This window comes from Oncorhynchus keta, chromosome 19 (assembly GCF_023373465.1).
Source record: "Oncorhynchus keta strain PuntledgeMale-10-30-2019 chromosome 19, Oket_V2, whole genome shotgun sequence".
Classification (NCBI taxonomy): domain Eukaryota; kingdom Metazoa; phylum Chordata; class Actinopteri; order Salmoniformes; family Salmonidae; genus Oncorhynchus; species Oncorhynchus keta.
Genome location: NC_068439.1, coordinates 153,691 through 297,869, shown reverse-complemented (window position 1 = coordinate 297,869; position 144,179 = coordinate 153,691). Strand labels below are relative to the sequence as shown.

General features: G+C 45.9%; 7 protein-coding genes and 2 long non-coding RNA genes across 69 annotated transcripts; 5 read left to right on the top strand and 4 right to left on the bottom strand.

The window, feature by feature from the left end:
- Nucleotides 1–18,701: 18,701 nt before the first annotated feature.
- azin1b (antizyme inhibitor 1b) lies at nt 18,702–46,387 on the top strand. Its single transcript, XM_052469055.1, has 12 exons — nt 18,702–18,889; nt 20,574–20,717; nt 21,178–21,352; nt 22,628–22,801; nt 26,314–26,486; nt 29,849–29,977; nt 30,275–30,356; nt 34,406–34,480; nt 34,654–34,819; nt 35,801–35,916; nt 41,177–41,400; nt 43,329–46,387. Exons 3-12 carry the CDS (start codon nt 21,251–21,253, stop codon nt 43,402–43,404), a joined length of 1,317 nt encoding a protein of 438 aa, XP_052325015.1. The 5' UTR covers nt 18,702–18,889; nt 20,574–20,717; nt 21,178–21,250; the 3' UTR covers nt 43,405–46,387.
- Nucleotides 46,388–51,449: 5,062 nt separating this feature from the next.
- On the top strand, nt 51,450–68,206 carry rrm2b (ribonucleotide reductase M2 b). The gene is made up of 9 exons (XM_052469054.1): nt 51,450–51,638; nt 56,295–56,447; nt 56,762–56,878; nt 58,831–58,964; nt 59,645–59,739; nt 61,228–61,361; nt 61,729–61,833; nt 65,859–65,972; nt 66,146–68,206. Exons 1-9 carry the CDS (start codon nt 51,588–51,590, stop codon nt 66,296–66,298), a joined length of 1,056 nt encoding a protein of 351 aa, XP_052325014.1. The 5' UTR covers nt 51,450–51,587; the 3' UTR covers nt 66,299–68,206.
- Nucleotides 68,207–78,200: 9,994 nt separating this feature from the next.
- Nucleotides 78,201–83,821, bottom strand: LOC127909094 (uncharacterized). 50 transcript variants are annotated; one of them, XM_052469031.1, is made up of 7 exons: nt 83,066–83,821; nt 82,805–83,019; nt 82,449–82,623; nt 82,228–82,313; nt 81,854–81,939; nt 81,176–81,669; nt 78,201–81,129 (listed from the first exon to the last, which is right to left on the bottom strand). In XM_052469031.1, exons 1-7 carry the CDS (start codon nt 83,076–83,078, stop codon nt 80,537–80,539), a joined length of 1,662 nt encoding a protein of 553 aa, XP_052324991.1. In that variant the 5' UTR covers nt 83,079–83,821; the 3' UTR covers nt 78,201–80,536. The 50 variants fall into 50 exon arrangements, with proteins under 50 accessions (XP_052324991.1, XP_052324989.1, XP_052325000.1 ...); XM_052469029.1 differs by having other exon boundaries at nt 82,449–82,669; nt 82,848–83,019; XM_052469040.1 differs by having other exon boundaries at nt 82,449–82,534; nt 82,848–83,019.
- Nucleotides 83,822–87,059: 3,238 nt separating this feature from the next.
- On the bottom strand, nt 87,060–96,135 carry LOC127909092 (60S ribosomal protein L30). Its single transcript, XM_052469003.1, has 5 exons — nt 96,012–96,135; nt 95,849–95,897; nt 91,881–92,026; nt 87,641–87,771; nt 87,060–87,156 (listed from the first exon to the last, which is right to left on the bottom strand). Exons 2-5 carry the CDS (start codon nt 95,867–95,869, stop codon nt 87,104–87,106), a joined length of 351 nt encoding a protein of 116 aa, XP_052324963.1. The 5' UTR covers nt 95,870–95,897; nt 96,012–96,135; the 3' UTR covers nt 87,060–87,103.
- On the top strand, nt 92,037–95,833 carry LOC127909093 (uncharacterized). Of its 2 annotated transcripts, none has more exons than XR_008069556.1 (3): nt 92,037–92,586; nt 93,492–93,694; nt 93,726–95,833. It is a non-coding gene; the product is annotated as an uncharacterized LOC127909093 (long non-coding RNA). The 2 variants fall into 2 exon arrangements; XR_008069554.1 differs by having other exon boundaries at nt 93,492–93,799; nt 93,831–95,833.
- An 892-nt stretch (nt 96,136–97,027) lies between the features above and the next one.
- si:dkey-284p5.3 (uncharacterized protein LOC557830 homolog) lies at nt 97,028–121,468 on the top strand. 2 transcript variants are annotated; one of them, XM_035766143.2, is made up of 4 exons: nt 97,028–97,483; nt 114,603–114,845; nt 120,704–120,743; nt 120,844–121,468. In XM_035766143.2, exons 1-4 carry the CDS (start codon nt 97,390–97,392, stop codon nt 120,848–120,850), a joined length of 384 nt encoding a protein of 127 aa, XP_035622036.1. In that variant the 5' UTR covers nt 97,028–97,389; the 3' UTR covers nt 120,851–121,468. The 2 variants fall into 2 exon arrangements, with proteins under 2 accessions (XP_035622036.1, XP_035622037.1); XM_035766144.2 differs by having other exon boundaries at nt 97,035–97,483; nt 120,707–120,743.
- On the top strand, nt 114,866–117,221 carry LOC127909090 (uncharacterized). 9 transcript variants are annotated; one of them, XM_052469000.1, is made up of 5 exons: nt 114,866–115,881; nt 116,002–116,265; nt 116,309–116,332; nt 116,526–116,645; nt 116,743–117,221. In XM_052469000.1, the coding sequence occupies exons 1-5, from the start codon at nt 115,562–115,564 to the stop codon at nt 117,032–117,034; spliced, it is 1,020 nt and encodes a 339-aa protein (XP_052324960.1). In that variant the 5' UTR covers nt 114,866–115,561; the 3' UTR covers nt 117,035–117,221. The 9 variants fall into 9 exon arrangements, 3 of the variants coding, with proteins under 3 accessions (XP_052324960.1, XP_052324959.1, XP_052324961.1); XM_052468999.1 differs by having other exon boundaries at nt 116,526–116,693; XR_008069550.1 differs by lacking the exon at nt 116,002–116,265.
- Nucleotides 121,469–121,905: 437 nt separating the features above from the next.
- rida (reactive intermediate imine deaminase A homolog) lies at nt 121,906–134,762 on the bottom strand. Its single transcript, XM_052469002.1, has 6 exons — nt 134,592–134,762; nt 131,089–131,194; nt 130,090–130,144; nt 129,872–129,940; nt 124,636–124,691; nt 121,906–122,231 (listed from the first exon to the last, which is right to left on the bottom strand). Exons 1-6 carry the CDS (start codon nt 134,654–134,656, stop codon nt 122,175–122,177), a joined length of 408 nt encoding a protein of 135 aa, XP_052324962.1. The 5' UTR covers nt 134,657–134,762; the 3' UTR covers nt 121,906–122,174.
- Nucleotides 134,763–137,462: 2,700 nt separating this feature from the next.
- Nucleotides 137,463–143,854, bottom strand: LOC127909089 (uncharacterized). 2 transcript variants are annotated; one of them, XR_008069545.1, is made up of 3 exons: nt 142,518–143,854; nt 139,634–139,692; nt 137,463–137,894 (listed from the first exon to the last, which is right to left on the bottom strand). It is a non-coding gene; the product is annotated as an uncharacterized LOC127909089 (long non-coding RNA). The 2 variants fall into 2 exon arrangements; XR_008069546.1 differs by having other exon boundaries at nt 137,463–137,750.
- Nucleotides 143,855–144,179: the final 325 nt, after the last annotated feature.

The following is a 144,179-nucleotide window of genomic DNA, read 5'->3' as shown; positions in this document are numbered from 1 at the left end:
GGGAGAGAGTGAGACAGATAGTAAACTGATGGCATGCCAGGGAGAGAGTGAGACAGATAGTAAACTGATGGCATGCCAGGGAGAGAGTGAGACAGATAGTAAACTGATGGCATGCCAGGGAGAGAGTGAGACAGATAGTAAACTGATGGCATGCCAGGGAGAGAGTGAGACAGATAGTAAACTGATGGCATGCCAGGGAGAGAGTGAGACAGATAGTAAACTGATGGCATGCCAGGGAGAGAGTGAGACAGATAGTAAACTGATGGCATGCCAGGGAGAGAGTGAGACAGATAGTAAACTGATGGCATGCCAGGTAGAGAGTGAGACAGATAGTAAACTGACGGCATGTCAGGGAAGGGAGAGAGAGTGAGACAGATAGTAAACTGATGGCATGTCAGGGAGAGAGTGAGACAGATAGTAAACTGATGGCATGCCAGGGAGAGGGTGAGACAGATAGTAAACTGATGGCATGCCAGGGAGAGAGTGAGACAGATAGTAAACTGATGGCATGTCAGGGAGAGAGTGAGACAGATAGTAAACTGATGGCATGCCAGGGAGAGAGTGAGACAGATAGTAAACTGATGGCATGTCAGGGAGAGAGTGAGACAGATAGTAAACTGATGGCATGTCAGGGAGAGAGTGAGACAGATAGTAAACTGATGGCATGTCAGGGAGAGAGTGAGACAGATAGTAAACTGATGGCATGCCAGGGAGAGAGTGAGACAGATAGTAAACTGACGGCATGCCAGGGAAGGGAGAGAGGGTGAGACAGATAGTAAACTGACGGCATGCCAGGGAAGGGAGAGAGGGTGAGACAGATAGTAAACTGATGGCATGCCAGGGCAGGGAGAGAGAGTGAGACAGATAGTAAACTGATGGCATGTCAGGGAAGGGAGAGAGAGTGAGACAGATAGTAAACTGATGGCATGTCAGGGAAGGGAGAGAGGGTGAGACAGATAGTAAACTGATGGCATGCCAGGGAAGGGAGAGAGGGTGAGACAGATAGTAAACTGATGGCATGCCAGGGCAGGGAGAGAGGGTGAGACAGATAGTAAACTGATGGCATGCCAGGGCAGGGAGAGAGGGTGAGACAGATAGTAAACTGATGGCATGCCAGGGAAGGGAGAGAGGGTGAGACAGATAGTAAACTGATGGCATGCCAGGGAGAGAGTGAGACAGATAGTAAACTGATGGCATGCCAGGGAGAGAGTGAGACAGATAGTAAACTGATGGCATGCCAGGGAGAGAGTGAGACAGATAGTAAACTGATGGCATGCCAGGGAAGGGAGAGAGGGTGAGACAGATAGTAAACTGATGGCATGCCAGGGAAGGGAGAGAGGGTGAGACAGATAGTAAACTGATGGCATGCCAGGGCAGGGAGAGAGGGTGAGACAGATAGTAAACTGATGGCATGCCAGGGAGAGAGTGAGACAGATAGTAAACTGACGGCATGCCAGGGAAGGGAGAGAGGGTGAGACAGATAGTAAACTGACGGCATGCCAGGGAAGGGAGAGAGGGTGAGACAGATAGTAAACTGATGGCATGCCAGGGAGAGAGGGTGAGACAGATAGTAAACTGATGGCATGTCAGGGAAGGGAGAGAGGGTGAGACACACTCAGTCAGATGCTGGGTGTCTTGGGGATGATCCATACTTCAGCAACACTGCCTGACTTGTGAGCAGTCCTTAAATTGGCACCCTCTGGGCCCTGGTGAAAAGTAGTGCACTATACAGGGAATAGGGTCCATCACAGTAGTGCACTATATAGAGAACAGGGTGCCATTTGGGCTGTAGCCTCAGTGTTTTAGTGTTTAACTCTGCTGATAAAAGCTAAATCCCACTCTATCCATGTTGAATTCAGAAACACTTTTATTGTGATCCTAACGTACTAAACAGCAGGTACAACCAACAGCTCAAACGGTGCCACAAAGCCCTTACATGGCGAGAAGGATATTGTAACAAAGTCTTTATTTGTGCCCAAAATACACAGTAAGTAAGCCCTAAATCAGCTGCATTCCTTGGATAGAATTATCTGGACTATGACACCATGTTGATTAGTTTGGTGGATAACAACATGGACTATGACACCATGTTGATTAGTTGGTGGATAACAACATGGTGGTGATTGTCTGTTAGTTCCCCAGTACATGGTGGTGATTGTCTGTTAGTTCCCCAGTACAGTACATGGTGGTGATTGTCTGTTAGTTCCCCAGTACATGGTGGTGATTGTCTGTTAGTTCCCCAGTACAGTACATGGTGGTGATTGTCTGTTAGTTCCCCAGTACAGTACATGGTGGTGATTGTCTGTTAGTTCCCCAGTACAGTACATGGTGGTGATTGTCTGTTAGTTCCCCAGTACAGTACATGGTGGTGATTGTCTGTTAGTTCCCCAGTACAGTACATGGTGGTGATTGTCTGTTAGTTCCCCAGTACAGTACATGGTGGTGATTGTCTGTTAGTTCCCCAGTACAGTACATGGTGGTGATTGTCTGTTAGTTCCCCAGTACAGTACATGGTGGTGATTGTCTGTTAGTTCCCCAGTACATGGTGGTGATTGTCTGTTAGTTCCCCAGTACAGTACATGGTGGTGATTGTCTGTTAGTTCCCCAGTACAGTACATGGTGGTGATTGTCTGTTAGTTCCCCAGTACAGTACATGGTGGTGATTGTCTGTTAGTTCCCCAGTACAGTACATGGTGGTGATTGTCTGTTAGTTCCCCAGTACATGGTGGTGATTGTCTGTTAGTTCCCCAGTACAGTACATGGTGGTGATTGTCTGTTAGTTCCCCAGTACAGTACATGGTGGTCATTGTCTGTTAGTTCCCCAGTACAGTACATGGTGGTGATTGTCTGTTAGTTCCCCAGTACATGGTGGTGATTGTCTGTTAGTTCCCCAGTACAGTACATGGTGGTGATTGTCTGTTAGTTCCCCAGTACATGGTGGTGATTGTCTGTTAGTTCCCCAGTACATGGTGGTGATTGTCTGTTAGTTCCCCAGTACATGGTGGTGATTGTCTGTTAGTTCCCCAGTACAGTACATGGTGGTGATTGTCTGTTAGTTCCCCAGTACATGGTGGTGATTGTCTGTTAGTTCCCCAGTACATGGTGGTGATTGTCTGTTAGTTCCCCAGTACATGGTGGTGATTGTCTGTTAGTTCCCCAGTACATGGTGGTGATTGTCTGTTAGTTCCCCAGTACATGGTGGTGATTGTCTGTTAGTTCCCCAGTACATGGTGGTGATTGTCTGTTAGTTCCCCAGTACATGGTGGTGATTGTCTGTTAGTTCCCCAGTACATGGTGGTGATTGTCTGTTAGTTCCCCAGTACATGGTGGTGATTGTCTGTTAGTTCCCCAGTACATGGTGGTGATTGTCTGTTAGTTCCCCAGTACATGGTGGTGATTGTCTGTTAGTTCCCCAGTACAGTACATGGTGGTGATTGTCTGTTAGTTCCCCAGTACAGTACATGGTGGTGATTGTCTGTTAGTTCCCCAGTACATGGTGGTGATTGTCTGTTAGTTCCCCAGTACAGTACATGGTGGTGATTGTCTGTTAGTTCCCCAGTACATGGTGGTGATTGTCTGTTAGTTCCCCAGTACATGGTGGTGATTGTCTGTTAGTTCCCCAGTACATGGTGGTGATTGTCTGTTAGTTCCCCAGTACATGGTGGTGATTGTCTGTTAGTTCCCCAGTACATGGTGGTGATTGTCTGTTAGTTCCCCAGTACAGTACATGGTGGTGATTGTCTGTTAGTTCCCCAGTACATGGTGGTGATTGTCTGTTAGTTCCCCAGTACAGTACATGGTGGTGATGTTGATACATGAGAGAGTTTGTGGTTGTTATTATAATCTGGTCTCATTACTTTGTGTCTTAAATGGCACGCTATTCCCATCAAAGTAGTGCACTGTGTAGGGAATAGGGTCCATCAAAGTAGTGCACTGTGTAGGGAATAGGGTCCATCAAAGTAGTGCACTGTGTCGGGAATAGGGTCCATCAAAGTAGTGCACTGTGTAGGGAATAGGGTCCATCAAAGTAGTGCACTGTGTAGGGAATAGGGTCCATCAAAGTAGTGCACTGTGTAGGGAATAGGGTCCATCAAAGTAGGTCACTGTGTAGGGAATAGGGTCCATCAAAGTAGTGCACTGTGTAGGGAATAGGGTCCATCAAAGTAGTGCACTGTGTAGGGAATAGGGTCCATCAAAGTAGTGCACTGTGTAGGGAATAGGGTCCATCAAAGTAGGTCACTGTGTCGGGAATAGGGTCCATCAAAGTAGTGCACTGTGTAGGGAATAGGGTCCATCAAAGTAGGTCACTGTGTCGGGAATAGGGTCCATCAAAGTAGTGCACTGTGTAGGGAATAGGGTCCATCAAAGTAGGTCACTGTGTCGGGAATAGGGTCCATCAAAGTAGTGCACTGTGTCGGGAATAGGGTCCATCAAAGTAGTGCACTGTGTAGGGAATAGGGTCCATCAAAGTAGGTCACTGTGTAGGGAATAGGGTCCATCAAAGTAGTGCACTGTGTAGGGAATAGGGTCCATCAAAGTAGTGCACTGTGTAGGGAATAGGGTCCATCAAAGTAGGTCACTGTGTCGGGAATAGGGTCCATCAAAGTAGTGCAGTGTGTCGGGAATAGGGTCCATCAAAGTAGTGCACTGTGTAGGGAATAGGGTCCATCAAAGTAGGTCACTGTGTAGGGAATAGGGTCCATCAAAGTAGTGCACTGTGTAGGGAATAGGGTCCATCAAAGTAGGTCACTGTGTCGGGAATAGGGTCCATCAAAGTAGTGCACTGTGTAGGGAATAGGGTCCATCAAAGTAGGTCACTGTGTAGGGAATAGGGTCCATCAAAGTAGGTCACTGTGTCGGGAATAGGGTCCATCAAAGTAGTGCACTGTGTAGGGAATAGGGTCCATCAAAGTAGGTCACTGTGTCGGGAATAGGGTCCATCAAAGTAGTGCACTGTGTCGGGAATAGGGTCCATCAAAGTAGTGCACTGTGTAGGGAATAGGGTCCATCAAAGTAGGTCACTGTGTAGGGAATAGGGTCCATCAAAGTAGTGCACTGTGTAGGGAATAGGGTCCATCAAAGTAGTGCACTGTGTAGGGAATAGGGTCCATCAAAGTAGGTCACTGTGTCGGGAATAGGGTCCATCAAAGTAGTGCAGTGTGTCGGGAATAGGGTCCATCAAAGTAGTGCACTGTGTAGGGAATAGGGTCCATCAAAGTAGGTCACTGTGTAGGGAATAGGGTCCATCAAAGTAGTGCACTGTGTAGGGAATAGGGTCCATCAAAGTAGGTCACTGTGTCGGGAATAGGGTCCATCAAAGTAGTGCACTGTGTAGGGAATAGGGTCCATCAAAGTAGGTCACTGTGTAGGGAATAGGGTCCATCAAAGTAGTGCACTGTGTAGGGAATAGGGTCCATCAAAGTAGGTCACTGTGTAGGGAATAGGGTCCATCAAAGTAGGGCACTGTGTCGGGAATAGGGTCCATCAAAGTAGGTCACTGTGTAGGGAATAGGGTCCATCAAAGTAGGTCACTGTGTAGGGAATAGGGTCCATCAAAGTAGTGCACTGTGTCGGGAATAGGGTCCATCAAAGTAGTGCACTGTGTAGGGAATAGGGTCCATCAAAGTAGGTCACTGTGTAGGGAATAGGGTCCATCAAAGTAGGTCACTGTGTAGGGAATAGGGTCCATCAAAGTAGTGCACTGTGTCGGGAATAGGGTCCATCAAAGTAGTGCACTGTGTAGGGAATAGGGTCCATCAAAGTAGGTCACTGTGTCGGGAATAGGGTCCATCAAAGTAGTGCAGTGTGTAGGGAATAGGGTCCATCAAAGTAGTGCACTGTGTAGGGAATAGGGTCCATCAAAGTAGTGCACTGTGTAGGGAATAGGGTCCATCAAAGTAGGTCACTGTGTAGGGAATAGGGTCCATCAAAGTAGGTCACTGTGTAGGGAATAGGGTCCATCAAAGTAGGTCACTGTGTAGGGAATAGGGTCCATCAAAGTAGGTCACTGTGTAGGGAATAGGGTCCATCAAAGTAGGTCACTGTGTAGGGAATAGGGTCCATCAAAGTAGGTCACTGTGTAGGGAATAGGGTCCATCAAAGTAGTGCACTGTGTAGGGAATAGGGTCCATCAAAGTAGGTCACTGTGTAGGGAATAGGGTCCATCAAAGTAGGTCACTGTGTAGGGAATAGGGTCCATCAAAGTAGGTCACTGTGTAGGGAATAGGGTCCATCAAAGTAGTGCACTGTGTAGGGAATAGGGTCCATCAAAGTAGTGCACTGTGTAGGGAATAGGGTCCATCAAAGTAGGTCACTGTGTAGGGAATAGGGTCCATCAAAGTAGGTCACTGTGTAGGGAATAGGGTCCATCAAAGTAGGTCACTGTGTAGGGAATAGGGTCCATCAAAGTAGTGCACTGTGTAGGGAATAGGGTCCATCAAAGTAGGTCACTGTGTAGGGAATAGGGTCCATCAAAGTAGTGCACTGTGTCGGGAATAGGGTCCATCAAAGTAGTGCTCTCTGTAGGAATAGGGTCCATCAAAGTAGTGCACTGTGTAGGGAATAGGGTCCATCAAAGTAGTGCACTGTGTAGGGAATAGGGTCCATCAAAGTAGTGCACTGTGTAGGGAATAGGGTCGATCAAAGTAGGTCACTGTGTCGGGAATAGGGTCCATCAAAGTAGTGCACTGTGTAGGGAATAGGGTCCATCAAAGTAGGTCACTGTGTCGGGAATAGGGTCCATCAAAGTAGTGCACTGTGTCGGGAATAGGGTCCATCAAAGTAGTGCACTGTGTCGGGAATAGGGTCCATCAAAGTAGTGCACTGTGTAGGGAATAGGGTCCATCAAAGTAGGTCACTGTGTAGGGAATAGGGTCCATCAAAGTAGTGCACTGTGTAGGGAATAGGGTCCATCAAAGTAGGTCACTGTGTCGGGAATAGGGTCCATCAAAGTAGTGCACTGTGTAGGGAATAGGGTCCATCAAAGTAGGTCACTGTGTCGGGAATAGGGTCCATCAAAGTAGTGCACTGTGTCGGGAATAGGGTCCATCAAAGTAGTGCACTGTGTCGGGAATAGGGTCCATCAAAGTAGTGCACTGTGTAGGGAATAGGGTCCATCAATGTAGGTCACTGTGTAGGGAATAGGGTCCATCAAAGTAGTGCACTGTGTAGGGAATAGGGTCCATCAAAGTAGTGCACTGTGTAGGGAATAGGGTCCATCAAAGTAGGTCACTGTGTCGGGAATAGGGTCCATCAAAGTAGTGCAGTGTGTCGGGAATAGGGTCCATCAAAGTAGTGCACTGTGTCGGGAATAGGGTCCATCAAAGTAGTGCACTGTGTAGGGAATAGGGTCCATCAAAGTAGGTCACTGTGTCGGGAATAGGGTCCATCAAAGTAGTGCAGTGTGTAGGGAATAGGGTCCATCAAAGTAGTGCACTGTGTAGGGAATAGGGTCCATCAAAGTAGTGCACTGTGTAGGGAATAGGGTCCATCAAAGTAGGTCACTGTGTAGGGAATAGGGTCCATCAAAGTAGGTCACTGTGTAGGGAATAGGGTCCATCAAAGTAGGTCACTGTGTAGGGAATAGGGTCCATCAAAGTAGGTCACTGTGTAGGGAATAGGGTCCATCAAAGTAGTGCACTGTGTAGAGAATAGGGTCCATCAAAGTAGGTCACTGTGTAGGGAATAGGGTCCATCAAAGTAGGTCACTGTGTCGGGAATAGGGTCCATCAAAGTAGTGCAGTGTGTAGGGAATAGGGTCCATCAAAGTAGTGCACTGTGTAGGGAATAGGGTCCATCAAAGTAGTGCACTGTGTAGGGAATAGGGTCCATCAAAGTAGGTCACTGTGTAGGGAATAGGGTCCATCAAAGTAGGTCACTGTGTAGGGAATAGGGTCCATCAAAGTAGGTCACTGTGTAGGGAATAGGGTCCATCAAAGTAGTGCACTGTGTAGGGAATAGGGTCCATCAAAGTAGGTCACTGTGTAGGGAATAGGGTCCATCAAAGTAGTGCACTGTGTCGGGAATAGGGTCCATCAAAGTAGTGCTCTGTGTAGGGAATAGGGTCCATCAAAGTAGTGCACTGTGTAGGGAATAGGGTCCATCAAAGTAGTGCACTGTGTAGGGAATAGGGTCCATCAAAGTAGTGCACTGTGTAGGGAATAGGGTCGATCAAAGTAGGTCACTGTGTCGGGAATAGGGTCCATCAAAGTAGTGCACTGTGTAGGGAATAGGGTCCATCAAAGTAGGTCACTGTGTCGGGAATAGGGTCCATCAAAGTAGTGCACTGTGTAGGGAATAGGGTCCATCAAAGTAGGTCACTGTGTCGGGAATAGGGTCCATCAAAGTAGTGCACTGTGTCGGGAATAGGGTCCATCAAAGTAGTGCACTGTGTAGGGAATAGGGTCCATCAAAGTAGGTCACTGTGTAGGGAATAGGGTCCATCAAAGTAGTGCACTGTGTAGGGAATAGGGTCCATCAAAGTAGTGCACTGTGTAGGGAATAGGGTCCATCAAAGTAGGTCACTGTGTCGGGAATAGGGTCCATCAAAGTAGTGCAGTGTGTCGGGAATAGGGTCCATCAAAGTAGTGCACTGTGTAGGGAATAGGGTCCATCAAAGTAGGTCACTGTGTAGGGAATAGGGTCCATCAAAGTAGTGCACTGTGTAGGGAATAGGGTCCATCAAAGTAGGTCACTGTGTCGGGAATAGGGTCCATCAAAGTAGTGCACTGTGTAGGGAATAGGGTCCATCAAAGTAGGTCACTGTGTAGGGAATAGGGTCCATCAAAGTAGGTCACTGTGTCGGGAATAGGGTCCATCAAAGTAGTGCACTGTGTAGGGAATAGGGTCCATCAAAGTAGGTCACTGTGTCGGGAATAGGGTCCATCAAAGTAGTGCACTGTGTCGGGAATAGGGTCCATCAAAGTAGTGCACTGTGTAGGGAATAGGGTCCATCAATGTAGGTCACTGTGTAGGGAATAGGGTCCATCAAAGTAGTGCACTGTGTAGGGAATAGGGTCCATCAAAGTAGTGCACTGTGTAGGGAATAGGGTCCATCAAAGTAGGTCACTGTGTCGGGAATAGGGTCCATCAAAGTAGTGCAGTGTGTCGGGAATAGGGTCCATCAAAGTAGTGCACTGTGTAGGGAATAGGGTCCATCAAAGTAGGTCACTGTGTAGGGAATAGGGTCCATCAAAGTAGTGCACTGTGTAGGGAATAGGGTCCATCAAAGTAGGTCACTGTGTAGGGAATAGGGTCCATCAAAGTAGGGCACTGTGTCGGGAATAGGGTCCATCAAAGTAGGTCACTGTGTAGGGAATAGGGTCCATCAAAGTAGGTCACTGTGTAGGGAATAGGGTCCATCAAAGTAGTGCACTGTGTCGGGAATAGGGTCCATCAAAGTAGTGCACTGTGTAGGGAATAGGGTCCATCAAAGTAGGTCACTGTGTAGGGAATAGGGTCCATCAAAGTAGGTCACTGTGTAGGGAATAGGGTCCATCAAAGTAGAGCACTGTGTCGGGAATAGGGTCCATCAAAGTAGTGCACTGTGTAGGGAATAGGGTCCATCAAAGTAGGTCACTGTGTCGGGAATAGGGTCCATCAAAGTAGTGCAGTGTGTAGGGAATAGGGTCCATCAAAGTAGTGCACTGTGTAGGGAATAGGGTCCATCAAAGTAGTGCACTGTGTAGGGAATAGGGTCCATCAAAGTAGGTCACTGTGTAGGGAATAGGGTCCATCAAAGTAGGTCACTGTGTAGGGAATAGGGTCCATCAAAGTAGGTCACTGTGTAGGGAATAGGGTCCATCAAAGTAGGTCACTGTGTAGGGAATAGGGTCCATCAAAGTAGTGCACTGTGTAGGGAATAGGGTCCATCAAAGTAGGTCACTGTGTAGGGAATAGGGTCCATCAAAGTAGGTCACTGTGTCGGGAATAGGGTCCATCAAAGTAGTGCAGTGTGTAGGGAATAGGGTCCATCAAAGTAGTGCACTGTGTAGGGAATAGGGTCCATCAAAGTAGTGCACTGTGTAGGAATAGGGTCCATCAAAGTAGGTCACTGTGTAGGGAATAGGGTCCATCAAAGTAGGTCACTGTGTAGGGAATAGGGTCCATCAAAGTAGGTCACTGTGTAGGGAATAGGGTCCATCAAAGTAGTGCACTGTGTAGGGAATAGGGTCCATCAAAGTAGGTCACTGTGTAGGGAATAGGGTCCATCAAAGTAGTGCACTGTGTCGGGAATAGGGTCCATCAAAGTAGTGCACTGTGTAGGGAATAGGGTCCATCAAAGTAGGTCACTGTGTCGGGAATAGGGTCCATCAAAGTAGTGCACTGTGTAGGGAATAGGGTCCATCAAAGTAGGTCACTGTGTAGGGAATAGGGTCCATCAAAGTAGGTCACTGTGTAGGGAATAGGGTCCATCAAAGTAGTGCACTGTGTAGGGAATAGGGTCCATCAAAGTAGGTCACTGTGTCGGGAATAGGGTCCATCAAAGTAGTGCACTGTGTAGGGAATAGGGTCCATCAAAGTAGGTCACTGTGTCGGGAATAGGGTCCATCAAAGTAGTGCACTGTGTAGGGAATAGGGTCCATCAAAGTAGGTCACTGTGTCGGGAATAGGGTCCATCAAAGTAGTGCACTGTGTAGGGAATAGGGTCCATCAAAGTAGGTCACTGTGTAGGGAATAGGGTCCATCAAAGTAGTGCACTGTGTAGGGAATAGGGTCCATCAAAGTAGGTCACTGTGTAGGGAATAGGGTCCATCAAAGTAGGGCACTGTGTCGGGAATAGGGTCCATCAAAGTAGGTCACTGTGTAGGGAATAGGGTCCATCAAAGTAGGTCACTGTGTAGGGAATAGGGTCCATCAAAGTAGTGCACTGTGTCGGGATAGGGTCCATCAAAGTAGTGCACTGTGTAGGGAATAGGGTCCATCAAAGTAGGTCACTGTGTAGGGAATAGGGTCCATCAAAGTAGGTCACTGTGTAGGGAATAGGGTCCATCAAAGTAGTGCACTGTGTCGGGAATAGGGTCCATCAAAGTAGTGCACTGTGTAGGGAATAGGGTCCATCAAAGTAGGTCACTGTGTCGGGAATAGGGTCCATCAAAGTAGTGCAGTGTGTAGGGAATAGGGTCCATCAAAGTAGTGCACTGTGTAGGGAATAGGGTCCATCAAAGTAGTGCACTGTGTAGGGAATAGGGTCCATCAAAGTAGGTCACTGTGTAGGGAATAGGGTCCATCAAAGTAGGTCACTGTGTAGGGAATAGGGTCCATCAAAGTAGGTCACTGTGTAGGGAATAGGGTCCATCAAAGTAGGTCACTGTGTAGGGAATAGGGTCCATCAAAGTAGTGCACTGTGTAGGGAATAGGGTCCATCAAAGTAGGTCACTGTGTAGGGAATAGGGTCCATCAAAGTAGTGCACTGTGTAGGGAATAGGGTCCATCAAAGTAGTGCACTGTGTAGGGAATAGGGTCCATCAAAGTAGTGCACTGTGTAGGGAATAGGGTCCATCAAAGTAGTGCACTGTGTAGGGAATAGGGTCCATCAAAGTAGTGCACTGTGTAGGGAATAGGGTCCATCAAAGTAGGGCACTGTGTAGGGAATAGGGTCCATCAAAGTAGTGCACTGTGTAGGGAATAGGGTCCATCAAAGTAGTGCACTGTGTAGGGAATAGGGTCCATCAAAGTAGTGCACTGTGTAGGGAATAGGGTCCATCAAAGTAGTGCACTGTGTAGGGAATAGGGTCCATCAAAGTAGGTCACTGTGTAGGGAATAGGGTCCATCAAAGTAGTGCACTGTGTAGGGAATAGGGTCCATCAAAGTAGTGCACTGTGTAGGGAATAGGGTCCATCAAAGTAGGTCACTGTGTAGGGAATAGGGTCCATCAAAGTAGTGCACTGTGTAGGGAATAGGGTCCATCAAAGTAGGTCACTGTGTAGGGAATAGGGTCCATCAAAGTAGTGCACTGTGTAGGGAATAGGGTCCATCAAAGTAGTGCACTGTGTAGGGAATAGGGTCCATCAAAGTAGTGCACTGTGTAGGGAATAGGGTCCATCAAAGTAGTGCACTGTGTAGGGAATAGGGTCCATCAAAGTAGGTCACTGTGTAGGGAATAGGGTCCATCAAAGTAGTGCACTGTGTAGGGAATAGGGTCCATCAAAGTAGTGCACTGTGTAGGGAATAGGGTCCATCAAAGTAGTGCACTGTGTAGGGAATAGGGTCCATCAAAGTAGTGCACTGTGTCGGGAATAGGGTCCATCAAAGTAGTGCACTGTGTAGGGAATAGGGTCCATCAAAGTAGTGCACTGTGTAGGGAATAGGGTCCATCAAAGTAGTGCACTGTGTAGGGAATAGGGTCCATCAAAGTAGTGCACTGTGTAGGGAATAGGGTCCATCAAAGTAGTGCACTGTGTAGGGAATAGGGTCCATCAAAGTAGTGCACTGTGTAGGGAATAGGGTCCATCAAAGTAGTGCACTGTGTAGGGAAGAGGGTGACATTAGGGAGCAGGAAAACAGTCAGCATTGGTCACCAGGAATCAGGACTTTTCCGTTAACCTAATTTGGGACGTAGACTTTGTTTGTGTTCATGTTGTTGTTGTATCAAAATGAACCAGACAAACTAAGAAGTTCCTGAAGTCACAGTAGACAGAAGAAGGACAAGAGGATCATGGCCTCCTCAACCTCAAATAACTGTTTTCTTGTGAGGCGGCAATTTATACTGAGAAGTTGGTTATTATTATTATTATTATTATTATTAATCCAACAGATCAGAAGATTCCCTCACAGTCATGGGATTCCTTCAGGATGTTTTGGTGTGAGATTAAATCGTTATAGGATGTTGACCCACTGACACATTCATCCCCCGGCAACACACACACACACACACACACACACACAAGGTTTGTCGTCAGGGTTTGTAGATATTGTCTGGGTAAACGTTTTATAAATGAGTCATTTAAAAGTATAGTTGAAAGTGTCTCTGTCAACACTCTGTCAACACTTGGGCATACCCTGGCATCTAGTTTGTGTCAGTGGTGGTTATGTAGTAGCAGACCTGGAAATAACACTGTGCTCCACAGATTAGGCATACTAAATGCAAGTGGGAAAATAGTCATCTGAAAAAGGTAAAAGTAGGGTGTAACAGTAACAGTAGGGTGTAACAGTAGGGTGAAGCAGTAGCAGTAGGGTGTAACAGTAACAGTAGGGTGTAACAGTAACAGTAGATTAGAACAGTAGGGTGAAGCAGTAGCAGTAGGGTGTTACAGTAACAGTAGGGTGTAACAGTAGGGTGTAACAGTAGATTATAACAGTAGGGTATAACAGTGTGCTGTAACAGTAGGGTATAACAGTGTGCAGTAACAGTAGGGTGTAACAGTGTGCTGTAACAGTAGGGTATAACAGTAGGGTTTAACAGTGTGCTGTAACAGTAGGGTATAACAGTGTGCTGTAACAGTAGGGTATAACAGTAGGGTATAACAGTAGGGTATAACAGTGACAGTAGGGTATAACAGTAGGGTTTAACAGTGTGCTGTAACAGTAGGGTATAACAGTGTGCTGTAACAGTAGGGTATAACAGTGTGCTGTAACAGTAGGGTATAACAGTAACAGTAGGGTGTAACAGTAACAGTAGGGTGTAACAGTGACAGTAGGGTGTTACAGTGTGCTGTAACAGTAGGGTGTAACAGTAACAGTAGGGTGTTACAGTGACAGTAGGGTGTAACAGTAACAGTAGGGTATAACAGTGTGCTGTAACAGTAGGGTATAACAGTAGGGTATAACAGTGTGCTGTAACAGTAGGGTATAACAGTGTGCTGTAACAGTAGGGTATAACAGTGTGCTGTAACAGTAGGGTATAACAGTGTGCTGTAACAGTAGGGTATAACAGTAACAGTAGGGTGTAACAGTAACAGTAGGGTGTAACAGTGACAGTAGGGTGTAACAGTGACAGTAGGGTGTAACAGTGTGCTGTAACAGTAGGGTGTAACAGTGTGCTGTAACAGTAGGGTATAACAGTGTGCTGTAACAGTAGGGTGTAACAGTGTGCTGTAACAGTAGGGTATAACAGTGTGCTGTAACAGTAGGGTATAACAGTGTGCTGTAACAGTAGGGTATAACAGTAGATTATAACAGTGGGGTGTAACAGTGACAGTAGGGTGTAACAGTAGGGTATAACAGTGTGCTGTAACAGTAGGGTGTAACAGTGTGCTGTAACAGTAGGGTATAACAGTGTGCTGTAACAGTAACAGTAGGGTGTAACAGTAACAGTAGGGTGTAACAGTGACAGTAGGGTGTTACAGTGTGCTGTAACAGTAGGGTATAACAGTAGATTATAACAGTGGGGTGTAACAGTGACAGTGGGGTGTAACAGTAGGGTATAACAGTGTGCTGTAACAGTAGGGTATAACAGTGTGCTGTAACAGTAGGGTATAACAGTAGGGTATAACAGTAGGGTTTAACAGTGTGCTGTAACAGTAGGGTATAACAGTGTGCTGTAACAGTGTGCTGTAACAGTAGGGTATAACAGTAGGGTTTAACAGTGTGCTGTAACAGTAGGGTATAACAGTAGGGTTTAACAGTGTGCTGTAACAGTAGGGTATAACAGTGTGCTGTAACAGTAGGGTATAACAGTGTGCTGTAACAGTAGGGTATAACAGTGTGCTGTAACAGTAGGGTATAACAGTGTGCTGTAACAGTAGGGTATAACAGTGGGGTGTAACAGTAACAGTAGGGTGTAACAGTAACAGTAGGGTGTAACAGTGACAGTAGGGTGTAACAGTGTGCTGTAACAGCAGGGTGTAACAGTGTGCTGTAACAGTAGGGTATAACAGTAGATTATAACAGTAGGGTGTAACAGTGACAGTGGGGTGTAACAGTGACAGTGGGGTGTAACAGTAGGGTATAACAGTGTGCTGTAACAGTAGGGTGTAACAGTGTGCTGTAACAGTAGGGTATAACAGTGTGCTGTAACAGTAGGGTGTAACAGTAACAGTAGGGTGTAACAGTAACAGTAGGGTGTAACAGTGACAGTAGGGTGTTACAGTGTGCTGTAACAGTAGGGTGTAACAGTAACAGTAGGGTGTTACAGTGACAGTGGGGTGTAACAGTAGGGTATAACAGTGTGCTGTAACAGTAGGGTGTAACAGTTGCTGTAACAGTAGGGTATAACAGTGTGCTGTAACAGTAGGGTGTAACAGTAACAGTAGGGTGTAACAGTAACAGTAGGGTGTTACAGTAACAGTAGGGTGTAACAGTGACAGTAGGGTGTAACAGTGACAGTAGGGTGTAACAGTGACAGTAGGGTGTAACAGTGTGCTGTAACAGTAGGGTATAACAGTAGATTATAACAGTGGGGTGTAACAGTGACAGTAGGGTGTAACAGTGGGGTGTAACAGTGACAGTGGGGTGTAACAGTGGGGTGTAACAGTGGGGTGTAACAGTGACAGTGGGGTGTAACAGTGACAGTGGGGTGTAACAGTGGGGTGTAACAGTGACAGTGGGGTGTAACAGTGTGCTGTAACAGTAGGGTATAACAGTAGATTATAACAGTGGGGTGTAACAGTGACAGTGGGGTGTAACAGTGACAGTGGGGTGTAACAGTGTGCTGTAACAGTAGGGTATAACAGTAGATTATAACAGTGGGGTGTAACAGTGACAGTGGGGTGTAACAGTGACAGTGGGGTGTAACAGTGACAGTGGGGTGTAACAGTGACAGTGGGGTGTAACAGTGACAGTGGGGTGTAACAGTGACAGTGGGGTGTAACAGTGACAGTGGGGTGTAACAGTGACAGTGGGGTGTAACAGTGACAGTGGGGTGTAACAGTGACAGTAGGGTGTAACATTGGGGTGTAACAGTGACAGTGGGGTGTAACAGTGACAGTGGGGTGTAACAGTGACAGTAGGGTGTAACAGTGACAGTGGGGTGTAACAGTGACAGTGGGGTGTAACAGTGACTGTGGGGTGTAACATTGGGGTGTAATAGTGACAGTGGGGTGTAACATTGGGGTGTAACAGTGACCGTGGGGTGTAACAGTGACAGTGGGGTGTAACAGTGACAGTAGGGTGTAACAGTGACAGTGTGCTGTAACAGTAGATTATAACAGTAGGGTGTAACAGTAACAGTAGGGTATAACAGTAGATTATAACAGTAGGGTGTAACAGTGACAGTAGGGTGTAACAGTGACAGTGGGGTGTAACAGTGACAGTAGGGTGTAACAGTAACAGTGGGGTGTAACAGTGACAGTAGGGTGTAACAGTGACAGTAGGGTGTAACAGTGACAGTAGGGTGTAACAGTGACAGTGGGGTGTAACAGTGACAGTGGGGTGTAACAGTGACAGTGGGGTGTAACAGTGACAGTAGGGTGTAACAGTGACAGTGGGGTGTAACAGTGACAGTGGGGTGTAACATTGGGGTGTAACAGTGACAGTAGGGTGTAACAGTGACAGTAGGGTGTAACAGTGACAGTGGGGTGTAACAGTGACAGTGGGGTGTAACAGTGACAGTAGGGTGTAACAGTGTGCTGTAACAGTAGGGTATAACAGTGTGCTGTAACAGTAGGGTGTTAGAGTAACAGTAGGGTGTAACAGTAACAGTAGGGTGTTAGAGTAACAGTAGGGTATAACAGTAGATTATAACAGTAGGGTGTAACAGTGACCGTGGGGTGTAACAGTGGGGTGTAACAGTGTGCTGTAACAGTAGGGTGTAACAGTGTGCTGTAACAGTAGGGTATAACAGTAGATTATAACAGTGGGGTGTAACAGTGACCGTGGGGTGTAACAGTGACAGTAGGGTGTAACATTGGGGTGTAACAGTGACATTGGGGTGTAACAGTGGGGTGTAACAGTGACATTGGGGTGTAACAGTAACAGTGGGGTGTAACATTGGGGTGTACCAGTGACAGTGGGGTGTAACAGTGACATTGGGGTGTAACAGTGACAGTGGGGTGTAACATTGGGGTGTAACAGTGACAGTGGGGTGTAACATTGGGGTGTAACAGTGACATTGGGGTGTAACAGTGGGGTGTAACAGTGACATTGGGGTGTAACAGTGGGGTGTAACAGTGACATTGGGGTGTAACAGTGACAGTGGGGTGTAACATTGGGGTGTAACAGTGACATTGGGGTGTAACATTGGGGTGTAACAGTGACATTGGGGTGTAACAGTGGGGTGTAACAGTGACATTGGGGTGTAACAGTGGGGTGTAACAGTGGGGTGTAACAGTGGGGTGTAACAGTGTAAAATTCAGGTAAACATTCACTCGAGTGACCCAGTTTTATGTAATTGGTTCTATAAAAATGAAATCCATAACTGGTGTAGGGTGACACAGACACAAATTGTGACAAACTGTAGCAGGAGGAGAAATGAATCACTTGTTATAGAATAGTTATGGAGTTCGTTTTTTATAGAACCAATTACATAAAACTGGGTCACTCGAGTGAATGTTTACCTGAATTTTACCAAGCCAAACAAATGGGCACTTAACCAAGTTGATCTGTGAGGAAAGTGTTGATGTAACAAATAACACAGGAGTTCAAAGTTTGAGTGTCACACACCCCACTGTTACACCCCACTGTTACACCCCACTGTTACACCCCACTGTTACACCCCACTGTTACACCCCACTGTTACACCCCACTGTTACACCCCACTGTCACACCCCACTGTTACACCACCATGTACTGTCACACCCAAATGTTTACAGCTATTGAATATTCCCCGAATCTTGTGACTATGCATAATTCACCCTGTAAATAAACTTGGATTTAAACCATTTCACTCTGTGAGGAGCACAAGCTGGATCTGTGTTTCAAACAGGTGAAAGAAAGAACTTAAAAACATTTCTATATTTATTTAGAATACAAAACAAGAGTTTAGATTAGAGCAGTGGGGTCCAACTCTGGTCCTCGAGTACCCCCCCCACAGTAGACATGTAGACATCATCAGACCTTCAATGAGTTGCATCAGGTACATTTGTCCAGGGCTACAACAGAAATGTGTGCCGCAGTGGGGACAGTAGAACTGGTGTTTGGTACCACTGGATTGGGGTATTTGGGTAGCTGAAATGGGATTCTATAGTATAGCAGGTAAACTAATATGTTTCTGTTTGATGTACAGTATGTGTGTTTACATGACGTTGTGCATTGCACTGACAGAGTGACAGCTGAGCCACATAAAATAATAGGAGATCAGACACAAATAGTCAGTGTTTTACTTTTGTCACACACTATGGACAAGTTAATTGGTTTCAATGTGGGAAGCATCTGTTGCTGGTGTTCATAATTATATAAATGATTCAGAATCTTATTCAACAGCAAATGCGAGTAGATTGTGGTCCTTCTGTGGCTCAGTTGGTAGAGCATGGCGCTTGTAACGCCAGGGTAGTGGGTTCGATCCCCGGGACCACCCATACGTAGAATGTATGCACACATGACTGTAAGTCGCTTTGGATAAAAGCGTCAGCTAAATGGCATATATTATTTATATATTATATTATTGTCATAACATTCATGAGTGTGAAATAATATAATAATAATATAATAATAATAATAAAATAATCTTCCAAACAGTTTTCCCATGATAGTCCCTGTCTGTATAAAGTCATATGTTAGCACCAAATATAATGACCATGATTAAACACGCAACAAATCTATTTGATTCGGAAATACATATTTGGCATTTCCTTTAAAAATATCGAAACGTGATTGGCTAGGGCGAAGCAAACCCCGCCCCTTCTCCAAGTAGCCAAGAGAAACAACGGCCGTACATTTACAGAGCTGTCCTCAGCCAAACATATGGCGAAAATAGACCTTGTTCTTTCTTTTTAATGTGGTGTGTACTACATTTTAAAAATTCCGCCGAAAAAGAGAAGACGATTTTCCGAAACATTTTCGCCGTTATCTCACGTAAGTATAAAAAGACTTCGATTGAATTGGTGCTAAAGTAAGCTGGCTAGCCAACGCAACATGGCGGGCGGAGTCCTCGCCAGCTAACAGGGCGCTAACTGCTAACTGCTAACTAGCCACAACACGGGCGACCTGCTTTCCTTTCCATCTGGAAATGGCGCTCTCTTGTAAACATGTGCACACATTGTTTACCTGTAGAACAAAATAAGACACTATTTGATAAATGATAGCATTCATGTATTTCACAGTTTTAGTTGGTTGGTAGCTACGTGTATTTGTTAGCGCGATGTCAACAGCGCCGCGTTCTGCATGAAACCAAAGACTTCTCTAACTACTGTCAAATGTTTAACAACGTTTCGCTGCGTCTCTGGACATTGACAGCCAAATGAATGTTAAGTAGCTACCTAATTACCTCTTAATGTTTATCAGATATCATTCCTTGCTCGTTTGCTGTGTTGTGATAACAAACCAATGACCTGTTAGACTTCTAACGCCCAGAAAGCTCCGGTTCAGACTCCGGTTCCCCAGCTCGCCAAGCGGTATGTCAAAATACGGTCGTTGGTCACTAAATATGGAGTTTCACTGAGCAACTATCTTCATTCACTCCAGTTACGACTGGTATGTACTTTAAAAAGAATTAGATGTGAATAATAATGTACAAACAACCGAGAAAATGTCACTTCCAGGGTTGACTCGTGATTGCCACGCTCAGGTCGGAAGTCTACAGCAGCTGTAGATATTATATATATTATATTTTCGATTAATTGTTTTTAAAAAATATATATAGATTTAGACGTTTTTTGGAAGTACCTACCGGCCCAACGTGAGTAAATGTAAGATAGTTGCTCAACCAAACTTTATATTTGGTTATCAATGAACGTATTTTGACAAAACGCTTGCCGAGCTGGTGAGTGGGAGTTTAGTCTGGGCGTTAGGTCTAAAGTACAGATACAGGTTCAGACCTAGTTACATTTTCTTCTCTGTGCTTGCTCATATCCCACCCATTCATCATGGTCATCCATGATACTGATTCAAAATAACACCTTTACTGGGAACCAAAGTAACACTTGCTAGATAGTGTTTTGCGTTGCATGGCAACATTTTCTCTGTCATATTTCTTTGCTTGTCAAAGCACATTGATTAATTATGCAAATAGTATGTTTTATTGATGTGTATCCAACAGCTTTCTGCCTCAATAAATGAATCTTAAACTCCCCAAGAAATGTTTTCCTACACATAGTTGGTTACAGCGCTCCGGTAAATGAGTACAGAATGCCATGTTTTGACGTTTGTCAATATTTACCTTAACCACCACTGGGTTGAAGCTAAGTACCTTATTATATTATTATATATAAGTACCTAACATATTGATCCTTCCATACACCACTGCGTAGTGGAAAAGTCACTTAACAAGTGGTTATTTTAGGGTGCAGTACATTTCACTCATCATAGCTATGTGTACAGACTTTACCATCAGTATAATCTGTCAATGAATATAATTAGTTTCCAGGTTTATGCAATAGCGACTAGATCTGAACACACTGTACCCTCTATCCATGCTGTTACGCCTGGCTGACTATGTTAATGACTTGTCTGAGCCTTTAGGCCTTTGAGTCACACATTTCCGGTTTCAACACAAACAATCAGCAACTTTTTAAAAACCCTGTACCTGTTCTCCCCACAGGGCTCCCTCTTCTCTTTACAGGGGTATAACTGCTACCCAGAAGGCCTAGGGGCGTCCCTTTACCGGGAGCGCTTTGACTTCAACGCTGAGCCGCCTTGGGATCCTAGCTGATAGCGGGACACGGCCTTCTACAGACTTGTCCAGGTAAGCAGAAGCCATTCTGACACTTTCCGCAGGGTGCCTTCAAACCGGACGAACGCATGTGTAAAACGAGCAGGAACTCGATGGTTTCCGATCAGAGCAGTGTGTTGTGGGAAGGCCTAGTGGTGTTTCGCTGCGTCAGACAAACAGTTGATGTGTTTTGGTTTGAAGGCACCCTTACAAAGGGGCTTGTTTATGTCAACATGTAATGTAAGCAGCTTTTGGATCAAGCTGACGCCTCTGGAATTAAGGTCAATATTGGAAACCTCATACACAGTCCAACCCATGTCTCGCCAAGCATGGTGGAAAATACATAGATTTATCATCTACTTCAGATAAACTAAATTCATGTAAAGTAGTTTTTTTGTACTAGCTTGCATGGTTTCTTCAAGGAGATTTGTAATAATGAAGTTGTTGTCCGCCTACCAGCTACATATGGTTGTCCTCTCTCCGTGTGTTGCAGGACCCACGGCTCAGTCGCGACTTTGACTCCTTGACTACTACTTCTTTATGATTGTCTGCTGAATACGGTTGAGATGAAAGGACTCGCTGACGAACCAAACCACATGATTGAACTCCTGGAGGGAGGAACCACCCTGGAAGATGTCATTGACGGGCATGTTTACGAACAAGCTCTGGTGAGGGAATTGATTTCACACGATTAGAAGAGCTACAAGAACCCTGGTGGAGGATTCATGAAAGCCTTAACAATGTGTAAACCCCCCCAAATTCACACAAGTGTGTGAAACCAGCGCTTGTCTTTCTGTGTGTGTGACGAGCGCTTGTCTTTCGGTGCGTGTGACAAGCGCTTGTCTTTCTGTGTGTGTGTGTGACGAGCGCTTGTATTTCTGTGTGTGTGTGCGTGTGACAAGCGCTTGTCTTTCTGTGTGTGTGTGTGTGTAACCAGCGCTTGTCTTTCTGTGTGTGTGTGTAACCAGCGCTTGTCTTTCAGTGTGTGTGTGACGAGCGCTTGTCTTTCGGTGCGTGTGTGTGTGACGAGCGCTTGTCTTTCGGTGCGTGTGTGTGTGACGAGCGCTTGTCTTTCGGTGCGTTTGTGTGTGACGAGCGCTTGTCTTTTGGTGTGTGTGTGTGTGACTAGCGCTTGTCTTTTGGTGTGTGTGTGTGACTAGCGCTTGTCTTTTGGTGTGTGTGTGTGACTAGCGCTTGTCTTTCGGTGTGTGTGTGTGACTAGCGCTTGGCTTTGTGTGTGTGTGTGTGTGTGTGTGTGTGTGTGTGACTAGCGCTTGTCTTTTGGTGTGTGTGTGTGACTAGCGCTTGGCTTTCGGTGTGTGTGTGACTAGCGCTTGGCTTTCGGTGTGTGTGTGTGACTAGCGCTTGGCTTTCGGTGTGTGTGTGTGACTAGCGCTTGGCTTTGTGTGTGTGTGTGTGTGTGTGTGTGTGTGTGTGTGTGTGTGACTAGCGCTTGGCTTTCGGTGTGTGTGTGTGTGTGACTAGCGCTTGGCTTTCGGTGTGTGTGTGTGACTAGCACTTGGCTTTCGGTGTGTGTGACTAGCGCTTGGCTTTCGGTGTGTGTGTGTGACTAGCGCTTGGCTTTCGGTGTGTGTGTGTGACTAGCACTTGGCTTTCGGTGTGTGTGACTAGCGCTTGGCTTTCGGTGTGTGTGTGTGTGTGTGTGACTAGCGCTTGTCTTTCGGTGTGTGTGTGTGACTAGCGCTTGTCTTTCGGTGTGTGTGTGTGACTAGCGCTTGTCTTTCTGTGTGTGTGTGTGTGTGTGTGTGTGTGTGTATATTTATTATATCTATATCTAGCGCTTCTTTGTATGTATGTGTGTGTGACTTGCGCTTGTCTTTCAGTGTGTGTGTGTATATTTATTATATCTAGCGCTTCTTTGTATATATGTGTGTGTGTAATATATATATATATATATATATACTCGCTCTTGTGTTCCCCAGGCTGAAAAGAGTGTGTTTGTAGTGTCTGACCTTGGGTCCCTGATGAGACAGCATGTCCAGTGGCAGCTCACCATGCCCCAGATCAGGCCCTACTACCAGGTCCAATCCAACAGCAGCCCGGTCGTCATCGAGGTCCTGGCCTCTCTCGGCCTCGGCTTCGTCTGTGCTGACAAGGTACCTTTTTTAAAAAATTGTATTTTATCACTTGTGTTTTTATGGGTGTTTTATTAAAACAAATGATAAATCAAGTAACATTAACGGCATTCTTGAATACCTTTTCATTCTGTCGGCTTTCTCTGTGCCAGTGGGAGCACAAACACTAAAGGATAGGTAAGAACACATCCGTCACCCTCAACACGGGGGCCCCTCAGGGTTGTGTACTTAGTCCCCTCCTGTACTCCCTGTTCGCCCGTGACTGCACGGCCAGGCACGACTCCAGCACCATCATTAAGTTTGCCCACGACTCAACGGTGTTACCGACAACGATGAGACGGCCTTTTGGGAGGAGGTCAGCGACCTGGTCGGGTGTTGCCAGGACAACAACCACCTCCAACAACGTGTTCAAGACCAAAGGAGATGATTGTGGACTACAGGAAAAGGAGGGCTGAAAACCACCCCATTCACATCGACGGTGCTGTAGTGGAGTGGGTCGAGAGCTTCAAGTTCCTCGGTGCCCACATCCTGACTGGTTGCATCACATCCTGACTGGTTGCATCACATCCTGACTGGTTGCATCACATCCTGACTGGTTGCATCACCACCTGGTGTGGCAACTGCTCGGCGTCTGACCATAAGGCGCTACAGAGGGTAGTGCATTCGGTACATCACTGGGGCCAAGCGTCCTGCCATCCAGGACCTGTATACCAGGCGGTGTCAGAGGAAAGCTCATAAAATTGTCAGCGACTCCAGTCACCCAAGTTCTGGACTGTTTTCTCTGCTACAGCACGGCAAGCGGTACCGGAGCACAAAGTCTAGGACCAAAAGGCTCCTCAACAGCTTCTACCCCCCAAGCCATTAGACTGCTGAACAATTCATAAAAATCGTCACCAGACAATTTACATTGACCCCCCCACCTTGTACACTACTACTACTGTTTATTATCTATGCATAGTCACTTCACCCCCACCTACATGAACAGATTACCTCAACTAACCTGTACCATAACCCCCTGTATATAGCCTCCACATTGACTCTGTACCAGTACCCCCTGTATATAGCCTCCACATTGACTCTGTACCAGTACCCCCTGTATATAGCCTCCACATTGACTCTGTACCGGTACCCCCTGTATATAATAATATAATAATAATAGCCTCCACATTGACTCTGTACCGGTACCCCCTGTATATAGCCTCCACATTGACTCTGTACCAGTACCCCTGTATATAGCCTCCACATTGACTCTGTACCAGTACCCCCTGTATATAGCCTCCACATTGACTCTGTACCAGTACCCCCTGTATATAGCCTCCACATTGACTCTGTACCAGTACCCCTGTATATAGCCTCCACATTGACTCTGTACCGGTACCCCTGTATATAGCCTCCACATTGACTCTGTACCGGTACCCCCTGTATATAGCCTCCACATTGACTCTGTACCGGTACCCCCTGTATATAGCCTCCACATTGACTCTGTACCAGTACCCCTGTATATAGCCTCCACATTGACTCTGTACCGGTACCCCTGTATATAGCCTCCACATTGACTCTGTACTGTTACCCCCTGTATATAGCCTCCACATTGACTCTGTACCAGTACCCCTGTATATAGCCTCCACATTGACTCTGTACCGGTACCCCCTGTATATAGCCTCCACATTGACTCTGTACCGGTACCCCCTGTATATAGCCTCCACATTGACTCTGTACCAGTACCCCCTGTATATAGCCTCCACATTGACTCTGTACCAGTACCCCTGTATATAGCCTCCACATTGACTCTGTACCAGTACCCCTGTATATAGCCTCCACATTGACTCTGTACCGGTACCCCCTGTATATAGCCTCCACATTCACTCTACCAGTACTCCCTGTATATAGCCTCCACATTGACTCTACCGGTACCCCCTGTATATAGCCTCCACATTGACTCTGTACCGGTACCCCCTGTATATAGCCTCCACATTGACTCTGTACTGGTACCCCCTGTATATAGCCTCCACATTGACTCTGTACCGGTACCCCCTGTATATAGCCTCCACATTGACTCTGTACTGGTACCCCCTGTATATAGCCTCCACATTGACTCTGTACCAGAACCCCCTGTATATAGCCTCCACATTGACTCTGTACCAGTACCCCCTGTATATAGCCTCCACATTGACTCTGTACCGTAACACCCTGTATATAGCCTCCACATTGACTCTGTACCGTAACACCCTGTATATAGCCTCCGCATTGACTCTGTACCGTAACACCCTGTATATAGCCTCCACATTGACTCTGTACCGTAACACCCTGTATATAGCCTCCACATTGACTCTGTACCGTAACACCCTGTATATAGCCTCCGCATTGACTCTGTACCGTAACACCCTGTATATAGCCTCCACATTGACTCTGTACTGGTCCCCCCCTGTATATAGCCTCCACATTGACTCTGTACCGGTACCCCCTGTATATAGCCTCCACATTGACTCTGTACCGGTACCCCCTGTATATAGCCTCCACATTGACTCTGTACCGTAACACCCTGTATATAGCCTCCACATTGACTCTGTACTGGTCCCCCCCTGTATATAGCCTCCACATTGACTCTGTACCGGTACCCCCTGTATATAGCCTCCACATTGACTCTGTACCGGTACCCCCTGTATATAGCCTCCACATTGACTCTGTACCGTAACACCCTGTATATAGCCTCCACATTGACTCTGTACTGGTCCCCCCCTGTATATAGCCTCCACATTGACTCTGTACCGGTACCCCCTGTATATAGCCTCCACATTGACTCTGTACCGGTACCCCTGTATATAGCCTCCACATTGACTCTGTACCGGTACCCCCTGTATATAGCCTCCACATTGACTCTGTACCAGTACCCCCTGTATATAGCCTCCACATTGACTCTGTACCAGTACCCCCTGTATATAGCCTCCACATTGACTCTGTACCAGTACCCCCTGTATATAGCCTCCACATTGACTCTGTACCAGTACCCCCTGTATATAGCCTCCACATTGACTCTGTACCGGTACCCCCTGTATATAGCCTCCACATTGACTCTGTACCGGTACCCCCTGTATATAGCCTCCACATTGACTCTGTACCAGTACCCCCTGTATATAGCCTCCACATTGACTCTGTACCGGTACCCCCTGTATATAGCCTCCACATTGACTCTGTACCAGTACCCCCTGTATATAGCCTCCACATTGACTCTGTACCGGTACCCCCTGTATATAGCCTCCACATTGACTCTGTACGGTACCCCCTGTATATAACCTCATTGGTATTTTATTTTAGTTTTTCTTACTTTGTTTTTAAAGAAAATATTAGCAAAAAAGTAATCTGCATCGTTGCTTAAGGGCTTGTAAATAAGCGCGTCACGGTTAGGTCTACACCGGTTGTTTTCCGACTCGTGACGAATAACATTTTATTTTAACTACACAGGGAATCGTTTCCTAAAGTGGAACCTGTATGTACTGTGTTCTAACGTATGTGTCTATGATGTGTTGTCTCAGGCTGAAGTCAGTCTGGTGTTGGACCACGGCGTGCCCCCTGACAACATCATCTTCTCTGGAGTTTGCAAACAGCTGTCCCACATCAAACACGCAGCCAAGAATGGCGTCGACCTCTTGGTGTGCGACAGCGAGACGGAACTCTACAAGATAGCCCGTTCTCACCCCAAGGCCAGGTAGGTGCCCATGCAGACCAGAGTCTAAAAGGCAATTGCACATCTAGGTGTTTCTTGGTTTATAGTTAACTGGGAAAAGTTGAAGTAAATCAAAAGGAAAAAAGATCCTTCACACTTTTTTTTATTTATCAGTATCACATACTGAAATTACCATGTCAGGTCTCTGTGAACTAGGGGCGAGAGGACCGTGTCAGGGCTCTGTGAACTAGGGGCGAGAGGACCGTGTCAGGGCTCTGTGAACTAGGGGCGAGAGGACCGTGTCAGGGCTCTGTGAACTAGGGGCGAGAGGACCGTGTCAGGGCTCTGTGAACTAGGGGCGAGAGGACCGTGTCAGGGCTCTGTGAACTAGGGGCGAGAGGACCGTGTCAGGGCTCTGTGAACTAGGGACGAGAGGACCTTGTCAGGGCTCTGAACTATGGGCGAGAGGACCGTGTCAGGGCTCTGTGAACTAGGGACGAGAGGACCGTGTCAGGGCTCTGTGAACTAGGGACGAGAGGACCGTGTCAGGGCTCTGTGAACTAGGGACGAGAGGACCGTGTCGGGGCTCTGTGAACTATGGGCGAGAGGACCGTGTCGGGGCTCTGTGAACTAGGGACGAGAGGACCGTGTCGGGGCTCTGTGAACTAGGGGCGAGAGGACCGTGTCAGGGCTCTGTGAACTAGGGGCGAGAGGACCGTGTCGGGGCTCTGTGAACTAGGGACGAGAGGACCGTGTCGGGGCTCTGTGAACTAGGGACGAGAGGACCGTGTCGGGGCTCTGTGAACTAGGGACGAGAGGACCGTGTCGGGGCTCTGAACTAGGGACGAGAGGACCGTGTCGGGGCTCTGTGAACTATGGGCGAGAGGACCGTGTCGGGGCTCTGTGAACTATGGGCGAGAGGACCGTGTCGGGGCTCTGTGAACTAGGGGCGAGAGGACCGTGTCGGGGCTCTGAACTAGGGACGAGAGGACCGTGTCGGGTCTCTGTGAACTATGGGCGAGAGGACCGTGTCGGGTCTCTGTGAACTATGGGCGAGAGGACCGTGTCGGGGCTCTGTGAACTATGGGCGAGAGGACCGTGTCGGGGCTCTGTGAACTATGGGCGAGAGGACCGTGTCGGGGCTCTGTGAACTATGGGCGAGAGGACCGTGTCGGGGCTCTGTGAACTATGGGCGAGAGGACCGTGTCGGGGCTCTGTGAACTATGGGCGAGAGGACCGTGTCAGGGCTCTGTGAACTATGGGCGAGAGGACCGTGTCAGGGCTCTGTGAACTAGGGACGAGAGGACCGTGTCAGGGCTCTGTGAACTAGGGACGAGAGGACCGTGTCAGGGCTCTGTGAACTAGGGACGAGAGGACCGTGTCAGGGCTCTGTGAACTAGGGACGAGAGGACCTTGTCAGGGCTCTGTGAACTAGGGACGAGAGGACCGTGTCAGGGCTCTGTGAACTAGGGGCGAGAGGACCGTGTCAGGGCTCTGTGAACTAGGGGCGAGAGGACCGTGTCAGGGCTCTGTGAACTATGGGCGAGAGGACCGTGTCGGGGCTCTGTGAACTATGGGCGAGAGGACCGTGTCGGGGCTCTGTGAACTAGGGGCGAGAGGACCGTGTCGGGGCTCTGTGAACTAGGGGCGAGAGGACCGTGTCGGGGCTCTGTGAACTAGGGGCGAGAGGACCGTGTCGGGGCTCTGTGAACTATGGGCGAGAGGACCGTGTCAGGGCTCTGTGAACTAGGGACGAGAGGACCGTGTCAGGGCTCTGTGAACTAGGGACGAGAGGACCGTGTCAGGGCTCTGTGAACTAGGGACGAGAGGACCGTGTCAGGGCTCTGTGAACTAGGGACGAGAGGACCTTGTCAGGGCTCTGTGAACTAGGGACGAGAGGACCGTGTCAGGGCTCTGTGAACTAGGGACGAGAGGACCGTGTCAGGGCTCTGTGAACTAGGGACGAGAGGACCGTGTCGGGGCTCTGTGAACTATGGACGAGAGGACCGTGTCGGGGCTCTGTGAACTAGGGGCGAGAGGACCGTGTCAGGGCTCTGTGAACTAGGGGCGAGAGGACCGTGTCGGGGCTCTGTGAACTAGGGACGAGAGGACCGTGTCGGGGCTCTGTGAACTAGGGACGAGAGGACCGTGTCGGGGCTCTGTGAACTAGGGACGAGAGGACCGTGTCGGGGCTCTGAACTAGGGACGAGAGGACCGTGTCGGGTCTTCTGTGAACTATGGGCGAGAGGACCGTGTCGGGGCTCTGAACTATGGGCGAGAGGACCGTGTCGGGGCTCTGTGAACTAGGGACGAGAGGACCGTGTCGGGGCTCTGAACTAGGGACGAGAGGACCGTGTCGGGTCTTCTGTGAACTATGGGCGAGAGGACCGTGTCGGGGCTCTGTGAACTATGGGCGAGAGGACCGTGTCGGGGCTCTGTGAACTATGGGCGAGAGGACCGTGTCGGGGCTCTGTGAACTATGGGCGAGAGGACCGTGTCGGGGCTCTGTGAACTATGGGCGAGAGGACCGTGTCGGGGCTCTGTGAACTATGGGCGAGAGGACCGTGTCGGGGCTCTGTGAACTATGGGCGAGAGGACCGTGTCGGGGCTCTGTGAACTATGGGCGAGAGGACCGTGTCGGGGCTCTGTGAACTAGGGGCGAGAGGACCGTGTCGGGGCTCTGTGAACTATGGGCGAGAGGACCGTGTCGGGGCTCTGAACTATGGGCGAGAGGACCGTGTCGGGGCTCTGTGAACTATGGGCGAGAGGACCGTGTCGGGGCTCTGTGAACTAGGGGCGAGAGGACCGTGTCGGGGCTCTGTGAACTAGGGGCGAGAGGACCGTGTCGGGGCTCTGTGAACTAGGGGCGAGAGGACCGTGTCGGGGCTCTGAACTATGGGCGAGAGGACCGTGTCGGGGCTCTGTGAACTATGGGCGAGAGGACCGTGTCGGGGCTCTGTGAACTATGGGCGAGAGGACCGTGTCGGGGCTCTGTGAACTAGGGGCGAGAGGACCGTGTCGGGGCTCTGTGAACTAGGGGCGAGAGGACCGTGTCGGGGCTCTGTGAACTAGGGGCGAGAGGACCGTGTCGGGGCTCTGTGAACTATGGGCGAGAGGACCGTGTCGGGGCTCTGTGAACTATGGGCGAGAGGACCGTGTCGGGGCTCTGTGAACTATGGGCGAGAGGACCGTGTCGGGGCTCTGTGAACTATGGGCGAGAGGACCGTGTCGGGGCTCTGTGAACTATGGAAGAAACCAGTCACTAATGAATTTTTGTAGATGGTGTAAATCTTCTGTATATTGTATTTGTTTTTGTCAGCACCACAGGTCAGATTCCTATATATGTAAATGTCCTTAGTGAATAAAGTGAATTGTGCCCTGTTCTATTCCTCATCTTCCCCCAGGCTGCTGGTTCAGGTAACTACGTGGGCCCAGGCTGCAGAGACCAGCATGGAGTTTGGCTGCTCTCTGAAGAGCTGTAGACACCTGCTGGAGGCTGCCAAGGACCTGGGGGTGCAGGTGGTGGGAGTTACGTAAGTACACATCTTTCATCGTGTAGCTGGATGCTGTTAAATGGTGACCATCACAAGTCGCGCTTTGTCCATTGTAGTGATTTTAAAGGGTTGGTTCATCCAATCTACATGTTTTAGGTTAAATTAATTTGACCTTGAGTTACCTGTTGGGCTGTAGTGACAAATTTAACTGTTTACTTCTGCTTCAGGCAGAAGCTACCATGATTTAGCATCTTCCTAATCCTTACAATCGTATGTTAGAAACCTAGTTATTACTGTTAGTACAGTAATTACAATTGTCTTTGGTTGTGTCTTCAGGTTTCACATTCCCAGCTCCTGCAAGGACCTGCAGGCCTACACCCACGCGCTGTCAGATGCCCGCTGTGTGTTTGACATGGGTGTGAGTGGAGGAGCTTATTACTGGGTATTAAGGGGGTTAGTTTACATGGTCCGGTGGAGTGGTTATGAATGAAGTCTGTCTAGGTTGTCCTCTGATCAGGAAGGTTAAAGGGCCAACCACACCAAGGACAATAACTAAATATGTTGGCGAGCATCCAGCTCCTTTATTGTTCTGCATGTTAAAGGGGATGTCGTCTACCCTTACAGGCAACGCCCGCGTCTACCCTTACAGGCAACGCCCGCGTCTACCCTTACAGGCAACGCCCGCGTCTACCCTTACAGGCAACGCCCGCGTCTACCCTTACAGGCAACGCCCGCGTCTACCGTTACAGGCAACGCCCGCGTCTACCGTTACAGGCAACGCCCGCGTCTACCGTTACAGGCAACGCCCGCGTCTACCGTTACAGGCAACGCCCGCGTCTACCCTTACAGGCAACGCCCGCGTCTACCCTTACAGGCAACGCCCGCGTCTACCGTTACAGGCAACGCCCGCGTCTACCCTTACAGGCAACGCCCGCGTCTACCCTTACAGGCAACGCCCGCGTCTACCCTTACAGGCAACGCCCGCGTCTACCCTTACAGGCAACGCCCGCGTCTACCGTTACAGGCAACGCCCGCGTCTACCCTTACAGGCAACGCCCGCGTCTACCCTTACAGGCAACGCCCGCGTCTACCCTTACAGGCAACGTCCGCGTCTACCCTTACAGGCAACGCCCGCGTCTACCGTTACAGGCAACGCCCGCGTCTACCGTTACAGGCAACGCCCGCGTCTACCCTTACAGGCAACGCCCGCGTCTACCCGTACAGGCAACGCCCGCGTCTACCCTTACAGGCAACGCCCGCGTCTACCCTTACAGGCAACGTCCGCGTCTACCCTTACAGGCAACGCCCGCGTCTACCCTTACAGGCAACGCCCGCGTCTACCCTTACAGGCAACGCCCGCGTCTACCCTTACAGGCAACGCCCGCGTCTACCCTTACAGGCAACGCCCGCGTCTACCCTTACAGGCAACGCCCGCGTCTACCGTTACAGGCAACGCCCGCGTCTACCGTTACAGGCAACGCCCGCGTCTACCGTTACAGGCAACGTCCGCGTCTACCGTTACAGGCAACGTCCGCGTCTACCGTTACAGGCAGCGTCTACCGTTACAGGCAGCGTCTAGCGTTACAGGCAACGCCCGCGTCTACCGTTACAGGCAACGCCCGCGTCTACCCTTACAGGCAACGCCCGCGTCTACCCTTACAGGCAGCGTCTAGCGTTACAGGCAGCGTCTGGCGTTACAGGCAACGCCCGCGTCTACCGTTACAGGCAACGCCCGCGTCTACCCTTACAGGCAACGCCCGCGTCTACCCTTACAGGCAACGCCCGCGTCTACCCTTACAGGCAACGTCTACCCTTACAGGCAACGTCTACCGTTACAGGCAACGTCTAGCGTTACAGGCAGCGTCTACCGTTACAGGCAACGCCCGCGTCTACCGTTACAGGCAACGCCCGCGTCTACCGTTACAGGCAACGTCTACCGTTACAGGCAACGCCCGCGTCTACCGTTACAGGCAGCGTCTACCGTTACAGGCAACGTCTACCGTTACAGGCAACGTCTACCGTTACAGGCAACGTCTACCGTTACAGGCAGCGTCTACCGTTACAGGCAACGCCTACCGTTACAGGCAGCGTCTACCGTTACAGGCAGCGTCTACCGTTACAGGCAGCGTCTACCGTTACAGGCAACGCCAGCGTCTACCGTTACAGGCAGCGTCTACCGTTACAGGCAACGCCAGCGTCTACCGTTACAGGCAACGCCAGCGTCTACCGTTACAGGCAGCGTCTACCGTTACAGGCAACGCCAGCGTCTACCGTTACAGGCAGCGTCTACCGTTACAGGCAACGCCAGCGTCTACCGTTACAGGCAACGCCCGCGTCTACCGTTACAGGCAGCGTCTACCGTTACAGGCAGCGTCTACCGTTACAGGCAGCGTCTACCGTTACAGGCAGCGTCTACCGTTACAGGCAGCGTCTACCGTTACAGGCAACGCCAGCGTCTACCGTTACAGGCAGCGTCTACCGTTACAGGCAACGCCAGCGTCTACCGTTACAGGCAGCGTCTACCGTTACAGGCAGCGTCTACCGTTACAGGCAGCGTCTACCGTTACAGGCAGCGTCTACCGTTACAGGCAGCGTCTACCGTTACAGGCAACGACCGCGTCTACCCTTACAGGCAACGCCCGCCACGACCGGGAGACCCATGGTGCGGCGCACAATTGGCCCAGCGTCGTCTGGGTTAGGGGAGTGTTTGGCCGGCAGCGATGTCCTTGTCCCATCGCGCACTAGCGACTTCTGTTGCGGGCTGGGTGCATGCGCGCCTACACGGTCGCCAGGTGTGGCTGGCTTCCGGGTTAAGCTGGCATTGTGTCAAGAAGCAGTGCGGCTTAGTTAGGTCGTGTTTTTTTGAGGAAGCGTGGCTCTCGACCTTTACCTCTCCCGAGTCTATACGGCTCCGATGCTCGTCGGATGTGGCAGGGCTTGAAAACTATTACGGACTACAAAGAGAAACCCAGCCGCGAGCGACCCAGTGACACGAGATACCAGGCGAGCAAAATGCTTTTTTGTGCTCGCTTCGAGGCATGCAACCCTGAAGCATGCATGAGAGCACCAGCTCTTCCGGACGACTGTGATCACGCTCTCCGTAGCCGACGTGAGTAAGACCTTTAAACAGGTCAACATTCGCAAGGCCGCGGGGCCAGATGGATTTCCTGGACGTGTACTGCTGACCAACTGGCAAGTGTCTAAACTGACATTTTCAACCTCTCCCTGACTGAGTCTGTAATACCTACATGTTTCAAGCAGACCACCATAATCCCTGTGCCCAAGAACACCAAGGTAAACTGCCTAAATTACTACCACCCTGAAGCACTCACATCCGTAGCCATGAAGTGCTTTGAAAGGCTGGTCATGGCTGACATCAACACCATCATCCCAGAAACCCTAGACCCACTCCGATCTGCCTACCGCCCCATCAGAACCACATGATGCAATCTCTACTGCACTTCACACTGCCCTTTCCCACCTGGACAAAATGAACACCTCTGTGAGAATGCTGTTCATTGACTACAGCTCAGCGTTCAACACCATATTACCCTCAGCTCATCACTAAGCTAAGGACCGTGGGACTAAACACCTCCCTCTGCAACTGGATCCTGTACTTCCTGATGGGCCGCCCCCAGGTGGTAAGGGTAGGCAACAACACATCTGCCACGCTGATCCTCAACGCTGGGGCTCCTCAGGGGTGCGTGCTCAGTCCCCTCCTGTGCTCTGTTCACCCACGACTGCCTGGCAAAGCATGTTTCCAACACTATAAAGTTAGCTGACATCAACAGGAGCCTGATCACCAACACGGTAGAAGCAACGCTCCCCATCCAACCTGACAGAGCTTGAGATGATCTGCAGAGATGAATGGGAGAATCTCCCTAAATACAGGTGTGCCAAGCTTGTGGTGTCATACCCAAGAAGACTCAGGGCTGTAGTCACTGACAATGGTGCTTCAACAGGCATTCAGACCCTTCACTCAATACTATGTGATATTATTATTAGTAGTAGTATTTTTTTTTTTTATACATTTGCTAAGATTTCTAAAAAAACATTTTTTGCTTTGTCATTATGAGGTATTGTGTGTAGATTGAGGGGGGTGATTTTAATCCATTTTAGAACAAGGCTGAAACTCAACAAAATGTGGGGGAAAGTCAAAGGTCTGAGAACTTTCGGAAGGCAGTGTTCATACAGAAGGCGGAATGCCGTGAGGACCACATACAGATAGTTAGCAGCAGGCAGAGTGCCTTGGTTGGAGGGCATGTTACACAACCGGTTAACAATAACATGTGGGCGCAGTGAGTGCATTCTGACCACTCCATCTGGGGGGGGGGGGCAGCTGAATATTTGGAACTCACACGTGAGACGTTTATGTCCATAGACATCCTGTAAGTGTTCAATATCTACTTCTCAGGCCTGATTTCCCCGTGTCCCCCCCCGTCTTTGTTCTGTCTCTTTCATGATTAGGCGGAGTTGGGGTTCAACATGAGCATCCTGGATATTGGTGGTGGATTCTCTGGCTCAGAGTTTCAGCTCAAACAGGTATGTGATACCTCTCATCACATGGCATTACTTACCAAAACAAACAGATTGTATGTTTTCCCAAATGGCCCCCTATTCCTAATGGGCCCTGGTAATACATAGCGCACTAGAGAGGGAATGTAATGGTGTTTTTTTTGCACACAGGCATTACTCAACTGACTTCCTCTCTGTAGGTTCATACCACCGTCAGACTGCTGCTGGATGCCTACTTCCCCACTCTGTCTGGAGTGCAGGTCATCGCTCAGCCTGGTAGCTACTACGTCTCCTCTGCCTTCACTCTGGCTGTCAATGTCATCGGCAAGAAGGTTGTGGCCCGGGACTGGAACGGCCTTGCTCGGGGTGAGCCTGCTGACTGACTACTGCTGTCACTACTATTAATTGCTCCCGGGTTGATAATGACGGACCCTGGCCGTGACTCCGCCCTCTCAGGGTGTCTCGGGAAGTTAGGATATGCTTAAAGAAACCCCACACATTTCCATGTAATTAATGGGATAGAACGGAGACAGTATTTCTCTGTGGGATGAGAAAGTATCTATAACAGAGCACACACACCATGTTAGAGAATGTCTTTGTACAGGTGGATGTTGCAGAACATTAATGAACCCACTAAGGGGAATACGGTATACTGTAGAACATTACAATGAACCCACTAAGGGGAATACGGTATACTGCAGAACATTACAATGAACCCACTAAGGGGAATACGGTATACTGCAGAACATTTAATGAACCCACTAAGGGGAATACGGTATACTGCAGAACATTACAATGAACCCACTAAGGGGAATACGGTATACTGCAGAACATTACAATGAACCCACTAAGGGGAATACGGTATACTGCAGAACATTAATGAACCCACTAAGGGGAATACGGTATACTGCAGAACATTAATGAACCCACTAAGGGGAATACGGTATACTGCAGAACATTAATGAACCCACTAAGGGGAATACGGTATACTGCAGAACATTTAATGAACCCACTAAGGGGAATACGGTATACTGCAGAACATTAATGAACCCACTGAGGGGAATACGGTATACTGCAGAACATTAATGAACCCACTAAGGGGAATACGGTATACTGCAGAACATTACAATGAACCCACTAAGGGGAATACGGTATACTGTAGAACATTACAATGAACCCACTAAGGGGAATACGGTATACTGCAGAACATTAATGAACCCACTAAGGGGAATACGGTATACTGCAGAACATTAATGAACCCACTAAGGGGAATACGGTATACTGTGGTCTCTTTGTTGGTGTACATTGTTTTGAAACATCCTGTCTATCTCCTCGTCCATCCATCAGATGAGCTGACCCCAGATGACGAGCCAGAGTTCCTGTACTACCTGAACGATGGCGTCTTCGGGTCTTTCTCCAGCAAGCTGCTTGGAAGCCCCATCCCTGCCCCGGCTGTGCACAAGGTCAGTAGCAGCTGTACCCATTAAGCCCTGCCCCGGCTGTGCACAAGGTCAGTAGCAGCTGTACCCATTAAGCCCTGCCCCGGCTGTGCACAAGGTCAGTAGCAGCTGTACCCATTAAGCCCTGCCCCGGCTGTGCACAAGGTCAGTAGCAGCTGTACCCATTAAGCCCTGCCCCGGCTGTGCACAAGGTCAGTAGCAGCTGTACCCATTAAGCCCTGCCCCGGCTGTGCACAAGGTCAGTAGCAGCTGTACCCATTAAGCCCATGGGTGTGCCAAATAAACCCACCTCTTAAATAATCCATTTGAATGAATTTCCCTTACAAATTTGCATTTATTTTGTAAAATGTCATTAGATTTATCTCCCCTAAAGTAATTAAAATAAGCTGAGCATTACTATTCATTGTGAAAGTAGCACTCCAGTCTCCCCCTACTGTGTGTTATGAAGGTACAGGTTGGGCTGTGGCTGTCATGACATTTTGTCAGGCAAATATCTGCAGGTCTCACGGTAATTGACCGTTAATTAACATAAACACATTCAGCATCTCCTGGCTTCCACACAGCCTACAAGACACTGATACAGACCTTTGGTCTCACGGTGACCGTTAATTAACATAAACACATTCAGCATCTCCTGGTTTCCACACAGCCTACAAGACACTGATACAGACCTTGGGGAACATCTACAGTTTAAAAAATAAATACATTCATATAATATAGCCTACACCTTCACAATAAATCCATTATTTATTTTAGACCGGTCTAAAGAAACATGATATGAGGAAAATGTCATCTATTTCAGAAGAAGAGAAAAAAAATAGTGTAATCAGAATTGTCTTTACATTATGCCCTGATCTGGCTGTGGGCTAGACTAGTTCATTTAGCAGACAAGATTAGCTTAGAATCCCGTGGCATATACACTACCGGTGAATAGTTTGGACACATCTACTCATTCAAGGGTTTTTCTTTATTTTTACAATGTTCTACATTGCATTCTCTCAACCAGATTCACCTGGAATGCTTTTCAGGGAGCTGCTTATGTATGCCAGTTAAGCTTTACAATCGGTGTAGAGCCTATAGCCTATGGGCTATAGGCTCCATGAGGTGTGAGACTTATGATTTGGAAAAGTCACAAAGGAATGGCTTGCGCTGTTTCTTGCCTTACTGCACACAAGCTGAGCATCCTTCACAGAGCTTGAAAGGATCTGCAGAGAAGAATAGGAGAAACTCCCCAAATACAGGTGTGCCAAGCTTGTAGCATCATACCCAAGAAGACTGGAGGCTGTAATCGCTGCCAAAGGTGCTTCAACAAAGTACTGAGCAAAGGGTCTGAATACCTATGTACACCACTTCACTTTTCCCAAGTTTTGTTACTTTACAGCCGTACTCTAAAATTTATGAAATTGTCCCCCCCCCATCAATCTACACATCGTGACAAAGCAAAAACATGTTTTTTTGGCATTTTTGCTCATTTATAACAAATTAAACTGAAATGCCACATTTACAATCAAGTTGTTGAAACATCAAGGATGATCAATTGCAACATGAGTCACCTGAGCTCAATTTCGAGTCTCTTAGCAAAGGGTCTGAATACTTATTTAAATAAGGTATTTAAAAATTAAAAATAAAAAAACGTTTGCATTTATTAAGGGGTTTTGTGTGTAGATTGACAATGTTAGAATAATGCTGTAATGTAACAAACTAAATGTGGAAAAAGTGAAGGTTTGAATACTTTCTGAATGCTCTGTATATAATATGATGAACCTCTCTGGGATATGGCCAAAAGCCAGGGAAAATGCAGAGCGCCAAATTCAAATAAATTACTATAAATATCAAACTTTCATTAAATCACACATGCAAGATAGCAAATTAAAGCTAAAGCTACACTTGTTGTGAATCCAGACATCATGTCAGATTTCAAAAATACTTTTCGGCGAAAGCAAACGATGCTATTATCTGAGGATAGCACCTCTGTAAACAGAGAGAGAAAAGCATATTTCAACGCAGAAAACGCAGAAATATTTCAGACACAAAACGCAGAAATAAAAATATAATTCATGCCTTACCTTTGACGAGCTTCTGTTGTTGGGACTCCAATATGTCCCACAAATATCACAAATGGTCCTTTTGTTCGGTTAATTCCATCGATATATATCCAAAATGTCCACTTTGGGGCGGCAGGGTAGCCTAGTGGTTAGAGCGTTGGACTAGTAACCGAAAGGTTGCAAGTTCGAATCCCTGAGCTGACAAGGTACAAATCTGTCGTTCTGCCCCTGAACAGGCAGTTAACCCACTGTTCCTAGGCCGTCATTGAAAATAAGAATTTGTTCTTAACTGACTTGCCTAGTAAAATAAAGGTAAAATAAAAAACTTATTTGGCGCGTTAGATCCAGAAAAACACCGGTTCCAACTTGCGCAACTTGACAATAAAATATCTCCAAAAGTTGCCTGTAAACTTTGCCAAAACATTTCAAACTACTTTTGTAATACGACTTTAGGTATTTTTTTTTACGTAAATAATCTATAAATTTGAAGACTGGATGATCTGTGTTCAATACAGGAGGAAAACAAACTGTAGCTTTCTGGTCACGTGCCTCTAACTAACAGTACACTTCAAGTGACCCTCGTTCAAGATGGCCGTACTTCTTCATTACACAAAATAATAACCTCAACCAATTTCTAAAGACTGGTGACATCCAGTGGAAGCGATAGGAAGGTCCCTTAGAAATCTGGATTCCCAATGAAAACCCATTGAAAAGAGGGACCTCAAAAACAACCAATCTGAATGGTTTGTCCTCTGGGTTTCGCCTGCTAAATAAGTTCAGTTTTTCTCAGACATGATTAAAACAGTTTTAGAATCTTCAGAGTGTTTTCTATCCAAATCTACTAATAATATGCATATCTTATCTTCTGGGGATGAGTAGCAGGCAGTTGAATTTGGGCATGCATTTCATCCGGACGTGAAACCAAGAAGTTAACAAGTATTTTAATCAACTTAAATCTGAACAAAAAATATGTGTATTTTATATACTCCCATTTTCTTTGAATATTTGGGATATCAACACACTATCCTAAACGTGTTGCACTGCAAACCGGGCTTAATAAGCCACCTAGAACCGTAAGATGACAGTGGGTCTAGAAGCCTCCGTAGATGACAGTGGGTCTAGAAGCCTCCGTAGATGACAGTGGGTCTAGAAGCCTCCGTAGATGACAGTGGGTCTAGAAGCCTCCGTAGATGACAGTGGGTCTAGAAGCCTCCGTAGATGACAGTGGGTCTAGAAGCCTCCGTAGATGACAGTGGGTCTAGAAGCCTCCGTAGATGACAGTGGGTCTAGAAGCCTCCGTAGATGACAGTGGGTCTAGAAGCCTCCGTAGATGACAGTGGGTCTAGAAGCCTCCGTAGATGACAGTGGGTCTAGAAGCCTCCGTAGATGACAGTGGGTCTAGAAGCCTCCGTAGATGACAGTGGGATAAGAAGCCTCCGTAGATGACAGTGGGATAAGAAGCCTCCGTAGATGACAGTGGGTCTAGAAGCCTCCGTAGATGACAGTGGGTCTAGAAGCCTCCGTAGATGACAGTGGGTCTAGAAGCCTCCGTAGATGACAGTGGGTCTAGAAGCCTCCGTAGATGACAGTGGGTCTAGAAGCCTCCGTAGATGACAGTGGGTCTAGAAGCCTCCGTAGATGACAGTGGGATAAGAAGCCTCTGTAGATGACAGTGGGTCTAGAAGCCTCCGTAGATGACAGTGGGTCTAGAAGCCTCCGTAGATGACAGTGGGTCTAGAAGCCTCCGTAGATGACAGTGGGTCTAGAAGCCTCCGTAGATGACAGTGGGATAAGAAGCCTCCGTAGATGACAGTGGGTCTAGAAGCCTCTGTAGATGACAGTGGGTCTAGAAGCCTCCGTAGATGACAGTGGGTCTAGAAGCCTCCGTAGATGACAGTGGGTCTAGAAGCCTCCGTAGATGACAGTGGGTCTAGAAGCCTCCGTAGATGACAGTGGGTTAAGAAGCCTCCGTAGATGACAGTGGGTCTAGAAGCCTCCGTAGATGACAGTGGGTCTAGAAGCCTCCGTAGATGACAGTGGGTCTAGAAGCCTCCGTAGATGACAGTGGGTCTAGAAGCCTCCGTAGATGACAGTGGGTCTAGAAGCCTCCGTAGATGACAGTGGGTCTAGAAGCCTCCGTAGATGACAGTGGGTCTAGAAGCCTCCGTAGATGACAGTGGGTCTAGAAGCCTCCGTAGATGACAGTGGGTCTAGAAGCCTCCGTAGATGACAGTGGGTCTAGAAGCCTCCGTAGATGACAGTGGGTCTAGAAGCCTCCGTAGATGACAGTGGGTCTAGAAGCCTCCGTAGATGACAGTGGGTCTAGAAGCCTCCGTAGATGACAGTGGGTCTAGAAGCCTCCGTAGATGACAGTGGGTCTAGAAGCCTCCGTAGATGACAGTGGGTCTAGAAGCCTCCGTAGATGACAGTGGGTCTAGAAGCCTCCGTAGATGACAGTGGGTTAAGAAGCCTCCGTAGATGAGTGGGTCTAGAAGCCTCCGTACATGACAGTGGGTCTAGAAGCCTCCGTAGATGACTGTGGGTCTAGAAGCCTCCGTAGATGACAGTGGGTCTAGAAGCCTCCGTAGATGACAGTGGGTCTAGAAGCCTCCGTAGATGACAGTGGGTCTAGAAGCCTCCGTAGATGACAGTGGGTCTAGAAGCCTCCGTAGATGACAGTGGGTCTAGAAGCCTCCGTAGATGACAGTGGGTCTAGAAGCCTCCGTAGATGACAGTGGGTCTAGAAGCCTCCGTAGATGACAGTGGGTCTAGAAGCCTCCGTAGATGACAGTGGGTCTAGAAGCCTCCGTAGATGACAGTGGGTCTAGAAGCCTCCGTAGATGACAGTGGGTCTAGAAGCCTCCGTAGATGACAGTGGGTCTAGAAGCCTCCGTAGATGACAGTGGGTCTAGAAGCCTCCGTAGATGACAGTGGGTCTAGAAGCCTCCGTAGATGAGTGGGTCTAGAAGCCTCCGTACATGACAGTGGGTCTAGAAGCCTCCGTAGATGACTGTGGGTCTAGAAGCCTCCGTAGATGACAGTGGGTCTAGAAGCCTCTGTAGATGACAGTGGGTCTAGAAGCCTCCGTAGATGACAGTGGGTCTAGAAGCCTCCGTAGATGACAGTGAGTGGAGTCTCTATCATTTGCTGAACATATAGTTTGATATGCCTCACCTGTTCAAAAGCCGTGTGTGTAATCTTAACCTCTCCTTCCACAGAGGGGGCCGAGGGCTGAGGAGCCAATGTTCTCCAGCAGCCTGTGGGGTCCATCATGTGACAGCCTAGACCAGCTGGTAGACCACTGCCTGCTGCCTGAGCTCAGCCCTGGAGACTGGCTGGTCTTTAACAACATGGGGGCTGCTGGTCTGGGGGACATCTCCTCCTTCAGTGACCGCTCAGCCATCAGACCACCTGTCTACTACACTGTCTCCACTGCTGACTGGTACGGCCTAGTTATAGTGCTGCAGGGGGAGGTCTAATGTGTATTTCTCTCTAAATCAAATCAAATTTTATTTGTCACATACACATGGTTAGCAGATGTTAATGTGAGTGTAGCGAAATGCTTGTGCTTCTAGTTCCGACAATGCAGTAATAACCAACAAGTAATCTAGCTAACAATTCCAAACCTACTACCTTATACACAGTGTAAAGGGGATACCATGTTGCTTCATGCGTTGCGTCTCTTCCTTCAGAACCAACTACCTACCTTCAGAACCAACTACCTACCTTACCACCTCTACTCCTTCAGAACCAACTACCTACCTAACCACCTCTACTCCTTCAGAACCAACTACCTACCTTACCATCTCTACCTTCAGAACCAACTACCTACCTTCAGAACCAACTACCTACTTTACCATCTCTACTCCTTTAGAACCAACTACCTACCTTACCATCTCTACCTTCAGAACCAACTACCTACCTTCAGAACCAACTACCTACCTTACCATCTCTACTCCTTCAGAACCAACTACCTACCTTACCACCTCTACTCCTTCAGAACCAACTACCTACCTTACCACCTCTACTCCTTCAGAACCAACTACCTACCTTACCATCTCTACTCCTTCAGAACCAACTACCTACCTTACCACCTCTACTCCTTCAGAACCAACTACCTACCTTACCATCTCTACTCCTTCAGAACCAACTACCTACCTTACTACCTCTACTCCTTCAGAACCAACTACCTACCTTACCACCTCTACTCCTTCAGAACCAACTACCTACCTTACCACCTCTACTCCTTCAGAACCAACTACCTACCTTACCACCTCTACTCCTTCAGAACCAACTACCTACCTTACCACCTCTACTCCTTCAGAACCAACTACCTATCTTACCACCTCTACTCCTTCAGAACCAACTACCTACCTTACCACCTCTACTCCTTCAGAACCAACTACCTACCTTACCACCTCTACTCCTTCAGAACCAACTACCTACCTTACCACCTCTACTCCTTCAGAACCAACTACCTACCTTACCACCTCTACTCCTTCAGAACCAACTACCTACCTTACCACCTCTACTCCTTCAGAACCAACTACCTACCTTACCACCTCTACTCCTTCAGAACCAACTACCTATCTTACCACCTCTACTCCTTCAGAACCAACTACCTACCTTACCACCTCTACTCCTTCAGAACCAACTACCTACCTTACTATCTCTTCGTTCAGAACCAGTGTCGCTGGATATATTTGGGTCTCCCGAGTAATGCAGCGGTCTACGGCACCGCTTCTCAGCGCTTGAGGCGTCACTACAGACCCTGGTTCGAATCCAGGCTGTATCACAACCGGCTGTGATTGGGAGTCCCATAGGGCGGCGCACAATTGGCACAGCGTCGTCTGGGTTTGGCCGGTGTAGGCCGTCATTGTAAATAAGAATTTGTTCATAACTGACTTGCCAAGTTAAGTAAATAAAATAAAAAATTGCATTTTGGCAAATGTTTGCAAATGATGTATTCTATTCTCTGCCTCATTCCAGTAGCTGCATGTTCAATACTGTGAGATGTTTTTGAATCTCTTATTGGAAAAACGTCTGTTCATAGTATTTCCTATTTAACCGGTTAATGGGGGTTGGTTAGTCGGCAACAAAATTGACTGAAATTTGCATCCGTACTCATATTAGATATCAATGTTATGTCCGTCATGCTAGGAGTTCACATTCCGAAGTGGTGATGTATATTGGCGCACCCATTTCTTTCATCTTCACTGTTTGTGATAGATAATATATCAAAAACATTGACAAGATGTATACTGGAAAATATTGTTGGAAGCTTTACCGTCATTGCCCATTCCTGATTTTATTGTGTTCCACTGCAACTTTATTAGTCAAACGATTTTTTTCCCCCTGTGTGTTCCCCAGGTACAACATACAGGAGGCTGGAATAGCTGTGGACAGCGCCATGAAGAACTTCTCCATGGTCCAGTACGGTGCATAGCTCCGCTCTGTCCCTCCCTCTCCGGTGTGACATCCGAGAGAGATCTCCTTACCCTGGGCTTTTAGTGGTCAACATTCCAACGGCCGTGGAAAATGCAGTGTTAAACTTTCCAGGAAGGTTGAAATAGACTTGTGATTTCCTGGGAACAGAAAACGATTTATTGGTGACCCATACCTCCCAATTCTCAATTTGTTTTTGGAAAAAAGAAAAAGATCAACACGTTTATCCCTCTTCCTACTCGCCCCTCAGATAGAAAACACGTTTATACCTCTTCCTACTCGCCCCTCCTCCTCAGATAGAAAACAGCACGTTTATCCCTCTTCCTACTCGCCCCTCCTCCTCAGATAGAAAACAGCACGTTTATCCCTCTTCCTGCTCGCCCCTCAGATAGAAAACACGTTTATACCTCTTCCTACTCGCCCCTCCTCCTCAGATAGAAAACAGCACGTTTATCCCTCTTCCTACTCGCCCCTCCTCCTCAGATAGAAAACAGCACGTTTATCCCTCTTCCTACTCGCCCCTCCTCCTCCTCAGATAGAAAACACGTTTATCCCTCTTCCTACTCGCCCCTCCTCCTCAGATATAAAACACGTTTATACCTCTTCCTACTCGCCCCTCCTCCTCCTCAGATAGAAAACACGTTTATCCCTCTTCCTACTCGCCCCTCCTCCTCCTCAGATAGAAAACACGTTTATCCCTCTTCCTACTCGCCCCTCCTCCTCAGATAGAAAACACGTTTATCCCTCTTCCTACTCGCCCCTCCTCCTCAGATAGAAAACACGTTTATCCCTCTTCCTACTCGCCCCTCCTCCTCAGATAGAAAACACGTTTATCCCTCTTCCTACTCGCCCCTCCTCCTCCTCAGATAGAAAACACGTGTATCCCTCTTCCTACTCGCCCCTCAGATAGAAAACACGTTTATCCCTCTTCCTACTCGCCCCTCAGATAGAAAACACGTTTATCCCTCTTCCTACTCGCCCCTCAGATAGAAAACACGTTTATCCCTCTTCCTACTCGCCCCTCAGATAGAAAACACGTTTATCCCTCTTCCTACTCTCCCCTCAGATAGAAAACACGTTTATCCCTCTTCCTACTCGCCCTCAGATAGAAAACACGTTTATCCCTCTTCCTACTCGCTCCTCAGATAGAAAACACGTTTATCCCTCTTCCTACTCGCCCCTCCTCCTCAGATAGAAAACACGTTTATCCCTCTTCCTACTCGCCCCTCCTCCTCAGATAGAAAACACGTTTATCCCTCTTCCTACTCGCCCCTCCTCCTCAGATAGAAAACACGTTTATCCCTCTTCCTACTCGCCCCTCCTCCTCAGATAGAAAACACGTTTATCCCTCTTCCTACTCGCCCCTCCTCCTCAGATAGAAAACACGTTTATCCCTCTTCCTACTCGCCCCTCCTCCTCAGATAGAAAACACGTTTATCCCTCTTCCTACTCGCCCCTCAGATAGAAAACACGTTTATCCCTCTTCCTACTCGCCCCTCAGATAGAAAACACGTTTATCCCTCTTCCTACTGGCCCCTCAGATAGAAAACACGTTTATCCCTCTTCCTACTGGCCCCTCAGATAGAAAACACGTTTATCCCTCTTCCTACTCGCCCCTCAGATAGAAAACACGTTTATCCCTCTTCCTACTCGCCCCTCCTCCCCCTCAGATAGAAAACACGTTTATCCCTCTTCCTACTCGCCCCTCAGATAGAAAACACGTTTATCCCTCTTCCTACTCGCCCCTCCTCCCCCTCAGATAGAAAACACGTTTAACAGTAACATATGCAACTAAATGGATGACTGTGTAGATGGAACTCCGCTTCCTAACCAGGTTTATTCATTAGATATTTTACATAAATGTGTAATTGGTTCATTTATATTATATATTGATTACCTGTTGACAGTCTTGTAAAAATCACTTGTCTGTTCAACATGATGATGCATTTGTCTATAGAAGATGATTCGCCAGGTTTAATATTTAAAATCAGTACTAAATTTTTGCTTTTGACCCCATAGTCTAGTTTAAGTGAGATGTTAACCTTAACCCATTCTTGATTACGTTTCATATTTTTTTTTGGGGGGGGGGTTTATTAATTGCATTTTGTCAAATAATATGGAGCACGTTTGAGTTCCCGCCAACATTTTCCCCAAGTACATGCGGTTTTACTGAGCAATATCTTCCGTGGGAATACTGTTGTCTGTTTGAACGCTACATGGATAACTGTGATTCCATTGTGACATCTTAACGTTCTTGCTTGGTGAGAGGGGCATTTGAAGGATTTGTTGAAGTGATTTCTTCCCAGAGGACTTCTGAACAGAACTAGCTGGGTTCTGTTTGCTAATGTACAGACAGAACTTTACCAGGCTGGCCGAAAGTGGTCCTTGGTTCTAAAACCTTTTGAGGAAGTGTTCTGGACAGGAAAGCCCCCTTCAGCATTACAGCCCTTGGCTTTCACTCTGATCATGCTGTATAGCTTCTCTGCTGGGTTAGAGATACAACTAACATCAGCCTTGAGACTTGGAACATTTTGTTTCGATAAACATTTCAGCCACAAGTGTGTTTACAAGGCTTTGTTCTCTGTCGCCACACCACATAGCAGTCCACCAATAGACTTGTCTTCATATTTATGTGGATCTAGCTTCTCATGCCTCTCTTACTGTATGGTGGTCTAACATAATGTCTAAATAAGGTGACCAGAGCTGGACCCATATCTGGTTGTGCTCTTTCCATCTCCATTGCTCATTGTCAATCCCAAGCTGTTTGCCATGACAATGAGTGACAAGGAAGTGGGCATGATAGTGCAAACAGACTGGCACTCAAGCTAGACCAGACCTGACTCTTAACTGTCCCCCTTGTTGGACAAGTAAAGTACTGGAAATGACTTTCTAAGGCACTAATGGACCGTGTCCTATTTTTGACTGTAAATTGTGCTTGTTAAAGTAATGCAAGTGATTAATTTAATACATCTTTTGGACTGAAACCCTGTCTTTGGAGTTTTGCTTTTTTCATCTCTGGGAATATATATATACTAAACAAAAATATAAATGCAACAATTTGAATGGTTTTACTGAGTTCATATAAGGAAATCAGTCAATTGAAATAAATTCATTAGGCCCGAATCTATGGAATTCACATTCCTGGGCAGGGGCACAGCCATGGATGGGCTTAGGCCCACCCACTGGGGAGCCAGGCCCACCCACTGGGGAGCCAGGCCCACCCACTGGGGAGGCAGACCCACCCACTGGGGAGGCAGACCCACCCACTGGGGAGGCAGACCCACCCACTGGGGAGGCAGGCCCACCCACTGGGGAGGCAGACCCACCCACTGGGGAGGCAGACCCACCCACTGGGGAGCCAGGCCCACCCACTGGGGAGGCAGACCCACCCACTGGGGAGCCAGGCCCAGCTAATCAGAATTATTGTTTTTTTCCCACAAGGGCTATATTACAGACAAATACTCCTCAGTTTTGTCAGGTGGCTGGTCTCAAATGATCCTGCAGGTGAAGAAGCCAGATGTGGAGGTCCTGGACTGGCGTAGTTACACGTGGTCTGCGGTTGTGAGGCCGGTTGGACGTACTGCAAAATTCTCTAAAATGTTGGAGGCAGCCTACGGTAGAGAAATTAACATGCAAAAGCTCTGGTGGACATTCCTGCAGTCAACATGCCAATTGCACACTCCCTCAACTTGAGACAACTATGGCATTGTGTTGACAAAACTGCACATTTTAGTGGCCTTTTATTGTCCCCAGCACAAGGTGCACCTGTGTAATGATCCTGCTGTTTAATCAGTTTATTGATATTCCACACCTGTCAGGTGGATGGATTATCTTGGTAAAGAGAAATGCTCACTAACAGTGATGTAAACACATTTGTGCACAACATTTGAGCGAAATAAGCATTTTGGGGATCTTTTATTTCAGTGTTTAATATTTGATACACAGTAACAGCAAAGTTTTAAACACCTACTCATTCAAGGGTTATTTATTTGTACTATTTTCTACATTGTAGAATAAATAGTGAAGACATCAAAACTATGAAATAACACACAGAATTATGTAGTAACCAAAAAAAATGTGTTACAACAAATTGAAATATATTTGAGATTCTTCAACCTTTTGCCTTGACAGCTTTGCACACTTATGGCATTCTCTCAAACAGCTTCACCTGAAATGCTTTTCCAACAGTCTTGAAGGAGTTCCCACATATGCTGAGCACTTGTTGGCTGCTTTTCCAACTCATCCCAAACCTTCTCAATTGGGTTGAGGTTGGGTGATTGTGGAGGCCAGGTCATCTGATGCAGCACTCCACCACTCTCCTTCTTGGTCAAATAGCCCTTACAGAGCCTGGAGGTGTGTTGGGTCATTGTCCTGTTGAAAAATAAATACAAGTGGGACTAAGTGCAAACCAGATGTGATGATGTGATGTGTATCACTGCAGAATGCTGTGGTAGTCTTGCTTGTTAAGTGTGCCTTGAATTCTAAATAAAACATTGACTGTCACCAGCAAAGCACCCCCACACCATCTCCTCCATGCTTCACGGTGGGAACCACACACCATCACACCTCCATGCTTCACGGTGGGAACCACACACCATCATATCTCCTCCATGCTTCACGGTGGGAACCACCTCCATGCTTCACGGTGGGAACCACACACCATCACACCACCTCCATGCTTCACGGTGGGAACCACACATGCAGAGATCATCTGTTCACCTACTCTGCGTCTCACAAAGACTGGTGGTTGGAACCAAAAATCTCACATTTGGACTCATCAGATCAAAGGACACATTTTCACCGGTCTAATGCCCATTGCTCGTGTTTCTTGGCCCAAGCAAGTCTCCTTATTAATGGTGTCCTTTAGTAGTAGTTTCTTTGCAGCAAATCGGCCATGAAGGCCTGATTCACGCAGTCTCCTCTGAACAGTTGATGTCTCTGTTACTTGAACTCTGTGAAGCATTTATTTGGGCTGCAATTTCTGAGGCTGGTAACTAACTTATCCTCTGCACCAGAGGTAATTCTGGGTCTTCCTTTCCTGTGGCGGTCCTCATGAGAGCCAGTTTCATCATTGGGCTTGATGGCTTTTGTGACTGCACATGAAGAAACGTTAAAAGTTCTTGAAGTTTTCCACATTGACTGACCTTCATGTCTTAAAGTAATGATGGACTGACCTTCATGTCTTAAAGTAATGGACTGTCATTTCTCTTTGCTTATTTGAGCTATTCTTGCCGTAATATGGTATTTTACCAAATAGGGATATCTTCTGTATACCACCCCTACCTCGTCACAACACAACTGATTGGTTCAAACGCACTAAGAAGGAAATAAGTTCAACAAATTAACCTTGAACAAGGCACACATGTTAATTGAAAAGCATTCCAGGTGACTACCTCATGAAGCTGGTTGAGAGAATGCCAAGAGTGTGCAGAGCTGTCATCAAGGTAAAGGGTGGCTACTTTGAAGAATCTCGTATAATATATTTTGATTTGTTAACACTTTTTTGGTTACTACATGATTCCATATGTGTTATTTCATAGTTTTGATGTCTTCATGTAGAACGTTGTAAAAAATAAAGAAAACCCTTGAATGGTGTGTAGTTGGTGAGTCCAAACTGTTGACTGGTACTGTATTTATATGGTAACATTTTGAATCTGGGCTTTACTACTATAGCACATAGAAACACATTAACTAACACATTTATAAATGGAAAAACAGACAGTAAAAATATATATAATCAATAAGATTGAAGTGTGTCCTATATCTAGGATATAAGAAAGCTCTGGAAATATATATTTTTACACATTTAACCCCCATTTTTTTGGTTGGCACAAAACTACCTCTACTTATTTTTTTTTTAAAAACCAGTACCAGGTTACCTTCAGAAGAGTCCCGGAACAGTTGTGTTTTTACTAAACAAATATGTTCTGATTTTCAGGGGGACTGCTGATTATTACTGCCGGTAATACTTAGTTGTTCTTGTAATGCCTCCATTTAATCCTGTTTGTTATATTCATTCCAAAACAATACATTCATTCACTGTTTTTAATACACCTTAAAAATGTTTTTGCTTACCCTGGTGTGAAATAAAACCTCATTCCATACACGACTTTCATGAACTCTTGCCTTGCGCTAATGGAGGTGCCAAATACAGATTATTAGCAGGTGATTAGTTAAGAAGCCAACTACTTCAAAGACTGCAACAATGCTGGACTATCATACCTGTAGACTGTGACACATTTATACGTTCTATTGCTAGTGACAACTGCACAGAAAAGATGCTCAGACGGCCAACGTAATAATATGCCAAATGTACACTCTTTTGAGGATAAAGAACCTGCTTCGGATTTTCATCTTGACATAGCCAAGAGTTCATATGAGGAAGTGTCGGTGGTGCAGCCCAATCAAATCTCAGACACCCAAGAAATGAGGAATGAATACTACCACTTAAGAGACAGAAAGCTGTCGTAGATGTTTATCAGATGAGGATATCGTAAAAGCTCTATGAAAACTGAATCAGATGAGCAACGTGTAACTGGAGTGTTTGACGTCTGAATAAGCGAGGATACACTGAAATGTGTTTTTGTCGGATCAGGTATACCACTCCAAACCATGTCTTTTACATTGATTCGTGATAAATGGGAGAGGGTCCATTTGGAGAGAAGTGGTTTCAAAAAGTTCACATGGGTAGGCCTGTAGTTATCTGGTGTTGGTTTATAGTTATCAAAGGCAGGCCTATTTGCAGGAAAGATTAAAGAGTCCAATCCTTACTGTGTAGTACATTTTCGATATCAATTTTCAGTCAATCAGCAAAGGATACTAAAACAAACGTTGAGCTCCGGAGAGGGAGCAACTTGCATTGTCATGACATAATACTGCCGCAAATAAGGTGTACAGGGAATTAAAGACAACGACCGACCTCTGGTGACGTTGGCTAGCTAAACGCATGCGCAGAAACACGTCACCGGGTCTAACGTAGAGATTCTTTTGAGGAGATGGTAAACTTCATTGACTTTGTAACGCCCGTTGTGTGCGTTGCCCATGCGTCGTCAATGGGCCGCGTTCAGCATTCTTGGCGATTCTGGGCCAAGGAGATCACTCCTTCAAGGAATTAATTAGAGTCAATTCTATCTTAAAAACCCAACATTAGCATGAATTACGTGAACAAGAAGTACAACATTACACATTTTCCGAGATAATTAACATGTTCTCTGTAATATCGGATAGTTTTGAAATAGTGTCATTGCATACTACCGAGGAAAATAGAGGTTTCTCGATTCATGCCGCATTTCACGTGCCAGTCGGAGTTAAGAAACTCTGACATGCCTGATTTACTAACTGGTTGAAAACGGCAGGTGTGGAACTACAACCAATTATCAAGTCGAACATTCCAGAGTTAACTATTTCTGACAAGCAAGTGAACGTGGTAATAGTGTAACGACCCTGGGCTACGGGCTAGAAGGTCGAGGTTCGACACCTGCTCCCTGCATTGTTTCATTCATGGGGCCGCAGGGCCAGTAACCGAAAGGTTGCAAGTTCGAATCCCCGAGCTGACAATGTAGAAATCTGTCGTTCTGCCCATGAACCAGTAGTTAACCCACCGTTCCTAGGCCGTCAATGAAAATAACAATTTGTTCTTAACTGACTTGCCTGGTAAAATACATTACAATATCTTGACGTTTAGAAGGTATCGCTTAACGATTAGTTTAGCAGCCGTTTGATGCAGCATGACAACGGGAACGCGATGGGTCGACGTCTGCCGGCAGAGTTTCGCCATTTATTTATTGCATATTTCCTCTATTATCTTGGTCGAATTGTGCGTTAAATCAAAGTTGTTTCTTACGAAAATGAAAACGTGTCCGTTTGTCAATTTCACGAGGTTGGGGTAGTAACGTGTTCAACTACTTAAAACACTGGCTCTAATCCAGGTTGTGCCTTTAGATTTGGAGAAAATGGAGATCTAAAGACAACCATGTAACATCTCTCACTGACTTGTGGAACCCTAAACCCCGGCCTGGTCTGTTGCGGCTACGTTCCCTCACTTCTCGCGATGTTGCGCCTACGTTCCCGGCACTTCTCGCGATATTTCGCCTCTCGGTTTAGAAACGCTGTGACCAGACCAAAGACAACAAGGTGAACACTAGCAGGAGCGACTTCGCTGCTTGAGTGTTGCTTGTTCACGAAATGGACTGCTCAAATCTAACCAATGTACGCACAGAGTCCAAGGATTACCAGGTAACAATAATGTAAACCTTTCGAAATGTCTTTTTTTTCTTCCCATTGTGTATAGTTGTAACGTTATTACTATGCCACTTTAAATTGCCTAGTGTGTGAGCTTGTGTAACCTATAAACAAAGACCACTGCCTCAACAACTGAGAGCTGAGATGTATGTAGTTTTAATCCGTTAAACAGTATGGAACAACCAAAACATTCAGGGCAGGCACCTTTGCGAACGACCGTGATACATTGCTGCGATATTGCTGCATTGATTGTTGATCTAAATTTAAATGTGGTCGAGAAATAACTGCTATCACAAAGAGCATGTTACCAAGATGCACATTTATAATAGCAGACAACTTATTTATTCATGTCAAATATAATGTTGCTGCTATTTTATGTAACAACTGCATTGTCGTACATGTGTTTTCACCGACGTTATGAAACTAAAAATGGTGTATGGGGTTGCTGCCGGAGCACCGTGCAGCGGGTACCCTCACGAGGTTCTATTTGACGAGAATACATGGAGCTGGTCAAACTATTTCTGCTAAATTAATTCAGATACATTCTAAATAAATGATATTTAATTAGCACTACAATTATATGAAACGATAGAATGCCAAACCAAATATAGCAGCCTAGAGGTAGATAAATAAATGGTGGTTTCTTCCCCGTCTTCTCTCTGACAGTGGCGAGAATGATGAACTATAAGGCTAGCTGTGTGCACTGCGGAGGCCACTGACTACTTCAGCCGATCAGACCTTTGGAAAGACATGTGTGTGTCTTCCTTGAGGATGTTCGTAAAACTCCACAGACCCCTCTTGTGCAGTGTAACCCAGAATTATGTGACCACTTGGTTAAGGCGACACCATTTTGCCTAGGACCAGTGGCGACCAGTCATTCAGGGCAGGGGAAAAGTCCCACATTTTTTGCAAAAAAAAGCTTGCCTGTTTTGCGTGTTATTTTGTCTTTAAACGTGTCACATATCAGTTTGTAAACAATGTGTGTGTATATATATATATATATCACTGACTTAATGAAGCTGCATACAAACATGGTCTCTTTTTTAAATGTTATTTTCTTGATTTCGTCAGCTCCAAAATGCAGGTGTTTCAGCCCAGCTCAGTGCTTTCTGTAGTGATGGGGGCAAGCCAGCAGAATATACGGAGCGTTGCGCCATGATTGGCTCAGTGTTCTGTCACTCATGCCAAGTCTAAGGGTAGAGATAGAAAATTATAGCCCCTTGGGTGCGGCAATAGAGTTACATTAGAAGTGCCCATCCAAGAAGGCTTAAGGTCATTGGCCACAGATACAATTATGTCAAATCACATTATATGTTCAGTAGCTTTGATTGGACTGATCATGTCAACGTCATACTTTAAAAATCTTAGCTGGCAGTCATCATCATGAATCCACTGACAAATCCTTTTTAATCCTTGTCATATGAAGAGAAATTATAGATAAAATGTATCGGTGCTCATCGGCGATTGGACATAAACATTACACAACCAGTTGGAAATCACAAATTCAACAATGAGTGGTTTGGAAGGAATCAGTGGCTGTGTGGTCCCACATCTGGAATTAAGGGCCTCTTTTTTTTTTTTTTTTTTTTTTCTCCCCCCAAATTTAAAATTATAAACATTCAACATTGGCCATGCTGTCAATAAAGCATGATTTGTGCTCCTCTCAAATCAACTGTTACCTCAGAACTGCGAAGTCTTGAACTCATTGAAGTCAAGTTAATTAACTGGGAAGTCGGGAATAAACAAGCTCTGACTGGGAAAACGTCTTGAAAGGTCATCCAACTGACTTCAGTGACTTCAAGGCAACTAACTGGAAGGTTGGGTATAAACTGGTTGAGAGAATTCCAGGAGTGTGCAAAGCTGTCATCAATGCAAAAGGTGGTCACTTTGAAGAATCTCATATAATATATTTTGATTTTTTAAAACTTGTTTTTGGTTACTACATGGTTCCATATGTGTTATTTCATAGTTTTGATGTCTTCACTAATATTTTACAATGTAGAAAATAGTAAAACATTAAGAAAAACCCTTGAATGAGTAGGTGTGTCTACTCTTGACTGGTACTGTATTTACATTAGTCTATAGCCTACAAATAGCCCCAGTAATACCATGTAGTCGTAGGCCAATTAGAGTATAGCCTACAAATAGCCCCAGTAATACCATGTAGTCGTAGGCCAATTAGAGTATAGCCTACAAATAGCCCCAGTAATACCATGTAGTCGTAGGCCAATTAGAGTATAGCCTACAAATAGCCCCAGTAATACCATGTAGTCGTAGGCCAATCAGAGTATAGCCTACAAATAGCCCCAGTAATACCATGTAGTCGTAGGCCAATTAGAGTATAGCCTACAAATAGCCCCAGTAATACCATGTAGTCGTAGGCCAATTAGAGTATAGCCTACAAATAGCCCCAGTAATACCATGTAGTCGTAGGCCAATCAGAGTATAGCCTACAAATAGCCCCAGTAATACCATGTAGTCGTAGGCCAATTAGAGTATAGCCTACAAATAGCCCCAGTAATACCATGTAGTCGTAGGCCAATTAGAGTATAGCCTACAAATAGCCCCAGTAATACCATGTAGTCGTAGGCCAATTAGAGTATAGCCTACAAATAGCCCCAGTAATACCATGTAGTCGTAGGCCAATTAGAGTATAGCCTACAAATAGCCCCAGTAATACCATGTAATCGTAGGCCAATCAGAGTATAGCCTACAAATAGCCCCAGTATACCATGTAATCGTAGGCCAATCAGAGTATAGCCTACAAATAGCCCCAGTAATACCATGTAGTCGTAGGCCAATTAGAGTATAGCCCTATTGTTGTTTGTTTCTGAACTGGCCCGAATGGCAGAGCTATCATTCAGCACCACAATTTGGTTCAACTTCTTTAAATAACATCATCCTGGGACTGTCCTTTCAGCATATTTGGCTTAAAATGTATTTTTTAGTCCTTTCACTTCAAATAACCAAGTTCTGTCTAATAGTCCTACTTATCATTACAAATAGGAGATGATCACTTCTCACCATGATGCTCTTTAGTAACGTTAGATCAAAACTGAATTCATGTCTCTCAAGATCACATAATGATTCATTTTTTCATTTTGCATAACAGAGCCTAATATAATAGCATAGCCTGTAACGTTACTGTTACACCAACACCTAATTTCAATGAGATTTTAAGATGGTGATTTAATGATGATGATGGTTAGCTGAAGCCGAATAGTCAAAATGTAGAATGTGACAGAACTCCACAGCGCTCACCGCTAGAGAGGATATATACTTTGAAACAAAATACAGAAAGGCTATTAGTTTAACAGCATCTGCTTTAATTCACTCACCAAACAGTAATTCACAAATATCTAAATCACCATGAAACTAATTGAGATCACATGACTGGCCCAGAGCAACACATGACTGGCCCAGAGCAACACATGACTGGCCCAGAGCAACACATGACTGGCCCAGAGCAACACATGACTGGCCCAGAGCAACATATGACTGGCCCAGAGCAACACATGACTGGCCCAGAGCAACACATGACTGGCCCAGAGCAACACATGACTGGCCCAGAGCAACACATGACTGGCCCAGAGCAACACATGACTGGCCCAGAGCAACACATGACTGGCCCAGAGCAACACATGACTGGCCCAGAGCAACACTTGACTGGCCCAGAGCAACACATGACTGGCCCAGAGCAACACATGACTGGCCCAGAGCAACACATGACTGGCCCAGAGCAACACATGACTGGCCCAGAGCAACACATGACTGGCCCAGAGCAACACATCACTGGCCCAGAGCAACACATGACTGGCCCAGAGCAACACTTGACTGGCCCAGAGCAACACTTGACTGGCCCAGAGCAACACTTGACTGGCCCAGAGCAACACTTGACTGGCCCAGAGCAACACATGACTGGCCCAGAGCAACACATGACTGGCCCAGAGCAACACTTGGGTCCTTCTGTAGCTCAGTTGGTAGAGCATGGCGCTTGTAACGCCAGGTTAGTGGGTTCGATTCCCGGGACCACCCATACGTAGAATGTATGCACACATGACTGTAAGTCGCTTTGGATAAAAGCGTCTGCTAAATGGCATATATTATTATTATTATTATTATGCAGTCTGAATGGTAAAACATGAAGAATTATCATTCACCATTGACAGTGATGATGACCTATTTTTAAAATACGTATGCCAAACTTGGTGTTTGAGGGAATTCAAAATATAACTTTTTCTTTATTTATCTTGAACCTTTATTTAACTAGGGTTTAGACAATAGCCTGTGTGGCCATAGGTAGATGTTGTAATTGGAGCACTCATTTTTCTATGCATATTCTAGAATGATGGGCTATTAAATTGGCTACGTCTGTCAGTACAAACTTTCAGGAAATTATGTAATTTATGTTTTTTTTTGCACTACCTCACCTAAAACATAGACCTACACCACTGGCTAGATCAGCTGTTTCAGCGACTTTGTACTAATGTACAATATTCACTATTCTCCAACCAGTGGTAACACAACACTGATATCTGTATCTCTGATACGCCTAACATTCTAAAAGGCTATCAAATCTATTTCAGTTGATGTTTAGGTGACTGTATGCTGTAAGATGAAGAAGCTGTGGTCTTCAATTGTTTCATACAGAACAGCCACAAAGACACAGACCAGCAGCACTGCACAGAGGATGAGCCCTTGCTTAGAGACAACCCCAGGCGTTTTGTCATCTTCCCAATCCAGTACCCTGACATCTGGAGGATGTACAAACAGGCCCAGGCCTCCTTCTGGACAGTGGAAGAGGTGGGGGCTAATTAACTTGAATTCCAAATGCTGCCTATTCCCTGGAAAGAGCAAGACTGTCGTCAGAATACATGAAACAACACTCCCTCATTTTGAATGTGTGAAAACTGAAGGCTGTCGCTTGCTAGATTGATGTGTGGTTTGTAAAGCCTAATGTCAGGAGAGCGAGGCAATATGCTACATACAACACACAAAGTCTCACTCACTTTAAAAAAACACACACAAAAAAAGCACGGTTTAATGTAGGTGGTTGATTTGTGGTTAGGAGGTGGTTGATGTGTGGTACTGTTTGTAACCAACCGTCTGTGCTGCAGGTGGATCTATCTAAGGACCTGGCACACTGGGACAACTTGAAGCCTGATGAGAAACACTTCATCTCTCACATCTTAGCTTTCTTCGCTGCCAGCGACGGCATCGTCAACGAGAACCTTGTGAGTCCCTCTCTTAGGAACCCTGGTCTGTAGGGCGTTAGGAACCCTGGTCTGTAGGGCGTTAGGAACCCTGGTCTGTAGGGCGTAAGGAACCCTGGTCTGTAGGGCGTTAGGAACCCTGGTCTGTAGGGCGTTAGGAACCCTGGTCTGTAGGGCGTAAGGAACCCTGGTCTGTAGGGCGTTAGGAACCCTGGTCTGTAGGGCGTTAGGAACCCTGGTCTGTAGGGCGTTAGGAACCCTGGTCTGTAGGGCGTTAGGAACCCTGGTCTGTAGGGCGTTAGGAACCCTGGTCTGTAGGGCGTTAGGAACCCTGGTCTGTAGGGCGTTAGGAACCCTGGTCTGTAGGGCGTAAGGAACCCTGGTCTGTAGGGCGTAAGGAACCCTGGTCTGTAGGGCGTTTAGGAACCCTGGTCTGTAGGGCGTTTAGGAACCCTGGTCTGTAGGGCGTTTAGGAACCCTGGTCTGTAGGGCGTTTAGGAACCCTGGTCTGTAGGGCGTTAGGAACCCTGGTCTGTAGTGCATAAGGAACTCTGGTCTGTAGGGCGTTAGGAACCCTGGTCTGTAGGGCGTTAGGAACCCTGGTCTGTAGGGCGTTAGGAACCCTGGTCTGTAGGGCGTTAGGAACCCTGGTCTGTAGGGCGTTAGGAACCCTGGTCTGTAGGGCGTTAGGAACCCTGGTCTGCAGGGCGTTAGGAATCCTGGTCTGTAGGGCGTTAGGAACCCTGATCTGTAGGGCGTTAGGAACCCTGGTCTGTAGGGCGTTAGGAACCCTGGTCTGTAGGGCGTTAGGAACCCTGGTCTGTAGGGCGTTAGGAACCCTGGTCTGTAGGGCGTAAGGAACCCTGGTCTGTAGGGCGTTAGGAACCCTGGTCTGTAGGGCGTTAGGAACCCTGGTCTGTAGGGCGTTAGGAACCCTGGTCTGTAGGGCGTTAGGAACCCTGGTCTGTAGGGCGTAAGGAACCCTGGTCTGTAGGGCGTAAGGAACCCTGGTCTGTAGGGCGTTAGGAATCCTGGTCTGTAGGGCGTTAGGAACCCTGGTCTGTAGGGCGTTAGGAACCCTGGACTGTAGGGCGTTAGGAACCCTGGTCTGTAGGGCGTTAGGAACCCTGGTCTGTAGGGCGTTAGGAACCCTGGTCTGTAGGGCGTTAGGAACCCTGGTCTGTAGGGCGTAAGGAACCCTGGTCTGTAGGGCGTTAGGAACCCTGGTCTGTAGGGCGTTAGGAACCCTGGTCTGTAGGGCGTTAGGAACCCTGGTCTGTAGGGCGTTAGGAACCCTGGTCTGTAGGGCGTAAGGAACCCTGGTCTGTAGGGCGTTAGGAACCCTGGTCTGTAGGGCGTTAGGAACCCTGGTCTGTAGGGCGTTAGGAACCCTGGACTGTAGGGCGTTAGGAACCCTGGTCTGTAGGGCGTTAGGAACCAATGGAGATTCTCCACTGAGCGGCTTTTTGGTCCAGGACTCGACATCCAGGAACCTGTGTCTGGGAAACTGCCCCATAAGTTTTGTTCTAGATCATGGATGTAGCTATACAGTACTACTGTATAATACTGTATTATACTGTATTATACTGTATTCTCACCCCAGGCTATTTGTTGTTGATGTAGCTATACAGTAGTACTGTATTATACTGTATTATTCTGTATTATACTGTATTCTCACCCCAGTCTATTTGTTGTTGATGTAGCTATACAGTAGTACTGTATTATACTGTATTATTCTGTATTATACTGTATTCTCACCCCAGCCTATTCATCCTTCATCCTTTTATCCTTTATTTTACTAGGCAAGTCAGTTAAGAACACATATTTTCAATGACGGCCTAGGAACAGTGGGTTAACTGCATGTTCAGTGGCAGAACGACAGATTTTTACCTTGATCTTGCAACCTTTCGGTTACTAATCCAACGCTCTAACCACTAGGCTATGCTGCCGACCCACTGTTATCCATCCCTCAGGTCCAGAGGTTTAGTCAGGAGGTACAGCTTCCAGAGGCCCGATCCTTCTATGGGTTCCAGATCCTCATAGAGAACATCCATTCTGAGATGTACGGCATGCTCATCAATACTTACATCAGGGACTCTGAGGAGAGGTACGTGACTATAGTCTAATGAGATGTACAGCATGCTCATCAATACTTACATCAGGGACTCTGAGGAGAGGTACGTGACTATAGTCTAATGAGATGTACGGCATGCTCATCAATATCTACATCAGGGACTCTGAGGAGAGGTACGTGACTATAGTCTAATGAGATGTACGGCATGCTCATCAATATCTACATCAGGGACTCTGAGGAGAGGTACGTGACTATAGTCTAATGAGATGTACGGCATGCTCATCAATATCTACATCAGGGACTCTGAGGAGAGGTACGTGACTATAGTCTAATGAGATGTACAGCATGCTCATCAATACTTACAACAGGGACTCTTGAGGCCCGCATCATGAAGCACCTCAGAGTAGGTGTAGTGATCTAGGATCAGCTCTTCCCTGTCCATGTAACCTTATTCATTATGATCCAAAGGGCAACACTGATCCTAGATCAGCACTCCTCCTGTGTTATGAATTATGAACACAGGCCCTGATATCCTCACCAGGTGGTATATGAAGCTCATTTTGTCAGTTGAGGAGATTATTGTGGTGAAAAGATGATACTAGACTTTGAGGAGGGTTTGGTTGGTGCATGCACAAATGTTCTACACCTGTTCTCCTTGTCTATACAGGGAGCATTTGTTCAATGTTCTACACCTGTTCTCCTTGTCTGTACAGGGAGCATTTGTTCAATGCCATTCAGACTATGCCGTGTGTGAGAAGGAAAGCAGACTGGGCGATCCAGTGGATCTCTGACACCAAATCCACTTTCGGTGAGTTCTTGAAAAAGGAACAGTCTCACAGCTGTAACATCCTCATTGCTATAGTAACAGTGTTCACCCTGGACAATGCATGGCTAGGACATGATCCTCATTGCTATAGTAACAGTGTCCACCCAATGCATGGCTAGGACATGATCCTCATTGCTATAGTAACAGTGTTCACCCAATGCATGGCTAGGACATGATCCTCATTGCTATAGTAACAGTGTTCACCCAATGCATGGCTAGGACATGATCCTCATTGCTATAGTAACAGTGTTCACCCAATGCATGGCTAGGACATGATCCTCATTGCTATAGTAACAGTGTTCACCCTGGACAATGCATGGCTAGGACATGATCCTCATTGCTATAGTAACAGTGTTCACCCAATGCATGGCTAGGACATGATCCTCATTGCTATAGTAACAGTGTTCACCCACCCGAGGACATGATCCTCATTGCTATAGTAACAGTGTTCACCCAATGCATGGCTAGGACATGATCCTCATTGCTATAGTAACAGTGTTCACCCAATGCATGGCGAGGACATGATCCTCATTGCTATAGTAACAGTGTCCACCCAATGCATGGCTAGGACATGATCCTCATTGCTATAGTAACAGTGTTCACCCAATGCATGGCTAGGACATGATCCTCATTGCTATAGTAACAGTGTTCACCCTGGACAATGCATGGCTAGGACACGATCCTCATTGCTATAGTAACAGTGTTCACCCAATGCATGGCTAGGACATGATCCTCATTGCTATAGTAACAGTGTCCACCCAATGCATGGCTAGGACATGATCCTCATTGCTATAGTAACAGTGTTCACCCAATGCATGGCTAGGACATGATCCTCATTGCTATAGTAACAGTGTTCACCCAATGCATGGCTAGGACATGATCCTCATTGCTATAGTAACAGTGTTCACCCAATGCATGGCTAGGACATGATCCTCATTGCTATAGTAACAGTGTTCACCCAATGCATGGCTAGGACATGATCCTCATTGCTATAGTAACAGTGTTCACCCAATGCATGGCTAGGACATGATCCTCATTGCTATAGTAACAGTGTTCACCCAATGCATGGCTAGGACATGATCCTCATTGCTATAGTAACAGTGTACACCCAATGCATGGCTAGGACATGATCCTCATTGCTATAGTAACAGTGTTCACCCAATGCATGGCTAGGACATGATCCTCATTGCTATAGTAACAGTGTTCACCCAATGCATGGCTAGGACATGATCCTCATTGCTATAGTAACAGTGTTCACCCAATGCATGGCTAGGACATGATCCTCATTGCTATAGTAACAGTGTTCACCCACCCGAGGACATGGAAATGTTTCATATGTGTCGTTGGATAGTTATTTTGTGCGTTCATTCTTCGTTTAATAATTCAGCCTTCGCTGCCATTTATACAAAAAAAATGTAATGCTGCCATTTTTTAATTAAACCATTCTTTCATGTTTCAATTCCTCCACAGGGGAGCGGATAGTAGCGTTCGCTGCAGTGGAGGGCATCTTCTTCTCAGGGTCGTTCGCTGCTATTTATTGGTTGAAGAAGAGAGGCCTGATGCCTGGGCTCACCTACTCCAACGAGCTCATCAGCAGAGACGAGGTTAGATACTCTGTGTCCTTTCATCTATGAACCTCCAAACCAGTTCCACTGGCTCTTTTTAGTTGTTCCCTTCTAATCAGGAAGTCATTTACACCTCCCAGGTGAGTGTAATTAACTAGCCGGTAGGTAACATAAACACAAAGTGTTTGGGTCCTCTTGGACTGGGGTTGAACAGTCCAGTTTTAGTCTCTTTTCAAAGGACATCTAAGCTACATCTTGATGCAGCACAAACATTTTCCAGTGAAGTCTCAACATTTTGCTGTTATTTGATTAGAAAAGTAGCAACAGCTAAAATGTATTGACCTCCCTGCCAATATAAGTGTCACTATAGAGTATTGATTTTTTTAATGTATGTTTGTATCTTCAGGGCCTGCACTGTAACTTTGCCTGTCTGTTGTACAGCTACATAGTGAAGAAACCGTCAGAGGACAGGGTGAAGGATATTATCACCAAAGCTGTCAGCATTGAACAGGTGAGTCCGTGAAATGAATACTGTCTATCAGAAGTAGATGCATGACTCTCGCCTAGTGCTGTTGACCGTATTACCTCCACACCAGGGTCATGATGGCAGTCAAATTCCACGTGACCGTTTAGGTGATTAGGCTTCTCCAAGCTCTGATGCTGCGGATGGTCATTAGTAGCCTACCAAACTTACTAACAGCCTGGTACTCAGCACTCTATTGTCCCACTAGTCACTTTGACATCAATGCTAATCTAATCAAACACTCCATGATCATGTCATGTTGCGCAACATTTCAATAGGCTATGGAATTGCGTGAGAACAGAGTGATGGCCTCTATTAAAAAGAGGAGGATCCCATCAGACTATAGACTAGGCCTACTATATTTATTTCTCAACTTTCCTAATATGAAGCACTTGACTTGTCTTTGCAACAGGAGTATAGCTTACCTGATGGGAAAAGCGTCCTCCATTTGCTATTTACAAGCATTTCACTACACTCACAATAACATCTGCTAAATATGTGTATGTGACCAGTAAATTTGATTTGATTTGTATGTGACCAGTAAATTTGATTTGATTTGTATGTGACCAGTAAATTTGATTTGATTTGTATGTGACCAGTAAATTTGATTTGATTTGTATGTGACCAGTAAATTTGATTTGTATGTGACCAGTAAATTTGATTTTGAAGTGCATTGATGACATGTTTTTTCTGCTGCCCATTTCGATACAGGCGCTTATGATAAGGGTACATTCTAAATCAAAACAAATTTCACAAATATTTAGTATATTTAAAGACGAGATTAAATCAGCAATAGTCTGATGGGTGACAATATTAGCCTATCACTTGTGAATGATATATTATGACGTGTCTATGATGCCCAGCATAAGAAACATTACATTTTTTTATTCTAATCATAGTTGTACGCCTCATGTAGCCTAGCCCATAGGCCTATATGTTCTTACAAGGTTTGTATCACAACTACAGTGGCCAAATAACTTAAAATTAAGCACATTCATCCACTTTATAAGGGGCGTAGAGCCTAACTGGCATATACAGAGGGGAGAACAAGTATTTGATACACTGCCGATGTTGCAGGTTTTCCAACTTACAAAGCATGTAGAGGTCTGTAATTTTTTATCATAGGTATTCTTCAACTTTGAGAGCCGGAATCTAAAACAAAAATCCAGAAAATCATATTGTATGGTTTTTAAGTAATTTATTTGCATTTTATTGCATGACATAAGTATTTGATACTTATGTCATGATACTTATGTCTACGAAGGAGAGGTTGAACAGGCTGGTAATAGGGGTTGTGACAATGGCGGCGGATAGTTTCAGAAATAGAGGGTCCAGATTGTCAAGCCCAGTTGATTTATACGGGTCCAGGTTTTGCAGCTCTTTCAGAACATCTGCTATCTGGATTTGGGTAAAGGAGAAGCTGGAGAGGCTTGGTCGAGTAGCTGCGGGGGGCTGAGCTGTTGTCCTAGGTTGGAGTAGCCAGGAGGAAGGCATGGCCAGCCGTTGAGAAATGCTTGTTGAAGTTTTCGATAATCATGGATTTATCGGTGGTGACCGTGTTACCTCGCCTCAGTGCAGTGGGCAGCTGGGAGGAGGTGCTCTTATTCTCCATGGACTTTACAGTGTCCCAGAACTTTTTGGAGTTGGAGCTACAGGATGCAAACTTCTGCTTAAAAAGCTAGCCTTTGCATTCCTGACTGACTGCGTGTATTGGTTCCTGACTTCCCTGAACAGTTGCATATCACGGGGGCTATTCGATGCTATTGCAGTCCGCCACAGGGTGTTTTTGTGCTGGTCGAGGGCAGTCAGGTCTGGAGTGAACCAAGGGCTGTATCTGTTCTTAGTTCTGCATTTTTTTGAACGGAGCATGCTTATCTAAAATGGTGAGGAAGTTACTTTTAAAGAATGACCAGGCTGACGGGATGAGGTCAATATCCTTCCAGGATACCCGGGCCAGGTCGATTAGAAACGATTGCTCGCAGAAGTGTTTTAGGGAGCGTTTGACAGTGATGAGGGGTGGTCCTTTGACCGCGGACCCGTAGCGGATACAGGCAATGATCACTGAGATCCTGATTTGAAGACAGCAGATGTGTATTTGGGGGGCAAGTTGGTCAGGATAATGTCTATTAGGGTGCTCATGTTTACGGATTTAGGGTTGTACCTGGTGGGTTCCTTGATGATTTGTGTGAGATTGTCTTCACTTGTAGCCTGTGAGAAAAACCTGACCATGTGATGGCCGCAGTCTGGGAGAAGGGCACACTGGCAGCAAAAGGCATTTGTTTAGGGTGCGTTACGGCACAAAGGGGATGCAGCCGTGAAATTCAATGCATTGTCAAGTGCTTGTCAAATTGTGAACGAGTGACTGATGTAGTGTGTACAGCCTGCGCAAAAATACAAAGTAGAGCTCATGCCTTTCAAGTGACTTTATTCAAATCATCATTAGAGTCGCAACAAAGCAGCCGTACAATGTATAAAACATAAAGCCCAATGTTTGTGGAACAACTAAAGTTACATTAATAACTCTAAGATATAGGAGTACCTATTTCTTTGTGAATCCTCAACATAGAAAAGACGCATGTGGACCCTCCCTCAAATCGTTTGGAGAAAATGTCCTTCCTATTTTAATTCAGCTTTGGTTCAAATGTTTTCTACATACTATAAAATAATGACACGGGATTCTAAGCTAATCTTGTCTGCTAAATGAACTAGTCCACAGCCAGATCAGGCTATATATAACGTTTTATACTATTCTGTTCTTCTGAAGTAGACTACGTTTTCTTCATGTTTCTTTAGACCGGTCTAAAATAAATAATGGCTTTATTGCGGTAGATGTTCCCAAAGGTCTGTATCAGTGTCTTGTAGGCTGTGTGGAAGCCAGGAGATGCTGAATGTGTTTATGTTAATTAACGGTCACCGTGAGACCAAAGGTCTGCATCAGTGTCTTGTAGGCTGTGTGGAAACCAGGAGATGCTGAATGTGTTTATGTTAATTAACGGTCAATTACCGTGAGACAGACAGTTATTTGCCTGACAGTCACCGGTTGACCGACAGTTATTTGCTTGACAGTCACCGGTTGACCTGCAGATATTTGCACAGTCACCGGTTGACCTGCAGTTATTTGCTTGACAGTCACCGGTTGACAAAATTTGGTGACAGCCACAGCCCTACTCTCGCCATTATAAAAATATACTTAATTGTAAATCCATTAAAAACAGTGAGGTTTGGTTCATAGACCTTTTATCATACAGATACAATTACTATCTAACAATGATCTAGAACATATCCAGAAGGACACATTTTACAGTGAATCTGGAACGTGTCCATAATGGCACATTTTAACGTGAATCTGGAACGTTTCCATAATGGCACATTTTAACGTGAATCTGGAACGTGTCCATAATGGCACATTTTAACGTGAATCTGGAACGTGTCCATAATGGCACATTTTAACGTGAATCTGGAACGTGTCCATAATGGCACATTTTAACGTGAATCTGGAACGTGTCCATAATGGCACATTTTAACGTGAATCTGGAACGTGTCCATAATGGCACATTTTAACGTGAATCTGGAACGTGTCCATAATGGCACATTTTAACGTGAATCTGGAACATATCCATAATGGCACATTTTAACGTGAATCTGGAACGTGTCCAGAAGGACACATTTTAACGTGAATCTGGAATGTGTCCATAATGGCACATTTTACAGTGAATCTGGAACGTGTCCATAATGGCACATTTTAACGTGAATCTGGAACGTGTCCATAATGGCACATTTTAACGTGAATCTGGAACGTGTCCATAATGGCACATTTTAACGTGAATCTGGAACGTGTCCATAATGGCACATTTTACAGTGAATCTGGAACGTGTCCATAATGGCACATTTTAACGTGAATCTGGAACGTGTCCAGAATGGCACATTTTAACGTGAATCTGGAACGTGTCCATAATGGCACATTTTAACGTGAATCTGGAACGTGTCCATAACCACACATGTTCCCATTTCAGGAGTTTCTGACAGAGGCCTTACCTGTGGATCTGATTGGGATTAATGGTGTGCTGATGAAGCAGTACATTGAGTTTGTGGCAGACCGTTTACTCCAAGACCTGGGATTGGCCAAGGTGAGTCTTTCCTTATTATTTTGACTCTACAACATAGTATTTTGATATTTTTAGTGTGTAGGTAGCGTATACATAGCGCCAGCCTCCAACTCATGGATTGATAGGATGTCATGCTTGGCTTGACAATGACAAAATAAAGTTGGAAAGAGCAAAACGAATGCTTTCTATCCCAGGTCTATCTGACAGAAAACCCCTTCGACTTCATGGAGTCCATCTCACTGGAAGGGAAAACAAACTTCTTTGAGAAGCGTGTGGCTGAGTACCAGAGGTATGGAGTGATGTCAAACGCCATGACCTGTGACTTCACCCTTGATGCAGACTTCTAGTTAAAACACATGGTTCCACGTGAAGAAAAAGAGGCTTCAGGAGTTCCATCATAACCTCAGGTGCGATTGGAGGGGAATCCTGATTGGAGGGGAATCCTGATTGGAGGGGAATCCTGATTGGAGGGGAATCCTGATTGGAGGGGAATCCTGATTGGAGGGGAATCCTGATTGGAAGAATTATAACATCAATCCAAGTACAGGCACTCGTGTGGGTTTGAAAATGGAAAAGGGCCACATATTATTACACTTGACCTGTATATTGAATTTACATTTGTTGTATTTTATCTTGATTTAACAAGGACTTCACACTGACAATGGCAGCAATACTAGTGAACCAATGCAATGGTTTTAAATAAGTGTAACCGATGTGAAATGGCTAGCTTAGTTAGCGGTGGTGGCGCGCTAATAGCATTTCAATCGGTGACGTCACTCGCTCTGAGACCTTGAAGTAGTAGTTCCCCTTGCTCTGCAAAGGGTCGTGGCTTTTGTTGAGCGATGGGTAACGATGCTTCCTGGGTGACTGTTGATGTGTGCAGAGGGTCCCTGGTTCGAGCCCAGGTAGGGGCGAGGAGAGGGACAGAAGCTAAACTGTTACATATGGCGTTATTGATCAATGCCTTCTATTTGTTTTATAAAATGAATACTGCTCATAGTCTCTCTCTGATAATCATTTGTTCTAGGTGCATAGCTAGAACTATTAGGAAGAATGTGTGTGTTTGCAAAACTTGCACGTGGTGGAACACCACAATATTTTCCTTTGTATCCCATCTGCTTCTACATATTTCTAGCTCCATCACTTATCAATGCTTTCTTTTTGTGGACAGCCACTGTCACATTAAGGCCCTCCCCTCCCCCTGACGCTAGCTAGTTGGTAGTGCTGGCAGTGGCTATGCTACATGCTAGCTGACGTTTTGAAAAGATGGCAACGGACTGGCAAGCTTTAACTGATTTAAGCCAAGTTAATATCCAGTTGTCTCAGAGAGCTGTTATCCTCCGGGCCGGAGATCGTAGTTGGGGTGAAGTTGGGTCTTGACGCCTGAGCGTTACCCGTCATGAGTGATTTTTCTCCACGGCGGACTCTTCGGTGGGAAAAAGCAAGGAGCTCCGGTTACTCGACAGGGGCAATGCCCTCCAGGATCAAGTGAATACAATTGTGAAGCACGAGGAACAAAATAAGACAAAAAATGTCTTCTATGCAGGTGAGGTTGCTCTCGAGCAGCTAGATGTTCTTTAACATTCAGCCATCAGATTTGCCACCAATGCTCCTTATAGGACACATCACTGCACTCTGTACTCCTCTGTAAACTGGTCATCTCTGTATACCCGTCGCAAGACCCACTGGTTGATGCTTATTTATAAAACCCTCTTAGGCCTCACTCCCCCCTATCTGAGATATCTACTGCAGCCCTCATCCTCCACATACAACACCCGTTCTGCCAGTCACATTCTGTTAAAGGTCCCCAAAGCTCACACATCCCTGGGTCGCTCCTCTTTTCAGTTCGCTGCAGCTAGCGACTGGAACGAGCTGCAACCAACACTCAAACTGGACAGTTTTATCTCCATCTCTTCATTCAAAGACTCAATCATGGACACGCTTACTGACAGTTGTAGCTGCTTCATATGATGTATTGTTGTCTCTACCTTCTTGACCTTTGCTGTTGCCCAATAATGTTTGTACCATGTTTTGTGTTGCTACCATGTTGTTGTCTTGGGCATCTCTTTATGTAGTTGTCTCTTGTTGTGATGTGTGTTTTTGTCCTATATTGTATTTATTTATTTTAATCCCAGGCACCCGTCTCCACAAGGCCTTTTGGTAGGCCGTCATTGTCAAAAATAATTTGTTCTTAACTGACTTGCATAGTTAAATAAAGTTTTAAAATATGTATATAATAAATGTTGTCTTAGGTCTCTCTTTATGTAGTGTTTTGTCCTACATTTATTTTTAATCCCGGGCCGCCGTCCCTTCAGGAGGTCTTTTGGTACGCCGTCATTGTAAATTTGTTCTTAACTGACTTGCCTAGTTAAATATGTAATACCCTTGTTTGAAGTAGATATTGAGTTTATTTGTTATAATTAATTGGTATGAAATTTAAAAGGTGATGGAATTGCTCCTAAATTGCAATGTTAATGCATTTCTATTTGAATAAATATTTATTTAGGTGAATAGTTTGGTCAAAACTGAAAGTAAACCAATCGGGTCGCTTGTTAAGCTGTGGCCATTGGAGAATGGACCTGGTTAACGGGAGGTCTGGTTGCCAATTTAGCGAGTATTCAGACCCCTCTAGCAAATTATTATTTTTTTTTTTTTTAAAGCGACTAGCGACTTTTTCTGGGGTTATTGGTGACTTGGAGACTCTGACGTGAAAGCACGTATCGTTCTTACTCTTCTCAACGAGCAGCGGGTGCTGCCATGGCCCCCATCCCCGTCCCACAGCACTCACAGGCACTGCAGACCCTCCCAGCTGCAGTCAGAGCAGGACTGCAAATGAATCGCGCATGTGGGAAGCTGCCGCTGGCTGATCCCGCCCTGGTTTACAATGTATTTAATTAACCTGAATTAGAGCCAGTTGGCCATGTGAAGGCACAGGGTTTTATTAACCTGAATTAGAGCCATTTGGCCATGTGAAGGCACAGGGTTTTATTAACCTGAATTAGAGCCAGTTGGCCATGTGAAGGCACAGGGTTTTATTAACCTAAATTAGAGCCAGTTGGCCATGTGAAGGCACAGGGTTTTATTAACCTGAATTAAAGCCAGCTGGCCATGTGAAGGCACAGGGTTTTATTAACCTGAATTAGAGCCAGTATTTAATGTGAAGGCACAGGGTTTTATTAACCTGAATTAGAGCCAGTTGGCCATGTGAAGGCACAGGGTTTTATTAACCTGAATTAGAGCCAGTTGGCCATGTGAAGGCACAGGGTTTTATTAACCTGAATTAGAGCCAGTTGGCCATGTGAAGGCACAGGGTTTTATTAACCTAAATTAGAGCCAGTTGGCCATGTGAAGGCACAGGGTTTTATTAACCTAAATTAGAGCCAGTTGGCCATGTGAAGGCACAGGGTTTTATTAACCTAAATTAGAGCCAGTTGGCCATGTGAAGGCACAGGGTTTTATTAACCTGAATTAGAGCCATTTGGCCATGTGAAGGCACAGGGTTTTATTAACCTGAATTAGAGCCAGTTGGCCATGTGAAGGCACAGGGTTTTATTAACCTGAATTAGAGCCAGTTGGCCATTTGAAGCACAGGGACGAAGACCAAACAAACACGTAACAAAACACAGGGTAGAAACCCAAAACAAAAGAGCGAGGAGTACCTCAAATTTCACACACTGGGCGAGACCCATAATAATCTTTTGGACGAAAGCCCAAAACACACAGCACAATACAGGTACTCACACGCACCAATGGACATAGTAAGAATAATCACCCCTACCATGGTGAACAAAGGGCACATGTATACAAATACAATCAGTGGGAATAGGGGCCAGGTGTGAGCAGTGACAGTTCCAGAGAGATCCGTGACACATGAGCTCATGTCGCGCAGCATTTCAACAGGCTATGCAATTACGTGAGAACAGAGTGATGGCCTCTACTAAAAATAGCTCTGCCAGGTTGGATGGGGAGCGTCTCTGCACAGCTATTTTCAGGTCTCAGGTCTCTGCAGAGATGTTTGATCGGGTTCAAGTACGGTCTCTGGCTGGCACAGAACTCTCAAGCTCTGTTAGTGATCATCGGGTTCTTGGTCACCTTCCTGACCAAGGCCCTTCTCCCCCGATTGCTCAGTTTGGCCGGACGGCCAGCTCTAGGAAAAGTAGTGGTGGTTCCAAACTTCTTCCATTTAAGAATGATGGAGGCCACTGTGTTCTTGGGAACCTTCAATGCTGCAGAATGATGGAGGCCCCTGTATTCTTGGGGACCTTCAATGCTGCAGAATGATGGAGGCCCCTGTGTTCTTGGGGACCTTCAATGCTGCAGAATGATGGAGGCCACTGTGTTCTTGGGGACCTTCAATGCTGCAGAATGATGGAGGCCACTGTGTTCTTGGTGACCTTCAATGCTGCAGAATGATGGGGGCCACTGTGTTCTTGGGAACCTTCAATGCTGCAGAAATGTTTTGGTACCCTTCTCCAGATCTGTGCCTCGACACAATCCTGTCTCGGAGCTCTACGGACATCTCCTTCGACCTCGTGGCTTGGTTTTTGCTTTGACATGCAATCTCAACCGTGGGTCCTTTATATAGACAGATACGTGCCTTTCCAAATCATGTCCAATCAATTGAGTTTACACAGGTAGACTCCAATTAAGTTGCAAAAACATCTCAAGGTGGATCAATGGAAACTGGAGGCACCTGAGCTCAATTTCGAGTCTCACAGGGTCTGAATACTTATGTAAATTAGGTATTTCATTTTTATTTTTTTTGTAATACATTTGCTAACCTGTTTTAACTTTGTCATTATTATTATTGTGTGTAATTGATGAAGGGGATTTAAAAACATATATGTTTAATACGGCTGTAATGTAACAATGTGAAAAATGTAATGGAAATGTAATACTGAACAAAAATACAAACACAACATGCAACAATTTCAAGATTTTATGAGGAAATCAGTCAGTTGAAATAAATTCTTCAGGCCTTTAATCTACGGATTTCACGTGACTGGGAGATATGTGCATGTTGGTCACGGATGCATTAAAAAAAAGAAGGTATTGGCGTGGATCAGACAACCGGTCAGTATCTGGTGTGACCACCATTTGCCTCATGCAGAGTGACACATCTCCTTCTCATAGAGTTGATCATGGCCTGTGGAATGTTGTCACCCTCCTCTCCAATGGCTGGGCGAAGTTGCTGGATATTGGCAGGAACTGGAACATGCTGTCATACACTGATCTCCAGAGCATCCCAAACATGCTCAATGGGTGACATGTCTGGTGAGTATGCAGGATATGGAAGAACTGGGACATTTTCAGCTTCCAAGAAAGTGTGTAAAGATTCTGTTAAGTGTTAGTTTCATGAGCTGAAATAAAAGATTGCAGAAATTTTCTAGACACGCAAAAAATGTATTTTTCGCAGATTTTGAGCACAAATTTGTTTACATCCCTGCTAGTGAGCATTTCTCCTTTGCCGAGATAATCCATCCACTTGACAGGTGTGACATATCAAGAAGATGATTAAACAGCCCGATCAATGCCACAGATGTCTTGTGTTTTGAGGGAGTGTGCAATTGGCATGCTGACTGTAGAAATGTCCACCAGAGCTTTTGCCAGATAATTGAATGTTAATTTCTCTACTGTAAGCCGCCTCCAACATCGTTTTAGATTTGTTTCACAGTACGTCCAACCGGCCTCACAACTGCAGACAACATGTAACTATACCAGTCCAGGACCTCCACATCCGGCTTCTTCACCTGCGGTATTGTCTGAGGGGGGGTGGAGGGTGGGGTTCTTAGCAGTATTTCTGCCTGTAATAATGCCCCTTTGTGGGTAAAACTACCCTGATCTGACTGCACTTCACTCCTCCAGAGCCCATCTCCCATCCTCCCCCTCCCTCTCTCCACTCTTCCAGAGCCCATCTCCCATCCTCCCCCTCCCTCTCTCCACTCCTCCAGGGCCCAGGTAACAGACATGTGGTGGTACAGGCCAGGTAACAGACATGTGGTGGTGGTACAGGCCAGGTAACAGACATGTGGGGGTACAGGCCAGGTAACAGACATGTGGTGGTGGTACAGGCCAGGTAACAGACATGTGGTGGTAGAGGCCAGGTAACAGACATGTGGTGGTACAGGCCAGGTAACAGACATGTGGGGTGGTACAGGCCAGGTAACAGACATGTGGTGGTACAGGCCAGGTAACAGACATGTGGTGGTGGTACAGGCCAGGTAACAGACATGTGGTGGTACAGGCCAGGTAACAGACATGTGGTGGTGGTACAGGCCAGGTAACAGACATGTGGTGGTGGTACAGGCCAGGTAACAGACATGTGGTGGTGGTACAGGCCAGGTACCAGACATGTGGTGGTGGTACAGGCCAGGTACCAGACATGTGGTGGTGGTACAGGCCAGGTAACAGACATGTGGTGGTAGAGGCCAGGTAACAGTCATGTGGTGGTGGTACAGGCCAGGTAACAGACATGTGGTGGTACAGGCCAGGTAACAGACATGTGGGGGTACAGGCCAGGTAACAGACATGTGGTGGTGGTACAGGCCAGGTAACAGACATGTGGTGGTACAGGCCAGGTAACAGACATGTGGTGGTACAGGTCAGGTAACAGACATGTGGTGGTAGAGGCCAGGTAACAGACATGTGGGGGTACAGGCCAGGTAACAGACATGTGGGGTACAGGCCAAGTAACAGACACGTGGGGGTACAGGCCAGGTAACAGACATGTGGGGGGTATAGGCCAGGTAACAGACATGTGGTGGTACAGGCCAGGTAACAGACATGTGGTGGTGGTACAGGCCAGGTAACAGACATGTGGTGGTACAGGTCAGGTAACAGACATGTGGTGGTAGAGGCCAGGTAACAGACATGTGGGGGTACAGGCCAGGTAACAGACATGTGGGGGTACAGGCCAAGTAACAGACACGTGGGGGTACAGGCCAGGTAACAGACATGTGGGGGTGGTATCGGTCAGTCTGTCTGTAGACTGGATCGGTCAGTCTGTCTCCGTTGACTGGGGGCAAGATTGGTCACACTTACTAAGGAGGAGGGGAGATGGGACAGACGCTTACTAAGGAGGAGGGGAGATGGGACAGACACTCACTAAGGAGGAGGGGAGATGGGACAGACACTCACTAAGGAGGAGGGGAGATGGGACAGACACTAAGGAGGATGGGAGATGGGACAGACACTTACTAAGGAGGAGGGGAGATGGGACAGACACTCACTAAGGAGGAGGGGAGATGGGACAGACACTCACTAAGGAGGAGGGGAGATGGGACAGACACTCACTAAGGAGGAGGGGAGATGGGACAGACACTTACTAAGGAGGAGGGGAGATGGGACAGACACTTACTAAGGAGGAGGGGAGATGGGACAGACACTTACTAAGGAGGAGGGGAGATGGGACAGACACTCACTAAGGAGGAGGGGAGATGGGACAGACGCTTACTAAGGAGGAGGGGAGATGGGACAGACGCTTACTAAGGAGGAGGGGAGATGGGACAGACGCTTACTAAGGAGGAGGGGAGATGACAGACGCTTACTAAGGAGGAGGGGAGATGGGACAGACGCTCACTAAGGAGGAGGAGGGGAGATGGGACAGACACTTACTAAGGAGGAGGGGAGATGGGACAGACACTCACTAAGGAGGAGGGGAGATGGGACAGACACTCACTAAGGAGGAGGGGAGATGGGACAGACACTAAGGAGGAGGGGAGATGGGACAGACACTTACTAAGGAGGAGGGGAGATGGGACAGACACTTACTAAGGAGGAGGGGAGATGGGACAGACACTAAGGAGGAGGGGAGATGGGACAGACACTTACTAAGGAGGAGGGGAGATGGGACAGACGCTCACTAAGGAGGAGGGGAGATGGGACAGACACTTACTAAGGAGGAGGGGAGATGGGACAGACACTAAGGAGGAGGGGAGATGGGACAGACGCTTACTAAGGAGGAGGGGAGATGGGACAGACGCTTACTAAGGAGGGGAGATGGGACAGACGCTTACTAAGGAGGAGGGGAGATGGGACAGACACTCACTAAGGAGGAGGAGGGGAGATGGGACAGACACTTACTAAGGAGGAGGGGAGATGGGACAGACACTCACTAAGGAGGAGGGGAGATGGGACAGACACTCACTAAGGAGGAGGGGAGATGGGACAGACACTAAGGAGGAGGGGAGATGGGACAGACACTAAGGAGGAGGGGAGATGGTACAGACACTTACTAAGGAGGAGGGGAGATGGGACAGACGCTCACTAAGGAGGAGGGGAGATGGGACAGACACTAAGGAGGAGGGGAGATGGGACAGACACTAAGGAGGAGGGGAGATGGGACAGACGCTCACTAAGGAGGAGGGGAGATGGGACAGACGCTTACTAAGGAGGAGGGGAGATGGGACAGACGCTCACTAAGGAGGAGGGGAGATGGGACAGACTCTCACTAAGGAGGAGGGGAGATGGGACAGACGCTCACTAAGGAGGAGGGGAGATGGGACAGACGCTTACTAAGGAGGAGGGGAGATGGGACAGACGCTCACTAAGGAGGAGGGGAGATGGGACAGACGCTTACTAAGGAGGAGGGGAGATGGGACAGACGCTTACTAAGGAGGAGGGGAGATGGGACAGACGCTTACTAAGGAGGAGGGGAGATGGGACAGACACTCACTAAGGAGGAGGGGAGATGGGACAGACACTCACTAAGGAGGAGGGGAGATGGGACAGATGCTCACTGAGGAGGGGAGATGGGACAGACGCTCACTAAGGAGGAGGGGAGATGGGACAGACGCTTACTAAGGAGGAGGGAGATGATACAGACGCTTACTAAGGAGGAGGGGAGATGGGACAGACGCTCACTAAGGAGGAGGGGAGATGGGACAGACACTTACTAAGGAGGAGGGGAGATGGGACAGACACTCACTAAGGAGGAGGGGAGATGGGACAGACGCTTACTAAGGAGGAGGGGAGATGGGACAGACGCTTACTAAGGAGGAGGGGAGATGGGACAGACGCTTACTAAGGAGGAGGGGAGATGGGACAGACACTCACTAAGGAGGAGGAGGGGAGATGGGACAGACACTTACTAAGGAGGAGGAGATGGGACAGACACTCACTAAGGAGGAGGGGAGATGGGACAGACACTCACTAAGGAGGAGGGGAGATGGGACAGACACTAAGGAGGAGGGGAGATGGGACAGACACTAAGGAGGAGGGGAGATGGTACAGACACTTACTAAGGAGGAGGGGAGATGGGACAGACACTCACTAAGGAGGAGGGGAGATGGGACAGATGCTCACTGAGGAGGGGAGATGGGACAGACGCTCACTAAGGAGGAGGGGAGATGGGACAGACGCTTACTAAGGAGGAGGGGAGATGGGACAGACACTTACTAAGGAGGAGGGGAGATGGGACAGACGCTTACTAAGGAGGAGGGGAGATGGGACAGACACTAAGGAGGAGGAGAGATGGGACAGACACTAAGGAGGAGGGGAGATGGTACAGACACTTACTAAGGAGGAGGGGAGATGGGACAGACACTCACTAAGGAGGAGGGGAGATGGGACAGACACTAAGGAGGAGGGGAGATGGGACAGACACTAAGGAGGAGGGGAGATGGGACAGACGCTCACTAAGGAGGAGGGGAGATGGGACAGACGCTTACTAAGGAGGAGGGGAGATGGGACAGACGCTCACTAAGGAGGAGGGGAGATGGGACAGACACTCACTAAGGAGGAGGGGAGATGGGACAGACGCTCACTAAGGAGGAGGGGAGATGGGACAGACGCTTACTAAGGAGGAGGGGAGATGGGACAGACGCTCACTAAGGAGGAGGGGAGATGGGACAGACGCTTACTAAGGAGGAGGGGAGATGGGACAGACGCTCACTAAGGAGGAGGGGAGATGGGACAGACGCTTACTAAGGAGGAGGGGAGATGGGACAGACGCTCACTAAGGAGGAGGGGAGATGGGACAGACGCTTACTAAGGAGGAGGGGAGATGGGACAGACGCTCACTAAGGAGGAGGGGAGATGGGACAGACGCTCACTAAGGAGGAGGGGAGATGGGACAGATGCTCACTAAGGAGGAGGGGAGATGGGACAGACGCTCACTAAGGAGGAGGGGAGATGGGACAGACGCTTACTAAGGAGGAGGGGAGATGGGACAGACACTTACTAAGGAGGAGGGGAGATGGGACAGACGCTTACTAAGGAGGAGGGGAGATGGGACAGACGCTCACTAAGGAGGAGGGGAGATGGGACAGACGCTTACTAAGGAGGAGGGGAGATGGGACAGACGCTCACTAAGGAGGAGGGGAGATGGGACAGACGCTCACTAAGGAGGAGGGGAGATGGGACAGATGCTCACTAAGGAGGAGGGGAGATGGGACAGACGCTCACTAAGGAGGAGGGGAGATGGGACAGACGCTTACTAAGGAGGAGGGGAGATGGGACAGACACTTACTAAGGAGGAGGGGAGATGGGACAGACGCTTACTAAGGAGGAGGGGAGATGGGACAGACAGGACACATCTGATTATTTATTATAATATGATGTATTATTATTACAGCTTGTTTAATATTCCTCTATTGTTTTGAGTTTCTTTTCCTCTGTACTTTCTCTTTAACATTATTGCCTGTCTGTGATCTGAACCCCCCAAAATTAAAATAAATAAAAAGATATAGGCCATTTTAGTAAATTCTAAATACACATGAAAATGTAAGATATATTCTTTCCAAAATTAAATCAATAATTATTTTTGCCACATGTCCAATTAAAATCGAAATTCCTGGAGCCTTCTGATTTCGCAAGTCAGAGAATCCCTGCATCTGCAGGAACCCCCTTTATACTTGTTTCTATTGGTCCATTTTTAAGCTAGGACTCGCGCGGGGGGCACTCCAGTACAGTAGGGGGTGGTTCAATGCCCACATCCAGGAACGCCCTGAATTTACAGTCCGCAATCACACTATTTGCTCTCACAGCCTGCTGAAATCCTCGCTGCTCATGTGTCTGGCTGCTCTTGGCTCCGGACAGTGCATTCAAGCTGTTGACAACAGTCATCGAATGTAGCGGCTCTGAGGACTAGGAGGTCTCCACCGTTTTACTTAATCGGTTAACGGGGAAAAGCCTATATTAATTACCCATGGAAACATACATGAAATAGTTTGTTTAACCTCTCCAACCGGAACAATGATTTTCCCGTGGGACCGGACCGCTGCTGCATCTGCTGTCATGTCCGGACGGGCACCATCAACTTCGAGTGATTGGACGCCTGGACGCCTTCGAGCGAATGGACGCCTTCGAGCGATTGGACGCCTTCGAGCGATTGGACGCCTTCGAGCGATTGGACGCCTTCGAGCGATTGGACGCCTTCGAGCGATTGGACGCTGTTTGGAGTGTTTTATCCAACTGGGTAAAAAATATAATAATAATTGTTTCCCCCACTTCTAAAACCATAGATTTAATTTTTCTAATTACTCCATTAGTAAGTGCATTAACTTTTTCAATTTGATTAAATTAAATGTGATTATATTTTTTAGTTGAACTATGCTCCAAATCGTTTTTAAATCCAATGATGTAAAGTACTTAAATAAAAGTACAACTTTTTTTAAACCCCTTTTTCTCCCCAATTTCGTTATATCCAATTGGTAGTTACAGTCTTGTCTCATCGCTGCAACTCCCGTACAGACTCGGGAGAGGCGAAGGTCAAGAGCCGAGCGTCCTCCGAAACACAATCCAGCCAAGCCGCACTGCTTCTTGACACAATGCCCACTTAATCCGGAAGCCAGTCGCAACAATGTGTCGGAGGAAACACTGTGCACCTGGCGACCGTGTCAGCGTGCACTGTGCCGGCCCGCCACAGGAGTCGCTAGTGCGCTATGGGACAAGGACATCCCAAATCCTCCCCTAACCCGGATGATGCTGGGCCAATTGTGCACTGCCCCACGGTACTCCCGGTCACGCCCGGCTGCGACAGAGCCTGGACTCGAACCCAGAATCTATAGTGGCACAGCTATAGTGACACCCAAAAGTACTCATTTACATTTTGAATGCTTAGCAGGAGAGGAAAATAGTCAAATTCAAGCACTTATCAACCTAACATCCCTGGTCGTCCCTACTGCCTCTGATCAGGTGGACTCACTAAACACACATGCTTAGTTTGTAAATTATGTCTGTATGTTGGAGTGTGCCCATGGCTTTCTGTAAATTAAGAACTTTTACTTGAGTCATTTTCTATTATGGTATTTTTCAAATGTTTATTCAAGTATGAGAATTGGGTACTTTTTCCACCACTGACTATAACATCACAAGCTGAACCTATCATTGTCCGGCCAAAGCACTGTGAACACACGCACATTGAAGCATATTGTCGGCACTTGACTTTCATTAATGTGAGTTATTTATTTAACCCACTAACTGTTTAATTGTTACTCGATTAAATGAATCATGTAACAATTAACTCATTAGGATTTGGGGCACCATGGAAGAAGTTGATTAACCTGTTACTCCTACTCCTACAATTTTGAACTTTGAAAAGATATTAATAAACAAATTAGGCACATTTGGGCAGTCTTGATACAACATTTTGAACAGAAATGCAATGATTGCTTGGATCAGTCTAAAACTTTGCATATACACTACTGCCATCTAGTGGCCAAAATCTAAATTGTAGCTGAGCTGGAATAATACACAATGGCCTTTCTCTTGCATTTCAACGATGGTGGTACAAGAAAACATTTTTTCTTCTTTGTGTAATCTTTTACCTGATCTATTGTATTATATTCTCCTACGTTCCTTTCACATTTCCAGAAACGACAGTGTTCCTCAGTCGTCCTTCTGTAGCACAGTTGGTAGAGCATGGCGCTTGTAACGCCAGGGTAGTGGGTTCGATTCCCGGGACCACCCATACGTAGAATGTATGCACACATGACTGTAAGTCGCTTTGGATAAAAGCGTCTGCTAAATGGCATATATTATATTATTATATTAAATGGTACCAAGAATATGCATATCCTTGCTTCAGGGCCTGAGCTACAGGCAGTTAGATTTGGGTATGTCATTTTAGGTGACAATTGAAAAAAAAAGGGTGGATCCTTAAGACACTGTCCTGTCTGGTTATTCCTGAGGGACATTAAGACTCTGTCCTGTCTGGTTATTCCTGAGGGACATTAAGACACTGTCCTGTCTGGCTATTCCTGAGAGACATTAAGACACTGTCCTGTCTGGCTATTCCTGAGAGACATTAAGACACTGTCCTGTCTGGCTATTCCTGAGGGACATTAAGACAGAACTAGATCAGTCTTATCAGCCAGAGATAGAGGACATGCCTGCTTATATATTGCTGAGAATGACTAGAAATACTGTGGTTGGATAGGCTTGAGCTGTTCCAACCCTTTTTGAAGCAGACGGTAGAATAGTATACTGTCTATGGCTATGATGATGCAAGAGCACGAAAGGACAGCCCAGAGGCACATGCTTGGCTGTCATCTGGACCACAATTCCATGAAGTGTTGGTCCCATGTTTCATGAGCTGAAATAAAAGATCCCAGAAATGTTCCACATGCATAAAAAGCTAATTTCTCTCAAGTTTTGCACAAATTAATTTACATTCCTGTTAGTGAGCATTTCTCCTATAATGCAGCTTCCAATGCAGAAGACCTCAGTCACATTATCCCACAGCCATACAATATTAATCTAAAACGTTTCCCTCACCAGTTCCTTAGACAATCCATCCATCTGACAGGTGTGGCATATCAAGAAGCTGATTAAACAGCACGACCATTACACAGGTGCACCTTGTGCTGTGGACAATAAAAGGTCAGTAAAATGTTAATCTAACACTATGCCACAGATGTCTCTAGTTGGGGGAGCTTTGAGGTAGCTTGCAATTGGCATGCTGGCTGCAGGAATGTCCACCAGAGCTGTTGCCAGAGATATGAATGTTAATTCCTCTACCATAAGCCACCACCGTAATTTTAGAGAATTTGGTAGTACATCCAACCATCTTCTCAACCGCAGACCATGTGTATGGCGTTATGTGGGCAGAAGGTTTGCTGATGTCAATGTTGTGAACAGAGAACCTCATGGGGCGGTGGAGCTATGGTATTGTCATGCATTCTGTTAGCTACGGACACCGTACACAATTACAGTACATTTTATCGATTGCAATTTTAATGCAGACACTGTGACGAGATCCCGAGGCCCATTGTCGTGCCATTCATTCACCACCATCACCTCATGTTTCAGCATGGCCCCGTGATCTATACACTTCCTGGAAGCTGAAAATGTCCCAGTTCTTCCATATCCTGCATACACACCGGACATGTCACCCATCGAGCATGTTTGGGATGCTCTGGATTGACAGTGTGTTCCAGTTCCCACCAATATCCATCAACTTCACAGTAATTGAAGAAGAGTGAGACAACATTCCACAGGCCACAATCAGCAACCTGATCAAATGTCTCGCGCTGCACGGGGCAAATAGTGTTAACACCAGATACTGGCTGGTTTTATGAAACACAAACCTATCTTTTAAGGTATTTGTATTCCCAATACATAGATTAGGGCCTAATGAATTTATTTCAAATGACAGGTTGAAGCGGAGAGGTCAAAGTTTGTTTAAACCTTGAGATTATGTGTGTGCCATTCAGAGGGTTAATATTTAAGTGTCCTTTGAAAGGGGTACGGCTGTAGGTGCCAGGCGCACCGGGTTGAGTGTCCAGAACTGCACCACTGCTGGGTTCTTCATGTTCAACACTTCCCCGAGAATAATCCCCCAGCCAAAAGACATCCAGCCGACTTGATAACTGTGGGAAGCATTGGAGTCCACATAGGCCAGCATCCCTGTGGAACACTTGACACCTTGTTGAGTCCACATGGGCCAGCATCCCTGTGGAACACTTGACACCTTGAGTCCACATGGGCCAGCATCCCTGTGGAACACTTGACACCTTGAGTCCACATGGGCCAGCATCCCTGTGGAACACTTGACACCTTGTTGAGTCCACATGGGCCAGCATCCCTGTGGAACACTTGACACCTTGTTGAGTCCACATGGGCCAGCATCCCTGTGGAACACTTGACACCTTGAGTCCACATGGGCCAGCATCCCTGTGGAACACTTGACACCTTGTTGAGTCCACATAGGCCAGCATCCCTGTGGAACACTTGACACCTTGTTGAGTCCACATGGGCCAGCATCCCTGTGGAACACTTGACACCTTGAGTCCACATGGGCCAGCATCCCTGTGGAACACTTGACACCTTGAGTCCACATGGGCCAGCATCCCTGTGGAACACTTGACACCTTGAGTCCACATGGGCCAGCATCCCTGTGGAACACTTGACACCTTGTTGAGTCCACATGGGCCAGCATCCCTGTGGAACACTTGACACCTTGTTGAGTCCACATGGGCCAGCATCCCTGTGGAACACTTGACACCTTGTTGAGTCCACATGGGCCAGCATCCCTGTGGAACACTTGACACCTTGTTGAGTCCACATGGGCCAGCATCCCTGTGGAACACTTGACACCTTGTTGAGTCCACATGGGCCAGCATCCCTGTGGAACACTTGACACCTTGTTGAGTCCACATAGGCCAGCATCCCTGTGGAACACTTGACACCTTGTTGAGTCCACATAGGCCAGCATCCCTGTGGAACACTTGACACCTTGAGTCCACATGGGCCAGCATCCCTGTGGAACACTTGACACCTTGTTGAGTCCACATGGGCCAGCATCCCTGTGGAACACTTGACACCTTGTTGAGTCCACATGGGCCAGCATCCCTGTGGAACACTTGACACCTTGTTGAGTCCACATGGGCCAGCATCCCTGTGGAACACTTGACACCTTGTTGAGTCCACATGGGCCAGCATCCCTGTGGAACACTTGACACCTTGAGTCCACATGGGCCAGCATCCCTGTGGAACACTTGACACCTTGAGTCCACATGGGCCAGCATCCCTGTGGAACACTTGACACCTTGAGTCCACATAGGCCAGCATCCCTGTGGAACACTTGACACCTTGTTGAGTCCACATAGGCCAGCATCCCTGTGGAACACTTGACACCTTGTTGAGTCCAAATGGGCCAGCATCCCTGTGGAACACTTGACACCTTGAGTCCACATGGTATGGCCTTCAAAAACAGGCCAGCATCCCTGTGGAACACTTGACACCTTGTTGAGTCCACATAGGCCTGCATCCCTGTGGAACACTTGACACCTTGTTGAGTCCACATAGGCCAGCATCCCTGTGGAACACTTGACACCTTGAGTCCACATGGGCCAGCATCCCTGTGGAACACTTGACACCTTGAGTCCACATGGGCCAGCATCCCTGTGGAACACTTGACACCTTGAGTCCACATAGGCCAGCATCCCTGTGGAACACTTGACACCTTGTTGAGTCCACATAGGCCAGCATCCCTGTGGAACACTTGACACCTTGTTGAGTCCACATAGGCCAGCATCCCTGTGGAACACTTGACACCTTGAGTCCACATGGGCCAGCATCCCTGTGGAACACTTGACACCTTGAGTCCACATGGGCCAGCATCCCTGTGGAACACTTGACACCTTGTTGAGTCCACATAGGCCAGCATCCCTGTGGAACACTTGACACCTTGAGTCCACATGGGCCAGCATCCCTGTGGAACACTTGACACCTTGTTGAGTCCACATAGGCCAGCATCCCTGTGGAACACTTGACACCTTGTTGAGTCCACATGGGCCAGCATCCCTGTGGAACACTTGACACCTTGAGTCCACATGGGCCAGCATCCCTGTGGAACACTTGACACCTTGTTGAGTCCACATAGGCCAGCATCCCTGTGGAACACTTGACACCTTGAGTCCACATGGGCCAGCATCCCTGTGGAACACTTGACACCTTGAGTCCACATGGGCCAGCATCCCTGTGGAACACTTGACACCTTGAGTCCACATGGGCCAGCATCCCTGTGGAACACTTGACACCTTGAGTCCACATGGGCCAGCATCCCTGTGGAACACTTGACACCTTGAGTCCACATGGGCCAGCATCCCTGTGGAACACTTGACACCTTGTTGAGTCCACATAGGCCAGCATCCCTGTGGAACACTTGACACCTTGAGTCCACATGGGCCAGCATCCCTGTGGAACACTTGACACCTTGTTGAGTCCAAAAGGGGGTGCAACGCAATACTGTAGATATGTAGTAGTACTATGAAAAAGTTTTAGGCAGATGTGAAAAAAATACTGTAAAGTACAAATGCTTTCAAAAATGGATTCATAGATTTAGTTATTTGATAAATATAAAGTGAGTGAACAGAAGAATAATCTACATTAAATCCATATGTGGTGTGGCCTTCAAAAACAGCATCAATTCCTCTAGGTACACTTGCACAGTCAGGGGTTTTGTAGGCATTATAGTCAGGTGTATGATTAGACAATTATACCAAACAGGTGCTAATGATCATCAATCCATTATGTACAGTTGAAACACAAATCATTAACTGAAACAGGAACAGCCAAACTCAGCTAACAAGGTGAGGTTGCTGAAGACAGTTTACTGTCAAAAGTCATGACTGAGCACAGCAACAAGACACGAGGTAGTTATACTGCATCAGCAAGGTCTCTCCCAGACAGACATTAAGGCAGACTGGTCTCTCAGGTCTCTCCCAGACAGACATTAAGGCAGACAGGGGTTTCCAGATGTGGTGTCAAAGCTCTTTTGAAGAAGCACAAAGAAACGGGCAACGTTGAGGACCGTAGATGCAGTGGTAAGCCAAGGAAACTTACTGTAGCAGATGAAAGACACATCATTCAATACTTCTCTTCGCGTCCAGCAGAGAGCCTCCCGGGTGGCGCAGTGGTCTAGTGCAATGCCAGCTGTGCCACCAGAGACTCTGGGTTTGCGCCCAGGCTGTCGCAGCCGGCCGCGACCGGGAGCCCGATGCACAATCTACTGCCTGAGAAGTCTGGTCGTCCGGGACCCTGGTAGGGAGGGTTTGTGCAGGTGGGACCCTATCCTGTGTCTCATCGCGCACTAGTCTCTTGTCAGAAAACAGTGGGACCCTGGACTCTACTGGGCTGGTCAGGGCGCAGTGCACGATAACCAGGTCTCCCCATCCTGTGCTGAAACATTGGTGTGCGGCTGGGACCCTGGTACCCCATCTACTGTGCTGAGAAGTTGGTCATGAGCGCTGTGTTAAGAAGCAGTGCGGCTTGGTGGGGTTGTGCTTCGAAGTCTGGTCAGTAGTGCGAAAACAGTGGGACCCTGGTACACCTTCGTCTACTGTCCCGTATCTACTGGGAAGTCTGGTCAGTAGTGAGACAAGACAGTAACTACTAACAACTGGATACCATGAAATTGGGGAGAAAAAAGTGGTAACATTTTAATTTAAAAAAGATGTCAGCTCAGAAGTGCAGAAAACAGCAGGACCCTGGTACACACATCTACTGTGCTGAGAAGTCTGGTCAGTAGTGCAGAAAACAGCGGGACCCTGGCCTGGACAATCCTCCACGGGGAGGGGCCTGGACAATCCTGTCATTGTCATTACTGTCAACAATCTAGACTGGTCAAATCATGTGGTGCAGCAGCATGACAAAATAGCTTGTGGTGACATCATTGTGATGTCACAGTAAAGTCACAATAAGACCTTGTCACGAGTCTATCCTTGTGGAATTCCATGATCTGCTCTTGTGAGTTGAGATCTTAATAGCATGTAAAAAAAAACACAAGGACATCTCATTTGAATCTACATGGGACCCTGGTACAGACTGCTTCCATCATGTGGACTGGGACATGTTCCGAACTGCGTCAAACAACATTGACGAATACGCTGATTCGGTGAGCAAGTTCATTTGAATGTGCATTGAAGATGTCGTTCCCATAGCAACGATTAAAACATTCCCAAACCAGAGACCGTGGATTGATGGCAGCATTAGCGTGAAACTGAAAGCGCAAACCACTGCTTTTAATCAGGGCAAGGTGACCGGAAACATGGCCGAATACAAACAGTGTAGCTATTCCCTCCGCAAGGCAATCAAACAAGCTAAGCGTCAGTATAGAGACAAAGTAGAGTAGCAATTCAAAGGCTCAGACACAAGAGGCATGTGGCAGGGTCTACAGTCAATCACGGACTACAAGAAGAAATCCAGCCCAGTCACGGACCAGGATGTATTGCTCCCAATCCCAGGCAGACTAAATAACTTTTTTGCCTGCTTTGAGGACAATACAGTGCCACTGACACGGCCTGCAACGAAAACATGCAGTCTCTCCTTCACTGCAGCCGAGGTGAAAGACATTTAAACGCGTTAACCCTCGCAAGGCTGCAGGCCCAGACGCGCCGCGTCCTCAGAGCATGCGCAGACCAGCTGGCCGGTGTGTTTACGGACATATTCAATCAATCCCTATACCAGTCTGCTGTTCCCACATGCTTCAAGAGGGCCACCATTGTTCCTGTTCCCAAGAAAGCTAAGGTAACTGAGCTTAACGACTACCCTCATCATGATCATGAAGTACTTTGAGAGACTAGTCAAGGACCATATCACCTCCACCCTACCTGACACCCTAGACCCACTTAAATTTGCTTACCGCCCAAATAGGTCCACAGACCATGCAATCTCAACCACACTGCCCTAACCCATCTGGACAAGAGGAATACCTATGTGAGAATACTGTTCATCGACTACAGCTTAGCATTTAACACCATAGTACCTTCCAAACTTGTCATCAAGCTCGAGACCCTGGGTCTCGACCCCGCCCTGTGCAACTGGGTACTGGACTTCCTGACGGGCTGCCCCCAGGTGGTGAGGGTAGGCAACAACATCTCCACCCTGCTGATCCTCAACACTGGGGCCCCACAAGGGTGCATTCTGAGCCCTCTCCTATCCTCCCTGTTCACCCACGACTGTGTGGCCACGCACGCCTCCAACTCAATCATCAAGTTTGCGGACAACACTACAGTGATAGGCTTGATTACCAACAACGACGAGACGGCCTACAGGAGGTGAGGGCCCTCTGAGTGTGGTGTCAGGAAAATAACCTCACACTCAACGTCAACAAAACAAAGGAGATGATTGTGGACTTCAGGAAACCAGCAGAGGGAGCACCCCCTATCCACATCGATGGGACAGTAGTGGAGAGGGTAGTAAGTTGTAAGTTCCTCGGCGTACACATCAGACACTGAATTGGTCCACCCACACAGACAGCATTCAGCACCTCTTCCAAACTCAGGAGGCTGAAGAAATACACCAAAAGCACTCACAAACTTCTAGATGCAAACGAGAGCATCCTGTCGGGCTGTATCACCGCCTGGTACGGCAACTGCTCCGCCCACAACAGAGAGGGTAGTGAGGACTGCAGATCACCGGGGGCAAACTACCTGCCCCCCAGGACACCTACACCACCCGATGTTACAGGAAGGCCATAAAGATCATCAAGGACATCAACCACCCGAGCCACTGCCAGTTCACCCCGCTATCATCCAGAAGGCGAGGTCAGTACAGGTGCATCAAAGCTGGGACCGAGAGACTGAAAAACAGCTTCTATCTCAAGGCCATCAGACTGTTAAACAGCCACCACTAACATTGAGTGGCTGCTGCCAACACACTGACTCAACTCCAGCCACTTTAATAATGGGAATTGATGTAAAATATATTACTAGTCACTTTAAACAATGCTACTTAATATAATGTTAACATACCCTACATTATTAATCTCATATGTATATACTGTACTCGATACCATCTACTGTATCTTGCCTATGCTGCCCCGTACCATCACTCATTCATATATCCTTATGTACATATTCTTTATCCCCTTACACTGTGTATAAGACAGTAGTTTTGGAATTGTTAGTTAGATTACTTGTTGGTTATCACTGCATTGTCGGAACTAGAAGCACAAGCATTTCGCTACACTCGCATTAACATCTGCTAACCATGTGTATGTGACAAATAAAATTGATTTAATTTACATAGACCACATCCACAAGCCTCACATATAGATCGGAGGCTTCTTTAAAGATCAAGAGAGAAATGACGGCCTACAGCATAGAATAGAAGTAGCTAAATGTTTATCAATGTGCACACTAAGAGAAAGACAGACCAAAGAAAGACCATAGAAAACAGTTTATTTTTTAACATCGAGTGTGAAATGTCTACTTCTCCCCCTGCGGCTGGTCTGGCATACTCCTGATGATGTCAGAATCACCTGGAAATAGAACACTATATTTAGCATACAAGATATACTTAACACTCACTTCATTAACTTCAGAGGAACTAAGTCATTGACACCAATGATGCAACTGGCTAAAGCCCAGTCAGTTCAGGTACATGGTTCATTGGGTGTTTATCTAGTGACGTGCTGTGGGCACATCATCATAGAGCCACCAGGTGCAAAAATTTACAAAACGGGCAAATTTGTGAGCATCAGTGAAACTTAAAAATATCTACACCTACAAATTCACAAAATGATTAATTCAAACATGTAATTTAGTAGTAGAGCGGTTCGTTTATTCTTCATTCATACATTTTTATAATTCTCTGCAAAGATGTTCATGTCATCTTTGAAAACAATGCTAAATGAATGAATGAAAGAATAAACAGTATCAAATTGCTCACTGCTAAAGGATTGTCTGCAGACCATCCATCAACAGAATAGGCGTGGTAAACAGGCAGTCTGATTGGACACTCACCGGGGTCGATGATGGCCAGGGTGCACACCCTGAAGTACTTCCCACAGGCCGTGCCCAGCTCGATGTTGTTCCCACTGTAGTGATGGACGCCTGTCTTGGCCAACATGGCGTAGTACTCCACTTCAGACTTCCTGAGGAAGGACAAATACACACGTGGGCATACTTTGATAAAAGGTATGTTATTGAATGAAACACGATCCTGTGTGTGTATGGGGAAAGCAACATGAACTTCCTGAGGAAGGACAAATACCTTTTAGACAAGTGCAGGCAGCAAAATTCTGTTTTATCCCTTCTGGCGCTTGTAACGCCAGGGTAGTGGGTTCGATTCCCGGGACCACCCATACGTAGAATGTATGCACACATGACTGTAAGTTTGGATAAAAGCGTTTGGATAATTATTATTATATATGTTACATTCAATGAAACGTTCAATGAAGCTACACTAATGAAACGTTATCCCTTCTGCGTGTATATTCAACACGAGGACAAGCTACACTAATGAAACGTTATCCCTTCTGAGTGTATGGGGGAAGCAACACGAGGACAAGCTACACTAATGAAACGTTATCCCTTCTGCGTGTATGGGGAAAGCAACACGAGGACAAGCTACACTAATGAAACGTTATCCCTTCTGAGTGTATGGGGAAAGCAACACGAGGACAAGCTACACTAATGAAACGTTATCCCTTCTGCGTGTAGTGAAACGTTATCCCTTCTGAGTGGGGGGAAAGCAACACGAGGACAAGCTACACTAATGAAACGTTATCCCTTCTGCGTGTATGGGGAAAGCAACACGAGGACAAGCTACACTAATGAAACGTTATCCCTTCTGCGTGTATGGGGGAAAGCAACACGAGGACAAGCTACACTAATGAAACGTTATCCCTTCTGAGTGTATGGGGGAAAAGCAACATGATGGGGGAAAGCAACACGGGACAAGCTACACTAATGAAACGTTATCCCTTCTGAGTGTATGGGGGAAAGCAACACGAGGACAAGCTACAAGCAACATCCCTTCTGCGTGTATGGGGGAAAGCAACACGAGGACAAGCTACACTAATGCGTGTATGGGGGAAAGCAACACGAGGACAAGCTAATGAAACGTTATCCCTTCTGATGGGGGAAAGCAACACGAGGACAAGCTACACTAATGAAACGTTATCCCTTCTGCGTGTATGGGGAAAGCAACACGAGGACAAGCTGAAACGTATCCCTTCTGCGTGGGGGGAAAGCAACACGAGGACAAGCTACACTAATGAAACGTTATCCCTTCTGAGTGTATGGGGGAAAGCAACACGAGGACAAGCTACACTAATGAAACGTTATCCCTTCTGCGTGTATGGGGGAAAGCAACACGTGTATTGGGGGAAAGCAACACGAGGACAAGCTACACTAATGAAACGTTATCCCTTCTGCGTGTATGGGGGAAAGCAACACGAGGACAAGCTACACTAATGAAACGTTACCCCTTCTGCGTGTATGGGGGAAACGTTATCCCCTTCTGATGGGGGAAAGCAACACGAGGACAAGCTACACTAATGTATCCCTTCTGGTGTATGGGGGAGAAGCAACACGAGGACAAGCTACACTAATGAAACGTTATCCCTTCTGCGTGTATGGGGGGAAAGCAACACGAGGACAAGCTACACTAAGCTACTATCCCTTCAGTCTAATACTGTAGTTGTCTCGGTTGTTTTCTCATGGTGTCTGATTGCTGAACGACCAACTGCATCAGGTGCAGCAAGTAACAAAGTCAGCCCTCATTTGAATGTTCCTCCTGTTCTTACACACCTGCAAGCAGACCAATACAGGTGTGCCTTTGTAGGAGGAGTACACAAAACAAAAATTAACCTACCCATAAGAACGCACAAGCAACGCTTGACATGCAAATTCTTCAATATCTAACTATTTGAAAACGTTCATTGAAGTAGGAATGGAACTATTCCTAGGATTACACAAGGGTAGGTTACACAAGGATAGGTTACTTTCTAAATTAACGCCATTAGTTACTTTAATTAATAATGTAAATTAACTCAGTGATGTAATCTGATTACTTTCAGTTACTGTTGGATTACTTTCCCCTTAAGAGGCTGTACAAGACAAAAAATAACCCATCAAACACATCTGGTGTGTCATCATAGTGGTCTCTGATTGGTGGTCATCATCATCATAGTGGTCTCTGATTGGTGGTCATCATCATCATAGTGGTCTCTGATTGGTGGTCATCATCATCATAGTGGTCTCTGATTGGTGGTAATCTGGTGTGTCATCATAGTGGTCTCTGATTGGTGGTCATCTGGTGTGTCACCATAGTGGTCTCTGATTGGTGGTCATCATTTGGTGTCATCATCCTGATTGGTGGCCATCTGGTGTGTCACCATAGTGGTCTCTGATTGGCGGTCATCATTTGGTGTCATCATAGTAGTCTCTGATTGGTGGTCATCTGGTGTGTCATTATAGTGGTCTCTGATAGGTGGTATTCATTTGGTGTGTCATAGTGGTCTCTGATTGGTGGTCATCATTTGGCGTGTCATCGGTGACATGGAAAAAGTGAAGGGGTCTGAATACTTAATTATTGCACAATTTAACTAAAATATTCTACTGGGCAGACACCAATTCCACATTGGTTCAAATTAACTTGATGGAAACAACGCCGGCTTTCTGAATTTAAAAGTAATCCAAGAGGTTATATACACTGAACAAAAATAAGCGCAACATGCAACAATTTTTACAATTTTACTGAGTTACAATTCAAAAGGAATATCAGTCAAGCGAAATAAATGTATTAGGCCTTCAGCTATGGATTTCACGTGACTGGGGAAAACAGATATGCATCGGTTGGTCACAGGTGACGAGCTGAAGACCAGAATCTGGTGTGACCACCATCTGCCTCGTACACGTCGATCCAAACGTGCTCAATGTGTGACATGCCCGGTGAGTATGCAGGCCATGGAAGAACTGACATTTTCAGCTTCCAGGAATCGTGTCCAGACCCTTGTGACATGGTGCCGTGCATTATCACGCTTGAAACATAAGGTGACGGTGGCGACAATAGGCCTCAGGATTTCGTCACGTATCTCTGTGCATTCAAATTGCCATCGATAAAATGCAATTCTGTTCGTTGTCCATAGCTTATGCCGGCCCATACCATAACCCCACCATGGGACTCGGTTCACAACATTGACATCAGCAAACCTCTCGCCCACAACGCCATACACGTGGTCTGCTGAGGCCTGTTGGACGTACTGCCGAATTCTCTAAAACATTGGAGGCGGCTTATGGTAGAGAAAGGAACGTTCAATTCTCTGGCAACAGCTCTGGTGGACATTCCAGCAATCAGCATTCCAATTGCAAGCCACCTCAACTTGAGACATCTGTGGCATTGTGTTGTGAAAAAAGTGCACATTGTAGAGAGGCCTTTTATCGTCCCAGCACAAGGTGCACCTGTGTAATGCTGTTTAATCAGCTTCCTGGTATGCCACACCTGTCAGGTGGATAGATTATCTTGGCAAAGGAGAAATGCTCACTAACAGTGACGTAGACAAATTTGTACACAACATTTTTTTGAGAAATAATATTTTTTTGGGATATGGAACATTTCTGGGATCTTTTATTTCATCTCATGAAACCAAAACTGTACATGTTGCTGGTAACACATGGGATTACAGGAATCCCATTAAGGAAGAAGTCCACCATGCCTAGTCCAATAAAGAACTAAAGGAGGCTAACATTACTCCTTATAGGGAGGGACCTTACCTGTTCTGTTTAAAGGGACAGGTGGCTCTGGAAGCCAAAACAGCCAAAAACTCCATCCAAACGTGAATCAATTCTCAATAACGATACGCTTATAGAAACATCAATCCCCCTACTGTCATATCAAATCAAAACACACACTTAATGTAAACTGTTTTAACTTGCTTTAACAGTTGCACCCAACAGGATCTTTGAGGTGTTTTCGGAGCAAATTAGTACAGGTTTTGCAATGGAAACTTAACTCTAAGGAACCAAATGTGGAGAGACATACATGAATGTCCAATAATAACTTGATTTCATTGCAGAACATTTTCTGTTTGGAGTAAACGTTTTCCATTGCAAAACGTTTTGCAACAGAATTCAACTAATGAATAAACCCAAGGCTAGCAAGGTATAAACTTTAGCTCACCATGTTATGTGTGAAAGGGGTATTAGTGATAATGTCCTTAACTTTAGCTAATACTAAATAAATGTAGGCCTTAGTTACCTGAGGGCAGGTGTGTTGTTGGCCAGGATGACCAGCTTGGCTTTTCCCTGGCGGATCATCTTCTGAGACTGCTTGTATCCCAGGACATATTTACCGCTCTTCATCACCAGCTGGAGACGGGAGTTGATGGACTCCAGGGACTTTTTCTGCCATCAAAGTAACAATGATATTTTGTGAGAAACATTGAACTATGAACGTAGCTCATATGCATTGAACCAAACGTGATATATGGTCTTCTAATTGGGATACATGCGAGTTGAGTACATATAACTAAGGCTGGCACAATTACCATACCACCAGGGAACCGACGGTTATAGATGAAGATAGTTATTGTAATACAATGACAATCATAACCATTTAAAAAAAATATACATTTGTTTTTCTTCAAATTAACTGTTGAGTCTTTGTAGTAACATGGACTGTTCCTGAAACTAGCAAACAAGTCTCCGGGTGGCCTAGACAATGCTACCCACAATGCAGCAGCAACACAGAGAAATAGAGTAAATAGAACAGGCTTGGAACCTCTATTTACCAGGTTCCAAGCCTGTTCTATTCATTCTATTTACCAGTCATATTACCAGGGTTATATGTTCTATTCATTCTATTTACCAGTCATATTACCAGGGTTATAGGTTCTATTCATTCTATTTACCAGGGTTAGAGGTTCTATTCATTCTATTTACCAGTCATATTACCAGGGTTAGAGGTTCTATTCATTCTATTTACCAGGGTTAGAGGTTCTATTCATTCTATTTACCAGGGTTAGAGGTTCTATTCATTCTATTTACCAGGGTTAGAGGTTCTATTCATTCTATTTACCAGGGTTAGAGGTTCTATTCATTCTATTTACCAGGGTTAGAGGTTCTATTCATTCTATTTACCAGGGTTAGAGGTTCTATTCATTCTATTTACCAGGGTTAGAGGTTCTATTCATTCTATTTACCAGGGTTAGAGGTTCTATTCATTCTATTTACCAGGGTTAGAGGTTCTATTCATTCTATTTACCAGGGTTAGAGGTTCTATTCATTCTATTTACCAGGGTTAGAGGTTCTATTCATTCTATTTACCAGGGTTAGAGGTTCTATTCATTCTATTTACCAGGGTTAGAGGTTCTATTCATTCTATTTACCAGGGTTAGAGGTTCTATTCATTCTATTTACCAGGGTTAGAGGTTCTATTCATTCTATTTACCAGGGTTAGAGGTTCTATTCATTCTATTTACCAGGGTTAGAGGTTCTATTCATTCTATTTACCAGGGTTAGAGGTTCTATTCATTCTATTTACCAGGGTTAGAGGTTCTATTCATTCTATTTACCAGGGTTAGAGGTTCTATTCATTCTATTTACCAGGGTTAGAGGTTCTATTCATTCTATTTACCAGGGTTAGAGGTTCTATTCATTCTATTTACCAGGGTTAGAGGTTCTATTCATTCTATTTACCAGGGTTAGAGGTTCTATTCATTCTATTTACCAGGGTTAGAGGTTCTATTCATTCTATTTACCAGGGTTAGAGGTTCTATTCATTCTATTTACCAGGGTTAGAGGTTCTATTCATTCTATTTACCAGGGTTAGAGGTTCTATTCATTCTATTTCATATTACCAGGGTTAGAGTTTCTATTCATTCTATTTACCAGTCATATTACCAGGGTTACAGGTTCTATTCATTCTATTTACCAGTCATATTACCAGGGTTAGAGGTTCTATTCATTCTATTTACCAGTCATATTACCAGGGTTATAGGTTCTATTCATTCTATTTACCAGGGTTAGAGGTTCTATTCATTCTATTTACCAGTCATATTACCAGGGTTAGAGGTTCTATTCATTCTATTTACCAGGGTTATAGGTTCTATTCATTCTATTTACCAGTCATATTACCAGGGTTAGAGGTTCTATTCATTCTATTTACCAGGGTTAGAGGTTCTATTCATTCTATTTACCAGGGTTAGAGGTTCTATTCATTCTATTTACCAGTCATATTACCAGGGTTAGAGGTTCTATTCATTCTATTTACCAGTCATATTACCAGGGTTACAGGTTCTATTCATTCTATTTACCAGTCATATGACCAGGGTTATAGGTTCTATTCATTCTATTTACCAGTCATATTACCAGGGTTACAGGTTCTATTCATTCTATTTACCAGTCATATTACCAGGGTTACAGGTTCTATTCATTCTATTTACCAGTCATATTACAGGTTCTATTCATTCTATTTACCAGGGTTAGAGGTTCTATTCATTATATTTACCAGTCATATTACCAGGGTTACAGGTTCCAAGACTGTTCTATTCATTCTATTTACCAGTCATATTACAGGTTCTATTCATTCTATTTACCAGGGTTAGAGGTTCTATTCATTCTATTTACCAGTCATATTACCAGGGTTACAGTGGCCAATGACTGGTAACCTCATGTGTACACTCGCAATGGCTGCCTGGTATTGTGATGCAATCATTTAAATGGTAATGTAGAAAGTTCATTCAAATGATGCTTACTGATGTGGCTCATGCAACGGAATGTATTTTTTTGTAATAGTTGAATCAAATCACAGCACATAGATGGGTACACTTCCTGCTTGCCCCTACGTGTCCACTCGCAATGGCCACCACTTCACCCATTATATCATCAGTGTTAACATTAACAATATCGAGTCGTCTGTAAAAACGTGTAACCTGCACCGGTATGCAGATGATACTGTTGTGCCATTGCTCCCACGGTTGACCAAGCTCAACATTATCTACGGTCTGCCTTCTTTTGTATTACAGAAAATCGCTGACCTTAAATGAGTATTGACTGCAGGTAAAACTAACTAGATGGGGTCTCTAGAGTGCATATACAACTGATGATTTAAGCTGATGGTGTTCATATCGGGATAGATCAAAGGCTAGCAGTCTTTTAAAAAGCATATTGACGAGTTAAGAAGCTGAGAATAAATATGGGCTTTATAGAAATAGGTGCTGCCTCTAGTTAAACAGTAGAAGGCAGATTATGACGGTCGACATGACCATCGGTCCTAGACTATGGCGACATGTATATGAACGCAGCTGCCACTTCATTAAAGCCGTTAGATGCTGTTTAACAAAGCACACTGCACATTGTTATGGGGGACAATTTTAGTACTCATCACTGCATTCACTACCAGAAAGTAGTGGTCCTTCTGTAGCTCAGTTGGTAGAGCATGGCGCTTGTAACGCCAGGGTAGTGGGTTCGATTCCCGGGACCACCCATACATAGAATGTATGCACACATGACTGTAAGTCGCTTTGGATAAAAGCGTCTGCTAAATGGCATATATTATTAATATATTGCTATGTCTCCATTTATAAAGACATTTGACATAAAGTCCCACTGTATCTAACATCTTTACTAAACTTCAGACGAGTCACCACAGCCGGTCTTAGACAACCGCCAAGTCCGGAAATTCCTTTCGTCTCTACGGACTAATTGGCCTGAATTTCTTGCACCTTATTTGTGTAACAATCTTCTAAAATGTTCTTACATTTGATGTTTTGTTGCTTCTTGGGTAATTCAGAAACTCGATTGAGGACCTTATTACCGATGAATGTGGGGGGGGGGGTTAGTGGCCAATTACTGCCATCCTAAAGTCCATGACAGTCACAACCCTATCTAGTTATTGATCAGATATAATAGTTCCGATGACATGTGCTGTTAGGGTTTCTTCATCAGCCAACCAACCATAAGGTCAAAATGCCCCCAGTGTAACCATTCAACTTGCTGTCTGGCTAACGCTTTATTAGCCTGTTAGCTGGCAAGACGGTTAATATAACACATGCTATCTGGAGTCTGTCAATTGTTAACAACTAAAGCTTCAGGAACTACAACATTGTATGTTTGGCCAAGTTCCTAACAGATATATACGGGCGACTTTGACAGTTTGTAAAAACGTGTAAACACGTGTTGCACTAAGCCCAGACTGCGCCATGCGTTCACTACAGCTCGACTCACCGTCTTCTTGGCGGCCACCATAGCTGCGATTTACTCCGTTCTGGACAACCTGAAACAAAACATATGAGATTGGACCATTTTACGTTAGTAATCAACCGGGTGATGTCCACCAACATTGCCTAAATATATAAATGTTACAGATTAAACAAAGAGGTGAACTTACAAGTCTGTTGCTCCAATATGGCCTCGGAAAGAAAGGAAGTCCCAGCGTGCTTTGCGGCATGTTGGCGTGGTCCTGCGCTGATTCGCTGATCTCAGCGGATTGGTCAGTTAAAGCAGGGTGCTCCACTTGAGGTGATTTCTATATCAGATCATTCTTCAGCCCGACAACCTCATCACGAGAAAGCAAGGGCCAAAACACTAAAGCTTTCATAATGGCAAGTGTGATTTTTACCAACCAGAGGACAAACACAAAACGGACCTATATTTAGAGGCTGTTTCTATGCTTTGAATCATCCACACATACACAACCCCGGAGCCCCACGCGGTGACGCTGTTGTCTCTATTCTGTATAATAACTTTATGATTTCAACAAAATATTTGATGGTATGGAACTTGATAAAGTATTATTTTTCCAAACACCGAAACATTCAGAAGTCAAATATTTCTATAAAATGTCACACATTTACTTTACTATATGAATGGATGTCATAAGGTGAATGCACCAATTTGTAAGTCGCTCTGGATAAGAGCGTCTGCTAAATGACTTACATGTAAATGTAATGAATCCTAATTGGTTGAATAAATAGCCTATCCATTCATATTTTCCACCCTTTAACAATAAATAATACACCACATAAGAACTGACGTTCTTCACATTCGTATGAGAATAGTGTAAAGAACATACATACAAAGTACCATGCTGCCCTACCAAGCAAAAAGGCAGTACCTCCTCGGAGCGTGGTTTTTATTTACCTTGTCTTCACAGTAACTTTAGACAGTTACTGCTAACAATGACCCCCATTTTCTCCAAAACACAATAGAGGCAGGATACTTGTCCACATTATTAAGCATGTATTTAACTTAGCAAAAATTACATTAACACATTTTCGACCCAAATGAGCAATTACTGCGTTTTTGCTTGGTAGGTCAGGATGGCTTTCCAGCTATAGTGACGTGACCAATTATTAGAGTGCAATGCTCACGCACGCTAGACAACGTTCCTTCTCTGATCGCATGCACTGAATAATGTAGGTGTCTGTTCTCTGCTGGGTACTGAAACACACAGCAAGCAGGCTGTAGCCCAGTATCGACACTATGCAGGCATCACACTGGTGGTAACCTGCTGCTGCCACAACAAGCCGTTGCCCGGTGTATTTAAAACGAGGCATGCGCAAATATGCAATTGTGGAGACCAGTGAAATGACTATATAGCACGGTTCCCCAGCTGGCGTCCCGCTACTGACTCTAGTTGATGATCCCTGCTGTATAGCCTTCAGTCCTGCTGATTTGAATAGTATCAAGCCCGTGATCAGAGCAACAGACGGCTCTTTGGGGATCTCATTTTCATCCACTTCAGTCCTCTATGTGAGACAAGCAGGATGGGCTGTTCCACGAGTACCCAGACAACAGCGCAGGACACCACCAGACAGCCCAGCTCTAAACCAGAGGAAAGCAATGGAACCAGCACTACAGGTAAGTTCAAATACTACAATGTCATTATATTATTGATACAACATCCTTGTATTGTTGACACATTATTTTGATGACATAAAAATGTGTCACACAATTTTGTCGCAATGTTTTTGTTATTTTATAAGGTGCCTCCTTGACTTGTTCCACATGTTGTTGTGTTTCAGCCTGAATTTAAAATGGATTACATTGAGATGTTGTGTCACTGGCCTACAGACAATATCCCATAATGTCAAAGTGGCCTTATGTTTTTAGACTTTCAACCCCTTTGTTATGGCCGAAATAAGATCTGGAGTAAACACTTGCTTAACAAGTCACATAATACGTTGTATGGACTCACTCTGAGTGCAGTAATAGTGTTCAGTATGATTTTATGAAAACTACCTAATGTCTGTACCCAACACATACAAATGATCTGTAAGGTCCCTCAGTCGAGCAGTGATTAAAAAATACCTGTTAAATAAACAGACATTGAATATCCCTTTGAGCATGGTGAAGTTATTCATTACACTTTGGATGGTGTATCAATACACCCAGTCACTACAAAGATACAGGCGTCCTTTCTTAACTCAATTACCGGAGAGGAAGGAAACTGCTCAGGGATTTCACCATGAGGCCAATGGTGACTTTAAAACAGTTACAGAGTTTAACAGCTGTGATGGGAGAAAACTGAGGATGGATCAACAACACTGTAGTTACTCCACAATACTAACCTAAATGACAGAGTTTAATGGATGTGATAGGAGACAACTGAGGATCAAATTGTATTGTATTGTTCACATACACATGGTTAGCAGATGTTAATGCGAGTGTAGCGAAATGCTTGTGCTTCTAGATCCGAAAGTGCAGCGATATCTAACAAGTAATCTAACAATTCCACAACAACTACCTAATACACACACATCTAAGTAAAGGAATGGAATAAGAATATATACATATAAATATATGGATGAGCAATGACAGAGCAGGGTGTGCAAGATGCAATAGATGGTATAAAATACAGTTCATTCATATGAGATGAGTAATGCAAGATACAGTTGAAGTTGGAAGTTTATATACACTTAGGTTGGAGTCATTAAAACTAGTTTTTCAACCACTCCACAAATTTCTTGTTAACAAACTATAGTTTTGGTAAGTCGGTTAGGACATCTACTTTGTGCATGACACAAGTAATTTTTTTCAACAATTGTTTAAAGATAGATTATTTCACTTATGATTTACTATATCACAATTCCAGTGGGTCAGAAGTTTACATACACTAAGTTGACTGTGCCTTTAAACAGCTTGGAAAATTCCAGAAAATAATGTAATTGCTTTAGAAGCTTCTGATAGGCTAATTGACATCATTTGAGTCAATTGGAGGTGTACCTGTGGATGTATTTCAAGGCCTACCTTAAAACTCAGTGCCTATTTGCTTGCCATCATGGGAAAATCGAAAGAAATCAGCCAAGACCTCAGAAAAAGTTGTAGACCTCCACAAGTCTGGTTTATTCTTGGAAGCAATTTCCAAACGCCTGAAGATACCACGTTCATCTGTACAAACAATAGTACGCAAGTATAAACACCATGGGACCACGCAGTCATCATACAGCTCAGGAAAGAGACGTGTTCTGTCTCCTAGAGATTAACGTACTTTGGTGCGAAAGGTGCAAATCAATTCCAGAACAACAGCAAAGGACCTTGTGAAGATGTTGGAGGAAACAGGTACAAAAGGATCTGTATCCACAGTAAAACAAGTCCTATATCGACAACCTGAAAGGCCGTTCAGCAAGGACGAAGCCACTGCTCCAAAACCACCATAAAAAAAGCCAGACTACTGTTTGCAACTGCACATGGGGATAGAGATTGTACTTTTTGGAGAAATGTCCTCTGGTCTGATGAAACAGTAATAGAACTGTTTGGCCATAATGATCATCATTATGTGTGGGGGAAAAGGGGCAGGCTTGTAAGCCGAAGAACACCATCCCAACCGTAAAGCACGGGGTTGCAGCATCATGTTGTGGGGGTGCGTTGCTGCAGGAGGGACTGGTGAACTTCACAAAATAGATTGCTTCACGAGGAAGGAAAATTAGGTGGATATATTGAAGCAACATCTCAAGACATCAGTCAGGAAGTTAAAGCTTAGTCGCAAATGGGTCTTCCAAATGGACAATGACCCCAAGCATACTTCCAAAGTTGTGGCAAAATGGCTTAAGGACAACAAAGTCAAGTTATTGGAGTGGCCATCGCAAAGCCCTGACTTCAATCCTATAGACAATATGTGGGCAGAACTGAAAAAGCGTGTGTGGGCAAGGAGGCCTACAAACCTGATTCAGTTACACCAGCTCTGTCAGGAGGAAATGGGCCAAAATTCACCCAACTGATTGTGGGAAGTGTGTGGAAGGCTATCCGAAACATTTGACCCAAGTTAAACAATGTAGAGGCAATGCTACCAAAGACTAATTGAGTGTATGTAAACTTCTGACCTACTGGGAATGTGATGAAAGAAATAAAATCTGAAATAAATAATTCTCTCTACTATTATTCTGACATTTCACATTCTTAAAATAAAGTGGTGATCCTAACTGACCTAATACAGGGAATCTTTACTAGGATTAAATGTCAGGATTTGTGAAAAACAGAGTTTAAATGTACTTGGCTAAGGTGTATGTAAACTTCCGACTTCAACTGTATGTAAACATGATTAAAGTGGCATTGTTTAAAGTGACTAGTGATCCATTTATTAAAATGGCCAATGATTTCAAGTCTGTATGTAGACAGCAGCCTTTCTGTGTTAGTGACGACTATTTAACCGTCTGATGGCCTTGATAGAAGCTGTTTTTCAGTCTCTCTGTCCCAGCTTTGATGCACCTGTATTGACCTCGCCTTCTGGATGATAGCGGGGTGAACAGGCAGTGGCTCGGGTGGTTGTTGTTCTTGATGATCTTTATGGCCTTCCTGTGACATCGGGTGGTGTAGGTGTCCTGGAGGGCAGGTAGTTTGCCCCCTGTGACACGTTGTGCAGACCGCACTACCCTCTGGAGAGCCCTGCGGTTGTGGGCGGAGCAGTTGCCGTACCAGGCAATGATACAGCCCGACAGAATGCTCTCAATTGTGCATCTGTAGAAGTTTGTGAGGGTTTTAGATGACAAGACACATTTCTTCAGCCTCCTGAGGTTGAAGAGGCGCTGTTGTGCCTTCTTCACCACTCTGTCTGCATGGGTGGACCATTTCAGTTTGTCCGTGATGTGTATGCCGAGGAACTTAAAACTTTCCACCTTCTCCACTGCTGTCCCGTCAATATGGATGGGGGGGTGCTCCCTCTGCTGTTTCTTGAAGTCCATGATCATCTCCTTTCTTTTGTTGACGTTGAGTGGGGAGGTTGTTTTGCTAATACAACACTCCGAGTGCCCTCACCTCCTCTTCCTCTTGACATTGTTGGTAATCAAGCCCACTTGTGGGGCCCCAGTGTTGAGGATCATCGAAGTGGAGATGTTGTTTCCTACCTTCACCACCTAGGGGTGGCCTGTCAGGAAGTCCAGGACCCAATTGCACAGGTTGAGACCCAGGGCCTCTAGCTTAATGATGAGCTTGTGTGAGTGTACTATGTTGTTGAAGGCTGAGCTGTAGTCAAAGAGCAGCATTCTTACAAAGGTATTCCTCTTGTCCAGATGGGATAGGGCAGTGTGATTGCGATTTATCGTCTGTGGACCTATTGGGGCGGTAAACCAATTGAAGTGGGTCAGGGTGACAGGTAAGGGGGAGGTGATATGATCCTTGACTAGCCTCTCAAAGCACTTCATGATGACAGAAGTGAGTGCTACTAGTCATTTAGCTCAGTTACCTTTGCCTTCTTAGGTACAGGAACAATGGTGGCCATCTTGAAGCATTTGGGGACAGCAGACTGCGAAAGGGAGAGATTGAATATGTCCATAAATACACCAGCCAGCTGGTTTGCTCAGGCTCTGAAGACGCGGCTTGGGATGCCGTCTGGTCCGGCAGCCTTGCGAGGGTTAACATGTTTAAATGTCTTACTCACGTCGGCCACGGAGAAGGAGAGCTCTTGGAAGTGGGCCACGTCATTGGCACTGTATTATCCTCAAAGTGGGCAAAGAAGGTGTTCAGTTTGTCTGGAAGCAAGACGGTGTCCGTGACGTGGCTGGTTTTCTTTTTGTTGTCCGTGATTGTCTATAGGCCCTGCCACATACGTCTCGTGTCTGAGCCTTTGAATTGCGACTCCACTTTGTCTCTATACTGATTGCCTTGCGGAGGGAATAACTACACTGTTTGTATTCAGCCATAATCCCAGTCACCTTTCCATGATTAAATGCGGTGGTTCGCACTTTCAGTTTTGCCCGGAATGCCGCCATCTATCCACGGTTTCTGGTTAGGGTTTTAATAGTCAAAGTGGATACAACATCTCTTATGCACTTCCTTATGAATTCACCACCCGAGTCAGCGTTTAGGTCGATGTCGTTCTCTGAGGCTGACCGGAACATTTTCCAGTCCGCGTGATCAGAACAATCTTGAAGCGTGGATTCCGATTGGTCAGACCAGCTTTGAATAGTCCTTTACCATGGAAGTGATTGCACCACTCTACAAGGCAGCAATTGTGAGTGTACCCATGAGTTTACCAGTCGAATTGCCTGAGTTAGAGGTTCCAAACCCATTCTATTAATTGTTTTCTACAACGCCTTGCTTGTTTCAACAAGGAGCAACAAAGTTGAATCACTTTGTTGAGTCCATGTTATCGCAGAAACAGACTCAACCATACGAATGACCGCCCGTCCCATCTTCAGTCAGCTGTTCGTTCCCAAAATAGTTATGACGGTTATTTTATTTCCATGTACTTCTCAACACGGGTACATCCTGTTTGATTTTATGCCTATAGGAAGGGAGGAGCAAAATGGAGTCGTGGTCAGATTTGCCAATAGGACGGCGGGGGAGGGCCTTGTATGCATCGTGGAAGTTAGAGTAGCAGTGATCCTAATTCAATTGATTGGACATGATATGGAAGGGCGTTGGTCAGGGAGATGACCAAGAACGCGATGGTCACTCTGACAGAGCTCCAGAGTTCCTCTGTGCAGATGGGAGAACCGTCCAAAAGGACAACCATCTCTGCAGCTCCACAAATCAGGCCTTTATGGTAGAGTGGCCAGACGTAAGCCAGTCCTCAGTAAAAATGCACGACAGCCCGAAGTGAGTTTGCCAAAAGGCACCTAAAGACTCTCAGACCATCAAAAAGAAGATTATCCCTGTTATCATTTCTCTGAATATCTATGATAGTAAATAGCTATTCTATTAATAAGATGTGTAACAGGATTTTCCAGGTGAAAAAAAATGAAAGCATTTGCAAATATCTGTTTTATTACAATTTGCAACAGAGCGATTCAACATAGAAGCAGATAAATGTCTAGCTGTCCTCTTGGAGACATGCCCTTAATATCCTAATCAGACAGCAACAAGTGTTCTGTAAACACCAGTCTCTTGGAGACATGCCCTTAATATCCTAATCAGACAGCACCAAGTGTTCTGTAAACACCAGTCTGAGAGTCTTGCAGGATGTCTAAACCCAGCTGCTACAGAATCACACAGTGTTCAACATAATGTCATCAATACAATACAACAGTGAATAATCAGCATGTCATCAGTCATCAATGTAAATGATGTAAATGTAAATCAGTCCTTGTACCTCCAGTCTGGTGTCAATCACTATCAACAGATATGAGAACAATCCATAACATTCAAATCAAATGTATTTATAAAACCCTTCTTACATCAGCTGATATCTCAAAGTGTTGTACAGAAACCCAGCCTAAAACCCCAAACAGCCAGCAATGCAGGTGTAGAAGCACGGTGGCTAGGAAAAACTCCCTAGAAAGGCCAAAACCTCGGATAAAACCTAGAGAGGAACCAGGCTATGTGGGGTGGCCAGTCCTCTTCTGGCTGCCGGGTGGAGATTATAACAGAACATGGCCAAGATGTTCATGTTCATAAATGACCAGCATGGTCAAATAATAATAATCACAGTGAACAGGTCAGGGTTCCATAGCCGCAGGCAGAACAGTTTAAACTGGAGCTGCAGCACGGCCAGGTGGACTGGGGACAGCAAGGAGTCGTCATGCCAGGTAGTCCTAGGGCTCAGGTCCTCCGAGAGAAAGAATGAAAGAGAGAAATAGATCATTAGAGAGAGCATACTTAAATTCACACAGGACACCGGATAAGACAGGAGAAATACTCCAGATATAACAGACTGACCCTAGCCCCCTGACACAAACTACTGCAGCTACTGCAGCTATAAATCCAGTGACCATCAACCCCAGAACATGTATTACAGACACTCCAAATACGCTAAACATTGTGTTGCTATAAACGTAATGTTCCCACTGCTGCTAATGATCCATATCCACTGTTTGGCATTCATAGAAATTCTCTAATCTCTTTCTCTGGGTCAGATGAACATGTGGCAGCAGGGACATTTCCTTAGTTTTGCATATGGCTCCTTTAACCTGACTCCTCTCAGGCAGAACAAGGACATTGTCAACTTGCATAAACTACAGAGTAAAATAATAGTTTTGCGTTGTTTGAGGTGTCACACAGAACACCTTGCGCTTGTTTCTGCTTTTATGTCAATGGAACTGTTTTGGTCCCACAGCCTCCTGAATGGTTATGTTGTCTCCGTGCATCGCTCTGAGTAAATGTCATCTCACTCAAACTGGCCTTTCTCTTCCCCACCATCTGCATTTTTTTATCAAAGGTTTGAGTATTGATTTCAAATCGAATCAAAGTTTATTTGTCACGTGTACCGAATACAACAGGTGTAGACCTTACAGTGAAATGCTTCCTTACAGGCTCTAACCAACAGTGCAAAAAAGGTATTAGGTGAACAATAGGTAGGTAACGAAATAAAACAACATTAAAAATACTTGTTAAATTTGCTGAAAATAAACGCAGTTGACAGTGAGAGGATGTTTATTTTTTTTAAATCTTAGTTTAGATACTCCTGCTAGTAGATTCATGTAGATACGCCTGCTAGTAGATTCATGTAGACCTCCACAAGTCTGGTTCATCCTTGGAAGCAATTTCCAAATGACTGCTATGCCCGGTCTCATATCCCTTAGTCTTGGCCTCCAGGCTTCACATCCCTGTACACACATTCCTGTTCTAGGAACCATGGGCTGTGGTGGGTGAGGAAGTTAATCTGTGTTAGCCTGAGGCCTGTGTTTCATATGTTCATTAACTGGGTATTTTCTTCGCCTTTCTTCCTGTGGTTAAAATGGTGTGTTAGACCAACTTGATTTAGACACAGTGCTGATACTGCAGTTTGGATAATGCCCAACATACACATGCATGCCTCATCTTTCTCAGGGACATGTGAGACACAAACAACAACACAGTTACACATGGGATAAAAAAAACGTATAGTCAATTACACGATAGAAAAATCTATATACGGTGTGTGCAAATATAGTAAGATTCGGGAGGTAAGGCAATAAATTGGCCGTGGATGCAAAGTAATTACAATTTAGGATTAACACTGGAGTGATAGATGTGCAAGTAGAAATACTGGTGTGCAAATGAGCAAAATAAAATAAAAAATACATATGGGGATGAGGTAGTTGGGTTGGCTATTTACAGATTGGCTGTGTACAGGTCCAGTGATCGGTAAGCTGCTCTGACAGCTGATGCTTATAGTTAGTGAGGGAGATATGAGACTCCAGCTTCAGTGATTTTTGCATTTCGTTCCAGTCATTGTCAGCAGAGAACTGGAAGGAAAGGTGGCCAAATAGGTGTTGGCTTTGGGGATGACCAGTGAGATATACCTGATGGAGCGCGTGCTACGGGTGGGTGTTGGTATGGTGACCAGTGAGCTGAGATAAGGCGAGGCTTCACCTAGCGAAGACTTATAGATGACCTGGAGCCAGTGGGTTTGGCGATGAATATGTAGCGAGCGCCAGCCAACGAGAGCATACAGGTCGCAGTGTTGGGTAGTATATGGGGATTTGGTGACAAAACGGATGGCGTTGTGATAGACTACATCCAGTTTGCTTCGTAGAGTGTTGGAGGCTATTTTGTAAATGGCATCGGCAAAGTCAAGGATCGGTAAGATGGTCAATTTTACGAGGTTATGTTTGGCAGCATGGGTGAAGGATGTTTTGTTACGAAATAGGAAGCCAATTCTAGATTTAACTTTGGATTGGAGATGTTTTATGTGAGTCTGGAAGGAGAGTTTACAGTCTAACCAGACACCTAGGTACTTATAGATGTCCACATATTCTAAGTCAGAACCGCCCAGAGTACTGATGCTGGACGGGTGGGTGGGTGCGGGCAGCGAACGGTTGAAAAGCATGTATTTGGTTTTACTAGCATTTAAAAGCAGTTGGAGGCCACAGAAGGAGTGTTGTATGGCATTGATGCTCGTTTGGAGGTTAGTTAACACAGTGTCCAAAGAAGGGCCAGATGTATACAGAACGGTGTCATCTGCGTAGATGTGGATCAGAGACTCACCAGCAGCAAGAGCGACATCATTGATATACAGATAAAATAGTCTTTCCCGAGAATTTATCCCTGTGGCACACACATAGAGACTGCCAGAGGTCTGGACAACAGGCCCTCAGATTTGACACACTGAACTCTATCTGAGAAGTAGTTTGTGAACCAGGCAAGGCAGTCATTTGAGAAGCCAAGGCTATTGAGTCTGCCGATAAGAATGCGGTGATTGACAGAGTCGAATGCCTTGGCCCGGTCAATGAATACGGCTGCACAGTACTGTCTTTTATCGATGGCGGTTATGATATTGTTTAGGACCTTGCGTGTGGCTGAGGTGCACCCATGACCAGCTCTGAAACCAGATTGCATAGTGGAGAAGGTACGGTGGGATTCAAAATGGTCAGTGATCTGTTTAACTTGGCTTTCGAAGATTTTAGAAAGGCAGGGCAGGATGGATAGACAGTTGAAGTCGGAAGTTTACATACACTTAGGCCAAATACATTGAAACTCAGTTCTTCACAATTCCTGACATTTAATCCTAGTAAAAAATCCCTGTTTTAGGCCAGTTAGGATCACCACTTTATTTTAAGAATGTGAAATGTCAGAATAATAGTAGAGAGAATTATTTATTTCAGATGTTATTTCTTTCATCACATTCCCATTGGGTCATAAGTTTACATACACTCAATTAGTATTTGTTAGCATTGCCTTTAAAATGTTTAACTTGGATCAAATGTTTCTGGTAGCCTTCCACAAGCTTCCCACAATAAGTTGGGTGAATTTTGACCCATTCCTCCTGACAGAGCTGGTGTAACTAAATCAGGTTTGTAGGCCTCCTTGCCCACACACGCTTTTTCAGTTCTGCCCACATATTGTCTATAGGATTGAGGTCAGGGCTTTGCGATGGCCACTCCAATACCTTGACTTTGTTGTCCTTAAGCCATTTTGCCACAACTTTGGAAGTATGCTTGGGGTCATTGTCCATTTGGAAGACCCATTTGCAACCAAGCTTTAACTTCCTGACTGATGTCTTGAGATGTTGCTTCAATATATCCACCTAATTTTCCTTCATCATGACGCCATCTATTTTGTGAAGTGCACCAGTCCCTCCTGCAGAAAAGCACCCCACAGCATGATGCTGCCACCCCCATACTTCACGGTTAGGATGGGGTTCTTCAGCTTGCAAGCGTCCCCCTTTTTCCTCCAAACATAACGATGGTCATTATGGCCAAACAGTCATATTTTTGTTTTATCAGACCAGAGGACGTTTCTCCAGAAAGTACGATCTTTGTCCCCATGTGCAGTTGCAAATCGTAGTCTGGCTTTTTTATGGCGGTTTTGAGGCAGTGGCTTCTTCCTTGCTGAGCGGCCTTTCAGGTTATGTCGATATAGGACTCAGTTTTACTGTGGATATAGATACTTTGTACCTGCTTCCTCCAGCATCTTCACAAGGTCCTTTGCTTTTGTTCTGGGATTTTTTATTTAACCGTTATTTAACATTGAGATTAAAATCTCTTTTTCAAGAGCGCCAAGATAGGTAGCACCAAGTCATTACAAAAGAATTACAGACCGACAACATGAAAAACTAAAAGTAACCTAGTAAAAACCATTGAATTCACAAGAGTATAAAACAGCAAATTAAAAACATTGACAGGTCAGGGAATCAGCCTGAAAATCCTTCATCAGTGATTTAAAAACACCAACCGGGACAAATTCTTCCAGTTTAAAAGTATTTTGTAAGGTGTTCCAAGACGATTGCGCAGAGTACATAAAAGTCCTTTTACCAAATTCAGTTCGGACATTTGGAACAGTTAGCAGGATAAAGTGCAGCGAACGAAGAGACGACCCACCACATTTCTGAACAATAAAAATGCCCAAATAAAAAGGTAGTAAACCCAAAATGGCTTTGTAAATGAATGTATACCAGTGACTGAGCCTACGAGAGACTAGAGAAGGCCAGCCAACCCTGGTATACAAAGTGCAGTGGTGCGTAAGGGTTTTGCAGTTTAAAATAAATCTCAAAGTGCCACGATAAAGAGTGTCAATTCATCTCAAACATTGAGCGGAAGCATTCATATATAAAATATCCCCATAGTCTAGTAAAGGCATAAATGTAGCTGATACTAGCCTCCTTCTGGCTTCAAAAGAAAAACAGGCCTTATTCCTAAAATAAAATCCCAATTTCAGCTTTTGTAAGTTGTTGAATATGCAATTTAAAAGAGAGGCCGTCATCAATTAAAATTCAACGTTATTTATGAGGTCTCAATCTCCTTGCCCTGACAGGTAGTGAAAGGTTCAGAGGTCTATTTCTTGCATTAGAAAACACCATTAGTTTAGATTTGTCAGTATTGAGGATAAGCTTCAATTGGCACACAAGGTATGTTGAACAAATAAATAAATAAATAAATAAACAAATAAAAAGCAGTTTGCATGTTCTGGAAAGCTTTTTTAAGAGACAATGCACAACAGTAAATAACAGTATCAGCATAAAAATGAATTGTGATACAGTGAATTATAAGTGAAATAATCTGTAAACAGTTGTTGGAAAAATTACGTGTGTCATGCACAAAGTAGATGTCCTAACCGACTTTAATTAATTGACAAGAAATGTGTGGCGTGGTTGAAAAACGAGTTTTAATGACTCCAACCTAAGTGTATGTAAATGTACGACTTCAGCTGTGGGTCTATAATAGTTTGGGTCTAGATTGTCTCGCCATTTGAAGAGGGGGATGACCGCGGCAGCTTTCCAATCTTTGGAGATCTCAGACGATACAAAGAGGTTGAACTGGCTAGTAATAGGGTTTGCAACAATTTCGGCTGGTAGTTTTGTAAAGAGCGGGTCCAGATTGTTTAGCCCAGCTGATTTGTAAGGATTCAGATTTAGCAGCTCTTTTAGAACATCAGCTGTCTGGATTTGGAGAAGCGGGGGGCTTGGGCAAGTTTCTGCGGGGGGTGCAGAACTGTGGGCTGGGGTAGGAGTAGCCAGGTGGATAGCATGGGCAGCCGTAGAAAAATGCTTCTTGAAATTATCTATTGTCGTAGATTTATCGGTGGTGATTATTTCCTAGCCTCAGTGCAGTGGGCAGCTGGGAGGAGGTACTCTTATTCTGGGACTTTAGTGTCCTAAAACCTTTTGGAATTAGTGCTACAGGATGCAAATTTCTGTTTGAAAAAGCTGTCCTTAGCTTTCCTAACTGACTGTGTATTGGTTCCTGACTTCCCTGAAAAGTTGCATATCGCCGGGGCTATTCGATTCTAATGCAGTACGCCACCGGATGTTTTTGTGATGGCAGTCAGGTCTGGAGTGAACCCAGGGCTATATCTGTTCTTAGTTCTACATTTTTTGAATGGGGCATGCTTATTTAGGATGGTGAGGAAAGCACTTTTAAAGAGCAACCAGGTGTCCTCTACTGACGGGATGAGGTCTATATCCTTCCAGGATACCTGGGCCAGGTCAATTAGAAAGGCCTGCTCGCAGAAGTGTTTTAGGGAGCGTTTGACAGTGATGAGGGGTGGTCGTTTGACCGCGGACCCATTACGGACGTAGGCAATGAAACAGTGATCGGTGAGATCCTGGTTGAAGACAGCAGAGGTGTATTTAGAGGGCAAGTTGGTCAGGATGATATCTATGAGGGTGCCCATGGTTACGGATTTAGGGTTGTACCTGGTAGGTTCCTTGATAATTTGTGTGAGATTGAGGGCATCTAGCTTAGATTGTAGGATGGCTGGGGTGTTAAGCATATCTCAGTTTAGGTCACCTAACAGTACGAACTCTGAGGACAGATGGGGGGCAATCAGTTCACATATGGTGTCCAGGGCACAGCTGGGGGCTGAGGGGGGTCTATAAACAAGCGGCAACAGTGAGAGACTTGTTTCTGGAAAGGTGGATATTTAAAAGTAGAAGCACAAATTGTTTGTGTACAGACTTGGAATGTATGACAGAACTCTGCAGTTCTATCTTGTTGGAAAATTTTATAGATGGGGATGGACATTTCAGGAGTTTTGGTGGCCTTCATTAGGCTCGGCTAGCACATCAGGGTTGGCGGAGTGTGCTACAGCAGTGAATTAAACAATCTTAGGGAGGATGCTTCTGATGTTAACATCCATGAAACCAAGGCTTATACGGTTACAGAAGTCAACAAATGAGAGCGCCTGGGGAATAGGTGTAGTACTGGGGGCTACAGGGCCTGGGTTAACCTCCACATCACCAGAGGAGGAGTAGGATAAGGGTACGGCTAAAGGATATAAGAACTGGTCGTCTAGTGCGTTGGGAACAGAGAATAAAAGGTGCAGATTTCTGGGCTTGGTAGAATAGATTCAAGGCATAATGTACAGACAAGGGTATGGTAGGATGTGAGTACAGTGGAGGTAAACCTAGGCATTGAATGACGATGAGAGAGGTCTCTGGAGGCACCAGTTATGCCAGGTGAGGTCTCTGCATGTGTGGAAAAAGAGCTATCTAAGGCATTTAGGGCGGGGCTTGGGGATCTACAGTGAAAAAAACAAACAATAATAGCTAACCTAAACAGCAGTAGACAGTTTGTCTATTCGTCCTGTATTACTCGGTACGAAACAGTCCATTCGTCCTGTATTACTCGGTACGGTACAGTTTGTCTATTCGTCCTGTATTACTCGGTACGGTACAGTTTGTCTATTCGTCCTGTATTACTCGGTACGGTACAGTTTGTCTATTCGTCCTGTATTACTCGGTACGGTATATTGACATTAGGGAGAGGCATGTGTAGCCGAGTGATCATAGGGTCCAATGAGCAGCAATATGTGAGTCAGGGAGCCATTCAGTAGTCGCGACTAGGCTAGGCGAGCTGGAGACACAGCAATTCAGAAAGCTAGCGGGCCGGGGCCAGCAGATGGGTCTTTTGTGATGTCGCAACGGGAAAAAAGCCTGTTGAAACCACCTCGGACGATTACGTCGGCAGACCACTCGTGATGGAACGGTGGGGCTCCGTGTCGGCAATAAAGGGTCCAGGCCAATTGGCAAAAGAGGTATTGTAGCCCAAGAATTAGCGAGCTGCGATGATCCGGTATAATGATCCAGAGCTTGCGGTAGGAATCCAGAGATGTGGTAGAGAAAAAGCTGTCCGATATGCTCCGGGTTGATTTCACGTGTGCAGACTGGCAGGTATTAACTGAGCTGAGGCTGGTTGGTGTCCGAGTTAACGGTGAAGACCGCTAGCGGTGGCTAACTGACTACTAGCTAGTAGCTAGTTAGCTGGCTAGCTTCTGATGGGGGTTCCGGATCTAGTATAAAAAAAATATCAGATCCATACCACATTGGGTGAGGCGAGTTGCAGGAGAGTATATTCAGTCCGTAGATGGAAAGTGAGATTAAAATATATACGAAATATATATGGAAAAAAAATGATTATTTTCACAGGACAAGACAAAACACACGTCCGACTGCTACACCATCTTGGATAATAGGATACGGGTTAGGGTTAGACTTTGATATCATTACAGTCCAAGGGAACAAAGGCATTGTAATATCATAATGATACATTATGATAACATTGTAATAGCATTGTAATAGCATTATAACATTGTAATAGCATTGTAATAGCATTATGATAACATTGTAATAGCATTATGATAACATTGTAATAGCATTGTAATAGCATTGTAATAGCATTATGATAACATTGTAATAGCATTATGATAACATTGTAATAGCATTGTAATAGCATTGTAATAGCATTGTAATAGCATTGTAATAGCATTGTAATAGCATTATGATAACATTGTAATAGCATTATGATAGCATTGTAATAGCATTGTAATAGCATTATGATAACATTGTAATAGCATTGTAATAGCATTGTAATAGCATTGTAATAGCATTATGATAACATTGTAATAGCATTATGATAATTGTAATAGCATTGTAATAGCATTGTAATAGCATTGTAATAGCATTATGATAACATTGTAATAGCATTATGATAACATTGTAATAGCATTGTAATAGCATTATGATAACATTGTAATAGCATTATGATAACATTGTAATAGCATTGTAATAGCATTGTAATAGCAGAATTGTAATCATATTGTGATAACATTGTAATAACATAGTAACTATGCTAACATTGATAACCTAATAATAACATTGTGATATTATAATAGCATTTAATAACCTCATAGTAACATTGTGATAACATTAAAATTACATTGTGATACCCTTATAATAATATTGTAATAATATGAAAACGTTGTGATTACCTTATAATAACATTACAATAACATAATAACATTGAATATAACCTTATAATAACCTTGTCATAACCTTAGCTGTCCCTGTGTCTTGTCAAGGAGTAGGGTAAAGTTGCCCCAAGATGCTGATCTTGAGTCAGTTTAGCATTTTCCCAACTAATGGTTGACGGTGCAATTACACAAGATTATTTGTTGTTGAATTTTTGCACTGCATTTCAGTGCTAGAGGCGTCACTACAGACCCTGGTTCAGAGGTCTAAGACACTGCATCTCAGTGCTAGAGGCGTCACTACAGACCCTGGTTCAGAGGTCTAAGACACTGCATCTCAGTGCTAGAGGCGTCACTACAGACCCTGGTTCAGAGGTCTAAGACACTGCATCTCAGTGCTAGAGGCGTCACTACAGACCCTGGTTCAGAGGTCTAAGACACTGCATCTCAGTGCTAGAGGCGTCACTACAGACCCTGGTTCAGAGGTCTAAGACACTGCATCTCAGTGCTAGAGGCGTCACTACAGACCCTGGTTCAGAGGTCTAAGACACTGCATCTCAGTGCTAGAAATCAAATCAAATCAAAATGTATTTATATAGCCCTTCGTACATCAGCTGATATCTCAAAGTGCTGTACAGAAACCCAGCCTAAAACCACAAACAGCAAGCAATGCAGGTGTAGAAGCACGGTGGCTAGGAAAAACTCCCTAGAAAGGCCAAAACCTAGGAAGAAACCTAGAGAGGAACCAGGCTATGTGGGGTGGCCAGTCCTCTTCTGGCTGTGCCGGGTGGAGATTATAACAGAACATGGCCAAGATGTTCAAATGTTCATAAATGACCAGCATGGTCGAATAATAACAAGGCAGAACAGTTGAAACTGGAGCAGCAGCACAGTCAGGTGGACTGGGGACAGCAAGGAGTCATCATGTCAGGTAGTCCTGGGGCACGGTCCTAGGGCTCAGGTCCTCCGAGAGAGAGAGAGAAAGAAAGAAAGAGAGAATTAGAGAGAGCATATGTGGGGTGGCCCGTCCTCTTCTGGCTGTGCTAGAGGCGTCACTACAGACCCTGGTTCAGAGGTCTAAGACACTGCATCTCAGTGCTAGAGGCGTCACTACAGATCCTGGTTCAGAGGTCTAAAACATCTCAGTGCTAGAGGCGTCACTACAGACCCTGGTTCAGAGGTCTAAGACACTGCATCTCAGTGCTGGAGGCGTCACTACAGACCCTGGTTCAGAGGTCTAAGACACTGCATCTCAGTGCTAGAGGCATCATTACAGACCCTGGTTCAGAGGTCTGATGAATGAGCCAATTGTAAACTGGGGATTAATAGGTGACCTTGATAGTTTGAGGGCTGGATTAGGAATTTAGCCAGGACACCAGGGTTAACACCCCTACTCTTACGATAGGTGCCATGGGATCTTTAATGACCTCAGAGAGTCAGGACACCCGTTTAACGTCCCATCCGAAAGACGGCACCCTACACAGGGCAGTGTCCCCAATCACTGCCCTGGGGCATTGGGATATTTTTTAGACCAGAGGAAAGAGTGCCTCCTACTGGCCCTCCAACACCACTTCCTGCAGCATCTGGTCTCCCTTCCAGGGACTGACCAGGACCAAACCTGCTTAGCTTCAGAAGCAAGCCAGCAGTAGTATGCAGGGTGGTATGCTGCTGGCCTAATTAAATAAATATCAGACTGGGTAGAATTTAAGTTTGAGGTCTCCCGCTATCTGCATAATGACCAATGGCATCTCATTGATAAGTTAATTCAACCAACCAATAGGAATACATGAACATGAAATACATATTTCTACAGTGTCAAGTGGAAACATAACCAACCGTGTTACACTAGCTGGGCTGTTGACTGAGAAAGACCTGTGATTGTTTGGTGTTGCTATGAGGTGAAGCATTGTTAGCCAGTTTCACGGCTACTTAATCATGACCTGAAACCATGTCCTCGTCATCACTTTATAGACACCATTCAGACCCTATGACACTGTTCTAACACTGCTGGTTGCTATATAATTATATAATTGCCTAATACTCACAGTAAGGTAGAGGGGTGTGACCGTTATTGTCTATTGTTGTAACCGTTGAGCTTGTCCATCAAACATTGAATATTTCAATTGATGTAGATTACTGTAAAGTACTTTGTGGTGGCAGGGTAGCCTAGGGGTTAAGGCGTTGGACTCGGAACCGTAGCTCGGACAAATCTGTCTTTCTGTCCCTGAACAAAGCAGTTAACACGCTGTTCCTAGGCCGTCATTGAAATTAAGAATTTGTCCTGAACTGACATGCCTAGTTAAATAAAGGTACAATTAAAAAGCTTTGTGTTCTTGTTGAGGGCTATATAAATCACATTTTATTGATAAAATGATTGCTTGATTGACCAATCCTTGAGCTCCCAGCATGTGGCTGATGTTCTGTGTTCCACTGCCAGGGGCGGCTAATGAGAACGGTAAGGTTGCGGAGGACAGTGAGACCATCCCAGATCACACAGTGACCGTGGCAGCCACAGGAGGGGAGGCCCAGTCTGCTCCGGCTGCAGCCCAAGCCGAGGCTCCTGCAGCGGAGACCCCGGCCCAGAGTGAGACCCAGCCTGTAGCCGATGCTCCTGCAGCAGCCACTTCCCCCGAGCAGCCAGCCAGCTCTCCAGAGCCTCCCCCTGCAGCCCAGGACCCAGGTACGTACTGTAGGCACAGACAGACAGTCAGAGGCTGTGTTTACACAGGCAGCCCAATTGTCATATTTTTCCACTAATTGGTATTTTGATCAACCTGATCAGCTCTTTTGCCAATAATTGGGCAAAATATCAGAATTGGACTGCTTCTGTAAACGCAGCCAAAGTGGCCTGTTCAAAACCAACATGATCATGTTCCTCTATTTCCAATGCAAATCACACCTTTCTGCTGTCCTCATATCTGCTCTCGGCACACAGGAGGCCTGTTTCAGGATGGACATGGATCAGTTGTGAATGCGTGACAGTTTTGATAAGGATGTCATACCTATTTGTTCAAGCAGCTATAAAAACACACAAGGATAGTTTCACCAGACACAGATAAAGCCTAGTCCTTTACAACAAAAAAAACATGATCTCAGTTGAAATAGCTTTTTAGTCAGAGACTTTAGGCTTTAACCTGTCTGACTGGAAATACGTCTCTTACAGTATTAATCCAACAACAAGGTGTAATGACCCTCTCTATTGTCCCATTGACAAGACCGAGTACACAATGTTAATGTACTGCCAATGATCGACAGTAACCTGATAAGTGTTCCACTTAGCCTACTGTAATCATCAGTGACCCCCTGAACACAGCTAGCTAGGAGCCCAGGTGAATATTCATCTATGTAGACGTTCCCCTGTTCGGCTGTCTCATTACTCTGACTGTTACCAGGGTTATGGATAGGTCTGTTACCAGGGTTATGGATAGGTCTGTTACCAGGGTTATGGATAGGTCTGTTACCAGGGTTATGGATAGGTCTGTTACCAGGGTTATGGATAGGTCTGTTACCAGGGTTATGGATAGGTCTGTTACCAGGGTTATGGATAGGTCTGTTACCAGGGTTATGGATAGGTCTGTTACCAGGGTTATGGATAGGTCTGTTACCAGGGTTATGGATAGGTCTGTTACCAGGGTTATGGATAGGTCTGTTACCAGGGTTATGGATAGGTCTGTTACCAGGGTTATGGATAGGTCTGTTACCAGGGTTATGGATAGGTCTGTTACCACGGTTATGGATAGGTCTGTTACCACGGTTATGGATAGGTCTGTTACCACGGTTATGGATAGGTCTGTTACCACGGTTATGGATAGGTCTGTTACCAGGGTTATGGACAGGTCTGTTACCAGGGTTATGGATAGGTCTGTTACCACGGTTATGGACATATCTGTTACCAGGGTTATGGATAGGTATGTTACCAGGGTTATGGATAGGTCTGTTACCAGGGTTATGGACATATCTGTTACCAGGGTTAAGGATAGGTATGTTACCAGGGTTATGGATAGGTCTGTTACCAGGGTTATGGACAGGTCTGTTACCAGGGTTATGGACAGGTCTGTTACCAGGGTTATGGACAGGTCTGTTACCAGGGTTATGGACAGGTCTGTTACCAGGGTCAGGTCTGTTACCAGGGTTATGGAATAGGTCTGTTACCAGGGTTATGGATAGGTCTGTTACCACGGTTATGGATAGGTCTGTTACCACGGTTATGGATAGGTCTGTTACCACGGTTATGGATAGGTCTGTTACCACGGTTATGGATAGGTCTGTTACCACGGTTATGGATAGGTCTGTTACCAGGGTTATGGAATAGGTCTGTTACCAGGGTTATGGATAGGTCTGTTACCAGGGTTATGGACAGGTCTGTTACCAGGGTTATGGATAGGTCTGTTACCAGGGTTATGGATAGGTCTGTTACCAGGGTTATGGATAGGTCTGTTACCAGGGTTATGGATAGGTCTGTTACCAGGGTTATGGATAGGTCTGTTACCACGGTTATGGATAGGTCTGTTACCAGGGTTATGGATAGGTCTGTTACCACGGTTATGGATAGGTCTGTTGCCAGGGTTATGGAATAGGTCTGTTACCAGGGTTATGGATAGGTCTGTTACCAGGGTTATGGATAGGTCTGTTACCAGGGTTATGGATAGGTCTGTTACCACGGTTATGGATAGGTCTGTTACCACGGTTATGGATAGGTCTGTTACCACGGTTATGGATAGGTCTGTTACCACGGTTATGGATAGGTCTGTTACCAGGGTTAGGGATAGGTCTGTTACCAGGGTTAAGGAATGGGTCTTTATTGATAGGTCTGTTACCAGGGTAGGGGATAGGATTGTTACCAAGGTTACTAACATGATCCCTCACTGACCCTAGAGGTTCCATGGTGATGGAAGTCATTACTAACATGATCCCTCACTGACCCTAGAGGTTCCATGGTGATGGAAGTCATTACTAACATGATCCCTCACTGACCCTAGAGGTTCCATGGTGATGAAAGTCATTACTAACATGATCCCTCACTGACCCTAGAGGTTCCATGGTGAGGTTCCATAGAGGCTCTCACCCCCCTTCTCCCCCCCCCCCTATAAAGATTTAGATGCAAGTGGCTGTTCCACTGGATGTCATAAGGTGTATGCACCAATTTGTAAGTCGCTCTGGATAAGAGCGTCTGCTAAATGACTTAAATGTAAATGTAAATAAAAGTCATTACTAATCTTGTCAATTTACTTAGTGAGTCCCAATGCAAATTACTGCCAAGTCACATGTACTGCGCATTTGGATAGTGTATTTGTCGAATGCAAAGTACCAATAATATGACTGATAAAGGAAAATGCTGTAGTTGAATAGAACCAGTGGGCCAGTATGTAGTTGAATAGAACCAGTGGGCCAGTATGTAGTTCAAATCAAATCAAAATCAAATCAAATTTATTTATATAGCCCTTCGTACATCAGCTGATATCTCAAAGTGCTGTACAGAAACCCAGCCTAAAACCCCAAACAGCAAACAATGCAGGTGTAAAAGCACGGTGGCTAGGAAAAACTCCCTAGAAAGGCCAAAGAAACCTAGAGAGGAACCGGGCTATGTGGGGTGGCCAGTCCTCTTCTGGCTGTGCCGGGTAGAGATTATAACAGAACATGACCAAGATGTTCAAATGTTCATAAATGACCAGCATGGTCGAATAATAATAAGGCAGAACAGTTGAAACTGGAACAGCAGCACAGTCAGGTGGACTGGGGACAGCAAGGAGCCATCATGTCAGGTAGTCCTGGGGCACGGTCCTAGGGCTCAGGTCCTCCGAGAGAGAGAAAGAAAGAGAGAATTAGAGAGAGCATATGTGGGGTGGCCAGTCCTCTTCTGGCTGTGCCGGGTGGAGATTATAACAGAACGTGGCCAAGATGTTCAAATGTTCATAAATGACCAGCATGGTTGAATAATAGTAAGGCAGGTGGACTGGGGACAGCAAGGAGTCATCATGTCAGGTAGTCCTGGGACATGGTCAGGCCAGTTGAAACTGGAGCAGCAGCATGGCCAGGTGGACTGGGGACAGCAAGGAGTCATCATGTCAGGTAGTCCTGGGGTATGGTCCTAGGGCTCAGGTCCTCCGAGAGAGAGAAAGAAAGAGAGAAGGAGAGAATTAGAGAACGCACACTTAGATTCACACAGGACACCGAATAGGACAGGAGAAGTACTCCAGATATAACAAACTGACCCTAGCCCCCCGACACAAACTACTGCAGCATAAATACTGGAGGCTGAGACAGGAGGGGTCAGGAGACACTGTGGCCCCATCCGAGGACACCCCCGGACAGGGCCAAACAGGAAGGATATAACCCCACCCACTTTGCCAAAGCACAGCCCCCACACCACTAGAAGGATATCTTCAACCACCAACACAGTTGAATAGAACCAGTGGGCCAGGATATAGTTGAATAGAACCAGTGGGCCAGTATATAGTTGAATAGAACCAGTGGGCCAGTATATAGTTGAATAGAACCAGTGGGCCAGTATATAGTTGAATAGAACTACTGGGCCAGTATATAGTTGAATAGAACTACTGGGCCAGTATATAGTTGAATAGAACCAGTGGGCCAGTATATAGTTGAATAGAACCAGTGGGCCAGTATGTAGTTGAATAGAACCAGTGGGCCAGTATATAGTTGAATAGAACCAGTGGGCCAGTATATAGTTGAATAGAACCAGTGGGCCAGTATATAGTTGAACAGAACCAGTGGGCCAGTATATAGTTGAATAGAACTACTGGGCCAGTATGTAGTTGAATAGCAGACCTTATATAGTTGAATAGAACTCGTGGTTTTTCTTTATTTTGACTATTTTCTACATTGTAGAATAATAGTGAAGACATCAAAACTATGAAATAACACATATGGTATCATGTAGTAACCAAAAAGGTGTTAAACAAATCAAAATATATTTTATATTTGAGATTCTTCAAATTAGCCACCCTTTGCCTTGATGACATCATTGCACACTCTTGGCATTCTCTCAACCAGCTTCACCTGGAATGTTTTTCCGACAGTCTTGAAGGAGTTCCCACATATGCTGAGCACTTGTTGGCTGCTTTCTTTCACTCTGCAGTCCAACCCATCCCAAACCATCTCAATTGGAAATAAATTCCACAAATTAACTTTAATCAAAGCACACCCGTTAATTGAAATGCATTCCAGGTGACTACCTCGTGAAGTTTGTTTATCCCATGTGTAACTCTTTATCCCATGTGTTGTATGGGTCTCACTGCTTTACTTTATCTTGGCCAGGTCGCAGTTGTAAATGAGAACTTGTTCTCAACTGGCCTACCTGGTTAAATAAGGTGACATTTTTAAAAAGCTGGTTGAGAAAATGCCAAGAGTGTGCAAAGCTGTCATCAAGGCAAAGGGTGGCTACTTTGAAGAATCTCAAATATGAAATATGTTTTGATTTGTTTAACACCTTTTTGGTTGCTACATGATTCCATATGTGTTATTTCATAGTTTTGATATCTTCACTGTTATTCTACAAAGTAGAAAATAGTACAAATAAAGAAAAACCCTTGAATGAGTAGGTGTGTCCAAATGATGTATATAGTTGAATTGAACCAGTGGTTCAGTATAGAATCACAGAAAGACAGACACACACAGGGACACAGAGAGACACAGACACACAGACACAGAGGGAGAGACACAGAGAGGGACACACCGAGAGAGAGACACACAGAGACACAGAGAGAGACACAGAGGGACACACAGAGAGGGACACACAGAGAGACACAGACACACAGAGAGAGACACACAGGGACACAGAGGGAGAGACACAGAGAGGGACACACCGAGAGAGAGACACACAGAGACACAGAGAGAGAGACAGAGAGGGACACAGAGAGGGACACACACACACATATATATATACGCACAGAGACACAGAGAGAGACACACAGAGAAACAGAAAGCAGGGCAGCCTCCCTGAGGTGCAGAATGATTCACGGCCTGCCAAACCAAACCTAGGGAGCCCTGGTCAGAAGTAGTGCCAAACCAAACCTAGGGAGTCCTGGTCAGAAGTAGTGCCAAACCAAACCTAGGGAGTCCTGGTCAGAAGTAGTGCCAAACCAAACCTAGGGAGTCCTGGTCAGAAGTAGTGCCAACCCAAACCTAGGGAGTCCTGGTCAGAAGTAGTGCCAAACCAAACCTAGGGAGTCCTGGTCAGAAGTAGTGCCAAACCAAACCTAGGGAGTCCTGGTCAGAAGTAGTGCCAAACCAAACCTAGGGAGTCCTGGTCAGAAGTAGTGCCAAACCAAACCTAGGGAGCCCTGGTCAGAAGTAGTACCAAACCAAACCTAGGGAGTCCTGGTCAGAAGTAGTGCACTACAAATAAGGTACCCTACACTGACTTCAAACAGCAGAAAAGGGACATTGCAGCTTTTGTAGTTCAGGATTTATTTCAGGATTACCCTTCCAGGCCTCTTAACACTTTTTTCACAATACATAACGATTAGTGAATGTAGGTTTGATGACTGTTTTGTGTTTGTTCTTGCTCCTGAAAAGCAGCTGAGGTCACAGCAGAGGCCGATACAACTGCAACGAGGTGAGAAGGGTTATTTACATGAAATACAAAGTGAACTTGTTTCCTCATATTTCTTGAATGTCCACCCATTCTAATATGATTTTCCTCGCTTGCATTTTAGCCCCTAGTCAGGGAAATGAAGCCGGTCTTCCCATTGTTGTGGATGAAGAATCTGCATGAATGTCCTAATTTGAAAGCGAGAGAGGATGACAATATATACACACACCACTTGCCTGTTGCCAAGCTGCAGACCAGCTGATCTCTGTCACCAGGATCAATCGGTCATCACTGTGCCTTTTTCCCTCTGTAAATACTCTACTTCCTGTGCATTTAGTTGTATTACTGGCATTGATTATGAAACATTCATTAGATAATTGCTTCAAAGTAACTTATAAATGCTTATTAATATTTGCTTGAATCTAAAATCTACATTTCTGGTGACTAGAGTTCGTATTACAGCCTTGTAACGATGTGGGATCAAGTATGAGGAAAATCAAGTATGTCGGATTAAGCGACCAACACTAATTTGTCAGAATTATTCATTCAGGAACAACTTGAATCCATTTACTCACACATATTTGAGAAATTAAGCCAACAACTATTAGACATTTACATGATGTTTTTACAGCTGGCTTGGATTGTACAACCCATGTTACGACCATGTTATAAGGGTATATAATATGACCATGTTATTAAGCTCTATGGCCATGTTATAACGCTTTGAATAAAACAGGTACTGAACTCAAGACATTTACTGACGTTGCTTTTTTTAAATGACAAGTTGCTTGTTTCAGCAGCATCCTTTGTATGAGGAAAAGTACTTCTGTCAGACAGTATCTCATCCACACTGTTAGATTACATCATAGAGACGATGGAGCAGAGCCCATGAAGAGAAAAAGGTAGCAGAAAAAGGTACAGTAAATCTCTGTATTTTCTTGTAGTTGCAAGTCTCATTTTGGTACGTTTGACAGTTGACAAAAATAGAGAAATAAACCGACTAAAAACCAAGATCGGTAAGGCCTGTGTATGGCTTTGGGTAAGGCCTGTGTATGGCTTTGGGTAAGGCCTGTATATGGCTTTGGGTAAGGCCTGTATATATGGCTTTGGGTAAGGCCTGTATATATGGCTTTGGGTAAGGCCTGTATGTGGATTTTTGAGAGAAATAAGCTTTTTGCTTACATGGAACATTTCTGGCATCTTTTATTTCAGCTCATGAAACATGGGCCCAACACTAATATGTTGCATTTATATTTTTGTTCAGTGTACAAACAGGAACAAGTTATGACATTATATATCCTCTTCAAGGCCTTAGAATGTCTGAGCAGTGTAGTCTAAGTCTAAGAGTGGTTTGGGTTAATTTAATTAATGTTTAAACTAGGACTATTTCAAGGTTGTTAAACGTTCACTTCCAGGTTAGTTAGTTTACAGCTTGTTGATATTCTTGCCGGTTAGTCAGGACTCAGAGATGGGTCCCAGAACAGCCACAGCCTCGATCTCCACCAGACCACCCTGCAGACAGAGAGACGGAGAGAGAGACAGAGAGACAGAGAGACAGAGAGACAGAGAGAGAGATTAGAATCACCATTTGGAAGAGTATTACATCTTTAATATCAAGTAGATACATAATAAGTAGAGCTGTGTGGATATGGAGCTGACTCTGGGGAGGGTTAGAGCTGTGTGGATATGGACCTGACTCTGGGGAGGGTTAGAGCTGTGTGGATATGGAGCTGACTCTGGGGAGGGTTAGAGCTGTGTGGATATGGACCTGACTCTGGGGAGGGTTAGAGCTGTGTGGATATGGAGCTGACTCTGGGGAGGGTTAGAGCTGTGTGGATATGGAGCTGACTCTGTGGAGGGTTAGAGCTGTGTGGATATGGAGCTGACTCTGGGGAGGGTTAGAGCTGTGTGGATATGGAGCTGACTCTGGGGAGGGTTAGAGCTGTGTGGATATGGAGCTGACTCTGGGGAGGGTTAGGGTTAGCTGTGTGGATATGGAGCTGACTCTGGGGAGGGTTAGAGCTGTGTGGATATGGAGCTGACTCTGGGGAGGGTTAGAGCTGTGTGGATATGGAGCTGACTCTGGGGAGGGTTAGAGCTGTGTGGTTATGGAGCTGACTCTGGGGAGGGTTAGAGCTGGGGTGGTTAGAGCTGTGTGGTTATGGAGCTGACTCTGGGGAGGGTTAGAGCTGTGTGGTTATGGAGCTGACTCTGGGGAGGTTTAGAGCTGTGTGGATATGGAGCTGACTCTGGGGAGGTTTAGAGCTGTGTGGATATGGAGCTGACTCTGGGGAGGTTTAGAGCTGTGTGGATATGGAGCTGACTGGGGAGGGTTAGAGCTGTGTGGTTATGGAGCTGACTCTGGGGAGGGTTAGAGCTGTGTGGTTATGGAGCTGACTCTGGGGAGGGTTAGAGCTGTGTGGATATGGAGCTGACTCTGGGGAGGGTTAGAGCTGTGTGGATATGCTGCTTACTCTGGGGAGGGTTAGAGCTGTGTGGTTATGGAGCTGACTCTGGGGAGGGTTAGAGCTGTGTGGTTATGGAGCTGACTCTGGGGAGGGTTAGAGCTGTGTGGATATGGAGCTGACTCTGGGGAGGGTTAGAGCTGTGTGGACATGGAGCTGACTCTGGGGAGGGTTAGAGCTGTGTGGACATGGAGCTGACTCTGGGGAGGGTTAGAGCTGTGTGGACATGGAGCTGCCTCTGGGGAGGGTTAGAGCTGTGTGGTTATGGAGCTGACTCTGGGGAGGGTTAGAGCTGTGTGGATATGGAGCTGACTGGGGAGGGTTAGAGCTGTGTGGATATGGAGCTGACTCTGGGGAGGGTTAGAGCTGTGTGGTTATGCTGCTGACTCTGGGGAGGGTTAGAGCTGTGTGGATATGGAACTGACTCTGGGGAGGGTTAGAGCTGTGTGGTTATGGAGCTGACTCTGGGGAGGGTTAGAGCTGTGTGGTTATGGAGCTGACTCTGGGGAGGGTTAGAGCTGTGTGGTTATGGAGCTGACTCTGGGGAGGGTTAGAGCTGTGTGGATATGGAGCTGACTCTGGGGAGGGTTAGAGCTGTGTGGATATGGAGCTGACTCTGGGGAGGGTTAGAGCTGTGTGGATATGGAGCTGACTCTGGGGAGGGTTAGAGCTGTGTGAATATGGAGCTGACTCTGGGGAGGGTTAGAGCTGTGTGAATATGGAGCTGACTCTGGGGAGGGTTAGAGCTGTGTGGATATGGAGCTGACTCTGGGGAGGGTTAGAGCTGTGTGGATATGGAGCTGACTCTGGGGAGGGTTAGAGCTGTGTGGATATGGAGCTGACTCTGGGGAGGGTTAGAGCTGTGTGGATATGGAGCTGACTCTGGGGAGGGTTAGAGCTGTGTGGATATGGAGCTGACTCTGGGGAGGGTTAGAGCTGTGTGGATATGGAGCTGACTCTGGGGAGGGTTAGAGCTGTGTGGATATGGAGCTGACTCTGGGGAGGGTTAGAGCTGTGTGGATATGGAGCTGACTCTGGGGAGGGTTAGAGCTGTGTGGATATGGAGCTGACTCTGGGGAGGGTTAGAGCTGTGTGGATATGGAGCTGACTCTGGGGAGGGTTAGAGCTGTGTGAATATGGAGCTGACTCTGGGGAGGGTTAGAGCTGTGTGGATATGGAGCTGACTCTGGGGAGGGTTAGAGCTGTGTGGATATGGAGCTGACTCTGGGGAGGGTTAGAGCTGTGTGGATATGGAGCTGACTCTGGGGAGGGTTAGAGCTGTGTGAATATGGAGCTGACTCTGGGGAGGATTAGAGCTGTGTGGTTATGGAGCTGACTCTGGGGAGGGTTAGAGCTGTGTGGTTATGGAGCTGACTCTGGGGAGGGTTAGAGCTGTGTGGTTATGGAGCTGACTCTGGGGAGGGTTAGAGCTGTGTGGATATGCTGCTTACTCTGGGGAGGGCAACAACCTGGTAGGCAGCTCTGGCAGGGAAGTTTTTGCTGAAAACTGAAAGAAAAAAAGAAAGTATATTGTACATACAATTTCCCCAAATCATACTGAATTAAATTAGGCCTAATTCCAAAAATGTGTATACTGAAATTACATTTCCAAAGAAACAGGAAGTTCTAGACTCTGAATGTCAGGGAGTAGCAACAAATATACTCCTGATTCAAAACCTGGCTGAAAACCTGGCTGAAAACCTGGCTGAAAACCTGGCTGAAAACCTGGCTGAAAACCTGGCTGAACACTGGTCTAGACTCTGAATTACAAATACACACCTGACTGAAAACCTGGCTGAAAACCTGGCTGAACACTGGTCTAGACTCTGAATTACAAATACACACCTGGCTGAAAACCTGGCTGAACACTGGTCTAGACTCTGAATTACAAATACACACCTGGCTGAAAACCTGGCTGAACACTGGTCTAGACTCTGAATTACAAATACACACCTGGCTGAAAAACTGACTGAATGCTGGTCTTAGATTCTGTCTCTTTTTACCCCACTGCTTGAGAGTACTCTTGGTAGTATTCACACTAAACTAAGGTAATGGACATGAGGCGTATTCTCCAGGTCATATATTAGACCTAGTACTGTGAACTTCATGGCTGATTACAGTCGTATTGGCTGTCTGGAACCGTATGGCTACAGGCTACAGACAGGACCCAGGGAGAGGGTTGAGTTTCACAGAGCTTCCTTGTATCCTCTTACACTCCGAGTCTGACACACACCAGGGTTCAGTTCCACTGTGTATCGTGATGGGACACACACCAGGGTTCAGTTCCACTGTGTATCGTGATGGGACACACACCAGGGTTCAGTTCCACTGTGCATCGTGATGGGACACACCAGGGTTCAGTTCCACTGTGTATCGTGATGGGACACACACCAGGGTTCAATTCCACTGTGTATCGTGATGGGTCACACACCAGGGTTCAGTTCCACTGTGTATCGTGATGGGTCACACACCAGGGTTCAGTTCCACTGTGTATCGTGATGGTCACACACCAGGGTTCAGTTCCACTGTGTATCGTGATGGGACACACACCAGGGTTCAGTTCCACTGTGTATCGTGATGGGACACACACCAGGGTTCAGTTCCACTGTGTATCGTGATGGGTCACACACCAGGGTTCAGTTCCACTGTGTATCGTGATGGGTCACACACCAGGGTTCAGTTCCACTGTGTATCGTGATGGGTCACACACCAGGGTTCAGTTCCACTGTGTATCGTGATGGGACACACACCAGGGTTCAGTTCCACTGTGTATCGTGATGGGACACACACCAGGGTTCAGTTCCACTGTGTATCGTGATGGGACACACACCAGGGTTCAGTTCCACTGTGTATCGTGATGGGACACACACCAGGGTTCAGTTCCACTGTGTATCGTGATGGGACACACACCAGGGTTCAGTTCCACTGTGTATCGTGATGGGACACACACCAGGGTTCAGTTCCACTGTGTATCGGATGGGACACACACCAGGGTTCAGTTCCACTGTGTATCGTGATGGGTCACACACCAGGGTTCAGTTCCACTGTGTATCGTGCTGGGACACACACCAGGGTCAGTTCCACTGTGTATCGGATGGGACACACACCAGGGTTCAGTTCCACTGTGTATCGTGATGGGACACACCAGGGTCAGTTCCACTGTGTATCATGATGGGACACACACCAGGGTTCAGTTCCACTGTGTATCATGATGGGACACACACCAGGGTTCAGTTCCACTGTGTATCGGATGGGACACACACCAGGGTTCAGTTCCACTGTGTATCGTGATAGGACACACACCAGGGTTCAGTTCCACTGTGTATCGTGATGGGACACACACCAGGGTTCAGTTCCACTGTGTATCGTGATGGGACACACACCAGGGTTCAGTTCCACTGTGTATCGTGATGGGACACACACCAGGGTTCAGTTCCACTGTGTATCGTGATGGGACACACACCAGGGTTCAGTTCCACTGTGTATCGTGATGGGACACACACCAGGGTTCAGTTCCACTGTGTATCGTGATGGGTCACACACCAGGGTTCAGTTCCACTGTGTATCGTGATGGGTCACACACCAGGGTTCAGTTCCACTGTGTATCGTGATGGGTCACACACCAGGGTTCAGTTCCACTGTGTATCGTGATGGGACACACACCAGGGTTCAGTTCCACTGTGTATAGTGATGGGACACACACCAGGGTTCAGTTCCACTGTGTATCGTGATGGGTCACACACCAGGGTTCAGTTCCACTGTGTATCGGATGGGACACACACCAGGGTTCAGTTCCACTGTGTATCGTGATGGGACACACACCAGAGTTCAGTTCCACTGTGTATCGTGATGGGACACACACCAGGGTTCAGTTCCACTGTGTATCGTGATGGGACACACACCAGGGTTCAGTTCCACTGTGTATCGTGATGGGACACACACCAGGGTTCAGTTCCACTGTGTATCGTGATGGGACACACACCAGGGTTCAGTTCCACTGTGTATCATGATGGGACACACACCAGGGTTCAGTTCCACTGTGTATCGGATGGGACACACACCAGGGTTCAGTTCCACTGTGTATCGGATGGGACACACACCAGGGTTCAGTTCCACTGTGTATCGTGATGGGTCACACACCAGGGTTCAGTTCCACTGTGTATCGTGCTGGGACACACACCAGGGTCAGTTCCACTGTGTATCGGATGGGACACACACCAGGGTTCAGTTCCACTGTGTATCGGATGGGACACACACCAGGGTTCAGTTCCACTGTGTATCGGATGGGACACACACCAGGGTTCAGTTCCACTGTGTATCGGATGGGACACACACCAGGGTTCAGTTCCACTGTGTATCGTGATGGGACACACACCAGGGTTCAGTTCCACTGTGTATCGTGATGGGACACACACCAGGGTTCAGTTCCACTGTGTATCGTGATGGGACACACCAGGGTTCAGTTCCACTGTGTATCGTGATGGGACACACACCAGGGTCAGTTCCACTGTGTATCGTGATGGGACACACACCAGGGTTCAATTCCACTGTGTATCGTGATGACACACACACCAGGGTTCAGTTCCACTGTGTATCGTGATGGGACACACACCAGGGTTCAGTTCCACTGTGTATCGTGATGGGACACACACCAGGGTTCAGTTCCACTGTGTATCGTGATGGGACACACACCAGGGTCAGTTCCACTGTGTATCGTGATGGGACACACACCAGGGTTCAGTTCCACTGTGTATCGTGATGGGACACACACCAGGGTTCAGTTCCACTGTGTATCGTGATGGGACACACACCAGGGTCAGTTCCACTGTGTATCGTGATGGGACACACACCAGGGTCAGTTCCACTGTGTATCGTGATAGGACACACACCAGGGTTCAGTTCCACTGTGTATCGTGATGGGACACACCAAGGTTCAGTTCCACTGTGTATCGTGATGGGATACACACCAGGGTTCAGTTCCACTGTGTATCGTGATGGGACACACACCAGGGTTCAGTTCCACTGTGTATCGTGATGGGACACACACCAGGGTTCAGTTCCACTGTGTATCGTGATGGGACACACACCAGGGTTCAGTTCCACTGTGTATCGTGATGGGACACACACCAGGGTCAGTTCCACTGTGTATCGTGATGGGACACACACCAGGGTTCAGTTCCACTGTGTATCGTGATGGGACACACACCAGGGTCAGTTCCACTGTGTATCGTGATAGGACACACACCAGAGTCAGTTCCACTGTGTATCGTGATAATACCCATAGAGCTGGGGTCAGTTCCACTGTGTATCGTGATAATACCCATAGAGCTGGGGTCAGTTCCACTGTGTATCGTGATAATACCCATAGAGCTGGGGTCAGTTCCACTGTGTATCGTGATAATACCCATAGAGCTGGGGTCAGTTCCACTGTGTATCGTGATAATACCCATAGAGCTGGGGTCAGTTCCACTGTGTATCGTGATAATACCCATAGAGCTGGGGTCAGTTCCACTGTGTATCGTGATAATACCCATAGAGCTGGGGTCAGTTCCACTGTGTATCGTGATAATACCCATAGAGCTGGGGTCAGTTCCACTGTGTATCGTGATAATACCCATAGAGCTGGGGTCAGTTCCACTGTGTATCGTGATAATACCCATAGAGCTGGGGTCAGTTCCACTGTGTATCGTGATAATACCCATAGAGCTGGGGTCAGTTCCACTGTGTATCGTGATAATACCCATAGAGCTGGGGTCAGTTCCACTGTGTATCGTGATAATACCCATAGAGCTGGGGTCAGTTCCACTGTGTATCGTGATAATACCCATAGAGCTGGGGTCAGTTCCACTGTGTATCGTGATAATACCCATAGAGCTGGGGTCAGTTCCACTGTGTATCGTGATAATACCCATAGAGCTGGGGTCAGTTCCACTGTGTATCGTGATAATACCCATAGAGCTGGGGTCAGTTCCACTGTGTATCGTGATAATACCCATAGAGCTGGGGTCAGTTCCACTGTGTATCGTGATAATACCCATAGAGCTGGGGTCAGTTCCACTGTGTATCGTGATAATACCCATAGAGCTGGGGTCAGTTCCACTGTGTATCGTGATAATACCCATAGAGCTGGGGTCAGTTCCACTGTGTATCGTGATAATACCCATAGAGCTGGGGTCCCATTGTGAGTCCTTTGGACAAGGAACTATGGGAAACCTAACTTAGCAAGGCAAGGGCAGAGGTACAGCTATGCATCAATTTGAACTATAGCAATGGATGGCCAATATGTAACTGATTACCACACGTTGTACATGCAGGACACGTTGGAAGTTTGCATATATTTAGCTGTTGTCCTTTCAGACATATATGAATGTGCTACTGAAGAATGCTGGGTCTAAAGTATTCAATATTAGGCAGCTGGCACACGGAACAAGTGGCCAACAGATCCTGAGAGAAGTGCTGTTATTCAGGGGAGAGGGCGCCATCGTGTGTACAGTTGTGGACATGCAGGACAGTCTGAAGAGGTGGATTAAACTCAAACGTTCGATGCGGAACAGAGCGATAATCTCAATTGATTTCCTTGTGTGTTTTCAGCAGGAGGCGAGAGGACGTTAAGAAACAAATAAATATAATTGAGATTATCCCATAATTTGACCCTTAGCCCCTCACATTGTCAGGTCAAGCACTTACATGTCTTATAAACATCGTTGACGTTGACAAAGTCATTAATGTCTGCCAACAGCACGGTTGTCTTGACAACTGGAAGATACAAAAGTAAGGAAGTCTGTCAGATACACATTTCAGATCTCAGGTGGTATTAATCTAATCCTTTTTTGTCTTTTACAGTTAATAAACATACATGAATTATTGTTGATCTGATGATATATATTAAAAAGAGGGAGGCTTACCATTGTCATAACCACATCCAGCTGCTTTCAGGATCTCTCCCATATTGACCAGAGCCTGATGGGTGGGGTGTGGGGGAGGAGGTGGGGGTGGGGGGGAGTATGATATAAGAATTCCTGACTAACATGATAAGTATATAATAATACTATATTTTTTTGACCTCTCCCCTCCACCACCATCTCTCCTCTTCTCTCTCCACCATCTCTCCCTCCCCTCCACCATCTCTCACCCGTCTGACCTGACCCCCCCTCCCTCCACCATCACTCACCTGTCTGGCCTGAGCCTGTACCCCTCCCTCCACCAGCTCTCACCTGTCTGACCTGACCCCCTCCCTCCACCAGCTCTCACCTGTCTGACCTGACCCCCCGTCCCTCCACCATCTCTCACCTGTCTGACCTGACCTCCCCTCCCTCCACCATCTCTCACCTGTCTGACCTGACCCCCCGTCCCTCCACCATCTCTCACCTGTCTGACCTGACCCCCCCGTCCCTCCACCATCTCTCACCTGTCTGGCCTGAGCCTGTACCCCTCCCTCCACCATCTCTCACCTGTCTGGCCTGAGCCTGTACCCCTCCCTCCACCAGCTCTCACCTGTCTGACCTGACCCCCTCCCTCCACCATCTCTCACCTGTCTGACCTGACCCCCCCGTCCCTCCACCATCTCTCACCTGTCTGGCCTGAGCCTGTACCCCTCCCTCCACCATCTCTCACCTGTCTGGCCTGAGCCTGTACCCCTCCCTCCACCAGCTCTCACCTGTCTGGCCTGAGCCTGTACCCCTCCCTCCACCAGCTCTCACCTGTCTGACCTGACCCCCCCTCCCTCCACCATCTCTCACCTGTCTGACCTGACCCCCCCTCCCTCCACCATCTCTCACCTGTCTGACCTGACCCCCCGTCCCTCCCTCCACCATCTCTCACCTGTCTGGCCTGAGCCTGTACCCCTCCCTCCACCATCTCTCACCTGTCTGACCTGACCCCCCCGTCCCTCCACCATCTCTCACCTGTCTGGCCTGAGCCTGTACCCCTCCCTCCACCAGCTTCCCTGAGGCCACGTCTAGCCCCAGCTGGCCGGAGATGTACATGGTCCGATCCACCACCACCGCCTGGCTGGAGCACAAACAATTGGACATAAGTCACTCTACTAGTTAGTCCACTATGTGCAACTCAACCTGTGCTAAAGTGCTAAAAAATAGCCCACGTTAACATATGTAACCTAAGAAACAAGGTTCATGAAATCAATAACTTGCTAGTGTCATGACGTGGCCCTCTTTGGGTATAGCGAGTGCCTTCCCTCTCTCTCCCTCCCTCCTACACCCAGGTTCTGTTATCTCAGGTCGTAAATTCCTGGAGGAGACTCTCTCCCTCATGCGGTATAGAGAGAGGGTTCACATTAGATCAAAGGAACTTCTATCTCACAGAACTTGAGAACTGAACAATATCCATGTTTTGGAGAATGTGTAAACGATCGGTGGAGAATCCAGCTACAACCGGTCCATTTTGTTTAGTGTTTGTGACCTCATGAGAGACAATACAGCCACATTACCACAACTCTGTTTTTAAAAGAGAGCCTCCGTTATGAGATTTGCATCTAATTATTGTATAAAATGAATGCGTAAAGATTAAACTATTTGTGTAATTATGTCATGTGATTTTAAAACTGTTTACGGGAAGAGAATCCAATTCCCTTTGGAGTTTAACTAAGTCATTGGCCCGCCCCATGAGCACAGACATCGATCTGGCATCATGGGACAGCCTTTTCTGCTGTTCCGAATATAAACCCCACCTGGAGAAGCCCACTTCAAACCGATCCTACCTCGGTCAGCTGAGGGAGCTAAGGTTTGAATAGAGACCCAAGTGTACCTCGATTACTGAGAGGGCTAAGGTTTGCATAGAGACCAAGTGTACCTCGATTACCGAGAGGGCTAAGGTTTGAATAGAGACCAAGTGTACCTCGATTACCGAGAGGGCTAAGGTTTGAATAGAGACCAAGTGTACCTCGATTACCGAGAGGGCTAAGGTTTGAATAGAGACCAAGTGTACCTCGTTTACCGAGAGGGCTAAGGTTTGAATAGAGACCAAGTGTACCTCGATTACTGAGAGGGCTAAGGTTTGAATAGAGACCAAGTGTACCTCGATTACCGAGAGGGCTAAGGTTTGAATAGAGACCAAGTGTACCTCGATTACCGAGAGGGCTAAGGTTTGAATAGAGACCAAGTGTACCTCGATTACCGAGAGTGCTAAGGTTTGAATAGAGACCATGTATTCCTCGGTCGTCTGAGGGAGCTCAGGTTGTAATGATTGTTGAATTCCTAACCAAACCATTGGCTACACTGGTGGAAATGGTTAAACTCAGACTATGGATAGCGACAGAATAAGAGCAAATCTTCGATACTAATTACTAGTCTGCAGCTAGAATTTATGTCGACCTGGAATGCGAAGACCGACAACCGCCGAAACATCTATTCTATAAGAACATTTCTGAATGGGACTCTGAAGTATCCATTCTAACCACGAAAGACTCCAGGGACTCAAAGAGAAGTTCAGATGAACTTTCCAACAGAAAGACGGACGATTTCAACAGAGATCATGACGACACACTAAGCGTAAATATATATATATTGATTGCAATTATTCCCGAATAAGTGAGTGTTCATGTGCAATAATTATTACAATTATCAACTGTGGTGTGTCTTGTCTTTCCCGGCCTTCTCAGTCCACACCCCACAAGACATGCCATCAGAGGTCTCTTCACAGTCCCCAAGTCCAGAACAGACTACGGTAGGCGCACAGTACTACATAGAGCCATGACTAAATGGAACTCTATTCCACAACTCTCCACTCCCGTAACCACTCCACTCCCGTAACCTCTCCACTCCCGTAACCTCTCCACTCCCGTAACCTCTCCACTCCCGTAACCACTCCACTCCCGTAACCACTCCCCTCCCGTAACCTCTCCACTCCCGTAACCTCTCCACTCCCGTAACCACTCCACTCCCGTAACCACTCCACTCCCGTAACCACTCCACTCCCGTAACCTCTCCACTCCCGTAACCTCTCCACTCCCGTAACCACTCCACTCCCGTAACCACTCCACTCCCGTAACCACTCCACTCCCGTAACCTCTCCACTCCCGTAACCTCTCCACTCCCGTAACCTCTCCACTCCCGTAACCTCTCCACTCCCGTAACCTCTCCACTCCCGTAACCTCTCCACTCCCGTAACCTCTCCACTCCCGTAACCTCTCCACTCCCGTAACCACTCCACTCCCGTAACCTCTCCACTCATATGGATGTGTCTGCCGTGGCTGGGATCCCCCAGGTGGTGCTACGTATTGATACGAGAAGAGGTGGGTTTGTCCTCCTACATTGAACACCTAGAGAGAAGCTGTATAAAGAGTACATCATAACTTTCATGTGCCAGTGCACGGAGACTGGAATATCAATTATCCTTAAATAACCAGATTCCTTCTAGCTATTATGTTGACCATGTTATATTCAAGTAAAAGGTGACTTCTCCTTTAGCCTGTTGTTAGGTCAACACATCGAACGTGTTATTGGATTTCCTTTGAAGTATTATGGCTGCCCTGCATAGTTTCTGTAACAGACAACCTTAACCATTAGTTAGTGGGGTGGACCTTGATCCTCTTTTTACTATCTCTGATCATGGTAACAAACTCCTCCCCCTCCTCCTTTTATTGGCTCCTGACCACAGTTGCCAACTTTTAGTAAACAACTTTTAGCTAGTCTTTTAGTAAACAACTTTTAACTAGCCTTTTAGTAAACAACTTTTACACTAGCCTTTTAGTAAACAACTTTTACACTAGCCTTTTAGTAAACAACTTTTACACTAGCCTTTCAGTAAACAACTTTTAGCTAGCCTTTTAGTAAACAACTTTTAGCTAGCCTTTTAGTAAACAACTTTTAACTAGCCTTTTAGTAAACAACTTTTAGCTAGCCTTTTAGTAAACAACTTTTAGCTAGCCTTTTAGTAAACAACTTTTAGCTAGCCTTTTAGTAAACAACTTTTAGCTAGCCTTTTAGTAAACAACTTTTAACTAGCCTTTTAGTAAACAACTTTTAGCTAGCCTTTTAGTAAACAACTTTTAGCTAGCCTTTTAGTAAACAACTTTTAACTAGCCTTTTAGTAAACAACTTTTACACTAGCCTTTAGTAACCTTAACTAGCTTTTAGGTAACAACTTTTTGGTATTTTCTTATTCTCTTATGCTGTCGTGATTATATAATTTGTTGTGTAATTGTGAAATGCAGCACTCCTATGCACAACAACCTTGGGCTCAATGGGACTCCCTGCTAAAATGAAGGTTCAAAACATAACATTGTTTCTAACCTACTTTATATAGTCACATCAGGTGTTTGATCTACTTATTCATGAGTTTATGAAACACAGTCCATAGCGATGTAGATAAGCCATGCACTAAGTTGCATTCTAAAGATTCCCCACAAAACACATTGATGAATGATTAGTAAAATATAGGTGAGGCCTACCTGTAAATCCCCTGCCTTATAGGTGCTTTAGGAGTATAAGGAAAGAGTTTCTGAACAGCAGCCATCGTGTCCAGAGTAAACTACAGTCACAGACGTCAGCTTGGGACAAAGTGAAGTGAACCGCTGTTCAGGAAAACCTTTGACTCGACAAACACTGCTGGGGCAAAGTATCTGCTGTGGCTGGCATCACGCTAGCGGCGCTACAAGCTAGGGGCGGAGGCGGCCATTTCCCTTTATACAAGGTCAAGTGCTTTGGCTGGTGGAAAAGTGCAAGAGAAATCCAAATCACTAGTGCAGGATGACTTCTATGAGTGTCCATGTGCAAGTGTACGGATTGGAGACTGGGATAACTCCCTGCCTTATCGGGGCTTTTGGAGTGTGAGGCCAATACCACCGAATAGCAGCCATCGCGTTAACATTGGCAGCCATCGCGTTAACATTGGCAGCCATCGCGTTAACATTGGCAGCCATCGCGTTAACATTGGCAGCCATCGCGTTAACATTGGCAGCCATCGCGTTAACATTGGCAGCCATCGCGTTAACATTAGCAGCCATCGCGTTAACATTAGCAGCCACCGCGTTAACATTAGCAGCCACCGCGTTAACATTAGCAGCCACCGCGTTAACATTAGCAGCCACCGCGTTAACATTAGCAGCCACCGCGTTAACATTAGCAGCCACCGCGTTAACATTAGCAGCCACCGCGTTAACATTAGCAGCCACCGCGTTAACATTAGCAGCCACCGCGTTAACATTAGCAGCCACCGTGTTAACATTAGCAGCCACCGTGTTAACATTAGCAGCCATCGTGTTAACATTAGCAGCCATCGTGTTAACATTAGCAGCCATCGTGTTAACATTAGCAGCCATCGTGTTAACATTAGCAGCCACCGTGTTAACATTAGCAGCCACCGTGTTAACATTAGCAGCCACCGTGTTAACATTAGCAGCCACCGTGTTAACATTAGCAGCCATCGTGTTAACATTAGCAGCCATCGTGTTAACATTAGCAGCCATCGTGTTAACATTAGCAGCCATCGTGTTAACATTGTCAGCCATCGTGTTAACATTGTCAGCCATCGTGTTAACATTGTCAGCCATCGTGTTAATATTAGCAGCCATCGTGTTAATATTAGCAGCCATCGTGTTAACATTAGCAGCCATCGTGTTAATATTAGCAGCCATCGTGTTAACATTGTCAGCCATCGTGTTAACATTAGCAGCCACCGTGTTAACATTGTCAGCCATCGTGTTAACATTAGCAGCCATCGTGTTAACATTGTCAGCCATCGTGTTAATATTAGCAGCCATCGTGTTAACATTAGCAGCCACCGTGTTAACATTGTCAGCCATCGTGTTAACATTAGCAGCCATCGTGTTAACATTAGCAGCCATCGTGTTAACATTAGCAGCCATCGTGTTAACATTGTCAGCCATCGTGTTAACATTAGCAGCCATCGTGTTAACATTGTCAGCCATCGTGTTAACATTAGCAGCCATCGTGTTAACATTAGCAGCCATCGTGTTAACATTGTCAGCCATCGTGTTAACATTAGCAGCCATCGTGTTAACATTAGCAGCCATCGCGTTAACATTAGCAGCCATCGTGTTAACATTAGCAGCCATCGTGTTAACATTAGCAGCCATCGTGTTAACATTAGCAGCCATCGTGTTAACATTAGCAGCCATCGTGTTAACATTGTCAGCCATCGTGTTAACATTAGCAGCCATCGTGTTAACATTAGCAGCCATCGTGTTAACATTAGCAGCCATCGTGTTAACATTGTCAGCCATCGTGTTAACATTAGCAGCCATCGTGTTAACATTAGCAGCCATCGTGTTAACATTAGCAGCCATCGTGTTAACATTGTCAGCCATCGTGTTAACATTAGCAGCCATCGTGTTAACATTAGCAGCCATCGTGTTAACATTAGCAGCCATCGTGTTAACATTAGCAGCCATCGTGTTAACATTAGCAGCCATCGTGTTAACATTAGCAGCCATCGTGTTAACATTAGCAGCCATCGTGTTAACATTGTCAGCCATCGTGTTAACATTAGCAGCCATCGTGTTAATATTAGCAGCCATCGTGTTAACATTAGCAGCCATCGTGTTAACATTGTCAGCCATCGTGTTAATATTAGCAGCCATCGTGTTAATATTAGCAGCCAATTCCATTCGTGACTTTCCACGTGTCACCTAATAAATCGCCCAAACTGTAGACACCACCACCACCACAGACCATTACAGTAACCTAATTTTTTATTTTATTTTATTTCATTTCACCTTTATTTAACCAGGTAGGCTAGTTGAGAACAAGTTCTCATTTGCAACTGCGACCTGGCCAAGATAAAGCATAGCAGTGTGAACAGACAACACAGAGTTACACATGGAGTAAACAATTAGCAAGTCAATAACACAGTAGAAAAAAATGGGCAGTCTATATACAATGTGTGCAAAAGGCATGAGGAGGTAGGCGAATAATACAATTTTGCAGATTAACACTGGAGTGATAAATGATCAGATGGGCATGTACAGGTGGAGATATTGGTGTGCAAAAGAGCAGAAAAGTAAATAAATAAAAACAGTATAAAAACAGTATGGGAATGAGGCAGGTGAAAAAGGGTGAGCTATTTACCTATAGACTATGTACAGCTGCAGCGATCGGTTAGCTGCTCGGATAGCTGATGTTTGAAGTTGGAGAGGGAGATAAAAGTCTCCAACTTCAGCGATTTTTGCAATTCGTTCCAGTCACAGGCAGCAGAGTACTGCCCAACCTGTAGACACCACAGACCATTACAGTAACCTAATACAGCCCAACCTGTAGACACCACCACCACCACAGACCATTACAGTAACCAAATACAGCCCAACCTGTAGACACCACCACAGACCATTACAGTAACCTAATACAGCCCAACCTGTAGACACCACAGACCATTACAGTAACCTAATACAGCCCAACCTGTAGACACCACCACCACCACAGACCATTACAGTAACCTAATACAGCCCAACCTGTAGACACCACCACAGACCATTACAGTAACCTAATACAGCCCAACCTGTAGACACCACCACAGACCATTACAGTAACCTAATACAGCCCAACCTGTAGACACCACCACAGACCATTACAGTAACCTAATACAGCCCAACCTGTAGACACCACAGACCATTACAGTAACCTAATACAGCCCAACCTGTAGACACCACCACCACCACAGACCATTACAGTAACCTAATACAGCCCAACCTGTAGACACCACCACAGACCATTACAGTAACCTAATACAGCCCAACCTGTAGACACCACAGACCATTACAGTAACCTAATACAGCCCAACCTGTAGACACCACCACCACCACAGACCATTACAGTAACCTAATACAGCCCAACCTGTAGACACCACAGACCATTACAGTAACCTAATACAGCCCAACCTGTAGACACCACAGACCATTACAGTAACCTAATACAGCCCAACCTGTAGACACCACCACCACAGACCATTACAGTAACCTAATACAGCCCAACCTGTAGACACCACCACCACAGACCATTACAGTAACCTAATACAGCCCAACCTGTAGACACCACCACCACAGACCATTACAATAACCTAATACAGCCCAACCTGTAGACACCACAGACCATTACAGTAACCTAATACAGCCCAACCTGTAGACACCACAGACCATTACAGTAACCTAATACAGCCCAACCTGTAGACACCACAGACCATTACAGTAACCTAATACAGCCCAACCTGTAGACACCACCACCACAGACCATTACAGTAACCTAATACAGCCCAACCTGTAGACACCACCACCACCACAGACCATTACAGTAACCTAATACAGCCCAACCTGTAGACACCACAGACCATTACAGTAACCTAATACAGCCCAACCTGTAGACACCACAGACCATTACAGTAACCTAATACAGCCCAACCTGTAGACACCACCACCACAGACCATTACAGTAACCTAATACAGCCCAACCTGTAGACACCACCACCACAGACCATTACAGTAACCTAATACAGCCCAACCTGTAGACACCACCACCACAGACCATTACAGTAACCTAATACAGCCCAACCTGTAGACACCACAGACCATTACAGTAACCTAATACAGCCCAACCTGTAGACACCACCACAGACCATTACAGTAACCTAATACAGCCCAACCTGTAGACACCACAGACCATTACAGTAACCTAATACAGCCCAACCTGTAGACACCACCACAGACCATTACAGTAACCTAATACAGCCCAACCTGTAGACACCACAGACCATTACAGTAACCTAATACAGCCCAACCTGTAGACACCACAGACCATTACAGTAACCTAATACAGCCCAACCTGTAGACACCACCACCACAGACCATTACAGTAACCAAATACAGCCCAACCTGTAGACACCACAGACCATTACAGTAACCAAATACAGCCCAACCTGTAGACACCACCACCACAGACCATTACAGTAACCAAATACAGCCCAACCTGTAGACACCACCACCACAGACCATTACAGTAACCTAATACAGCCCAACCTGTAGACACCACAGACCATTACAGTAACCTAATACAGCCCAACCTGTAGACACCACCACCACGGACCATTACAGTAACCTAATACAGCCCAACCTGTAGACACCACAGACCATTACAGTAACCTAATACAGCCCAACCTGTAGACACCACCACCACAGACCATTACAGTAACCTAATACAGCCCAACCTGTAGACACCACCAGACCATTACAGTAACCTAATACAGCCCAAACTGTAGACACCACCACCACAGACCATTACAATAACCTAATATCAGCCCAACCTGTAGACACCACAGACCATTACAGTAACCAAATACAGCCCAACCTGGACACCACCACAGACCATTACAGTAACCTAATACAGCCCAACCTGTAGACACCACAGACCATTACAGTAACCTAATACAGCCCAACCTGTAGACACCACCACCACAGACCATTACAGTAACCTAATACAGCCCAACCTGTAGACACCACCACCACCACCACCACAGACCATTACAGTAACCTAATACAGCCCAACCTGTAGACACCACCACAGACCATTACAGTAACCTAATACAGCCCAACCTGTAGACACCACCACCACAGACCATTACAGTAACCTAATACAGCCCAACCTGTAGACACCACAGACCATTACAGTAACCTAATACAGCCCAACCTGTAGACACCACCACCACAGACCATTACAGTAACCTAATACAGCCCAACCTGTAGACACCACAGACCATTACAGTAACCTAATACAGCCCAACCTGTAGACACCACAGACCATTACAGTAACCTAATACAGCCCAACCTGTAGACACCACAGACCATTACAGTAACCTAATACAGCCCAACCTGTAGACACCACCACCACAGACCATTACAGTAACCTAATACAGCCCAACCTGTAGACACCACAGACCATTACAGTAACCTAATACAGCCCAACCTGTAGACACCACCACCACCACAGACCATTACAGTAACCTAATACAGCCCAACCTGGACACCACCACCACAGACCATTACAGTAACCTAATACAGCCCAACCTGTAGACACCACAGACCATTACAGTAACCTAATACAGCCCAACCTGTAGACACCACCACCACAGACCATTACAGTAACCTAATACAGCCCAACCTGTAGACACCACAGACCATTACAGTAACCTAATACAGCCCAACCTGTAGACACCACCACCACAGACCATTACAGTAACCTAATACAGCCCAACCTGGACACCACCACCACAGACCATTACAGTAACCTAATACAGCCCAACCTGGACACCACAGACCATTACAGTAACCTAATACAGCCCAACCTGGACACCACAGACCATTACAGTAACCTAATACAGCCCAACCTGTAGACACCACAGACCATTACAGTAACCTAATACAGCCCAACCTGTAGACACCACAGACCATTACAGTAACCTAATACAGCCCAACCTGTAGACACCACCACCACCACAGACCATTACAGTAACCTAATACAGCCCAACCTGGACACCACCACCACAGACCATTACAGTAACCTAATACAGCCCAACCTGTAGACACCACAGACCATTACAGTAACCTAATACAGCCCAACCTGTAGACACCACCACCACAGACCATTACAGTAACCTAATACAGCCCAACCTGTAGACACCACCACCACCACAGACCATTACAGTAACCTAATACAGCCCAACCTGTAGACACCACAGACCATTACAGTAACCTAATACAGCCCAACCTGTAGACACCACAGACCATTACAGTAACCTAATACAGCCCAACCTGTAGACACCACAGACCATTACAGTAACCTAATACAGCCCAACCTGTAGACACCACAGACCATTACAGTAACCTAATACAGCCCAACCTGTAGACACCACCACCACCACAGACCATTACAGTAACCTAATACAGCCCAACCTGTAGACACCACCACCACCACAGACCATTACAGTAACCTAATACAGCCCAACCTGTAGACACCACCACCACAGACCATTACAGTAACCTAATACAGCCCAACCTGTAGACACCACAGACCATTACAGTAACCTAATACAGCCCAACCTGTAGACACCACAGACCATTACAGTAACCTAATACAGCCCAACCTGTAGACACCACCACCACAGACCATTACAGTAACCTAATACAGCCCAACCTGTAGACACCACAGACCATTACAGTAACCTAATACAGCCCAACCTGTAGACACCACCACCACAGACCATTACAGTAACCTAATACAGCCCAACCTGTAGACACCACAGACCATTACAGTAACCTAATACAGCCCAACCTGTAGACACCACAGACCATTACAGTAACCTAATACAGCCCAACCTGTAGACACCACCACCACAGACCATTACAGTAACCTAATACAGCCCAACCTGTAGACACCACCACAGACCATTACAGTAACCTAATACAGCCCAACCTGTAGACACCACAGACCATTACAGTAACCTAATACAGCCCAACCTGTAGACACCACAGACCATTACAGTAACCTAATACAGCCCAACCTGTAGACACCACCACCACCACAGACCATTACAGTAACCTAATACAGCCCAACCTGTAGACACCACAGACCATTACAGTAACCTAATACAGCCCAACCTGTAGACACCACAGACCATTACAGTAACCTAATACAGCCCAACCTGTAGACACCACCACCACCACAGACCATTACAGTAACCTAATACAGCCCAACCTGGACACCACCACCACAGACCATTACAGTAACCTAATACAGCCCAACCTGTAGACACCACAGACCATTACAGTAACCTAATACAGCCCAACCTGTAGACACCACCACCACAGACCATTACAGTAACCTAATACAGCCCAACCTGTAGACACCACAGACCATTACAGTAACCTAATACAGCCCAACCTGTAGACACCACCACCACAGACCATTACAGTAACCTAATACAGCCCAACCTGTAGACACCACAGACCATTACAGTAACCTAATACAGCCCAACCTGTAGACACCACAGACCATTACAGTAACCTAATACAGCCCAACCTGTAGACACCACAGACCATTACAGTAACCTACCATTACAGCCCAACCTGTAGACACCACCACCACAGACCATTACAGTAACCTAATACAGCCCAACCTGTAGACACCACAGACCATTACAGTAACCTAATACAGCCCAACCTGTAGACACCACCACCACCACACCACAGACCATTACAGTAACCTAATACAGCCCAACCTGTAGACACCACAGACCATTACAGTAACCTAATACAGCCCAACCTGTAGACACCACCACCACCACAGACCATTACAGTAACCTAATACAGCCCAACCTGGACACCACCACCACCACAGACCATTACAGTAACCTAATACAGCCCAAACTGTAGACACCACCACCACAGACCATTACAGTAACCTAATACAGCCCAACCTGTAGACACCACAGACCATTACAGTAACCTAATACAGCCCAACCTGTACACCACCACCACCACAGACCATTACAGTAACCTAATACAGCCCAACCTGTAGACACCACAGACCATTACAGTAACCTAATACAGCCCAACCTGTAGACACCACCACAGACCATTACAGTAACCTAATACAGCCCAACCTGTAGACACCACAGACCATTACAGTAACCTAATACAGCCCAACCTGTAGACACCACCACCACCACCACAGACCATTACAGTAACCTAATACAGCCCAACCTGGACACCACCACCACCACAGACCATTACAGTAACCTAATACAGCCCAACCTGTAGACACCACAGACCATTACAGTAACCTAATACAGCCCAACCTGTAGACACCACAGACCATTACAGTAACCTAATACAGCCCAACCTGTAGACACCACAGACCATTACAGTAACCTAATACAGCCCAACCTGTAGACACCACCACCACCACAGACCATTACAGTAACCTAATACAGCCCAACCTGGACACCACCACCACAGACCATTACAGTAACCTAATACAGCCCAACCTGTAGACACCACAGACCATTACAGTAACCTAATACAGCCCAACCTGTAGACACCACAGACCATTACAGTAACCTAATACAGCCCAACCTGTAGACACCACCACCACCACAGACCATTACAGTAACCTAATACAGCCCAACCTGGACACCACCACCACAGACCATTACAGTAACCTAATACAGCCCAACCTGTAGACACCACAGACCATTACAGTAACCTAATACAGCCCAACCTGGACACCACCACCACCACAGACCATTACAGTAACCTAATACAGCCCAAACTGTAGACACCACCACCACAGACCATTACAGTAACCTAATACAGCCCAACCTGTAGACACCACAGACCATTACAGTAACCTAATACAGCCCAACCTGTACACCACCACCACCACAGACCATTACAGTAACCTAATACAGCCCAACCTGTAGACACCACAGACCATTACAGTAACCTAATACAGCCCAACCTGTAGACACCACCACAGACCATTACAGTAACCTAATACAGCCCAACCTGTAGACACCACAGACCATTACAGTAACCTAATACAGCCCAACCTGTAGACACCACAGACCATTACAGTAACCTAATACAGCCCAACCTGTAGACACCACCACCACCACCACAGACCATTACAGTAACCTAATACAGCCCAACCTGTACACCACCACCACCACAGACCATTACAGTAACCTAATACAGCCCAACCTGTAGACACCACAGACCATTACAGTAACCTAATACAGCCCAACCTGTAGACACCACAGACCATTACAGTAACCTAATACAGCCCAACCTGTAGACACCACAGACCATTACAGTAACCTAATACAGCCCAACCTGGACACCACCACCACCACAGACCATTACAGTAACCTAATACAGCCCAACCTGGACACCACCACCACCACAGACCATTACAGTAACCTAATACAGCCCAACCTGTAGACACCACAGACCATTACAGTAACCTAATACAGCCCA

Coding starts and splice junctions, on each gene's coding strand:
- azin1b (XM_052469055.1), top strand. CDS start 21,251: ATGAAAGGACTCGCTGACGAACCAAACCACATGATTGAACTCCTGGAG. Junction 30,357..34,405: donor GCTGTGTGTTTGACATGGGT/GTGAGTGGAGGA, acceptor TTTCATGATTAG/GCGGAGTTGGGGTTCAACAT. Junction 35,917..41,176: donor CTGCCCCGGCTGTGCACAAG/GTCAGTAGCAGC, acceptor CTCCTTCCACAG/AGGGGGCCGAGGGCTGAGGA.
- rrm2b (XM_052469054.1), top strand. CDS start 51,588: ATGGACTGCTCAAATCTAACCAATGTACGCACAGAGTCCAAGGATTAC. Junction 58,965..59,644: donor ATCAGGGACTCTGAGGAGAG/GTACGTGACTAT, acceptor TTGTCTGTACAG/GGAGCATTTGTTCAATGCCA. Junction 61,362..61,728: donor AGCTCATCAGCAGAGACGAG/GTTAGATACTCT, acceptor TTGTATCTTCAG/GGCCTGCACTGTAACTTTGC.
- LOC127909094 (XM_052469006.1), bottom strand. CDS start 83,078: ATGTGGACTCAAGGTGTCAAGTGTTCCACAGGGATGCTGGCCTATGTG. Junction 82,314..82,448: donor CTGGCCCATGTGGACTCAAG/GTGTCAAGTGTT, acceptor TGTGGACTCAAG/GTGTCAAGTGTTCCACAGGG. Junction 81,670..81,853: donor CTGGCCCATGTGGACTCAAG/GTGTCAAGTGTT, acceptor GGACTCAACAAG/GTGTCAAGTGTTCCACAGGG.
- LOC127909092 (XM_052469003.1), bottom strand. CDS start 95,869: ATGGTGGCCGCCAAGAAGACG. Junction 92,027..95,848: donor TGGTGGCCGCCAAGAAGACG/GTGAGTCGAGCT, acceptor CTTTGATGGCAG/AAAAAGTCCCTGGAGTCCAT. Junction 87,157..87,640: donor CCTGGCCATCATCGACCCCG/GTGAGTGTCCAA, acceptor TTCTATTTCCAG/GTGATTCTGACATCATCAGG.
- si:dkey-284p5.3 (XM_035766143.2), top strand. CDS start 97,390: ATGGGCTGTTCCACGAGTACCCAGACAACAGCGCAGGACACCACCAGA. Junction 97,484..114,602: donor CAATGGAACCAGCACTACAG/GTAAGTTCAAAT, acceptor TTCCACTGCCAG/GGGCGGCTAATGAGAACGGT. Junction 114,846..120,703: donor CCCTGCAGCCCAGGACCCAG/GTACGTACTGTA, acceptor GCTCCTGAAAAG/CAGCTGAGGTCACAGCAGAG.
- LOC127909090 (XM_052468999.1), top strand. CDS start 115,562: ATGGATAGGTCTGTTACCAGGGTTATGGATAGGTCTGTTACCAGGGTT. Junction 116,266..116,308: donor GTTACCAGGGTTATGGACAG/GTCTGTTACCAG, acceptor GTTATGGAATAG/GTCTGTTACCAGGGTTATGG. Junction 116,333..116,525: donor GTTACCAGGGTTATGGATAG/GTCTGTTACCAC, acceptor GGTTATGGACAG/GTCTGTTACCAGGGTTATGG.
- rida (XM_052469002.1), bottom strand. CDS start 134,656: ATGGCTGCTGTTCAGAAACTCTTTCCTTATACTCCTAAAGCACCTATA. Junction 130,145..131,088: donor TACAGGCTCAGGCCAGACAG/GTGAGAGATGGT, acceptor CCCACCCATCAG/GCTCTGGTCAATATGGGAGA. Junction 122,232..124,635: donor AGGTTGTTGCCCTCCCCAGA/GTAAGCAGCATA, acceptor CTCTGTCTGCAG/GGTGGTCTGGTGGAGATCGA.